The sequence below is a fragment of the Hyalella azteca genome, unplaced genomic scaffold, assembly GCF_000764305.2.
Source record: "Hyalella azteca isolate HAZT.00-mixed unplaced genomic scaffold, Hazt_2.0.2 contig11199, whole genome shotgun sequence".
Lineage (NCBI taxonomy): Eukaryota > Metazoa > Arthropoda > Malacostraca > Amphipoda > Hyalellidae > Hyalella > Hyalella azteca.
This window is the reverse complement of record NW_025941205.1, coordinates 14120-158298: the sequence shown is the minus strand read 5'-3', so window position 1 is coordinate 158298 and position 144179 is coordinate 14120. Positions and strand designations below refer to the sequence as shown.

At 38.4% G+C, this 144179-nt stretch overlaps 11 protein-coding genes and 1 non-coding gene across 20 annotated transcripts in view; 5 read left to right on the top strand and 7 right to left on the bottom strand.

Annotated features, from left to right (window-relative positions):
* Positions 1 to 5172, bottom strand: part of LOC108677843 (BMP-binding endothelial regulator protein) — an 82887-nt gene extending 77715 nt beyond the window's left edge. Inside the window, exon 1 of the mRNA XM_018166137.2 lies at positions 4739 to 5172. The gene's annotated coding sequence lies outside the window, so the exon portion shown is untranslated. The remainder of the gene's footprint in view (positions 1 to 4738) is intronic.
* A 6018-nt stretch (positions 5173 to 11190) lies between these two features.
* On the bottom strand, positions 11191 to 17497 carry LOC108677844. Its single transcript, XM_018166138.2, has 6 exons — positions 15957 to 17497; positions 15174 to 15333; positions 14689 to 14778; positions 14179 to 14397; positions 13491 to 13648; positions 11191 to 12501 (listed from the first exon to the last, which is right to left on the bottom strand). Exons 1-6 carry the CDS (start codon positions 17481 to 17483, stop codon positions 11872 to 11874), a joined length of 2784 nt encoding a protein of 927 aa, XP_018021627.1. The 5' UTR covers positions 17484 to 17497; the 3' UTR covers positions 11191 to 11871.
* A 6555-nt stretch (positions 17498 to 24052) lies between these two features.
* On the bottom strand, positions 24053 to 29559 carry LOC108677841 (sodium/potassium-transporting ATPase subunit beta). Its single transcript, XM_018166134.2, has 6 exons — positions 29369 to 29559; positions 27202 to 27348; positions 26750 to 26869; positions 25803 to 25966; positions 25340 to 25459; positions 24053 to 25189 (listed from the first exon to the last, which is right to left on the bottom strand). Exons 1-6 carry the CDS (start codon positions 29475 to 29477, stop codon positions 24923 to 24925), a joined length of 927 nt encoding a protein of 308 aa, XP_018021623.1. The 5' UTR covers positions 29478 to 29559; the 3' UTR covers positions 24053 to 24922.
* A 1270-nt stretch (positions 29560 to 30829) lies between these two features.
* Positions 30830 to 35603, bottom strand: LOC108677840. The gene is made up of 3 exons (XM_018166133.2): positions 35432 to 35603; positions 34532 to 34662; positions 30830 to 34282 (listed from the first exon to the last, which is right to left on the bottom strand). The coding sequence occupies exons 1-3, from the start codon at positions 35570 to 35572 to the stop codon at positions 31765 to 31767; spliced, it is 2790 nt and encodes a 929-aa protein (XP_018021622.1). The 5' UTR covers positions 35573 to 35603; the 3' UTR covers positions 30830 to 31764.
* Positions 35604 to 55158: 19555 nt separating this feature from the next.
* LOC108677837 lies at positions 55159 to 60527 on the top strand. The gene is made up of 7 exons (XM_018166127.2): positions 55159 to 55372; positions 56208 to 56399; positions 57052 to 57238; positions 57762 to 58209; positions 59182 to 59273; positions 59585 to 59698; positions 59882 to 60527. The coding sequence occupies exons 1-7, from the start codon at positions 55196 to 55198 to the stop codon at positions 60226 to 60228; spliced, it is 1557 nt and encodes a 518-aa protein (XP_018021616.1). The 5' UTR covers positions 55159 to 55195; the 3' UTR covers positions 60229 to 60527.
* On the bottom strand, positions 60426 to 82710 carry LOC108677836 (ATP-dependent RNA helicase DDX3X). Of its 3 annotated transcripts, none has more exons than XM_047882738.1 (14): positions 82594 to 82710; positions 77815 to 77977; positions 75942 to 75974; positions 73522 to 73651; positions 71566 to 71672; positions 70853 to 71082; positions 70548 to 70673; positions 69908 to 70170; positions 69510 to 69666; positions 68771 to 68933; positions 68034 to 68212; positions 67635 to 67752; positions 66996 to 67268; positions 60426 to 66678 (listed from the first exon to the last, which is right to left on the bottom strand). In XM_047882738.1, exons 1-14 carry the CDS (start codon positions 82624 to 82626, stop codon positions 66557 to 66559), a joined length of 2097 nt encoding a protein of 698 aa, XP_047738694.1. In that variant the 5' UTR covers positions 82627 to 82710; the 3' UTR covers positions 60426 to 66556. The 3 variants fall into 3 exon arrangements, with proteins under 3 accessions (XP_047738694.1, XP_018021614.1, XP_018021615.1); XM_018166125.2 differs by lacking the exon at positions 75942 to 75974 and adding an exon at positions 75272 to 75370; XM_018166126.2 differs by lacking the exon at positions 75942 to 75974.
* Positions 82711 to 87067: 4357 nt separating this feature from the next.
* Positions 87068 to 95710, top strand: LOC108677835. The gene is made up of 11 exons (XM_018166123.2): positions 87068 to 87432; positions 89297 to 89386; positions 90006 to 90139; positions 90783 to 90956; positions 91224 to 91346; positions 91864 to 91922; positions 92365 to 92491; positions 92815 to 92910; positions 93183 to 93357; positions 93846 to 93970; positions 95383 to 95710. The coding sequence occupies exons 1-11, from the start codon at positions 87366 to 87368 to the stop codon at positions 95464 to 95466; spliced, it is 1254 nt and encodes a 417-aa protein (XP_018021612.1). The 5' UTR covers positions 87068 to 87365; the 3' UTR covers positions 95467 to 95710.
* Positions 95711 to 97249: 1539 nt separating this feature from the next.
* On the top strand, positions 97250 to 97321 carry Trnac-gca. The gene has a single exon. It is a non-coding gene; the product is annotated as a tRNA-Cys (tRNA).
* Positions 97322 to 100641: 3320 nt separating this feature from the next.
* LOC108677842 (UDP-glucose 6-dehydrogenase) lies at positions 100642 to 114217 on the bottom strand. 5 transcript variants are annotated; one of them, XR_007156957.1, is made up of 12 exons: positions 113966 to 114217; positions 113206 to 113343; positions 112300 to 112464; positions 112063 to 112138; positions 110891 to 111012; positions 110486 to 110633; positions 110060 to 110186; positions 109596 to 109767; positions 108687 to 108845; positions 107544 to 107703; positions 101332 to 102014; positions 100642 to 101300 (listed from the first exon to the last, which is right to left on the bottom strand). XR_007156957.1 is itself a non-coding variant. In XM_018166136.2 (11 exons), exons 1-11 carry the CDS (start codon positions 114155 to 114157, stop codon positions 101989 to 101991), a joined length of 1485 nt encoding a protein of 494 aa, XP_018021625.1. In that variant the 5' UTR covers positions 114158 to 114217; the 3' UTR covers positions 100642 to 101988. The 5 variants fall into 5 exon arrangements, 2 of the variants coding, with proteins under 2 accessions (XP_018021625.1, XP_018021624.1); XR_007156958.1 differs by having other exon boundaries at positions 100642 to 101362; positions 101394 to 102014; XR_001931285.2 differs by lacking the exons at positions 100642 to 101300; positions 101332 to 102014 and adding exons at positions 105293 to 105355; positions 105916 to 105993.
* Positions 114218 to 122212: 7995 nt separating this feature from the next.
* On the top strand, positions 122213 to 124066 carry LOC108677834 (proline-rich extensin-like protein EPR1). The gene is made up of 2 exons (XM_018166122.1): positions 122213 to 122220; positions 122497 to 124066. The coding sequence occupies exons 1-2, from the start codon at positions 122213 to 122215 to the stop codon at positions 124064 to 124066; spliced, it is 1578 nt and encodes a 525-aa protein (XP_018021611.1).
* A 2826-nt stretch (positions 124067 to 126892) lies between these two features.
* LOC108677838 lies at positions 126893 to 134118 on the top strand. 2 transcript variants are annotated; one of them, XM_047882739.1, is made up of 5 exons: positions 126893 to 127091; positions 127829 to 127913; positions 128226 to 128432; positions 128836 to 128955; positions 129943 to 134118. In XM_047882739.1, the coding sequence occupies exons 1-5, from the start codon at positions 127062 to 127064 to the stop codon at positions 132444 to 132446; spliced, it is 2946 nt and encodes a 981-aa protein (XP_047738695.1). In that variant the 5' UTR covers positions 126893 to 127061; the 3' UTR covers positions 132447 to 134118. The 2 variants fall into 2 exon arrangements, with proteins under 2 accessions (XP_047738695.1, XP_018021618.1); XM_018166129.2 differs by having other exon boundaries at positions 128836 to 134118.
* A 2793-nt stretch (positions 134119 to 136911) lies between these two features.
* On the bottom strand, positions 136912 to 142317 carry LOC108677839 (GMP synthase [glutamine-hydrolyzing]). 2 transcript variants are annotated; one of them, XM_018166131.2, is made up of 3 exons: positions 142138 to 142317; positions 141731 to 141866; positions 136912 to 139650 (listed from the first exon to the last, which is right to left on the bottom strand). In XM_018166131.2, the coding sequence occupies exon 3, from the start codon at positions 139527 to 139529 to the stop codon at positions 137451 to 137453; it is 2079 nt and encodes a 692-aa protein (XP_018021620.1). In that variant the 5' UTR covers positions 139530 to 139650; positions 141731 to 141866; positions 142138 to 142317; the 3' UTR covers positions 136912 to 137450. The 2 variants fall into 2 exon arrangements, with proteins under 2 accessions (XP_018021620.1, XP_018021619.1); XM_018166130.2 differs by having other exon boundaries at positions 141736 to 141866.
* Positions 142318 to 144179: the final 1862 nt, after the last annotated feature.

Here is a 144179-nt window from a genome sequence, read left to right as displayed (position 1 = left end):
CGCTACTACGTCAGTCACCACTGACTGTGACAAAACAGTAATGAGTTACGCGTTGGCAGCGCTACTATGTCAGTCACCACTGACTGTAAAGCGTCTGATGCCACTCATGGCGCGCGTGTTCTTCGACATGTGTGATGCTGACCGCGCGTGCGGCAGCATAGTAAGAGCGTACAACCGCACGAGCTCGGCTCTGTTCACGTAACTCCTTCATGCCACTATCTCTATATCCACCTCCATACTCTTCCCTTTTTGTCTGTTGAAGGATAAAATGCTCTTTCTGTCTTCATTCATGCGTATCCTCTACTCTTTGAACAGGGTGCGACATCGGTGCGTCTCTTCCTCTGTATCGATTCACTTTGTTTTCCTCAATCTTTACCCCGTCCCCTTTTTTCCCTCTTGCTCACCGTATCCTCTTCCTTCATCCCTCTTCTTGTTATGTGTCATATTCCTTAATGTTCTATTCCTTTTTATAATTTCTCACTTTTTTTCTACCCCAGTATCACATTTTTGCAATTCACCAAGCGGTCGCACAGTGCGCAGAGCATACGGCCACCATAGACGTTCATTGTTTAGCATCATGACAACAAGTTAGACCAGCAGACATGAAATCCACCAGCCTCAAGACTTGATAATCAAAATCTATTGTTAGAAGGAATTTTAACGAAGTGTGTAAATCAGACAAGCATATTTTGCATTAGTAAATTGACGCTCGTGGGTTTCTTCGAGGTTACGCACATGATGTGAAGAAGGATTTACGCTAAGGTAAGTTTTGTTAGCAATTTAATTCAGAAGGCATAATTGGGGACGTCTAAGGGTATTGAATTTAAAAGAACATTATCTGTTTCTTTTATTTTCAAATCTTAAGCTTAATTCAGAATTTTCTACTCATTCGTTTCAGAATGCTAAGCCTAGAATACGAAACTACAGTGCCCCTATGGAGATAGTGCACTCTCACTCCATATTGATATAACAAAATCCTTGTCTAGTTCAATTCTTACGTTACTGTAAATTCCAAATTGAATCGAAAGACACATTCTAAGATGCTTCAACTAACGTAACGACTCCCTAAAAAATCACTTTAGCTTGAAACAAAATTAACGGGTTGGTGGGAGGAAATGAAAACTAAACTAACAGTGAATTTTTTTCAGAAATTAGAGCTACATAATCTATATCAGACCAGTTCATTAGCTGAAAATATGTGAGAACAAAATTAGGTTGAGGCTCGCAGTGTACGCAAGTTGCAGATAAGGTGGAGGTCCCCAGAGCAGTTATCACCAGCGGAGGTAAGCTGCATCCGTGCTGCTTTGGGACAGCGGTGGAGCAATAACCTTTGCAGTGTCGCATACTTTGTTTGTAACTCGTCCTATAACTTTACTCTTAAACAGTATACCTACTTATNGCTGTCTCTTATACACATCTAGATGTGTATAAGAGACAGCCTATAGCCATCATAAAAACATAGGTGCTCCACTCTTAATTTTTATTTGGGATACTGAGGGCAAGATGGGAAAGTACGTAAAAATTTTATAATAACTAGGATATTAATTTTCATAACATTTGCAGTATCACATACTTCGTTGCAAGGCAACTCGTCCAATAACTTTACTCTAACAAAACTTCGACTGAAGTTGTAGAAGAATAATTTAGCAGTCTTAAATATTTATACCAGTAAATTATAATCATGTTTCATAACCCTAGCAGTATCACTTAGTCCGTTACCATAACACTCATCCAATAACTTCACTTCTACAAAACTTCAATTGAAGTAATAGAATAATAATTTAGTAGTCTTTTATTTTAAGGCTAGTATATTACCGCATGCGTCAAGGAAAAGAACATAAAATTTATTCGTTACCTACTGGTTATATAAATTTTCAACATTTTTCAATATCATTCGTGAATCAACATGATATCAGTGAGCTCATCAAGTAGTGTATACCTATACGCTTATTTATTGAGGAACAGAAAGACAAGTAAAGCTGCCCTCCTATGCCCATTAAAATTGTAGGGCTTTTCTGCGAGAAAATAGGTAATGATATTGTAATTAACAACCCCCAAAATAACATATTACGCAAAGGCAACATTAACTGTGCCCCCGGTTGAATAAAACGCAAGAAGGATGGAACGTCATAGTTAGACCTGCGCAGGATGTCGCAAAATGCACATATTCTGCAGCATAATCATTCAGCGCTCATTGGCCAGCCTTCACGAAATAAATATGCCGCATAATTATTCTGCACTTATACTTATTGAATAGCTTCACAAAATTCAAGCTGGGTATCATCTAAGTTAAGTTTGGCATAACATTAAGAGCTTTCAGTCCATTGTAATATTTTTGTTAATGAGCATTGTATTGATCACTGGTGAGCTGCCTACATTCTTTAGGGCTTACAGTATAATAGTTATAGTGTGAAGTTCCATACATTTCGCAAATTATTACGGAAATTATCATCTAAGCTAGCCTCAATATCTTTCTTATTATACTTCTTCTTGAAAGTTAGTAGAAACAAAAAATGTTCCACCTCTAAGTCGAAGTGCAGATGTTCAAGTTAAAGTTCGGCTGTTGCATGATATTTTCATATTGACAAGAACTTAAGACGACAATCGTGAGTTTCTATTTACATCAAACGTTTTCCAGAGTAACATCAACATCAGTTGGTGATGGGCTTGCGGGCTTAAGGTCTCGACCCTACTTTCAAACGTCAGATGAGTTCGAACTTCTCAGATCAATCAAAATATGCCCAAACGAAAGACAGCAGGAACGATCAGGATGGAGATTTATAGTTTTAGAAAGATGAATGTCAGACTACGCTGACAAATTATAAGGTATATTGAAGTCTAAATATTTGGTGACGACTTTAATCTGCAATCCTGAAATGATTTTAAAACGGATATTTCTTAGAACTCTAGCTTGCAGATTGTTTTTTTAAACTGCTTTTCTCGTCACTTGGATGAGAAAAATGCATATGGAACACACGAGTTCCGTTTCAAAATTGACAGAGATTTGTAAAAACCATTTATTTTTTAACCACAAGCTGGGACGAAAATGTCGAAGTAATGCAGCAGCGGCATGTCACTGTTTTTTAACAGCTCCACTGCACGGCGGGAAGCCGCGGCAGACACCTCCACTGCATGTATCTCGGTCATATTTCCTAACGCTATTAACATAGCTTTGCACCAAGCATATTCGGAACTGAAAATCGTCCATATACAATTATTTAATACGCAATTGCTGATAGGCTACAGTCTGTGAATCGCAAAGCATTTAAAACGACAATATTTTCTGAATCAAGCTAAGTTATTTTCAGTGTTGTGTTGAAAATGAACGATTGCAGGCGACAGGTAGTGTTTAAAACATTAAAATGCATGTAGCAGCCTGAGGCTGCACAATCAGTCCTTCATTGGAGAGAATGAGAAACCAGATGTCTGATCCAGTTAAATTTAAGTTGCTGTTAACTGTAAATTTTTCAATTACTAAAAATTTTACTTTCATATAAACTTTTTTTCAGATACTAAACATTTTTTCACAGGAACATCGAGGATTATCTATTATTTATGAAGAATGATGAGTGCAGTGGCTGATAAACATGGCAGCGCTGCTCCACCCTCGACTACTCTAACAAGACGCTCACAGAATATTGAATAGTTCATACCATCCACCCACGTACAGAGCTCTTTTCTAAGCTCCAACGGCTCCGGCTTGGTGGCATTCGTTAAGAAACTGGCGGTCTCTCATGGCAGCCAACTATGAAATACTAACGTATACATGCCTTTTAATACAATTTACACAACATTAAATCCCAAGTTGTGCATCGCGAGCAAAAAAAAAAACAATAATATTGCTCATATAAATTAAATGCCCACCATGTAATTTAGTTTAAACCGAAGTATCAAGAAGCACAGACGCAATGGCTCGATTAAAGAGTAAAAGAAAATATTTTCAAATAACAGAATTAAGAATTCAAAAATATTTGGTAGGTACCTAACTTCATGTTTGTCGACGTGCTAAATGTTAACGTCTCAGCGTCATCAGGGTTACTAATTCAGCAGTCCTAGCACGTGAGAACCAACACGCTCTCGGTGCTGTGTTGCTGACACTGACAGTACGGATACAGGTCTGAACCTACAGCTTTGAATCAAGGTACAAATTATGTCAAGTATCACTGATCAAAAACCTGAATGTATATCAATAAAGAACACAGCAGCGGCTTTCAAGAGCACTGACTTCTTCGGCCCAAGCATCTAAGTAACATTCAACGGATTTTTTAAAACGTTAAATTAGCTTTTTGCAGTCAAGAGCTTGAAATGGACCTCCATAGGCGATGACACAAATCCTTCGACAACTCAGTGTAAATGATGAACCTGACGCTTTTCATGCCAAAAACAAAAATGAAGTTTCGGTCATGAAAAATTCGAAGGCCTACATCAGATTTGGGTCTCTGGTAGCATGAAAAAATTCGCATCAAGGTACAAATAATTGTAGATACTAACCAAGGACAAGACGATTCGGAGCGGCATCGACAATCGACATCGTCACGGCAAAGGTCGAATGCCACAATGAAAATTCCGAGAGTGGTCCTAGTGAGAAAAACTTCATTCATGATACGATTGACTTAGAATTAAGTTCATATTATAACCAATACAAACGACTTCTACATTGAAGTTATCTGAACGAACTTAAGAGGACTAAAATAATCAGTATTCAAGAACATAATCAATATAAAAAAAGAATGCTCACCTCAGGTAAAATCAGCAGAGCAAAATTCTTCAGCCACGGTTCGACGTACCTACTGTGCTCCTCCGCTACTGGTACCTTTGCCAAATAATTCACTGATAAATCAAAGTCTCTTTAGTCCATTTCAGTTCAAATCTATTGCAGTGATCATGAATGGACGAGCACATCATTTTATCTGAGAAATCATACCTCAAGAGTTTAGTAGTTTTCTCTCACAGATGGTACATTTGGAATTGCCCCAGCCGAACGAACAGAGAATGTTTGAATTAGTTCTCGAACTAATTACCTAGAAACACCTGAGAAACCGGAAGCTAGAAGAGCTTTGCAAAGTGAATGCGCCAAATAACTACCGATATTGTGAGGGACCCTGACCTCGACAGAGATGTTCCAGTGACAGAAAGACGAACGCGCATAGCCATCCACACACAGTCGCCAGCCAGCGCACACTGAGCTAGGCAGTAGGCACGGCAACAGCCTAGTCCTTCTCCTTACCTCGCTGACCGCTATGCTGCGACACTTCAGGAACTCGAGTCTCGTGAAGGATCGCGCGGATCTGCCAGTCGTTAAGCTAAAAAATCTTTCTTGGATACCGCATGTGGGTTTCTGAACGATCACGTAAGGTTGCGTGAATTCCGATTTAATTTTTGCGAAACACACGAGACCAATCAAGGATTTCAGTGCATTTTTTCACTGTGTAAAAAGCAGCATGAATTAGTTAACATAACATAACATTATATAGTGATGTTGGCGCTCGCTGAAGAGTAGGCCTGGTGTGGCCTGTCGCCGATTCTTGTATTTTTCGTGGCTTGTTCACAGAAGATCTAAAAGCATGTCATTTGACCGGATCTTTTCAAGACTGACGATAGTTTGAAATAGCTACTTGACTTCCACCGGGTTCAATATGGTGCTATGCATTTCAAGTCTGAACATATATTTCTCCTTAGCTTGTCTGTTCTTGAACGCGTTTGCACTAGGAGCGTAAACGATGTAATCTGGGAGGCTGTTCCAAATGTCGGTGATTCGAAGCGAGAAGAAATGTTGTCGCGTGGAAGAGCTGCCACGCAGTTTTTTTAGTTTTTAGTTGTTATTTACCAGTTTTGGGTAAGCTTTCAACAGTTTGTTGTTTAATTTCAGTATCTGCACTAGTACGTTCAAATGTGCGTAAATATGGAATTATAATGAACAATTCAGAATTTCGATTAACTGAGGTCACACAAATTTGTTTGTTTGATTACGGGTTTAAAAGGTTCTATTAGATCAATGTTGGGCAGCGAGACGTTTTTTCTCAAAACTCTTTTTGAGGATAGCTAATGATCTCAATTTTAAACTTAGCTTTATTTTCAGAATTTCAAAATCAGGCAACTACTCTCGGAACCTGTCTCTCCTGAAATTGCTTTAATTACTTTCGTTCATTAATTCTACTTGAATTTGTTAAACTTAATATTCGCTCACATAGTTTATACGTCCTCATTGTAAAAAATATTGTAAAAATATTTTAGAATGCATGGCACCTTACATAATCTTAAGATGATCAAATTAACAAACGATTTTTATTCCAGCACGTGCGAAGGGGTCGCCTGCCGAAGACCACCACTGCCCTGGATGTAATGGACCGGAGAGATCCAAGGTGTTCGATTCAGTGTTTATTGGTGCACAAAATTGGGGGTGCACGGCTGCGCTCCCCGTGCAAAGGATGTCGCCTTTCCTTATATAATTATAATTTGCCAACTTATGTTAATATGATTGAGGCACGACGTTTCAAGCCCTTATTCAACTAAATACTCAAATTTGAGCCTAAAAGTATCGCTTTTAAAATTTAAAGAAGGGTAAACAGTCGTCCTTTGTATTTAAACGATGTATATATCATTTAAAATACTCTGCAACCTATGATTATTCGATTATCTAGACCTTATCAAATATTCAACACTCTCCAAACTATCAGGTATACGATACTCAAGCTTGCGATATGTGTTATTCTGTATAGAAAATCACTGAGATTTGCGAATCTATTCGTGAGATCTCTTTTGCAGCTATTATTGTACCTACTGGACTAAAATAATGTTAATCATTGGAGGACCAGCTTCAACCGTCATTCAATTAACTGAGTGCATAAGTAAAGTTAATTTAATTTACTTTGGGGATATTTTAAGGAAATTTATATTTTTATTGAATTTTCATTCTTATCAAGAATAAAATTAAACTTCAAAACCAAGACACGCGCTTGACCTCCATGATCGCGCCGATACGAATAATATTTTGGATCCGGGTAAAATCTTTAAACGATATGGATTTTGGACACGAATGCATGGCACTTATACATTTAATGTCATGCTTCAAACTCACACAAACGTCATATTAGCAGGTTGGCCCACTGTTGTCTGAAAGAGATAATTTCTGCAACTTAAAAAAATTGCGTTAACCTGAATCTTGTCATCACATTCCCAGTCAATAATTTTGAGCCAACATACCTTATTTAGATGATGGAAAGCCTGACCCGTTTAGTATTTGTCATTTAGATCCTGACCCGACGAGGTAATTTGTCTCAGTGTCGGATGCTGCAGTAAGATGCTTTAGTTTTGTACTGAGAAGATAAATTCAATTTATTTATTCTAACCAAAAAATAATGCTAACGCACAAGGAAGTCAATTCTGACCGACTTATATGTACAAAAGTCCACGGTTATCATCCGTATTCATTCACTGTACCTTCGACCTCGGGTTGGTTCGTACTAGACTGGTAAAGAATAAGCAAAAATCTCGAGTCTGCGAACGCACATCACAACATTGTTATCCACAATAATTGAATAAGGGTAATTTAAATATCCAGGACGCACCTCATCTTTATTAAGAGAACCAAAAACACGATAATTCGATGTCTAAGACAGATTCGCATAATATAGACACAATAAATCCCATTCGATCGACAACGCGATGCTTCACTACTGAAGATATTCGTTCATTACTCCTTTAATGACCACAAATCAGTGGTCATTGACCGTATACCGCCTGATACACTCATTTTATTTCAGATCTGTATTATCTACGCAATATTAGAACAGAAAACCCTGCATCAGCGTGTAACAGAACAACTCTTACAACAGGACTGAAATATCATAGGCAGATACAAAGAAACATCGATGCCTATAAGTCCAGGACAGTGAGACTGCAATCACTGCATCGATATGGAATCTAAGCGATGCAAAATATGTTTACTTCTTTCAAGTAAGAATCCCCAGGTTATAGCTAAGTATACACTAATTCAGCCTTTAATCTACAAGTAACCGATATAGGTATATTATGAGTTGTTAACACCTAACCCAGCGCAACGGTGTAACCAAACTTTCTTTCTCGCAAGAAAATGTATTGACAGGTAAAACATAAGTTCATTTACTACGAACATCGGTCTTTGACCTTATAGCAACAAAATAATAATCCCCAAAATTTCGTTATCCGTTTCGTTTCATTAATTTCGTTTAGGGATTGCTAACATGAAGTAAATGAACATTGTATCAATGCTTATTACTTACTACATTCTAACAGCGACGGGAAAACAGCGCAACAACGGCAGTCGCAAGTCACGACCAGTTAAGACATCAGGTACACAAGAACATCCTTCGTCTTCATGTGTGAACACATTAGCAATGTTAGATCCAATGATTGAACAAAGAACGTGAACATATTCAGCAATGTTAGATCCGATGATTGAACAAAGAACGTGAACATATTCAGCAATGGTAGATCCGATGATTGAACAAAGAACGTGAAAATATTCAGCAATGGTAGATCAATAATTGAAGAGAGTACGTGAAAATATTCAGCAATGTTAGTTCAAGTGATTGAACAGAGAAAGAGAACACATTCAGCAATGTTAGATGCTATGTTAGACCTGCGTCAGCGTCCAATGGAAAATGTTAAAAAGTTTCAACATAATGAAGGTATGTTGCATTAAATTTTGCATTTATTTGTCGAAAGAAGAAGGTAAATACATCTAAATTTGGTTTAAGATACAATGAAACAAATATTATTCCGAGATGAGGACATGATACTGAGGCAGTGAACAATCTCTATGCTAAAGAACTTGAGACACAATAAGAAACAACTTAGTCAAAATATATCGGCACAACTCTTGAGAATAACACGAGAAAAATAGGAACTTCGTTTGTTTAATGCTGGCATTTCAAAAAATGAGTAAGAAAAAGATAATACTGTAGTAACCTGCACTGTTTAAATTAAGCATCATAAGCGAGGAAAATAACTGAATGGTGGATGGCTAACCCGCAGCGAAAAATAATACGGTCCAAAATAAGCTCTTTTATAAAACTCAGACGCAAGGAAGAAACTTAATTCCGCAGCAGACAGAAACTGCTGTGCGGCTAAATCTTGAGAAACTCAGACGGTATGCACAGTGAATGGAAATTCATGTGAAAATCGTGAATGAAAACCACATATCACTTGAGCTCACCAATTGACAGAAGGTTAAAAAAATCAATTAAACGCACGTGTTAAAGTTGAGAGAAAAATTTCTTACACAATGTCAACGGTTTCTACAAATGGTAGTTCGTAAGACCACATTATTCATCACTATTTTATAAGCATTCTGTGCATTTTACCGTGAAGACGATGTAGCAAAGTTTTGGCGATATAATTGAGGAATGGCGTTGAAAAAAGATCTCGAAACGCAGTGCGATGGCAGAAGGAATACAGCACCAACAAATTGTCTTCAGGCTTACAACTTAGATCACACAGAGTTTCAAACCATTTTTTAAGTAGATACGGAACAGCAGTTTGTGATTATTGTTGCTTCATTCAACCACTATGTATTCATCATACTAAAATGACCATATTCATAAGCTTATGTCAAACAAGATGTTTTAGGTTTAAAATTACGAGTAAATGACTGTTTATAAACCGATTGTGAAGCCACAATTAACTTCTATCTAAATAGCGATCACACCGCAGAGACGAAAGTTGCACTGCATTAATTTACAAGACTAGTAATGAGATGACGATCAACGAAATCGTCGAATCGTATATGTGCCGTTTGGTATCGACACTAGTATCGGCAAGAGTGAAGACCCGGAAGACATTCTTTATGAAAACTCATTACAAAATAAACAAAGTGCCAACTTTACAACCAATTCTCACAACGACAGAGTAAATTCTCACAGACTCAACATCTTTACATTAAAATATTCATTAATACCACAAAGACCGAAATATATATGACCGAAATCACGTAATAAACTCCAACTGAAGTATACTTTTTGCTCAAAATATTTGACATGTCCAAACGCAAAATGAGAGAGCTTGACCGGCAAATAAACTACTCTCAACCATCTCCCTAACACTGGTCCAGTAAGCTAGATTCTCTACTAAGCATATACCACTACAACAGGAGAGGTTCGACAAGCTGCAAGCAGAACACGAAAGAATTTATATTATTGGCGACCTGAAGCTGCCTGAAATAAGCCTTAGTTAAAACAATGAACGCAATATCAAGTCGAGAAGTTTCAGTTGAACTATACAACGACGATTTCCCTTATACTTTTCTATGGCCGCATTCTTAAGAGGCCCTAAGTTCTGAGGTACTACTCAAAATCTTCCAGGAGATACCATGCCTCGAATTTACCAAGACTTCACTAATCTCCTGGAAGAATGACAATTTTTCATGGCATCTAAGTTCAAGACAAAACGCGTCAGTAAGTTCAGGAATGTTAAGGTCAAAAAATGAATATGAGTCATGTTGAAATTAAATGTCAGTTTACAAAAAAACATCATAATGATTTAGTATGCGTGGCTGAGTACCTGCAAACACGTAGAGATAAACTAAGGCATTAAAATTTGGTATTCATATAAACAAATTACAGGTTTGACAAGTAAAAATAAACTACATGGTGAGCTAACATAATATCCATTTTGCAATATTTCATTAAGTAAATAATGATGTTAAGTCGTTGAGCCACGCACTGAGCGTAAAATAAATCACGATCGTTTGATTTGAGAAGAGCTGTCAATAATATACGAATGAGTTAAAAAAATATCAAAATTCATTTTCAAACAAAAGTTTGCATTAAGCACAGAAGAAATAATCTCAGTAAAAATATATTAAGGCAGAAAATAAGGATGTTACATCTAATTTTGGAAAGCCTCCCGTTTTAGTGAAACCAACACTAAGTAACTTGTAACGTTTGCAATACCAAAATAGGAGCAAATGAGAAAAAATATAACTCGGTACTCACTGCAGTGAGTGACAGAGAGCGCATTTTCTCGTCGACGAAAACATGAAGTCACGGACGGACAGACAGACGGACATGGCGAGCACAATAGTGCATTTTTTCATAAATGAGAAAATGCGCTAAAACCATATAACCTGTAACTACTGGAACAACCATAGCCGAATTTCGAAGAAATTTATGAGAGAAACGTGACCACAAGTTTAATTTTTTCCTCTAATTGGTGGCTGAACTGTTTTAATGACCAATACAGCAGTCAAAGATGTGAGCTAAGCCAGAGTCCAATCTGAACTACGTGAGAGCAGTGAGCAATAAAAAACTTGAAAACCAGAAACGTTTCTAATCCCTAACTAAGATCAATTGAAATTCATTCGGATTTCTAATACATCAAATGACCCATACGTTATTCATGACAGTATGAAGCGTTACAATCAAGGCAAAAATGATCCTACATAAAACTTGATTGTCTCTAAACTGAAAAATCATGAATAGCTCAGGTTAATGTGACATTTTCGTGACACTAGTCGAACCACACTAAATATGATCATGCAACAGAGCTACTGCTTGTACCAGTGAAAGGAGTTTTAGATAGTTTAGAGTACCAGTGAAAGGAGTTTTTATCATCAATTGGTTATAATATTAGCTTTTAAATGATACGTGATTTAGAACAATTCACCGACTTCTATAGCAAAAGCTTCCAACAGTAGTAGAACACTGACAAACTGAGAAAATAATGAAAATGAAGTATACCCACACTGTACTACATTACTGAATTAACAATATGGCATCATACTGAAAAAATGTTATAAGCATCTAATTGTGATTTAGAATATTTTTTTCCCGATAAATTCACCTAAGGCACACAAACAAATATTTAGGATACTACTGTAGAGACAAATACAAGCTACACAGCGAGGGGCTTCCTCAGAGTCTCAACAGTATAAATTTTGCGGTAGAGATGACGCAAACTGTGTGCTGAGTTGGGAATGAGGAAGTTGAGGTCATCTTTTGGCATCGGAAGTGGAGTTTTAAGATTTTTATCAAAGAAGTAGGCGTAGTGGATGTCAGGATCGCCAGGCTTGGCCTTCAAGTCGGCCGTATACATGAAGTGCAGCGCATCACAATAAAGTTCCATGCCGAAAACGCTCTGGGGGTCACTGAATATTTCCAAGAGAAATTGTTCCGGGTCACTGATGAAGGCGCCAGGTTGCTTCATCACAACACACAGCTCGTGCATGCTGATGTTCAATCCCAACTTTTTCGAGTTCCATGCATCATGCAAGAATGGCAGCCTAAAACCCCGATACCCCCTGACCGCTGGCCCATCTTCGTACAAAAGGAACGCATACTCCTGCAGCACATGCTGCTGACCGGCAGACGCCATACTGGGACGAGGGCTTCTTTGGTCGTCATACCAGAAAGCTTGGCCGTGTTTGAACATGCAGCAGTGGAAGAAGTAGCGGCTTGCTAGTGAGCCACTGTAGATAAGGGTAGCGAATCCAGCACTGACGAGTTCCTTCTCTATGTACGTCAACTGTAATACAGTAAAAATTATGCATGTGTCACTGAACGGCGAGAATATTCTGATGAGCAGGAATGATAATAAATGTTGCAAAGGAAATCAATTTTAGTGCAGAGAATAATTTATGTGACTGAAAATATTCTTGCTACTTAGAGTGGGTCAACAATGACGTATATTTTAATTGAGCAATGTGAAAAAAGAGACCGAAGTTATTCAGGATATACTTTTATAATTCGTTTTGTCTTTTGGTTTTAAGATTTTTCAACAATAAATACAAATTTATACCAATTTGGTAGAGAGGCTACAAATTGACTGGAAGTCAGTTCGACTGCCGGGAGTTGTCAAGCAAGTCTGACTGCATGGATTATTTATTAGAATGGGGAAGTTGCTAGGTCTTCAAGAAAACGAATGACAGGCTCATTTACTTTGAATATAACCGATTTGAATCTCATCTTTTGAATACTAAAAAACTGTTTCTTCATCCAACATTTAAACACGAGAAAATACAGTAAATTTTGAAAAAAAGGCCCAATAACATTTAATGAAATATGTCTGCTATTCAATCTCTCAGAAGCATAACTTTAATCACCTTTATTTCGTTAAAAAAGAAAAAATAGTCTACTACTGGTACATTATTCACCGAAGCTAAGAACACTGTTTATAGAGCCTATAACCTTCATAGAATTTGAGGCAATGCTGACCATTTCTTATTCTGCCAAACCTTCTTGGCATAGCTCTTAAGACAATACTGAATATTGTTATAACATAAAAATGTAGCATTTATCGCGCTTAATAGCGCAGCGAGCTTTCAATGATCCCAGCGCTAAATGCGCAATTTAACATGGAGCTTTACCTGCTCCAATCCCCGGACGCGGTGATTATAACATTTACAGCATTTAAGAGCGCAGCGAGCATTAAATAGTAGCATTTACAGCATTTAATAGTGCAGCGAGCTGTCAATGATACCAGCGCTAAATGCGCAATTGAGCATGGAGCCTTACCTGCTCCAATCCCCGGACGCGGTGAGTGCAGGACGCAAGAGAGGCAAAGTAGTGCAGGGAGCTGTCAATGACGGTGCTGAAGACTATCACTACACGCAGGTAGTTGTTGCCCTTGCGGATCAGGTCAAGTAGGAAGGCGCGAGCATCGCTTCCATAGGCTGGAATTAAAAAGTTATATACATTATAAGAAATATAGCTTTAGCTTTCATTCTGAACTTGGGTCGAATGGAACAGGCCAACTAAAGAGTACCTAGATGAACAAAAGATGAGAAACAGGATGGAGAAATGGAAGAAATGGCGGTCAGTTTAGGCATGAAGAAATAAAATCAGCAGAGTGAAGTATAAAGCTGTTGTTAGATGAAACTGGCACACAAATGCTAATCAGTCATAACATTAATAACAGAATGTAAAAAAAATTAATGTGATGACCAGGGCCTTAGAAATATTCACCAGCATTTATCCTTGGGCATGGAGCTGAATCAGCTAACAGGCTGGTCAAAGAAGGGAGCATTTCAAGCCTGATCACTCACCGACGCCATCTTTTGGCATGGTGTTGAGCAGGCTAACAGGCTGGTCAAAGAAGGGAGCATTTCAAGCCTGATCACTCACCGACGCCGTCTTTGGGCATAGTGTTGAGCAGGCTAACAGGCTGGTCAAAGAAGGGAGCATTCCAAGCGTGATCACTCACCGACGCCGTCTTTGGGCATGGTGTTGAGCAGGCTAACAGGCTGGTCAAAGAAGGGAGCATTCCAAGCGTGATCATTGAGCTTCTTAAGATCAGACAATCGCAGGGGCTTGGTGCTGGCAGCAGGGAAGTGGTCAACACTCTCCACCATGAACATTGGTTCCTTATTTTTTGAGTTTTTAGACCGAGAGGCTTTTAATGGAGTTTCTTTAGCCCCTTGTTCTGTAAATAAAAATAACAAGGCATTTCAGTGAATTGTGGTGTTAATTTAGCATAGTGGCAAGTGAGAAATTTTCTAGAAATCAGTTCATTTTTAATTCCCTTATTATGTTCAAAATTTTATTCAATATCTATGTGTGATAATGCTGGTATCCATTATACTTTGTTGGTCTTCTCATGGGACTCAATAAGGCTGAGTCTAAAAAAAGCCCTGCTTTGCATTATTTACAATTCAGTCATTGATTAGGCAACCTCAGGCTATATTTAATTATTAGATTATGAGCTTGAACTTGCCAGCTGGTTGGATGACACTAGTGATGAATGCACGACACCACACATGACCCTTCCCTGGGACGTCCAATTTGGCAGCTACAAAACTCCCAACTGCATACAAGTAAGGAAAAATGTAGACATAATACTGTTCATATACTTGGGCAAGAATTGAAATTGTGCATTTCCACGAATGTAAATTAGTTGTGAAACGGTTCAACTTAGTTATTTTATAATACAACTAGCATGCCACTGTCATGTTATATTTAATTACATTTAAACTTTGCTTTTCAATCAACAAAACATGCTTTCAAGTGGGTATTTTCAAATACCTATTCTTATTTTATAGTCAAATCAATTTGAGTACAACTAAGCTTGTAAACTTTACATATTTAACATTGTTCCTTAGCTCCAGAAGCAGAGGATAACAATTAGTTAATCCACTGCAATATTAGCAGTGACATTGTTAAAAATTAGGAGCAATTTATTGCAAGGACACCTAGCCTCACCAGCAAGTTTGTCCAATTTAGGTGGCTTGGAGCGAGGGTTGCAGATGCCCAAGCTCTCCATTTGTTCACACATCATGTCCCGCTGGTCAGTACGTACCCGCAGCTGAAGGCACTCAGACACGCTGATAACTCGCACCCATGCCTCAGGAGGATACTGTAACTGAAACACCAACATAATTAGCAACAAGTTCACAAAGATGAGTTGAATTAAAGTTTAAATTTACAGCATAAATTAAAAAAATCTAACTATGACCAATATGAAGGTTATTAAAGCCATTATTAAACAAAGAAATACATTGATCAGTTTTTATGTGAAATGTCAGTTTTTATGTGAAATAATCTAATGGATGTTAGCATTATCACTGCATTATTGAATAGGAATACAGAGGAAGATGGGTGAAAGAGGCCAGGATATGGGTTCACCACAAATAGGATACGGTACTTAAGTTAGCAGTTTTTCAATGAGTTTTTAGTTCACAAATTAAAAGGCTGACTTTTGTGTTAGGCATAGCATGCAACAGGAACTTCTCTTCTGTTTTAAAGCTTCAGATTTAAGTGAATTTAAAAAAAAATGCTTTTTTATTTTATTTGATAACAAGCAATTTTCTAGAATCTACATTAAATTAAAAAAAAACCTTAAAACTTAAAATAACACACTAAATACATATCTCACAGTGATAAAATGATTGAGAAATGTATTTTCTGCATGAAAAATACTCTCAAAAATTTATTGTGTAGTCAAATTTTATATTAGATCACATACTAATTGGAGATTTAACTTACACAAGTCATGTTGTTAGCCAGGAATGCAAGTGTGTCAGGATTATGGGATGGAATGGGTCGCATTTTGAGAAAATCTACATTCCTTAAGTAATTAGGAACAAGAGGCTGCCCATCTGATGCTGGCACAAATACAAGCCCATCCTCAGGCTGTGGCCATTTTCTTCTCTGATCATATGAATCAGAGTCATCCCCTGTGTGGTACACTGGAAAGCAGTGGTTGTCGTAGAAGTGGCAGATTTGTGGTTCATCAGGTCTCAGCTCCGTAGCTGCTTGGTTGATATCGGGCAAAGTAACACAGTGACCATTTTGACTGGGAACTGAATTGGACCCATTGCTCCAAGTGCTGCCATAATCTACTGTGTTTTCTGATACTAAACTATCTATGGTTGAACATGTGAGAGCATCAAAACCTTGTACATATTCATCAGGATTTTCAATTCTTGTGCTGCCACCTAAAACTGCATCTGTCTTATTCACTTGTCCATCAGCTGCCAAAACAAAGATCTGAGGCATTTTAGCTGAATTCTCTGATGAATCCTGCGAATCTTGCTGCACTTCTTCATTTACAAATTTTAAATCATTGGGCTCTGTTAAAACTGGTTCAGAAGATGCTTCAGAAACAACAATTTTTAAAGCAATATTTTCTGTTATGTTTGTGTCTGAAACAGCAACATCGCATGCTTCAACAGCTGTATCAACTGAGTTTGAGTGCACATCTTCAGAATTTGAGACAATGATTGGTCCAATTTCAACTATAGAAGACACAACTGAAGTAGATGCATCCTGAGAGGATGCAATAAATTTGCTCACATCAGACATTGTATGATTGCTTGATGAAGAGTCACTACCATTCATGACAAGATGGCTATTTGATGATGAAACTATCACTTCTAGGCTGGTCAGATTTGTCTCCGGAATTAAAATATCTGGTAAATCCTCAGTGTCACTCAAATCTCCTTGAAGTGGAGTAGATGCTTTCTCTGAAGGTTTTTTTTGTGTATCACTTGAAGCTGCTACAGCCAATTGTTTATCTTCTTTAATAGCAGTAATTTTTTCTTTGGAATCTTCTTGATAATCTTGAGCTTCAGTTGGAGTCAGAGATCCAAGGTGATCATTGTTTAGTTGATTCTGAAGGCTGGAGGTTTTAGCTTGGTCAGTTTCACTGGAGCAGGCAGACACTGAACCATTTAGAGATAATGGTTCATTAACTATGTTCTTTGAGCAGGATTGCAGTTCATTGCTTGGATCTGAATTTGCACCATTTTTGGAAGAACCAGAATCATTTATTTCTTTTTTGGAGTTGCATTCTAGGCCTTGCAAAACATCTTGTTCCAGTGCCTGTATAATTCCATTTTTGACACTATCAGCAGTAGAGGGTTTATTATTTACATAATTCTGTTTCATACTGTTTTTGGCATCATTAGTGGTTTCTTTTGAATTTTTAGAACAAGTTTTTCTTCTTAGCAAATAGATGGCAAATAATGCAGAAAAAGATGCACCCACAACTAAGACTATTTTTTTTAACATTTTGCTTGATTACCTGAAAAGAATAAATTACAATTGTTAAAAATAAATAAAAGACATCTTCTCTCTTTAAAGTTATATATATCCAATATTATGCTAAAATGAAGAAATGATGAAATTAAATACTGGGTTGAAAATAAATTTTTGATTTGCATCTTGGCAATACCATATGCATTGATACTGATGCATGAGTCATCACAGCAGAACCGTGCTTTCATTCCAAAAATTTATTTCACAAGGAGAATATCCCATATATAAATGTCAAGAGCTGTCCTCTACGGCCAACCCAAAATTATTTTTTCATCATTCTTATAAAAGGATAGAATACTTTGAAATTTTTCTAAAATGTGAGCTTAGAATATTATAAGTTTGAATCTTTCACAGATATTGGCTTTTAGATAGCAAGCAAAAGTATTTAGAAGTAAAAGAAGTTCATTCAAACTCTAAAATGCACATAATCAAATTCAATTCTCTGCATTTGCTTATTTACATTATCATGTGCTTAAAAGACTTATGACTCATGTCAAGAAAAATATTCTAGTTGCTACTACTAGGATTAACTTCAAGTTAGAGATGTGGCTTATATATAATTTGTGTGTACAGCTTGGCAAATGAACTTGCAGTTTGAAGAATAATCAACTTAGGGCTCAAAAATGACTTTCCATGGCCTGGAAAAGCAATTTACAGCATAGGGACATGAAGCATAGCTATACAGTCAAACAGGGTAAAAAGGGATGGTTTTGAGCATTTATTGTTAATAACCTCTAGCCATGAAACATTTCATAAACAAATTTGGGCTCATTTTAAAGGTCTTTGCAAGGGCTATCGTATGGCATCTCCAAAAAAATTCTATGTGCTATTTGTAAGGTGCTAGACAAAATATAAAAGGCTCCTGAATCAATTTGGAAATGGGGTAAAAAGGGGTACACTCTGCATTCAAAGCATGCAGAGTGTACTCGTCTATTACTAACTGTACTCTGAAGTCCTCCTCTTTCTTAGTAGATGATGTAAATGTAGAATAAATGCAATTTTCTGTGATTTTTACTTGGTTTTCCTTCATTGATATAATATTACCTTATCCATACATTACCATGTCATTAATGTGATATTACTGTATCCATGAACATGCCATTGAGCATTAAAATCGACCTTGTCCACTGCAAGCTTCATATCAGCAGCCATGCAGCATTTCTTCTGTATCTGTAAGCTTACAGGATGGTTTGTAATTTTGCACAATTTTAATTGAGTCTAATGTTTTAGTGACAACCATCATATGTTTTGATGAAATAAATCATAGTTTAGGTCAATTACTTTTCAATGCCCGGTGCACAATTCTATATATAGCATTCTATGTACAATTTTGTGACGACCGATGATGCACTAATTTTTATATAAGTGAATTTTTTCACTGAGGGAGTTAAATGTAATCAAAATTCTTTGTTGTTAATAAATTTTTTTGTTAACTGGAGCCTTTGCTAACTGAGGTTCTACTGTAAATGCATTTTAAGGGTGTCCTTAATTACCCCGGGGGGTAATTTACCCCATTTCTGCGCGTTGCACAGAAATGGCTGCCATTTTCTTTTTTTTAATGAGATACCGTCAACCGGGGTAACTCGGGACTGGCAGGGTAATTCGGGACAGTCCTCCGACACGGCGTAAAACTGTTATAGTAGCAAAACTAATTGGAATATTGCAAAACTAAAAATAGTGGCGTAAACGTCAACATTTTTCCTATCTATCTAGTATAAAGGGAGTCAAAAAATACGACATTTACTAGCTTTGAAAAATTCCTGAAAAGAATGGTGAAAAGCGCTATTTTGAAAAGTTACTTCTGCTAAGGTCTGGAGCAAAAAAAATATTCGCTGTATTAAAAAATTTTACTTACATAAAAGTTGCACCCAGGTGTCGGCTTGAAAACGTAATTGACAGATTTTGCCTATCTCATTCCAAAAAAAAAAAAAATGGCAGCCATTTCCGCGCAGTGGGGCTATTCGGGCCACCCCCCCGGGGCTATTCGGGACACCCCCAAAAACGCATTTACAGTAAAACCTCAGTTAGCATAGGCTCCAGTTAAGAAAAAAATGGATTAAAAACAAAGAATATTGATTACATTTACCTCGTTTGGCGAGAAAATTTCACTTATCGAAAAATTAGTGCATCATCGGTCATCACAAAATTGTGCATAGCATGTCATGTATAGAATTGTGCACCAGGCATCATAGAATGAAAAGTAATTGACCTAAACTACGATTTATTTCTCCAAAAGATACGTTGGTTGTTGCTGAAACATTCCTTTCTGTTTCAGGTATGTTTTTCACGATCTTTTTTACTATAGTAAATTCACTTAACCCAATTGAATTGATGTGAAATTACGAGCCGTCCTGTAAGCTTACAGATACGAAAAAAATGCTATAAGGCTGCTGATATGAAGCTTGTAGTGGACAAGGTTGTTGTAAATGCTCATTGGCATGTTCATGGATACAGTAATATTGCATCAATAATACGATAATTGCACATCAATAATACGGTAATTAATGTATATGGCAATATCATATCAATAAAGGAAAAACAAGTAAAAATCACAGAAAATGTCATTTATTCTACCTCTACATCATCTACAATGAAAGAGGAGGACTTCAGAGTACTGTTAGTAATGGATGAGTATGCTCTGCATGCTTCAAGTGTTTTAAAATGAAGTTTTATTCCCAGTGTCCCGAATTGCCCCGTTCGACGGGGCAATTCGGGACACTCTTTTTTTGCTTCTGGCACCTTAGGAATAGCATATGGAATTTTTTCGACAATGCCATTCGATAGCCCTCGCAAAGAGCTATAAAATGAGCCTAAACTTGTTTATGAAATGTTTCATCGTAAGAAGTTATTAATAAAAATTGCTCAAAATCGTCCGAATTACCCCGGTTGACGGTAGGCAAATTCTGTTAATTATGTTTTCAAGCAAACACCTGGATGCAACTTTTATCATTTTATGCAAGTAAAATTTTTCAATATGGCGAATATTTTTTTTGCTCCAGACCTTAGCAGAGGTACTTTTCCAAAATCGCACTTTGCACACTTTTTTTCAGTGATTTTTTACAGATAGTAAATGTTTGATTTCTTGACTAGCTTTATACATTATAGATAGTAAAAATGTTGAAGTTTACGCCACTATTTTTAGTTTTGCAATATTTTGATTAGTTTAGCTGCTACATTTTTACGAAATGTGGGACGTGTGTCCCTATTTACCCCGTTTGATGGTATAGAGGGTAGAGTCTGGTAGATTTTTAGGACATAAAACTAGGGTAAACGTGGTATATTCCAACATCATGGATTCATGGGTAATTCCGACACTTCTCAACTTTTTTCCTTTATATTAGGGAATTAAGCTTTTTCTTAGTTCCATGCATTCCTTGATGGTTGCAATAGTGACGTCATACTTTTGCGCGCCATACCCTTTTTTTTGGATGTAGTTAATCTGCAATAATACCACAAAATTTTTCTATGTCAAATAGTTTTTGAGTTGTGGGGGTTTTTGTTAAAAAAACGAAAAGTGGTCTAAGTTATCCCGCTGGTCTAAGTTACCCCATTTTATGGTACAAACTTTACAAAGCTAATGAATAGACTTATCAATAATTGTTTACCCAAAAATCCCAAAGTGCCACAAAGTGGTAAACACCACCTTGGCCTGTTGGCCAACGGCCGTTATTGAATGCAATAAGTGCCCTTTTTAGCCTCCCATTATGGTCCATATACTGTTATTGTTAGTTACCATGCCTTACCATGCCTGGTTGCCTGCGCCCTGCGTTGCTGCGTTATGCGTATGCGGTATGCAATGGTATAATATAGGCCTACATAGTGTAGGGGCAAAGCAGAAAGTTTTTTAGACTCTGTGTCTGTCTCAAGTTCATTTTTGAGTCCTATGAGTAGACCAGTAAAGTATCATGGATACCATCATACCAGCAGCCAGTATGTGTTAGTAGGCTAGCCTAATTGCAACATGAAAAATAACCTTTCAAAAAGACTAAAAAAGCTGAAAAAAAATCATGAAAAATCATTGATTTTTTATTAAAAAAAGATAAAAAAATCACCAACCCTGATTTTTGAGCATTTGTCAGAGTGAGTGTTGATTGTCATTTGTTCACAGTGATGGAACATAGGGATTTGGTAGGTTTGCATTCTAAAGGCTTTTACATAAATACGGCAACATTTTGTGACGTTTCATCGTTGCCAACACGTACTACGGTGTTTTGAGAGTCACCTAAAGCAAACAGAACTTGAGTAATGCATACGGTTATTTTTTTATAGTTTGTCATTTCTTGATGCGTCCTTAATGTGACAGAATATACCGCGTTTACCCTAGCGTGCATTGTCTCTCTTTGGATCTCAATATTTTCCCGCTAGGCCAAGACCTAGTGTTTTGGCAGTAGTTTGACACGCAAATGTATGACGTCACCATTTCAACCATCAACGAACGCATGGAAGTTGAAGATGGAACTAAAACAAAGCCTAATATAAACAAAAAACTAAAGAGGTGACGAAATTACCCACGATGTCGGAATATATCGCGTTTACCCTATCTGTTACTGTTAGTCTGTTATCAGTGTTACGGGACTCATCAATTTTTAGAAGATTCACATTCCTGAAGTCAGTGAAGTGTTTCTGTATATTGAAGCCAGTTAAATGGTCAATATTTAGCTTCAATAATCAGGGTTGGTGATTTTTTTTATCTTTTTTTTAATAAAAAAATCAATGATTTTTCATGATTTTTTTTTTCAGGTTTTTTAGTCTTTTTTAAAGGTTATTTCATAAATTCATGTTGCAATTAGCCTACTATTGCTACTAGCTAACACATAGCCTACTGTCTGCTGGTATCCATGAACCATGATACTTTACTGGACAGCCATGGTATAATATAGTATAGTGTAGGACTGTAGGTACTAGGTAGTAGCAAAGCAGAAAGTTTTTTAGACTCTGTCCTCTGTGTCTGTCTCAAGTTCATTTTTGAGTCCTATGAGTAGACCAGTAAAGTATCATGGATACCAGCAGGCAGCAGACAGTAGGCTATGTGTTAGCTAGGTAGCCTAGTAGAATTAGTAGGCTATTTGCAACATGAAATACCTAACCTTTAAAAAAGACTAAAAAAGCTGGAAAAATAAAAAAATCACCAACCCTGCTCATTGAGTATTTGTCAGAGTGAGCGTTGATTGTCATTTGTCACATGTCCATAACAACCTAAACGCTAAAATTAAAACTAAATTACCGGCTCTGTGACAGTATGACTCATTATTCATTAATAAAGCTTCAAGGAGGAGCATAGATCCTGAATCAACTAAACTGTCCGAAATTTAATTAAAAGATCGCTATCGTCAGTCGTGCAGCGAGCCAGCGACAAGCGTAAAATTTCAGTTTAATTACTGGCAAACCGCAAAATCGACCTTATCCTGTCACAAATCATACTACTACGAGCATACATCAAAACACGCGGTAAGGCCGAAGGCGGGCAACGGCCGGAGGTTACATTACGTAAGGTGATAGCCACAGCTGCGGCATCAAAAAGTAACAATAACAATATTTGGATTTCCAAAGACAGGAGAAACCAATAAATTCGTACGTTTCTAGCGCATTTTCTCATTTATGGAAAAAATGCACTATTCAGTCTATTGTGCTCGCCATGTCCGTCTGTCTGTCCGTGACCTCAAGTTTTCGTCGACGAGAAAATGCGCTCTCTGTCACTCACTGCAGTGAGTACTGAGTTATATTTTTTTATAAATCTAAGGTGTGAAATTTGTATTTTTTAAACATCTCATATAAGTATTATTGAATTATTTCCGATTCTCAAATCACTATGACCATACATTCACACACAGGAAACATTAGCCGTGGGCTTCCTCAACTTGCAAACTGCATGTTGGATCCTCCGAATAATTCTTTTCTAATCTGGTTTTCGATCATATAAATCAAATAAATGAAATGGGAAAAGTTTTCTTCTACTCGGATTGCTTGAGCTATTTTACAAGTTGGTGCATGATAAAAACTCGAAGAAAACGGTGGCACCTGTCCAACATCTTTGTGGGCAGTTCATATTTATCGTTAAAGCCAATTAATCATATCGAACTAGCGACTTGGACAACTTATGAGCCGATCTCAAGATATCTTCAATTAAATCGTGGTGCACCATAGCTCATCCTAATGGTGCACCGTTTATTGCATCGCTCTAAACAGTTAATTTCATCGCTTCAGGTCTAAGCATCGCTCCATGGGTCTTCTTTAAACTGTTGCAATACGTGCCAATTAACTAAAGTTTAGTTAGTTGGCTTGTATTGCAACAAATCGTAAGACTTATGAATAAATACAAAGAAGGATAATAACACTACTCCATCGAAACGTTGTCTGAGAGCGCACTTGACTGGCTATCAAATACTAACAGTGTACCAGAACATCACATGATGATGATGATATACATCGTCAATGACAATAAAATGACAAAAAACTGCTACTTTAAAATCATGTCTAAAAATTTTTCTACAATTTTTAATTCAGTAAGAACGTATATAACATTAAATAGAAGGTTATAACTCCTACGAGACACATAACCTTTATTTGATTAATTAACTATATGGCTGATTGTGTGTTATTGATTCCTCATAATAGCTCTAATTTCGATACTGACAAGCGTCTTAAATGGTCTCTGATAACACAGGAGACGTCAAGAATTGCGCTTACTCAAATAAACTAAGCACAAAACAAGTCAATTTCTTATTAATATAGGTCATTATTGTACGTGTCGAGAAGATACTGCTTTCAACCAACCTGCAGTAAGGAAAACTATTTACAAAGCTTATATTTCCACTTCAATCCTTCGTGTATCCGACACCAAATGTCAGGGTAAGATCATTAACGATCAGAATAATGAATTATGTTGATATAAAACATCTACCTATTTTATGCCTACGAAATATTCTTTGTTGAAAATTTTCAATTTAATGGCTTGATTTACATTAGCAATCTAGCTTTTATGACGAGTGCTTTGGAGCACAGGGGCAAAAATGTTGGTCTCTCGTTAGCGTAAGTTACTCATGAATAAACTTGATGAATCGGTTCTTACTTAACATTTTAGTAAAATTAATACAGGCAGAATGATGTAGCAAGTAATGCAATGAAGGCATTTTAGTCTTTGAAGATATCAAAGTAGACTAGACCGACCCAGTTGCTGCGGTCATGCTAGTCTTCGAGGATCTCAAAGTAGGCTATCTAGATTCTAGACCGACCCTGTTGCTACGGTCTTGATAGTCTTCGAGGATCTCAAAGTAGACTAGACCGACCCTGAGGCTGCGGTCATGCTAGTCTTTGAGGATCTCAAAGTAGACTAGACCGACCCTGTTGCTGCGGTCATGCTAGTCTTTGAGGATCTCAAAGTAGACTAGACCGACCCTGTTGCTGCGGTCATGCTAGTCTTTGAGGATCTCAAAGTGGACTAAACCGACCCTGTTGCTGCGGTCGTGCTCAATGTTTTTGGCCCAGACTTTGCACTCGATGTTGATGAGGATGTTGGGAGCCAAGCCCATGAACTCCAATGCCACGACAGGGGAACGATAGTCAAGGGAGTTGCGGTAGGGGAAGAAATATGTGGGGAATCCGCGCCACGGGTGGTATTTGATTTCCCCCAGATATTCCTCATCCGCGGGGTTCTCTCCAGTACACGAGACCCAAATCAGCTGCAACAAGTTACACGTTATTGCCTTTATATTAAATGCTTGCCTTGATATTAAATGCTATCCATTGTAGTCAAATCTTGTGAATAGCGTCAAATTTCAAATTTGTCAAAATAAAATATGTGAATTTTCAAAAAAAGGCTAGGTGCACACCTTGGGCATTCGTCCTCCATTTTTGGCTTTTTCACCGGTGATGTAAGCCTTGAGGTCAGAAGGCATGTCGTCAGGAAGCTCCTCCAGAGACTTGTAAACATCAGGCTTCCAGCCTAACATCTGTAGTACAATATTGATCGTTTATAAAATGCAGTCACAAATGTGAATAAATGCACATTAATAATGAAGTTTAGGGTGTCAGTGAAATAAAATGTCACGCATAAATTGATGACAGACTAGTACGAATAAGTAGCTACCAATCGGCAATCGCATATCTACAAATAAATAATCACTTTAGCACAAAGTGGGGAATTTGACAACAGGAGTGATTGGATTGATACTTCAACCGAGACATGGAAGTCTCGTAGAAAATTCCTTGATTTTTTTTTATGAAATTCTTCAGCATACTACTAACGGGCGTGAAAGAAAACTGTAAACTACCTACTTCAGAAAGTTTTATTACTTTGTTGAGTTTAAGAAGGACACAAGGAGAGCCACTCATGTAACCCCATTTGTTGGCCTTGTTGCAGGTCCCTCCCAGTAGGCTGGTTCTGAAGCTGCAGAATTTGCCCTCCTTGGCAGGCTTGCCGTCGCTGCAGTCGACGCTGTTCGTCGCGTTCTCGTACGCTGGACGGGAGGGAGGTTCGGGTCAGGTTGGATCGCCAGTATCGGCGATACAAATTTCAATGATAAGTTACATGTGATTTATATCTATGTTATAACAAAGTTTAACTCGAGCTAGTACGCCACGTAATGCACTCCTTCATGTAAATAACGTGGAATCAACGTTTATTGGGCGTAATTTAGCGTTCCAATGCTCAATCTATGTTGATTCAACATAAAATTTTTGCTGATTCAAAAGCAATGCGTGTCATTTTGACAGGCGTCATTTCGACAATCATCGAATTACTTTGCCAGGTACACAGACACATAAAACTTAGGCCAGGTCATTATAAGTTGCACGGCAACTTATACTCATTGTTTAAAATACACGCTACTGTAGCGCAGTGATTAGCGCCACCGCTAGCGTAGTGGTAGCGGCACCGAGATGAGAGGAGATGGCCGTGGGTTTGAATTTTAGAAAGCTCGTTTTATTTTTCCATGTCGCTGTTGGGCGGCCCTCAGTGCTTTCAGCATGGCCATGGGTCGGTGTCCCTAAACGAACTCAGTACAATGCACTCTACTAATACATATGCTGCTAACAATGTACATGACAATACGCACTCAGCCGACAATAACACGGCATTACGCAGGCAGCAGCTACAATACGTACGCAGCAGCTGCAATACGCAGGCAGCAGCTGCAACACGTACGCAGCAGCTGCAATACGTACGCAGCAGCTGCAATACGCAGGCAGCAGCTGCAGTACGTACGCAGCAGCTGCAATACGTACGCAGCAGCTATACGTACGCGCCATGAAGTCGTTGAGGGAGGTGACCCAGTGCTCAACGTCCGCCTCGTCGCCGTTCTTGTACCAGATGAGCGTGGACTCGATGTTGTCGGCGCGCTGCAGAGGGCGGAAGCCCAGGGCTGTAAAAATTAAATAAATACACATCGGTGCTATGTGAAAGGCACTTTATGGATGAAAAAGTAGATTTTGAAAACATTTATTGAGGTTTTTAGTAATACGAAGATAAATGATACTTGCCAAAATCATGTTTTATGGGATTGCAGTAGTCGTTGTCGCTGACGCACTATTCTAAATTCTGTATAATGCATTATAAACTTAGAATATACCATAAATATACCATAAATGCTAATATTGATAGAATGTGCTTCCAGTAAAAATAACGCGCACAAAAAATAACAATACTCCAATAAAAATAATAATAATATCTTATGCCATGACCTATGTAGCATACCAGGATGTGAAAGAAGGCTGCTGCCGTCGCCCGGGGTGTAGGTTGGGCTGTTGTTGAGGTCGAGAGTCTGGTAGAAGATGGTCAGCATCACGGCGAAGAAACTCGCCAGGAACGCGTAGAAGAACAGGTAGAAAACGCCGATCTTCACTGTAATGTACGGTACAATGATCACGTTGAGCTAAAGCTGGAATACGAAACGCATAACCTTCACTTGAATGAGCGCTTCTTATTACGTGGAGAGCTAAAACGACAACTATGAAACGACCACCTTCATTGAAGTGAACCGTATAGGTTAAATGGACAGTTAAAACGTGAAAGTACATGCACAGAGTCAGCGTTTACTGAAATGAATTGTCCATTTTCTGCTAGAAATTCTGTACGTTCGTATAAAAAATCAATCTACAAAGTAATGAAATGCTCATTTGTTAAATAATGATAATTAATTGGTTTATTTGGCCAAGGTAATCTTCAATGAGATTATTTTTACGGCTTTCAAACTGAAGGCAACATGCTTGTTTGGGTACGAAACAAAGGCCGAAGTTCTACTCGTAGACAATTATAGTTGTTTGTTCCTGGCAAACTTATATTGAATCTCATATTGAATCACAGGATCTTACTCACTGAACTAAGCGGAAGTTTTATAAACTGATGTAATCATACGTAAGTTGGATAAATATTTAGTTAAGCGTTGGTTATTTTTTTTAAACGCTGGACAATCCAAATATTTACTAGAGTTATTGGGCCGTAACACATAATTAAATAATAAAACACAGGAACAGTACCTGTTCGAAATCATGATTCGAAGTATCAAAGTATCGAACAATTCTCGTTTGAAATCGTAACTTTAGGACAGAACTCGCGTCCTAAATACGGAGGCCTTCCATAGGAATTTAGAATCTTTAAGCTCACAAATAAATCATTTTCTCGAACAAAAAAATTAACCCTGTTTGGTAAACAATAGATCCGAACGATGCTATAATTCGAGCCCCTTCTATTACAAATTATACAATACTGAGGTTGTACTCTTCGTTGTACATGCCTTCCGCTAGAACAAATTTCAAGCTGTGTATATAACAGGGATCTGAATAGAGCGTGACATGGGGGACTAATACAGAAGCTGGCATCAAAAATATGCTATGTGACTTGGCTGGCACTAGCGCGCATGAGCGGCTAATATTAGACCTTCTCAGAGGCTTGCTGTGGGACACGTCTACCCACGTGGGACCTGTACAAGCTACGTGTTGTCCATGATATCACCTTTACTGTTTACAAGAACCTATATTGCATTCCCGCATACCTTCATAGTTTCTGCCAGAGAACCTATATTGCATTCGCGCACACCTTCATACTTTCTGCCACAGACCCTATATTGCATTCTCGCATACCTTCATACTCTCTGCCAGAGACCCTATATTGCATTCGTGCATACCTTCATACTTTCTGCCACAGACCCTATATTGCATTCGCGCACACCTTCATACTTTCTGCCACAGACCCCATATTGCATTCGCGCATACCTTCATACTTTCTGCCAGAGAACCTATATTGCATTCGCGCACACCTTCATACTTTCTGCCACAGACCCCATATCGCATTCGCGCATACCTTCATACTTTCAGCTACATAACTTATATTGTATTCTCGAATGCCTTCATACCCGTCACCTGAGTACCGTTGTTGTATTCGTGAATTTTACTTTCTACCTAAGTCTACCTTATACGCGAGTGTATGTTCAGATGTACATCCAACCTGAGCATCTCTACCGTCTTCGCCAGCATCTACTTTGTACCTGAGTAACTTTACGGTACATGTGATTATATTCAACTGGATAACTAGCCTTATACGACGAATTCTAGGCCAGTCAAATTCTAGGCAATCCATCGAATTCTAGGCAATAAAAAAATTATGAATAGCAGTCAATTTCATTAAACAAGCAAATTGTAATCGTACTATAGAGAAGAAAAAAAGTGAATACCTAGTAGTTAATTTTGTTGAACACGCTCATTTTTAAACATAGATTANAAAGTGAATACCTAGTAGTTAATTTTGTTGAACACGCTAATTTTAAACATAGATTACTAATCACAAATGATTGAAATTAATGAAAATTTTTACTATTACATTATGCAGTCAAGTTGCTAAATGACTTAATATATATTAAACTTACGCCATGATATGCCCGTTCGTCCCATAACAGTGCCATCATGTTTGTTGTACAGGAACGTTAAGAAAGACTCATTCTCATGCTCGTAAAATTCAGAGTCCCGTAACACCATGGCTGCTAGTTTGTGCCGTGCACGTCCGTCCTCACTCACCGCCAGCCAGCGACTGACGCCGGCGACGGTGCCCAACCGCACGGGCCTCGGGCAGTGCCAACGCGGGACGCGCGTTCAAGTGAGGGACGATCTTGCCAGACGATCGGTAGAAAAAATTTCTTCATGCATGTTCCCGGCATATTGTTCCCCTCATGCATGTTCCCGGTTAAAAAGAGAAGAGGGAGGAGTCTTGATTTATTTTCTTTGCACACAGTCGATGATTTGATTCGTTTTCAGGCGATTGTTCGAAAATGAAGAGGTTATAGGTATAGAAAATTGCTGAATAATGGAGTGAATTGTCTACAACGTAGAGTTTTCTTCCATATTACAGGTATGGGTAAACAACATAGGATATTTTTTAAACAAATTGATCGACTTTAGTGTTTAATACTATTTTTATAAAAATTTGTATAGTAAGTAATTCCAAGTACAAACCTTTTAACATTTTGTGAATAACATCCGAAAGAAAAAGGCCCATCACTAAAAGGTTTGCAGCGTCAGAGAAGTTTAATATCAAGCAAGAAAGTCAATAACACAGAAGTATAATCCCCTCTTAGCAACGTGCCAATCTTGGCGACAATGATCACTATGTATTCTAACTAGTCGGAAAAATTGTATCAGCTGATAATGCCTTTGTATCCAATATCCCAGTGAAGCAATGGCACGAATTGCCAGCTTCAAAGCAGTAACAGGCCGGTATGGAAAAGACAATCATGTATTTAGGAGTGAACGTTACTTGCGAACACTCTCGTGTCATTACGAAGTCGAGAATTTTTCTCCCAATGAATATTTTACCCATGAGCATGAAAGACGCAAATCTGTTACTCCTCAGTACAAACTAATGTGTTATTGTCAGCTTATTGGCTTGAAAATACCGCATCTGCATACGTGAACTGCTTACCAAAATACACAAACTGCGTACTAAAACGCACACGCTAAGAACGTACAAAAGTACGCACGTAATCTGCTAACAATGTACATGAACAAATTCAATGCATTTAATAACGCACATGTATGTAACTACCCAAACACAATAAACAGTTGAAAAAATTCCAACGGGGAATGAATCAAGTATCCTTCCATACTTAATATAATAACGATACATGGAATAGAATGGAAAAAATCAGCTACAACAAATTATCAACTATCGAGTGTAATAGAGACATTACGTTCATATGATGTTGAATAACTTCATATGATGTTGAATTAAGCGGCTGGGCATGATAAATCAGATATGGTATTCTCCATGCTTCTAAGATGCAAGTGATCATGCCCTTTTTTTGCACATGGCTCAATAAAAAAACTTCGTATGATTAAATGATAGTACAATTTTTTAATCAGCATTGAAAATAAAAGTAATAATACTGGAGCAATTCTAGAAAAACGTGGACTGCGCTATTTGCAGTATATCTTGTTCCACCTTGTCTTAATAAATTGCGGAGTTGAATAACTTATGAATTTCCTATTCAGCATGCGCTGAAGAACTTTAAACATCAACCAGAATTTGTGCTCTAAATTGTCGGTGACAAGTCCTTCTTTTGAACGAACACAACATGACACAGAAACTTTTCTTACAACAATTTAAAATACGTATTTATCAATTATTGATCGAAGGATGAACACAATTGTAGTTCTCTTTGGACTTTCGACGAGCTCTTGATTCTGTCTCATAAGCTCAATGTTAAAAATAATAAAAAAATCAGATGCCCAGGAACGAGAGAGAAAGAGAGAGAATGGCAAATAAGAAGACGCAAATTTAAATTATCGGAATAACAGAAACGAATGCGCAATTTAAAAAAATTCATCTCCTAACACCATACATGTAGCAGCCCGAGCATTAACAGGAACAACTTGCAACCTTTCGTAAGCACAAAAACAAGCTACATCAGGAATATACATTATGCAGTAAGGAACAATTAACTGTGACGTGTTTTAGTTTTCAGTTTTGTTAGCACACGAGTTTTTAGCGCGTCAATGACAACGCTACGGGACATGTGAAGATCTTACTTCCATTGGGCAAAAAGGCCACAATTTTGAACACTTCGAGGCTACTAAGCTTACACTACAGCTACAACTGATGAACCAGAGCTTATACAAACAATAAATACTAGGTAAAAAAATAAATTACTACAAAGATTATTACAAAATGAGATATAGAATTTGATCACTAATGGCATGTCTCAGTCTATGTACAATTAGGTACCATAAAAAAAGTGTAGTCATGGTTGACACCTTAGAACGGAATGGTTCAGAGACAGGATAATTCGCTATTATCCTGGCAATTGTCATCACAGACCAAGTCAGGAACGGAAATGCCATCATCGAAAGCAGGTCTCAAATCAGAGTCTTTAGGAATTGGCAGCGCAATATCGACAGATGCAACGCCATCGGGAACAACCATACAAGGATCAGGTGTTGATGCAGGATGACCTTCACCTGGATCCAAACTTTGTGTCGCGAGAACTGGAATGAAAGAGTTGTCAGCAGCCGCGGTGTAACTTTGGTCAAGCACGGTGTTGGCACCAACAGAATCAATGGAGACGAGACCGAGCTTTGGATTATCTCCGCAGGAGAGAGAAGGTTCAGGAGTGCTAGCGGTTAAACTGACGTCAACCATGGAATTTTCTCCTCCGTTAGGTTCGGGAGCAGTGCCTGTTACAGCTACATTGACGCAATTCTGGGAACTTAAGAGATTGAAGGAAGTGTCGGCATTGCTTACAAGGGATGGGCCAGGAACTGGTGCACATGCTGCTGCGTCAGTTAATGTAACAGAACCCAAGGAATCCGTAAGAGTATGAATAACTGCTGGATCGTAATCCAGCTGATAATTGGATTCGCTGCTTCTATTATTATCATCTACGAGACTAATTTGCTCGACGTTGTGTAGGTTAGTTATTTTAGGCTCTTTTTCGACAAGTTCATCACTTGAAGCCTTTGGTTGAGAATTTATAATTGATTGACTAGCACTGGGTTCACCGTTTTGTGCTGACTCCTGAGTACCATTCGTGACGCTTGTCCCCTGAGTGCCAGTAAGTTGAGCACCACCAGTGCCAACCATCAGTGACGCGCGAGCTTCAAACCAGTTCTTCCACTTCTGGTGCTCCTCCTGATAGGACTTTAGTGGCACCACGAAGACTGAAATATCATCGATGGTGGCGTGCTTGTTGTCGCTTGTCCGCCAGTTTCGCTCGGTCAGCTTGCCTCTGGCGCCCATGACGAGGTCCTGTGCAGCGCTCATGTAGCGGTACTTGTGGCGACTTGGGTCACTGCTTGGGAAGTGGTGCAGCGATCGTTCCATGGACTGCAGTAGAGTAGACACGGCCCTCTCATTGGTCATTATGTCCCACAACCCATCAGTGGCTAGTATGAGAACGTCCTGGTCGCTCAAGTCTTCAAGTTCCAAGTCTAGTATCCGAACTTCAGGTTCACATGACAGGAAAGGCTTGATGTGTACATTGGTCAACTGACCTTTGAGGTCGTGGTCGCCAAAACCCCGAGTGACACCTATGGTGGCCATGACTCTGCTTCTTTTACCAGAGCCGCTGACCAGAGGAACTTTTAAGTCTTCCTCGGTAATTTTCTTGTACACCCAACCCCTTGCCATGTATGGTTGCCTGCAAAGAACTGACGCGCCCAACTCTCGTCTCAATGGACGTCGCACAAACTCTATTGGACTGTAAATGCCGCGAAGCAAGTCAGGATGCTGAGCGCCATGTTTACGTATGCGATAGTTCTCGCTTTCAGGAGTGAAGTCGTAGCTCATGCTGTGGGGCTTGCCATGCAGACAAGCGGTGGCCCGAGAATCACCGGCATTAGCCACGTATAATTTACCCATAATGAAAAGCGCAACGCACGCGGTGCAGCCGCCACCCACACCAACGCGTTGACGATCCTCTTCTATTTTTTTATCCATAAAATAAAATGACTGCTCAAGAGCGCCTGTCACTACGCTGGCGGTATCAACAGGTTGCTGCCAGGCAGGAATATCTTTTTTCAGCAAGTCAGGAATGATGAACTCTACAACTTTGCAGAGGTTCGTGTGTAGAATGTGATGCAGATGCTGGGATGCATAAACAGCTGCGCCCCAGCCAGCATGCCCATCAAACACAGCAAAGTAATAGTAAGGCACAGAAACGCCTATTTTTCCGCTACCTTCGTCAACAAATAATTGGTCTTCTGGTAGAGAACGGAAGAAATGCGGGCTGCCTGAGGGAGAGCTGTGAGATGTTGTCGGCTCTCCTTTGTCAGTACCATTACACTCACTTCTGCTGTGGGAATGAACATCACCCGATTCATCATTTGAGCAATCTATGGAAAAATGATTGGCATTGGAGTTATTAAAAATATTGTCTTCAGAGTCACCAAGGTCGGGTGATAATTCAGTCTCAATGTGATGATCTTCTAATACAAAGTCTGAAGGAGGAGTTTGTAGTGGATCAGAAAATTTTTCACCATGTTCACTATGTGCCGGCGTATTTTCATCCATTTCTCCATTAACCAGATCTTTATCTACACTGACGGCTTGTGACTCGTTATTTAAAGAAGTTAAGAGTGAATTTATTGAAGATTCTGGGGGGCAATCACTGCTACCAAGAACAGAAGCTGCACGAGATGTGGGTTCTATTAATGACTGATCTTGTCCAGGCTTTGCTGAAAACGAGCGAGAAGGAGGAGGGGAAGGCTTGCACGCCAGAGAACGGGACAAATATCCAACGTGTACACATCCTTGGTCTTCATTGTGCCTAGATTTCCCTGCATTAACGGCCCTATAAAATAAAAGTCAGAATTAGGTTTCAGACCTGCACAGATTCACAGATAAGATTTATATTGAAGCTTCCTACAGAAAAAAAGTACTGCTGCAATTTGCAGGAATTTTTTTATTGAAAATGGAAATACTAACATGAGAAACTAGTTTTTTAATATCTCTGAATTAATTTATTGCAATAAACCATGTTCACATCAGTACACATGCACAATAGAAGTCACAATTTCAACATCAGTTTTAATAAGCTCACTCTGCATAACCAGCATCCCAAGGTAGGAATGAACGAGGACAAATTATGGGCCTCATGGCGTGATCAGCCGTGACAGAAACTTCATCAGCGGAGCTTAGCTGAAGGAATGCAGGCCGGCAGTAAGACAAGCGCTGAGCAAGGAGAAACATGATTGACATTATAATCAACCTTTTATTCTGCTTACATATAATACTATCATGAATAAAAATATTAGAAAGAGATTCATTACTACTAATGACCAAATAACAAATGCTTCTATCCGTGATAAATTGTTGTTTCCTTTGATTTTTCTGTTTTTTATCACTCAAAACCATCAGCGTGGCAAAACATGGCCAACAAAACCCATTTGTAGGTAATACTTGAAGTAGAATTTCTGCAAAGGCTCATTGCCAATATTCTAATAGGTATTGTAAGGGGAAGCTTGGTCTCAGTAACTTTAGTTTGATATTAAAGAGGTTCAAACACAGGCCACACCACTAAAATATCATATAAAAAAGTTGCTGGACTTCATATAGGTACCTTTTTTTGTACCTTATATTAATAATATAAGGTTCAAAAAATAGTTCTTAAAAGCCTTCAAGTACAGGCCACAATAGAAAACATAATTTGATAATTGAACAATGATAAAACCATTTCACCTCTGATGACAAGATGCCATTTAAAACAAAATAACAGTTATTTGTCAATTGATCCCAAGAGAGGAACACAAGCCTCACAAGCAGCATCAGCTAAACTTTCCATGCTGAGTTAACCTGTCTAAATAATCATTGTTATGAAGTATGGAACCAAGTTGAAGCTAAGAGTTTATCTATCACATACAATGCCATTTTAACTGATTGGGTAGAATAAAAATAATGAAAAATCTAATACAATGTTTGTAAACAATAAATCAATACTTACTTTGTCACGGGATGACCTAGAAAATGGTCCGTCTTGAGCCACAGCACCATTTTGTTGACCAATATCATTTTCTGCAAAAGTAGGCGAGTCTTCTTCCACACCAACAGCACTGTAGAGAGCTGACTTCAATCTGTTGAACATCTTTCTCACATTCAGAGAGACTTGGGGGGGAGCTTTCTGCAAAATAATATAAAATATCAAAAACATAAGGCAATGAAAATAAGCATTGAATCATCAACAAGGTATTATTTTGTTTCTTAAACACTCAAGTATTTTGCCCATGATGAAATATTTAGAATTTTGGTCTGAAGAAACAAATTTTTTATTCTTTATTTTTTAGTATGACAGTTTTTGTTAAGTTAGTAACTGCCATCATTATTGGTGCCTTAATGGCTCTGTAGTCCAATTGTATTACTATGTGTTGGCAGTGGCATCAACATGCACTTGAGTCAAGTTTTATTATGCAGTAATGGCAGTAAGTAATAAATGTACCAAAATGTGCCAAAACATGTCAACTATACTCCATTTACCAAAACGTACCAAAAAATATAAAATGAACCCCAATTTGGAATAACCAGCAGACAAATCCTAGAATTGCAGGCAGAAACAATCATTTCAAAAGTGATTTAAAAAAATTGCGGGTTAAAACAGGTCATTTTTATTTTAAGCTGCAGATATGATGATTGGTGAAAATGCCATAGGAATGGGTGAAATGGGCATGATTCAGAGGCATTTTTGACCAATTTAAGGGTGGCTTCTACACGTTCTGCACAATTTTCCACTTAGGAAATGTACCAAATTGCCTAGGAATAACTTGGTTCATTGGTCAATAAATTTGCTCACTAGTAAACTATAAATAGAAAAAATATCATTTCTACTACTTCTCTACCACTACCCGTACTATGTTAAGTATTTGTAGTGATAAAATCAGTCCTTGCTTTGATAGCTTAGTACAGATCCAAGGTTTCTGAACACATTGTCATATGGGCCCCATATGCAGCAACTTTTCAAGTTCTCTGGAAGGAATAAACCAAATTTCAGGTTAATAAACTAATTTTGTAAATAGATATATAGGCATTTTTCTCAAATCCATTAATGTATGCTGAAGTTCAATTCTGTACAAGTTTGGAAAATTCAATAAATCTGTTAAGAAAATGAAATTTCCAATTGAGGTTACTGCTAGATTTTACATTTTGGCACTTGCCACTAGAATGACTTGATTTTGCAACCATGAAATTTTAAAATAGTCAACTGTAAAGTGGACAGAAAAATAACTTACTGAAATGGATTTCATGAAATATATAATAAAAATAATAAAATTATTATATACAGTACATATATTAAATAATAAAACAAAAAATTATTACCAATTATTTTACAAAAATTTCACAACCAACTTTAGATTGTGATTAATTCTTCATCATTATATAATCTAGCTGTTGCTGCCTGTACAGTCACTACAGTGTACAACTGTACTGTTCTGTACAATTGGTCTTGGAACTGTACAATTGGATAGGAGGTACTACCCAATTCATCTGGTGGAAATCTTGCAGTTCTGGAAATGGCCAGAAAGCTCTAGTGGCGGCGCTAATGGTATAAGTTTTCCACACTTGTGACTGTACTGTCTGTACATAGGTATATATCGCTATTCATAGGGGCAAATTTTTTTTAATTGGAAGCTTATTCATCAATGCGGCAAATATATTGGCTTTAATTTGAGGATGCCCTAGGAGCTACTAGGCTATGCTCAGTAGCTCAGGTCACTGAGATCAGGTGGCTGGGTGAGCGGGAGCCCTGGAGCCTGCTCGCCTCTGCCTGGGCCCCAAACCCAGGATGGTGCCGTTTTCCGCGGATTAATCCGGCGTACATGAGGTTCCAAGCCCCTTTACTGGCGCACAGTGCGGCGTCCAAGGAGCTAAAATAATGTTACTGCGGCACACACGCCCGGCGTACTTCCGTATCTGGCTTGTCTCGGCGTATGTCCGCATCTGGTTTTGAGCATTTTAGTGCATACCAATACAGTAATACGTTCTAAGGCGATTTAGTGCCTTCTAATGCGATCTAGTGCGTTTTAATGCGATATAGTGCGTTTTAATGCGATATAGTGCATTTTAATGCGATCTAGTGCGTTCTAATGTGATCTAGTGCGTTCTAATGCAATTTAGTGCGTTCTAATGCGATCTAGTGCATTCTAATGCAATCTTGTGCCTTCTACTGCGATCTTGTGCCTTCTAATGCGATCTAGTGCTAATGCCATCTTATGCCTTCTAATATGATCTAGTGCGTTCTAATGCGATCTAGTGCCTTCTAATGCGATCTTGTGCATTCTAATGCGATCTTGTGCCTTCTAATGTGATCTAGTGCGTTCTAATGTGATCTTGTGCCTTCTAATGCAATGATCTAGTGCCTTCTAATGCAATGATCTAGTGCCTTCTAATGCGATCTAGTGCGCTCTAATGCAATTTTGTGCCCTCTAATGCGATCTAGTGCCTTCTAATGCAATCTTATGCCTTCTAATGTGATCTTGTGCCTTTTAATGCGATCTAGTGCCTTTTAATGCGATCTAGTGCCTTCTAATGCGATCTTATGGGGTGAAGGCATCTTATGCCTTCTAATGCGATCTACTACCTTCTAATGTGATCTTATGCCTTCTAATGCGATCTAGTTAGACTCCTGCGTTTGGTATTTTTTTCTATCCGAGACGAGATGAGATGAGACAACAGGCTCTGTCCCGGTTCGCAATAAAAACTGGGACAATTTTCAGCCCTAGGTAGAAATTCCGGGACAATATCGAGATGAGACAAGACATCCCGGTTGAAATAGGTACCTTAAAATTTCCCAGAATTTATAGTCATTTTAACGAGACATAACGAGACGAATCAATTATTGATGTGGTGTAAACTTTGGCTCACCATCATACAGCAATACAGAGCTGGGCATCGCTACTTCGAAATGTTGCGGCCGCTACCACTACATGCTCTAAATGTAGCGGACGCTACCGCTACCGCTACAATTGCTAAAATTTAGCGCCGCTTTCACTACTGAAAATGTAGCGGCCGCTACACACGTAGCGCGCTACTGCCCACCTCTGGACTAACAACTAACATGTTGACACTAGAAACGGGCTGAGGTCGACAACATTACACCAAACTCTTTCGTACAGTTTTATTCTGTAATTTATATAATGTATGTATCATGCTGGTTTTTAAATAATATTTAATACTATTAAGTAAAATCTAAAGGCTTCATCTATAAATGTAGCGGTAGCGCTGTAGCGGCAAAACCTTGTATCGCTACTTAAATATGTAGAGGGCGCTACCGCTACCGCTACAATTGCTTAAATGTAGCGCCGCGACTGAAAATGTAGGGTCGCTAGTAGCGGCCGCTACATACTACTGACCACCTCTGCACGCTAATGCCCACCATCTCTCTACAACATCTACATAGCGCGCTACTGCCCACCTCTGCATTTATATAATAACTTGAGACGTATCCTTTAACTATTCTGATTGGAGCTTGGCACTTGAAATGATTTTTGCTACGAAGACATGTTGTGGTTTAATATGGTAGGTACTTAATCTTGACAGGCAAATAAAAATTGAAAAATGCTTTTTTTTTTCAAAAATTGTGTTCTATGATGGTTTGGAGGAGGCCATACTAGCTGCAGCTGGTGACATCGGCTGACTGGACAGACTTTGATTTGCCTCCAGCTCAATCACAGGATCAGATTCATTGATCTTGCCTTAAGCAATCTCCGTCGACAAAAAGTTTGGAAAGAAATATCAACAACATTTTAAAATACAACTAATTTTAAGTTAGAAAAAATTTAATAGTTTGATCTTCAAAAAAGAACTCGAAATAACCATGTGTATCCTTTCTAAATAACATTAAACAAGCCCAAGTGTTTATTAACAATTCAGGAAACTGTGCAATTGTGAAGATTTCCTGGAGGTGTAGCACAAAATTTTACTAATGGCAGAGATAATCTAATACTAGCTTTAGTATTATTAGAAATATCTTACCAGGACTCCACTCCACTGTCTACTAATTGGCCGACTAATCTACAGTTCTAGACACTGCGACTGCGTCCCTCCTCCCTGTGCGCTCTACGGCGCCTGAACGCGTTCCGAACGCGTAATAAACTTGACTCGTATTCGTACGGTTCCCATAAGTGCCATCGAAGCCTTAGTTAAGACTTAAGAGTAACATTTTTGACTCTATACTCAGCCATGCATACATTGACAGTTTTGCGGGTTTGTCGGACCACTAATTAACTGCCATGTCAGTTAGTCAGACAAATTTTGCTAAATCTGCAATAAACTCAATTTAACTGGTAAATGTCTATGGCCCTATTAGCAATAAAGGGCTAACTTGTCATTCTTCAATCCAGGTTTTCGAAATGATTCGTATCGTAATCAAAAAACTTGTTTTGTCTTAAATAATTAAGACAAATCTCGTCTCGTCTAGTTATGTCTCATTTCAAACTTGTCTGTCTCATCCCGGTTCATAATTTACCGGGACACAAGTTTTAAAGTCCGGGACAGAAGTCTTGTCTCAGTTCATACGTTTATTCCGGGAAAAATTGTACCCTCTGTCCCGTTAGTTTTTTCCCGGAATTTTCTCGTCTCGTTTTATCTATCGCCTTCTAATGTGATCTTGTGCCTTCTAATGCGGTCTGCCGCCATTTAATGCGATCTACCGCCATCTAATGCAATCTTGTGCCTTCTAATGCGATCTAGTGCCTTCTAATGCGATCTTGTGCCTTCTAATGCAATCTTGTGCCTTCTAATGCGATCTAAAACCTCCTAATGCAATCTTGTGCCTTCTAATGCGAACTTGTGCCTTCTAATGCGATCTAGTGCCTTCTAACGCGATCTAGTGCGTTATAATGTGTTATAATGCATTCTAATAGTTTTTGTTGCGTTCTAATGCATTCTCATGGTTCCTGTTGCATTATAATGCAGTTTAGTGTGTTTTACATGCTCTAATGTGCTCTAATGCGTACTAGTGTGTTTTAATGAGTTCAAATCTATTCAAAATCATTCAAATGCGTTTTAATGAGTTATAATGCGTTTTGTTGCTTCAAAATGTTGAGTTTATTGTGTGAGGTTTGGTTGTTATATTGTGTTACAATGTGTAATGTTATGTTATGCAACACATTATAACACAAAATAACAAGACAAAATATTACATGACAAAATAACAGATTATAACAATACATATTGTAGCCAATTCTAACACCATATATGATAATATTACACAGCACATAATAACATGAAAATTGTAGCATAAAATAACACAGCACATTGTAACACAATATAACAAAACCCAATACATTGTCACACAACATAACACAACAGAAAAATTATGACAGCATAACATAACACAACACATTCTAACACATCATAGCATAACATAACACATAAAACATAACAATACAACATGTCACTACACAAAGCAATATAACACACATAACATAACACATCATAAGATGGCACAGTCTAACAGCATAACACATCCTAACATAACAAAGTATATCAACATAACATAATACATCATAAGATAGCATAGTATAACAACATACCACATTATAATATTGCACAGTATAACAACATAACACATCATAACAAAGCATAGCATATCAACATAACACTTCATAACATAGCACAGTAGTATAACAACATAACACAACACATTATAACATAGCACAGTATAACAACATAACATAACACATCATAACATAGCACAGTATAACATAACATAACACATCATAACACAGCACAGTATAACAACATAACATAACACATCATAACATAGCACAGTATAACATACTTCATTATAACATAGCACAGTATAACATAACATAACACATCATAACATAGCACAGTACAACACACCACATTGCAACATAGCACAGTAAACAACATAGCACATTATAACATTGCACAGTATAACAAAACACATAACATAGCACAGTATAACAACCTAACACATCATAACATAGCACAGTATAACAACATAGCACATTATAACATAGCACAGTATATCAACATAATATAACATAGCAAAGTATAACAACATAACATAACACAACATAACGTAGCACAGTATAACAACATAACATAGCCCATTATAACATAGCACAGCATAACAACATAACACATCATAAGATGACACAGTATAACAACATAACATAACTCATCATAACATAGCACAGTATAACAACTTAACACATGATAACATGTCACAATATAACAATATAACCCAACACATTATAATGCAACATAATATGTTGGGTTATATTATTATCTGTTGTCCTGTGTTCTGTTGTGTTATAATTTGTCTTTTTATGTTATGGTGGATTCTATTATATTAGGTTGTGTTATGTGATCTGATATAGTATCTGGTGTTATGTTATGTTGTGTTATGATGCGTTGGATCATGTTTGATTGTGTTATAATCTTTGATACTATATTATGATGTGCTATAATGTGCTGGGTTGAGCAATGATGTCTTATAATGTTTTATTAGGATATTTTGTGGTATAATTTGTTTCATTGTTCTATGTTATGTGTTATATCATATTATATAGTGTAATATCATGATTAGTTATGTTATAATGTATTGTGTCATGTCATTACAATGTGCTATGTTATGTTATGTTGTGTTACAGTGGGTGGAGTTATGTGATATTGTTACATTATGTTGTGCTGTAATATGTTGTGCTATGATATTGTTTGTTATATTGTGTTATGTTATAATGTGATGTCATGTTAGGGTGTGTTATAATGTATTGTGTAGTGATATGTTGTGATGAGTGCAGTGCTGTTGTGCAGTGATATTTTGTATTACTATGTGTTGTTTTGTTAATACCATATTGTTAAGTGTTACCATATTTAGTGTTGTGAAAAATCGTTATGTTGCGTGTTATGTCACATTGATTGTCAAGCATCAGCATCAGTATTCATCAGACATTGGTCACATCGATTGTATAGCACGTGCGTCTCTGTCAATCATTAGGCATCGGGCACATCAATCATAAAGCAAGTGCATCTCTGTCGATCATCAGACATCGACCACATCGATTGCAGAGAACGTGCATCCACGGTTGGTCATTAAGTATCGGCTAATTTGATCGCAAAGGCATGCGGCGTTTATGTCAATAATCTGGCATGACCACATCGATCGTAAAGCAAGTGTGTCTCTGTCGATCATCAGACATCGGTCACATCAATTGCAGAGAGCGCGTATCCGCTGTTGGTCATTAAGTATCGGCTAATTTGATCGCAAAGGCATGCGGCATTTATGTCAATAATCTGGCATGACCACATCGATCGTAAAGCAAGTGTGTCTCTGTCGATCGTCAAGCATCGGCCACATCGATCGCAGAGAGCGCGCATCCGCGGTTGGTCATTAACCCATTAAAAGCCTATTGGCAACTCTAGTTGCCACCTTGAAAAAGTTGTTGTATTATTCATAATATAAAGTAAATTTCCGTTTTATAGTTCTACACCGCATCATACACGTTCCATACAATTACTGAACAAGAATTGTTCACCTCGGTTGCTCCCCCTTCAGTCAGTTGACCTTTCAACTACAGGCGGTCACTGTGTTTTTGATCAGGCCTGAACCAGCCCACAGAAAAGACTACGTTAAAATTATATGTAAGTCAATATTTTAAAATTTTATGTGTTGAAATGATGGATTAGGAGTCTAGTAATCAGACAAAATTAATAAATGGCATTAAACATCAACATTAAAGACAATATAAGCTAAATCATACATAGTGGCAACTGAAGTTGCCACTTGGCATTCATGACATGTAAACTGTATTCTTGCATGAATGTGGAGATAAAAGGCTACCTCATGTTCTACATGTATTATAACAAAATAAGTTAACATCCAGTTGATAGAAAGATATTTTAATGAAGTTTGATAGTGATATTTATAAAATATATTTACATATATTTATATGCAAGTGAACTTTACAAGAAGTTTACGATATATTGGTAGATTAGGACGAAAATGACAATGAAGTTTTATTTGCAATTTATCATCCAAGGAAAATACTCATATGGAATCATACATGGATTCAGATGATTTTGATGATAAGGTTGCCCGTAAACCTGATAATATATTGATGAGTCATGTTGTCAAGATGATAATGAACAAAAGGAAAACCACCTTCGAAGAAGCAAAATTCAATTGTTCATAAATAGAGCAAAGATGAAGTGACTTCATCAATACCGCACTTTGGGAAGATCGACATGCTATCCAGTTCTCTCTGACTGAGAAAAGTACCTCATAAGATGCAATGAATTACTCTAGTACTAACTAATGGATAAACCATTTATGTGAACAGAGCAAATTATATGCTCAGCAACAAAATCTGCAGTGTAATGCGATCAATTTAGCTAGCATGGGAGTATTTCTGCCTGTATTGCTTCTCTCTTGATAAATTAAACTGCCTCATAGAAGGCTCTACTGGTCTGATTTGCTTCACCATAATTAGCAACTTATCGATCGAAAATTCACTCCAAAAAATTGTGGTGGTTCCTTTTCTGGGCTACCACCATAGTTAGTGCCCGAGCTGTAAATGCTGGGAGACACTTCAATACATGCGCTAACAATATTCAGTGCTTGAAATTCATCAGAGATGTTGTTATTGGAACAATAGAGACTCAGCCCAGCCAGAAAGTAAAGCGGATTTAAATTTGAATCACGTGGACCCGCTTAGAATATTGTCCTGATAACTACAGCAGACTACTGGTTACATAGTGAAAGGAGAAACAAAGTATGCAAAATGTCACACACTAAAAGAAGGACTGTGCAAATGCAAATTATGCACTATTGCTGATCACCCAATTGGCATGTAAGTTATCCATAGGATGTTTATTCTTCCTCAGCAGCAGTGGTTATTGATGATGTTTACCATTATAAATGTTATTGGCCCACTTTCTCATGAGTTTATCAATGATTTAAATACTGAATGGATAAATCATTTATCATTCCAAAATATTTGTTTCATTACTTAAATTCACCTATAGCAAATTTAGTTTTATTAGCTCTGAGCCTCTATTCTATATTATTACCGTACCATACATTACATAGAAGTTCATATATGTTATCTTACTTCTAAATGGCAACTTTAGTTGCCAGGCCATATTTTGGCATTTGTCTGCAATTTTTGTAAAACAAATGTTTTAATAGATTAACAATGACCAAATGAAGCATTCAAACTGAAAAAAATATTTAACTATCCCCCAAATAATTCTCGGCTTTAATGGGTTAAGCATCGGCTAATTCGATCGCAAAGGCCTGCAATTGTGTCAATAATCTGGCATCGGTCACATCAATTGTAAAGCAAGTGTGTCTTTTTCGATTGTCAGGTATCAGTCACATCGATCGCAGAGAGCATGCATCCGCTGTTCGTCATTAAGTATCGGCTAAATCGATCGCGAAGGCGTGCGGCATTTATATCAATAATCTGGAATCGACCACATCGATTGTAAAGCAAGTGTGTCTCTGTCAATCTTCAGGCATTGGCCACATCGATAGCAGAGAGCATTCATCCGCTGTTGGTCATTGGGTATAGGCTAAATCGATCGCGAAGGCGTGCAATGGTGTTAATAATTTGGCATCGGTCACATCAATCATAAAGCAAGTGTGTCTCTGTCAATTGTCAGGCATCGGCCACATCGATCGCAGAGAGCGCACATCCGCTGTTGGTCATTGGGCATCAGCTAAATTGATCGCGAAGGCGTGCGATTGTGTCAATAATCTGGCATCGGTTACATCAATTGTAAAGCAAGTGTGTCTCTGTCAATTGCCAGGCATCCGCCCATAGTGGCAAACAAGTGATTTTTTAGAATCTGTTCATTTTTAATTTTCTCATTTACCCAAGATTTAGGCCAATATCTTATGTTTGATGATGCTGGTATCCATGATAATTTTCTGGTCTACTTATAGGACTTGAAATAGAACTTGAAGAAGAGTCTAAAAAAACTCTCTGCTTTGCCACTATGCATCGGCCACATCGATCGCAGAGAGCGTGCATCTGCTGTTGGTCATTGGGCATCGGCTAAATCGATCGCGAAGGCGTGCGTTTGTGTCAATAATCTGGCATCGCCCACATCGATCGTAAAGTGCGGTAGTGCGCGCATCAGTGTTGATCATTGGGCATTGGCTAAATCAATCGTAAATCGTGTGTTTCTGACAATCATAGTGGCAAAGCAGAGAGTTTTTTAGACTCTCCCTCAAGTTCATTTTTAAGTCCTATAAGTAGACAAGAAAAGTATCATGGATACCAGCATTATCATACATAAAAAATTGGTTTAAATCTTGAGTAAATGAGGAAATTAAAATGAACTGATTCTAAAAAATCTCTGGTTTGTCACTATGCTGACGATTGTCAGTACTTCTGCCCATGTCGATCATGCGGCATTGGTGAGGGTTACACTTTCATTTTTAGCAAGCATATTGGCAACTTTCTTACCTGGCGTACTAGCGTACATCACTACATCCCAAAATAAACTTCCGGCGTACATGCCGCACGTTCTTGACCATGGAAAACAGTGAGAGCACTGTATCTAAGGAAAGCTTTCCACCAACCTTAGGTGTAGTCTTATGTAGATCTTCTTTAGAAGTGAACTTCCATTCTTAGAATTCCACCCTGCAAGTCCTTGGAGGCTTGGTCATTAAAGTTTATATCAACTACACAAGGCGAACCAACAAAAATACAATACAAGCCATCTCTGGGTTAATTCTGACTGTTGCTTATCAGATACAAAATGTCACCTGCTGCTATTATAGATAAAGAAGGTAAACAGACAATGTTGCAAAAGAATTTGGAGAAAATTTCTTCTATAATAAAGTTGAAGATTTTTTACTTTTACCGAATTTCTGTATCAAGAAAGATCATGTATTATTGATGGTGATAGATAGGCTAATTTAACACATACTATTTTATAACACATACCTACTACACTAGTACACAAGTATTTTGTCAGTTCCTCAACTTCTCAAAACCTCAACAAACTGTTTTTATATTGTGCAAACTGCATGGACCAATGGCTTAAAAAACTCATTATGCATGGGAAAATTTCCCAAAAATGTACATCATCATTCATGAGCATGGAGGCGGAGGCGCGGAGGCTGACGGCGGAGCCATGGACCGGATAGCTGGCAGAGCACTGTAGTCTAGGTCCTAGGATGTGATGTGAGGAAAGCTTTCTACCTTGGGTGAAAAGCTTCTTTATAGGCCCCGCCATACTGCCATAGTAATAGTGGCAACTGGCAAACCAGAGAATTTTTCAGACGCTCCCCTAAGTGCATTTTTGAGTCCTATAAGTACCTAGCGGCTAGCTAGGCCAGCAAAGTATTGTGGACCAGCATTCATTATCACTGCACTCAGTGCACTGACCCTTCTCAGCAAATATAAATAACTATTTGCACGTTAACTAGTAACTACAAGTCTACAACTTTACCAGCAATCGGGTTCGGGGACAAAAGACATTATATGTTTTTACAATTTTACTCGATGAACGTGGCCCTCACAGCCACAGGCCTCACTTGACCTGAAATTAAAAGTGAGAATACACACTAGGTAGTAGGTACATCGTGCCACATGTGCACTGTCCGTGTGACCGTGTCCATATCACTGTCATCGTCATGGAACTTGACTGAATTACTGTGGATACTTACGAAGACGTTTTATATAAAATTTGTTATTTTTTTAAACAATCAAATCAGCATTTGACTAAATATAGTGTTGCAAATAGTGTTTTTTGAATGAAGCCATTGCATTAGTTATGAATGGAAATCCGTCCTCACTGCTCACTCCTCTTCAAGTTCCGGAAGGAATCAACTTGTCAACTCTCCGCGTCGGGACGACTGAAATAGCCCAGCATTGCGATTGCCCAATACCAGCATGGCCATGGAGCAGTGTGTTGACTGCTGAGCTCAAGCCTCACCGCCATATACCATTCACTAGTTATCGTTGAATGTGACTCACATCCCAACTGGGTCATTTGCTCTGACTCTTGCTCAGCTCTGCTTCTCCTGCAGAGTGCAGACACAAGAGGGCTTCCAAGTTCCACAGCAGGCGCTCATTAGTGGCCTACCGAATCCGGGAGAAGCTGAGGAGACTTAATGCAAGTAGACAAGTTATACTACAATGGGTGAAGGCCCATGCTGGAATTCGTGGAAATGAACTGGCTGACAGAGCGGCCAAGTTGGGACATGAGCTGAATCATAGCTCGCTCCATCCAGTAGAGTACACCGATAGAAGATACTGGCTGAACAGACAATTCCTTGCGCGTTGGCAGGGCCAGGCAGGCCAACTGGCACCAGTATGTTGCAGATACAGGGAAGGGTTACTGCCCAAGGGTAGCCATCTGTATACTCTCCGCAATGATTTACTCCCTGTCCCCTGGCTGCACACAAGATCTAGACGTGTCTCAGTTGTACTGGCTCACTTTCGGCTGGGACATGTGGGTGTGAATGCATACATGCATCGCTTCTCCATGTCAGACTCCCTCTTGTGCACCACCTGCAACCAGGATGAAACAATCGAGCATCTTTTACTCGAGTGCAGTCGATACAGTGCAGCGCGACGGAGACTGAAGCACGCCCTTTCTGGCTTGGAAATCCAGACTCTGACCACACGATGACACGAATATTACTGGGAGGAGGTCCGGAGGAGACTATCAAAAACAAACACAGCACCTCATACTTAAAGCAGTTGCAGAATTTCTCACAACATAGTGGCAAAGCAGAGAGTTTTTTAGACTCTATCTCAAGTTCATTTTTGAGTCCTATAAGTAGACCAGAAAAGTATCATAGATACCAGCATTATCATACTTAAGAAATTGGTTAAAATCTTGAGTAAATGAGGAAATTAAAAATGAACTGATTCTAAAAAATCTCTGGTTTGTCACTATGTCTCACAAGCACTGGTCGTTTGGAAACGCTGTGAAAAGCCCATTTGTTGGGGGCAACCTTGAAAGCAGGGAAACAGCGAGCATCATCCAGGCCATTTGGAAGTAGTTGCTGTTCCACCTGCAAGCCAATGAAACTTGTCTGCTGCTGAGGAAGAGACCCAAGAAAGCCATCAACACTGCCATGTCCAGATGTGACAGTTGGCCCGCAGGAGGTCATCTACACATCTCAAACAAAGCTAACAACAGCAACAACCAATACCAGCATAATTTTCATACTTCTCCCTGTGCGCATGCATGCTGCAGAGCAAATTAGCCAACATTATTACTTGCTGAAACAGCCACAGGGACTAAATCCCTTCATGGAGGTAAACCAGCAAGCCAATGAGCTGCAGGCCGCCAAAACAATGGTCGTAACCCACACGCTAAACCCCAAAATATTTCTATTCCATGCAGGTGATGCAGCGTAGCCCCTTCACCACTTTCGATAAAGAACGCCTTGCGCCACTGGCCACAGTGCTATCAGTACACTGCTACCTCTCCAGCCTGTCCGTTCTTCTGGTTCTGGAGGCTATTCCCCTGCCTGTCCGTTCTTCTGGAGCCTGGAGGGGAGGCTAAACCTCCACGCTTACCCCGTGCTCCCCCTCCTTTTGATACCAGTTTGCGGAAGAATTCTAACCAAACCTAACCTAACAGGCTAACCCTTTCGTGGAAAGGTGGAGAGAGAGGGTAAGTGTGGAGGAAGAAGATGCTGGTGAGCATCAGGGCTGGGCTTACACCTGCGAAGTGGGTAAGGTGATGCAACAGTCCGGTGCGGGGCCGTTCCCATTTACCGCAGTCTGGTGCAGTCTGCGGACACTGTGGCTTACGGCATTTGTAAGAAGAAGTGATGGTATGGGCTTAAATCATTGGTGTAGGAGCTATTGGGCATAATCCATTTGGAGTATCAGCTTGTGGCCTGTGGGCAGTGGGCTGAGGCTTTGCTTGTTTCAAGCTGGTGTGGCAAGATGAGGCAAGTAAGAACAGCTGCATATGTATCAGGCTGACTATTTCTATCGCATGTAGAGGGTTGGCATTGGCTCTTGAGCTGATTTAAGAGCCAAATTTTTGGGCTACGGCAGCGCTCCCTCCGCGTTGGTCAAGAGAAATTTTATTTGCTACATGGGACGACTGAAATAGCCCAGCCTTGCCTAATACCAGCATTATTTTCATACTTCTCCCCGTGCGCAAGCATGATGCAGAGCAAATTAGCCAACATGATTACCTGCTGAAAGCCACAGGGACCAAACCCCTTCATGGATGTAAACCAGCGAGCCAATGAGCTGCAAGCCGCCAAAACAATGGTCGTAACCCACATGCTAAACCCCAAAATATATCTATTCCATGCAGCCTAGCCCCTTCACCACTTTCGATAAAGAACGCCCTGCGCCACAGTGCTATCAGTACACTGCTACCTCTCCAGCCTGTCTGTTCTTCTGGAGGCTAAACCTCCACTCTTACCCCCTGCTCCCCCTCCTTTTGGTACCAGCTTGCGGAAGAATTCTAACCAAACCTAACCCAACCTAACCTAACCCTTTCGCGGAAAGGTGGAGAGAAGAGGGTAAATGTGGAGGAAGAAGATGCTGGTGAGCATAAGGGTTGGGCTTACGCCTGCAAAGTGGGTAAGGTGATGCGACAGTCCGGTGCGGGGCCGTTCCCATTTACGGCAGTCTGGTGTGGTCTACGGACCCTGTGGCTTACGGCATTTGTAACAAGTGATGGTATGGGCTTAAATCATTGGTGCAGGAGCTATTGGGCGTAATCCATTTGGAGTATCAGCTTGTGGGCTGAAGCATTGCTTGTTTCAAGCTGGTGTGGCAAGATGAGGCAAGTAAGAACAGCTGCATAGGATTTAGGCTGACTATTTCTATTGCATGTGGAGGGTTGGCATTGGCTCTTGGGCTGATTTAAGAGTCAAATACTGCTACATTACTAAATGTTGTGTCTTTGCCAATCATCCGCCCTTGGTAGATTTCAAATTGTAAATTCAATTCAGAAATCATAATCACAGTAAAGCTAGTCAAGAAATCAAACGTTTACTATCTCTAAAAAATTGTTGAAAAAATGTGTGAAAAGTGCGATTTTGGAAAAGTACCTCTGCTATAAGCTAAGGTCTGGACTCTGGAGCAAAAAAAAAAAAAAATATTCGCTGTATTAAAAAATTTTACTTGCATAAAAGTTGCACCCAGGTGTCAGCTTGAAAATGTTATTGACGGAATTTGCCTATCTCATTCCAAAAAATGGCTGCCATTTCCGCACAGCAGGGCCAGGGCTACTTGGGACACCCCCCGGGGTAATTAGGGACACCCTTAAAAATGCATTTACAGTAGAACCTCAGCAAAGGTTCCAGTTAACAAAAAAATTGATTAACAGCAAAGAATTTTGATTACATTTACCTCAATCAGCGAAAGAAAATTCACTTATCAAAAAATTAGTGCATCATCGGTCGTCACAAAATTGCACATAGAATGCTATATATAGAATTGTGCACCGGGCATCATAGAATGAAAAGTAATTGACCTAAACTATGATTTATTTCTCAAAAACATATGATGGTTGTCACTAAAACATTATTTTCTGTTTCAGATATGTTTTTCATAATCTTTTTTGTTATAGGTAGTGAAATCACTTTACTCAATTAAAATTGTGCGAAATTACAAACCATCCTGTAAGCTTACAGATACAGAAGAAATGCTACATGGCTGCTGATATGAAGCTTGCAGTGGACACGGTCGTTGTCAATGCTCAATGGCATGTCCATGGAGATAGTAATATCACATTAATAATACAGGAATTAATGAATATGGTAATATTATATCAATGAAGGAAAAACAAGTAAAAATCACAGAAAAAGTCATTTATTTTACATCTACGTCATCTACAATGAAAGAGGAGGACTTCAAATTACTGTTAGTAATGGATGAGTACACTCTGCATGCTTCAAACATTTTAAAATTAACTTTTTTTTTGCAAGTGTCCCGGATTACTCCGTTCCCAGGGGTAAATCAGGACGGTTTTATTTTGCGTCTGGCACCTTACGAATAGCATATAGAATTTTTTTAAAGATGCCATTGGATAGCCCTCGCAAAGAGCTATAAAGTGAGCCTAGACTTGTTTCTGAAATGTTTCATGGTAAGAAGTTATTAACAAAAAAATGCTCAAAACCGTCCCTTTTTACCCCGTTTGACGGTATGGATGTACCTAACTTTACTGGCTGACTTTATTATGATGGCAAAAATTTAACATTGCAAAATGTAAACTATAATTATTAATTCAATCTTAATGGTCAACTTTTAGGGTGCTTGAACATTTGTGTAAAATAAAGATGATAATTAGTGTAAATTGCTAAATGTATCCTTGACTCAATACCAATACCAAGTTGACTACAGACACCACTGCAGACTGTGCAAGCAGCATTGCCACTTGCCAATATAGATATGGATCTTTAGCCCAAAGTGTCACCAGCCATTTTCAAAATCCATCACTGGGTAATTTTTAATAAGAAAATACTGCTAACAACTTTGATAGGATATCCCTTACTCTCCACGCACTGTGTTGAGAGATCAAGGATCGAAAAAAATTGGGCAATCCTAGCTTTATTGAACAAATGCCCAGTTACCTGGAAACATAACAACTAATGTAAAATACCTACTTATAAATGCAACACTGAACAATATGAATATAACATAATTCAGTAACAGAGGAAATATATAACGGTTAACAAGTAAGATTAGTAAAGGTAAGGAATGACTGGAATGTTGCACTTAGCACTTGCATCATAAAACAGCAGGGGTCAGGAGTCTCAGGCCCATTTGTACTGGCTATTGCAATTGCATAGAGAGTTAGAGAGTGAAAACACTATTTGGAGCTGGACCACATTAAAACTTGCTACATGACGTGACGCGTGACTGCACTAGTTCTTTAATATGACACACTGCATCATGAATCATGATCTTCTTCTTCTTCTTTTCAAGGTGTCCACGTTGGGTGGACTGACAGCCACAGGACAGCCACAAGGATGACCGTTGGGCCTGAGAGCTTATGTTATGTTGGACTTCTTGGTAAGGAAAGCTGGCCTCTTTGTCCTTGTTTGTACAAGGTCAATAGAGGTGATGGATGAGCTTGACAGCATGTAGGAGAGAATTTACACATGACATGGTTAAGTTACATGCACACAGAACACAGATGACTGTATGCAGTCGCTCAGAAAAGTTTCACATGACATGATCATTGCTCCTCAGAACTGAGCACTAGATTCAACAGTTAAGTTAGATAGATTTATATACATAGAATGACATAGATTATGCACGTACACAAACGTATACAATATACATAGATACACTTGTACATATATAAGCTTCATTTTGATATTTTGGCACCTATCTAAAGTTCACTGAGCCTCCCTGATTTAAAAATGAAAACAGTCAAAAATTGAAAGATTTTCCTTTGCACATCATCATTAAAGTTCCCTCCCCCCAAAAGTTCACACAGGGAGAATTGTACATTTATACATCTTAAATTAGTTTCCAGGTCTAGTCTGGGCTGCGCATGTTGCTGACAATGCAGCAGATAGTGCTCAATTGTGTCCACTGTGTTGCAGGTAGTACATTGGTCAGAATCGCTCATGTTGAATCTGTGCAAGTGACTTCTGACGCCAGCATGTCCAATCCTGAGTCGGGCAGCAGCACACTCTAGTCTAACTGGTGCCTTGTGTGACAACACCTGTCTCATGACATATTTCGTTTCCTGCCATGCTCTCAGGACAGCGCAATATTTTTAGATACCACTTCATGAACAGGTAATCAAATCTGACCTCCAGTGGAGGTATATGGGCTTCAATCTCCAAAGATGATATAGGAGAGGTGTTCATGATCATCATTCATGATCATCATTCATGATCATCATTGCAACTGATTCCAGACAAGCTTCACTGCATCCTGATCCAGTGTTGGAATTTTCCTACTCAATTCTGAAATCTGGCAGCTCCAACGTGACAAATTTTTAATACAATTTGGAATCTCACGGCCCGATTGTACACTTTTGTTAACAATTAGATAGGAGGTAATTCATCTGGTGGAAATCTCGTGGTTCCGGAAATGGCAAGAAAGCTCCAGTCGTGGCCCTAAAGGTAGATGTTTTCCATGCTTGTCCTGATCCATCCAAAATATTGGAAACCTTATTGTGTACACTTGCGGTCTTCCAGATTTCTAAAATGCAATAATTTCAATCCAAATGTGTTGGCAAGATCTTCTTAAGGCGTAAATTTTGCTGCTGATGCATTGCCAATAATTTTTTTATATTCACCTACTTTCTAAACCCTGGTACAGACACAGAGTATTGACCAATTGTTATATTGAGATCTTTAGAGTCGTGTCAAACAGAAGAGTTTAACATGTTGCAAACACTGTGATTGTGAACTGAGGTTGGGTAGAACTTGCTTTTGCATAGCAATTAAAGATTTGAAAGTAATGAAAGCAAGATCAGTGAGATGTCAGCATAGATGTCACTGAGATGTAATCTGATGTATAAGTGTTGAAAATGTGAAGTAATGATGTTTTTTGTTTTATAGATAAACTTATTAGAAATGAAATAAAATTTACTTCAATTTTCTGGAGAATAAACTGTATATACCCATCATAAATAACACAATTAGGTCTAGGGAGGAAAATATCTATGGGGAAAAAACCCTCAGCTGGCCTCAGGTATAAAGTTATATTTGTAATTTTAAACAAATCAAAGGTGAAAATGTGTTCTTTGTTGGTTAATTTGTTAAAAAAAGAAATTAAGCAAGAGCTGCAAAAATGGGTGAAATTAACAAAGCATGAGCCTCTTTGTTTTTGCAAATTGCAGGTGTCTTTCTACGAATTTTCTAGCATTAAGATAGGATTGGAATTTTACTACTTTATATATAAATGAATGAAATCTTGCAGCTCCAAAGTAACAACTTTTTCATACATTTGGAATCTTGACTAACAATTGGGCAGGAGTCACCTGTGAATCAGATGAAAATGCCTGTTAATCTGGCTAGTTTTACCTGTTCCTATGCAGCTCTTTTACAAATGTCTACTGGGAAAAATGGAGGAAAACTGCCTATTTTCACCTAGAATATTGAAAAATCACCCTGAAATGATGGTTTTTACCTGCAATTTTAGGAAACTTGTGGCCAATAATTCAGGTTGGGAATCTTGTGGCCAATTACACATATTAATTATGAATTAGATAGGAGATAATTCATCTAGCAGGAATCATGTGGCTCTGAAAATGGAAAGCTCTGGTTTGGGACTTGAATGGTATATTTAAATTCTACTCCTGACTACCTGAGAATGCCAGGTACAAGGCGCCCTAAAAAATTGGGAATTGAGGAGGATGCTTTTTAGTTAAAGCCAAATTGCTAGAATGGCCACCTTTAAAAAATTCTATAACCATTTAGGATAAGAATTTTCAATGCAATATCCAAAAATGTTCATGTTGTAATTCATCTGAATTGATATTATTTAGTTTATTTGTTCAATGTGAATTTCTTAATACGTACTAGGCCTATTTTGGCTAAGCTCGCTTTTTCTGGCTTTAGTCACCCTGATTTGATTAAAATTTATTGTTTAGAATATTGGCAATTTGCCTCGTTGTATTTTTAGCTATTGTAGGCAAAATGTGTAAATTAAAAATGACTCAAAGTCAATTAATCTGACACGGCTAATGACATCTACTACTTGTATGATAATTTCCTGCCATCTAACATTCCATTTGATTGTATTAAAATTTCAAATTTTTTGCAGATATTATCATCATGATCCCATCCATGGATATAAAACGAAGGTTAGGTTCAGTCTTGCCAAAGAAATTTCAAAATGAGATGGTGAAGTTTCACTTCAACCAACCAGTTTATATAACTGGTGAGACTTTAATGAGCACTACAATGTTAAATTCAAATCCAAGTGGACCAATGAACATTGTAGATCCTAAAGTAAGTTTTGAATAACTAAGTTTATTTAGTGCACTATTTTCATTGGCTTTCACAGACAGTTTTAAATTATTGATTATTTTTTAGCTAAGAAACAGTTAATCAATGCCTGGCAAAATATGGTAAGTTGAGTGACACAGCAATGTTTGCTGTGTACAAATGAATATTGTTATTTTTTAGTTTATGCTGTCATTGTGCAGCAGGTGTCTATTTTCTGTTGAGTTTTCCATTGTTCTATATCCATTGTTCTATATGCTCTAACTATTGATTTGTAGCAACTGGCAATTTTTTGCCCATTGGTCATTGAACAGCAATAGGTACTTTCTTAGTGTGTTAATGCTGGAAATAGCACTGTCATTGCCAATGGTGCCAGTGTTCCTTGCATGTATAACCAGTGTATAAAAGTCAAAAGGAATTGAAAGTTTAAGTGGTTAAATTGAAGTTGCTTTATGCCTAAGGTATTATTCATAGTCTACTTATTTAAATCTTGACATACTTATTTAAAGAATATTTGTAATATGAATAATTTTTTACCCTAATTGGCAGCCTTTAATTTATTAAGATAATTTCCGATAACAATAGAATAGATGCTGTATACATCCCCCATAATTCATGCCAGTCTTCAAACAGTTAGATACCAGAAAATCTACATTTGAGAACATTGAATTTTAGTCAACCAGCACCTGAAGCCAGTCATCCACTCAGAGTTGCACCAGTTCAACTTAAGAGGAATGAACAAAATTCATCTACTTTTGTAACTGTTTTTGCTTGGTTTGTACTTATTTATTATTTTGACCAGGTTATTTATTTATTTAATATCTGGATTGGTATTGTGCAGGCCAATTATGTTGCTGCAGCTGATTTGGAGGAAGGAAAGCACCGGTACCTGGTATCTGGCCGGTATGATGGTAGCATGGCTGTGCATGACTTGCACACCACAACCCTCCAGACCATCAGCCCCATCTCTAGGACAGTCTTCCCATGTGTTGTCCAAATGCAAAACATGAAACCAAACCTTCACAAGAAACCTGTGAGCTATTCAAATTTTTATGTGTATGTAGTATGCAAATTTTAATTATGTAGTATAAAATAAATCTGAGACATGCTAAAACAAAAGATGGGAATTTAGAGCTATTCTTTGCCGCCATATATTTGTGCTCATTTATAATTGAAATAATTTTTTTTAAATAATCTGTTAAAAAGAAAGTTTGATCAAGATTACTGTCAAATTAGGTTAATAAATGGTGAAACCCTAACTTTACCTTAATATGTTACATATCGTGTCTGTATGGAAACCGGCATATATGAAGATTATTTTCATTAAAAAAGGCTAAGAAGAACCGCATAATCACATCAATTTGTCTGTCACCATTAATTTTGATGACAAATTTGATTCTAAAAATGAATGGTGCACTTCTTTGTTTGGTCAATTAGGAATTGGACTTGAGATTTTACTGCTTTAATGTTTGTGAAATGGCAATTTTTCAGTATGTTTACATATTAGTGAGATGTGTCATCAATATACCTGGACCCTGGTAATGGTTCCTTGTTCTTAATTTGTTATGAAATTTTTGTTTGACCTGATAGAAATGACAAATAATTTTTTTATACTTTGCAAAGTAGTATGACCCCAGGGTGTATAGTGTTTTTATTTTTCTCTGTGATTATGTACTTTTTATCAGGTGACACGAGTTCAGTGGTATCCAGGAGACTACGGTCATTACAGCACATCCAGCCGCCATGAAAACACTGTCAAACTTTGGGACCCCAACAGAGAATGCATGACAGAAGAGTTTAAATTTGAAAATTTTACTGTTGCCGACCACGCATATTCCTATCACCAACCCATCATTGCTGTGTCTATTGGGGGTAAGTGAGCTTTTCTCATGCTACTTATTGTAATTTCGATTTCAATCACACTAGCATTTTGCATTTATAAATGAAAATTTTGCTTCTAAACATAACTTAATTGTAAAGCTCATAGCAAATGTATAAAGATTTTACTTAATTTCGGCTGTAGAAGATTTAGTTTTTAATTTTTAAGCCTTAAAAAATTATGTATGGTAAGAATATGATGGAGAGACGTTGTTATCACCCATTAATATATAGAAGTGAGATTCTATCTGGAATCTATCTGGACCTTTTTTGTCAAATTATCTTCATCGCATCTTTGCAAGTTTTAAATAACTATAAATTTTCTCAATTTTTGCTTCTGAAGAATTCTTTGGTCTTGGTCTCCGTTTGTCAAGAAGAAGTCGATAGCTCATCCAATATGCGTTTTATTTTTTTATGTTCATAGTTGGAATTAAATATAGCACGCTTGATTGCACACTCATTGCAATTGTATCTTCATGTATGTCTCTAGCTAATCTAACCACTTTTTGCCACTCAGGGGATGTTTGCATTATCGACTTACGCACTGGACACATCGGACAAAAAATGCAACGACCAAAATTAACAGCCAATAAATTTCGCCATTCTGCACAACAGCCTGCAAATGAAGATGCGCAGTCATCTGGAAAAATTGACTTATTGCCCGATATCTCACGATTTTCGTCGGGAAGAACCGCTTCGGCGTGGATGGCGAATCTCGACCAGCAAATAGAAGTCATGCGGTCAGCATTACAGCTTCGAGGAGCCAGCAGAAACGAGAACAATGAAGCTTTCCTTGGCTTTGACCGTGCATCGACGAGATCTGCGTATCGAACGTATCGACTCGGGCGTGAACAGCAAAAATGTAAATTTTTGGGGGCAGACGTCGAGCTAAAATCGACGTGTGTGCGTTTTCATCCTGCTATCCCATCTGTCGTAACCGCAGGCTACTCTGATGGAGCTGTTGTGTAAGTTCTTGTGCCAACAATCATAGTGGCAATTGGCAAAGCAGAGAGTTTTTTAGACTCTGTCTCAAGTTCATTTTTGAGTCCTATAAGTAGACCAGTAAAGTATCATGGATAGGTACCATCATTATTATACTTAAGAAATTAGGTAAAATCTTGAGTAAATGAGGAAATTAAAAATGAACTGATTCTAACAAATCTCTGGTTTGTCACTATGCCAACAATACGACTGAATGTCTTACCCTGTACTCAATGATTTACGGAGTGTGAAGCTAGCTTTTCTTATTCACGATTTTCCACGACTAAGAAATTTAAAGTTGCTGAAAGACTAGTTACTTACTACTGTAATTGATAGAACATTTTTTCTTCCTTTGCAACTGTACTTATGTGAGTTGATGTAAATCGTCTTCAAAATCACTGGTTCAATAATAATCCCAAGATTGAACGTGTGCGGTTGAAATTAAGTGCGAATCTATAATCGGCTGAGAAACATTGGTCAACGTAAATGTTCGTTCGAGTTAATTCTGCATCAATGAATAACATCCTATCTAATGAATATATTGTCATCAATTCATATATGATTATGTCTCTGATATTTTTAGACAGAGGTTTATTGATTGAGTTGCTAACATTTTTCTCGTAGGATTATGGTGGAAAATGCATCTCAATCACCACAATCTTAAACTTGATTTACCCGCATTATTTACTAAACAACTTTTTGCTAAATTGTTTCCCCGAATAATTCGTGTTGCCTTGTTGCCTAGGCTTTGTGTGCAACATTCCTCATTCCACATTGTTCTTATTTTGGAACTATATTATCTTAAATAGTCACTTTCCCTGAATGACAGACCGTCTAATTGACCTAGATCATTTGACATTCAAAGCTTGGCTGTAGCAAAGTTAGCCATTAGGATCTTGCTAAATATTCATTCGAGAACACCATAATGTTAAAATAATGGTATTTGAATCTTGCAGATTGTGGGATGTGCGCTCGAGCCGTAGCTATATCTGCAACATCATGGATGGTTTGCCGGAGCAGTCAAAGCGACCGACAGATTCGTTAGTTGGTAAGAGCTCCTGGTCGCTGTGTGAGATCATTCACGAATAATTATTAAAACTGCTTTAATGATTGCATCGAAGGCCGTAGAACCTGCTTCCCTGTACCAAGAGAAATACGATGGCGCACCCGAATTAAATACAAAGCATTGAATTTTTGATCCTGGATCCGAAGGTATTTGTAAAATCACGGGCTATGAGCATGTAAGAATTATTTTTTCGCTATATTAACTCGAAATGAGTTTTTTTTTACACAAATTGATGGCTTTACATTGATTTTATGTGCGTCACAGTGTATTATGTAAGCTTTCACGTTGAGCAGGAATAAGATACTCCCATGACGGTCATCACTTGGTGACGTACACCGCGCGACAAGTGTCGGTCTGGGACGGCCTCAGCGGAGAATCCAAGATTGCTCGTATAAGTTTCGATCAATGTAAGTGCACAACCAATGTCATCGCTCCAACTTCCTCTGCATTTAAAATAATGAGTTATGAGGAAGGCGATATTACGACGCACTACTTTTCGCATGTAACCGGCGCGCGTCAACCTTCTACTGATGTTTAATAAGTCTCAGTGAATTGCTCATCTACTAACTTATCTACTCGTTCTATTCCAGGTCCGAAGTTGACGAGTTGCGGATGCAATGGGATAAACGAATTACAGATTTCAACCGCCGCAAGCCGTGCCTTCATGAATATTGGCCCCGGAATTTTTGTCTTTGACCTAATTTCTGGTGCTCAGCTGTCACGGTTCCGGGGAGGGCACATGAGATCCATCTCCGGTCTAGTCCTCGACAACAGTCAACACCGAATTTTTTCCTATGGCATTGACGCGAACTTCATTTCTTGGAACTTCCAATCGAAGGAATTTTCGAAAACTGTCAAGACGAAAGGAATCCCCGCTGATCAGCCCAGTGAAAGACGTTGGCATGAAGAGGATGCTTGGAGCTCCGATGAAGATTAAGTGTGTTGTACAGTTCAGAATTTTCTCGAGTATCTAGTTGTTGTCTTCGTTCTTTTTACTTTTTCATTAAGAATCTTTTTTGAAAAGGCCTCTGAATATCCTTTTTTGAAGTCATTGGAACAAAGGTTATATCATATCTTGGACAAGGTTGTGAACAGCGTTAAATCACTACGTCAGAGGGGTAATGAAATAAGAAATTATTTTTGCAAAGTTTGTTTACTTACTTGAAGGAAGAAAGGGGTACATTTTTGACTTGGTACTGATGCCCAGATTATTTTTGTTAAAGTTCATAGAATGAATGATGTATCATTTGCCATCCCCCACAATACTCGTCCGTCGCATGGAAATCAAGTGAGAACTATGGAAGAGGACAAAACCAATTTGTCGATACAAAAATGAAAAGCTTAGACAGGTAATAAAAAATACGAACAAAACACGCCGAGTGAGATAGTCACGTCGACCATAAATACTTTTTAGAGCGTACACAGGTGCAGCAGCTTGTCACGAACAGAAACGTACGGATCAATCACAGCCTTGTTTGTAGATTAATTTTTAAAAATGATACAGCGTCGAGATCAACAATTACAAGAGTACAATTATCGAGTCGTCGCTACACTATTTCTTTGGCAGTGGAGTCAACCTAGTCACAGGACCACTTAAATAACAATTACCACCCGGCAAGCCAAGTAGATCTCTGACTTGTCGGAAATGATGAGCGAAAATTACCCATCCGCCAAGGTTATTTAGAAAATCTCAACATTTGTAGAAATAATTGCTCTGATAATTTCTACAAGCGCGGCATAAGGACACGAAACGATGAAAAAAATGAGCATGCTGGAACTTGCGAACATGTACTTAGCGAGCACATATTGCCACAGGCTCAGTATCAGGAATCACGGACGGATCTCGACTCCAACATAAGCTATGAAAAAGATGCAAGACCAATTCTTGGTAATGGAAAACGTGTCTAGGAAAGCGAAATTGGAGTTGCTCTAAATATTTCCAGTTAGAATATCACAGTCGGTTGAACTCAGTTCTGAGTCGGTGTTGCTGAAAAGCCCCCCGAAAAAGTTATTCACTAAGTTATAAAGATACGGCCAGGTCAAACGCCCGCGATATTCCGCAACAACAGCTCTCAGTTGACACGTCAACACTTAATACTCGTAAATTATACAAGGGTGAAGTAGTCCACATTATGCATATCAACGCCAAATACTATAGCATAGGTCCATAAGAACATTAGTCATAGTTTCCAATCAGATTCGCATAAAGTTATTTTAGACCGATAAAAGAACGCACCAGAAGCACTCAAGTAATCGAGTACAATAATTTATTCTGGAGCTGACGTTCTCTCTGAAGCTCTCTGACATCACAGCACCGCGATTTTCTTGAGTATTACTGCTCACCACACAAGTTTGCAAACGTTCAAATATTTCTAATGTGGAACGTTGAACGTGTAAGACATAGAATCAAGATGCGACTGTAATTAATAAAGTAATCCGGGTATCACGATAACGAGAAAACGTCGCAAATTGAGAAGTAGGTGCACTACTTGACAATTTCCTGATATTAAAAGCGCTTGTACGAAATAATAAGGTGCTCTTCGCAGAGCCTGGTCGCTCAGGGCATTAAAAAAGTGATAAGAGGATGAATGAAAATGGTATTCTTTCAGGGGGCTTAGCATCAGAAGTTTTGTTCAACTCTTGACAGCGATTTTCTCTTCAGAACTCAGAGGTACGCAAGCGTGAAAATAACGGCCAAATCTCGCAAAATCATGGTCAAACAAGACCCAGTCGAAAACTTGCCGAATGTTAGGTACAAATCCGCACTCCAGCGTGCTGCATCTCTATAAAAATAATAGGCGAAGAGATTCGTACACGAAATACCAACCGGTCTCGATTTGTATACAAGAATTAGTAATTAGAAAGAAGGGTCACTGCATAGCTAAGTAATAAATGAGGCGAGCATTGTACACTTGAGAGGCCACCTGGCAGAGGCAGACACGGGCAGCTAACTTCATCATAAACTGCCAACTCCCTAAATATCACAGACAAAACGAGTGGGTCACTCAATAAGAACCCACTCAACAAGACCATCGATTGCCTCTCTTTTATAGGGCAAATTTACTCAACGGAACCACATCCGTGTAATGATATGAAGCACGCACATAAATATAGTCTTTCCATCAAACTTCATAGGCACGCTTCATCATGAAATTAGGCACACAACGCAGCAGGAAAGCGTTGTTTACAAGGCGTGCCTGAAGGACTTGTCAAGTTCTCTACAGCCAGTTCTCGATGCCAGCCAAGGTCTGTGTTGAATTCTGAGGGTCACGTCACAACCACTGCCAGGAAGACGAGATGCTCACAGGAAAACAATTTCAGTTTGCAAGAGAATCCGGTCAGAGCTTTCGATACAACGAGACAAGAGAGCGCTGCTATTCAATCGCTTCCACCACTGCACTGCGGTCACACATTCTCCAATGCATGTGCAAACGTTCGTACTATTAGACAAACTACTAAATTTGGTCCCTAACTCAGGATTGAGTAAACTCTACTCTCACTTGCTCAATGCATACGTTACAAAATAATCCAGTGCATCTATAAAAACTTAATTTTTTGAAAAAGAATAACATATGGGCATCAGAAGGTCTTTTGCGATAGACAAATATGCCCCTCTCGAGTTGTATGCAAAGTCTAATTTTAAACATGACCATACTTTCAATGGGGCCACACATGGGAAATCCCGAGTGCAGTACTTAATTCAACATGTATCAATAATAAGCATACAAGGACGAGCCAACTCATTCAAGATGAAAGGTGGCATACAATTTAGAACCATCCATCAATAAAGACGCATGATCACAGAAGCGCCTTCAACGACACGGAACAGCAGCCATAATCAAATCTAACAACCGTATTAGATTTTCAGCATTAGAGCAAATACAGCACCGATGTCTCGTATCCAACACACTATCACAAGGGACGGCAAATATTCGGCAATAAGAACTTATTAGTGTCTGGTACGAGTTACATAAATGAAATCTAGGTTGACCGAGTTGTTACCGTACGGAACTATAGTTACATAGACTGCGTTGTTTTCAAACTCACTTGAGTGGAAAATTAGGGTCATTTCCTGCACCTTTCCCAGTAGAACAGCGCTTATTGACAACTCCCTTAAGAAGAGGGAGCAAGCTGGTCTTGCAATGCAATTACATGATAAATCTACATTCCACAAAGTTTCAAGTGTAGCGCAGAGAACAATAACAAAAAGGACATCATTGAACTTGGTACCTGTTCATATATGGCACCCCCTTCATAAGAACAAAATGTTACCACTAGTAAGGGCCAAAATCAGCAACAAAAACAGTGGCAACAACCGAAGAGACATGAAAACTACTACTGTAAAAAATCCATTTATTACTCGTAAAACTAGACACTAAACTACAAGAAAGGACAACAGTAGACGAAAAAAGAAATACGCGTCTTTGATTTGGTGTCCGTGACAATTAGTCACAAAGGAAACTATAAAAAAGTCTCATCCAATTTTAATATTCAAAATAAGTGAATCAGTAGGTCACAGAAGCCCATTGAAATTCATCAATGAAAACTGCGATCAGTACTTTAAATGATTCGACTATGACTTCAATACACAGTAGATAATAGAGGATACCATGTGACCAGTCAAAAAAAGTACGATTAGAAGTATTCGGAAAACATCACAGCTGGCTCAGGCGTGACCATGATTACGGCCTGTATTTTGGTAGAACGAGATTAATTTAAACAGTTACCTTAAAGAAGATCCACACATTAACATGCGGGTATATTTCATCCTAAGTTTTTCAGACGACCTAGTGAGGTCATTTCGCGTCAATTGCAAAAAAACCGTGCGCGAGCCAGCGTGTAACTTTGGGAAGAACAGTTTCATGTACATTCAAGTCAACGAGGTTAAAGATCAATACATGTTAAGCATAATTAAGTCCTACACAAGCTAGAGGGATCGCTCAATCCAAACAGATGTAACATCATCGCCTACTCAACACGTTCATGGACGCAGCTCAGCGTTGCGCATAAAAAAATGTTACAAACGGAAATTAGAGAAAAGTGTAGAGTTAGAAAATGTTAGGATTCGATTTAGATTTAAAACAAAAAACAGGCGAGTCCAGTCGCCAAATATTCTAATACGATAATAGTAAATGAAATTTTAGAGTGTCAATTAAACAGTCGTAGTGACACCAATCGATTAACTCAACAGCGAGAAGTCTTATAGTAGCTATCGAGCTACTCGACTGAACAATAATAACAACAACCGGCAGTAATAACACTTTAAAAGATAAGTAGCGAAAAAGTATCGTGAGATTCTTTCGACTTATGTTTAAACCATCGTTAATTTCATGAAAATGAATCAGGCAATGAAAGCGTGACAGCTTAGTTTCTCACACGAGATCGAGAACAACATTTCTTCAAAGCAAGCTCTGCACTGCTTAAGTCTCTTGATCAGAAATCACGACTAGATAATTTCTGTCATTACCAGCAATTCTTCAAGCACTAACACGTACGATTTGACTCCATATAAAATAAATACGTTTTTGTATCCAAACCTTGACTTGACGGTAGATTGAAGGCTCCACGTTTAACTAACGATACCAATAAATAAACGATACAATTAACGGAGTCGTCTTTGGGCCAAACGAAGGTGCATTAGATTATTGCACCGAGCATGACTAGAGTTACCTTAACTGAAGCAAGCAAGAAGTCTTCCTGCAATGCCAACCAAAACTGCCATAGCTAATACTCGACATTATCAAATTTAGTAGAGCCAATAAAACTACTAACGGATTTAATATTGACTGAACGAGATCATATAAAAAAACGGAGCGAATATAGAGGATAAATCTAAATTTTTAACAATTACACGTCACTGTAATGCAAGTGTAAATACTCTCACAACACACTAAATTTCGATGGCGGAAGTCAAAATTCAAAACCGCACAGCAAGAAAATCTGGAGAACATTAGACTAAAATTACTATACTCTAGTCAATGCCATATTAACGCTCTTGGAGCCAAAGAAAAAGATAGTGCACTGCCGGTCGCGGTCATTTCAATTGTTCAATAAACTTAATACACCATTCAGTTTGACTTCATCAAGTTCACATGGTCTCATAGAAAATGAAAGTAAAACCTAGCTATGAAAAAATTCCAATAAATTGCTTCAAACAATCTATTAGACAAAATGAGTTTCCAGGGTTATAAGAAGTGGTACAAAATCACAGGAATAATCTTTAACAAGATTGCTGGTCTGCGCCACGCCGAAAAAAACGGCACTTAGTCCACAAGATCGCGGTTACGATAGGCATTTTATACGATGCTCGTCGACTGTAAAATACCGTGCACGCGATTCAGCCTCGTACGTGAATTGAGCGGCTTATACTGCAAAGAAAGGAATGTGCGAGATCATCTTCAGGCTGCTTTCTCCGTCACCCGTCCCAGCGCTACCCTGAAGCCCATAAATTATTCACATTTAATATTGAGAAGATATTTGCAAGACTTTTCATTGTTTAGAATTCGTTGGCCCAGCTTGAGGTTGCACTTAGAAATCAGCAATCAATTTACCGTTCTAGAAAATCGTGATAGAACAAATTACTACGACCAAAGGTGCCAATTCTCATCCTCTACTGCGACTAATATATAAATGAGTTAATCTAAGCTGAACCAAGTTCAAAAGCCTATGTCTGTTCCTAAATCAGAACAGCTTTAAAATTTTGCAAATACCTTCTAAATAAGAAATGGTTGGGGCGTGCGATGTGGTATTACTATTTTAGACGAGCACGACGTCTGTGACGGGGTCAGGATTACGCAGCAGTAATCACGCCCTTAACGCACCTGATCAACTGAACGATCCCCTCTATTCTAAATCGAAGTTCTTACATTATAAAACCAAGCTTATCGTTTCAGAATAATTGAGGCAACTGCTGAATGACAAACAGAGACCTCAACGGGAATATTTTAGTGAAACTGAAACGGAGCGAAAATCCATCAGCAAGGAGACACGGATTCCGTCAATCTTGCGTTCTTGAATTCAGCTGCTGCTGCTGAAGTTTACTGTAGACCAAAAATATTTAACAGCTTTATTCTTCGAGCCAACAAATTATTGAAAGAGGAAGTTGAATTGTGGCATAGAGCACGCCAACACACTGCAAGCAGCCAGTGATACAAAGCAGTTGACGTCACAGGAGGGGCTTGCAGCTGAAAATCTGCAATGCTGAAGATGATGACCTCGATAACCAAGGTACGGTGGTAGCAGCAGCAGCAGCTCGTATGGACGCCTTACATGCCACCTCCCCACCAGTCAGTGCCGGAGGAGTTGGGATTGTTGTAGTTATTGGTTCCGAAGCTACCTCCGTAGCCACCGCCACCGCTACCACCACTTCCGTACTGAGTGAAGTGCCCTAGAAGAAGATATTTCAGACTTCAGTTCAAAATATTAGACTAAAACGGATGAAGAACGAGAAATACTCTTACACAAATTTAAAAAGTGGCGAAAATTTTGTTTTATAAAACTCATCTAATTTATTGTAATGTTGAACCAAAAGTTTTATATCTTTTATCTATAAATTAAAAAAAAATGACCTATAATGAAGAATGAACACATACAAAGAATTATTTAACATTAAAATATTAAAGTCCATCCTTTCATTCTTGAAATACATATTCAATGTCAAAAATAGTGTTCGCCAGCTCAAGTCTTAATGAATGATAACCGGACCTCCATAACCTCCAAACTGGGGCGGAACACCGCGTATGCCTCCCATGGGAGGCTTATCGGTACGCTGCTGACGGTAGTCACGTGAACCAAAGCCAGTGCCCATCCTCTTGTTGCCGCCACCGCCGCGTCGGTTGTTGGTGTTGCCAGCCCACTTGTTCTCGGCTGCCTTACTTTCTAGCCAGGGCGGCAGCACCTGCTTTGCCTCCTGGAGCAACTCGACCAGATCACGAACCATATTGCGGTTCTTGTCGTTGAAGAAGCTTGTTGCCAGGCCTAAGAACATGGATCATTTAACCAGGGGTCAGCTAAGTGCTCGATATCTATCCTTTGAAGTAGACAGGATATTCGGCAAATATTAGTGATCGGAAGAGGGTCAATTAGGGAAAGTAGTTATAGTCTTCTACATCTCTTGTTAAAAAAGGGTAAAAATGCTCGAGGCCAACGGTTAAAAGTACAAGTCGACCCCGAAAATTCCAAGCGCACATTAAACACGAATACGAGTGTACAGTATGTTAGAAACATTATACAACAAAAACTCCTCATAGTCCTCAATTATGACAAAAGCAGTCAACAGATTAAATGACCAGTATTAGACTAAATCTTCTCCTAGATCCTAGAACACGTATGTTATTAACTCACCCAAGTTACCCATACGGCCAGTACGACCGATTCGGTGTACGTACTCCTCAATATCAGAAGGCAGATCAAAGTTGATGACGTGCTTTACGTGAGGAATGTCGAGACCACGAGCCGCGACCTTTGTAACAAACGTCAGACTTACAGTAATATCGTGTATAAATTTACGAATTGCAAAATAGGCGCATAAACACTGTTTACGAGATGACTTACACGTTTAACGGGTCAGGTTTAGTTCAAAATTTTCTAACAGAAACGTAAATTACTTCCTCATGAAAAGTCGCACTAACCAGTGCTCCACTAACAACTTCCAAATTCAACTTTTTCCCAAATATATAAATAGCATTTATTTATAGAATATCAACTAGAGCGGCGCGTATTGAAGGCGCAGCGAGTTCTTACAGCAGTTGCCACGAGGATGGGGCATTGTCCACTTTTGAATACCCTGAGGGCGTCCTCTCTCTCCCGCTGCGACCGGTCACCGTGGATGGAGATGACGGGATAGTTGCGACGGTACAGGAAGTCCTCAAGACTGTCCGCACCTTTCTTCGTTTCAACGAACACCAGCGTCAGAGATTCAGCTAGGGAACAAAGATAGTAATTCGGTAATTCCTTTTTGAAGTTGGCAAATCATACCCTGTCGAGTGGAGAATACTTTACAGCTATACCGATGGTTAAATTTCATACGATGAAGATTATCCATCCGATCTGAGGCCACCAGCAAGAGGTGAAAACAATTAAATTTAATTTTGAGGGAAAAAGTTGTTCTCACTGGCATTCATCGCGTATCTCATTCAAACTTGAAACTATTGATTCAATCTTGAAACGAGGTTCGATATCTGGAAATTATCTAAGCATCAGCGTGATCAAGGCAGCAAAAATAGGACCAATTCTGTAACAGCCGAAGCCAAAATAAAGTTAAGGTAATGAAATTCAAAAGAGCAAAAATTATTGGTCGTTATACGGAAATATGCAATTTAAAGTATTCTTAAATTAAGCCCAGGACTGTGGAATAATCATTTCGAAGTCTACACCTCCAGATTAATAGTATAAAGTTGAAAGGAAGTAACGTCAGCTTCGCTAAGTAAAGCGAGGTAATGTGATAAAGTATCTCAAGACACAGAGCAATCGAAGCTCACCTTTGTTGGTGTTGCTATCAGCTCCCAGACCAGCACTGTTGAGGATGTCTAAGAGGAAAGAACGTTTGTCTTCCTCTGCCACCCAGACCACATGCTGTGTGATGTTCTCAGAGGTAGACCCAACGCGACCCACAGACAAGAAGATGTAGTTTTGCAAGAAGTCCTAAAAAAACCGTTGTTGATTAGTTGTGTTGTGAGAAGCATCAACCTCTTGAGCTAGTCTATTAAATATTATTCAAAGCTGGTATGTTTGATAGGCCAAACAACGGGAATATATACAAGGACTGATCCAACGCGTATGCAAGATAATTATCGCTTCTGGATATTCTGAGAAAATAATGTTATTTGCTGGAAAGTTGGATTTAAGAATGAGAGTAGGATTTAAGAATTGAAATGACATTCTTACTTTGGCACGAAAGCAAATCGATAAAAAAGGGGGGTTCACGTTTCCGCCAAATACACAAACGGACATTAGTTACAGTTCGGAGTTAATTTGAGTTTTAACGGGACTCGCTTAATTAACATAGCATAGAACATAATGAATCCAACTTCCCTTCTCCGGGATGACGGGATTTCCAAATTGCAGAGATAATAATCCGCGGCAACAACATGCTTAACTTCTCCATAATTTATACTCGTAATATTAAAGAACAATTTGATCAACGCTCCTGACGGCTGACAGGACACCAAGAAAGGACATCAGCCAGGGAACAATGAAAGCCTATACTGAACTAATCACCTGAGCCAGCCTTTGAATTTCCTTCGGGAAAGTAGCTGAGAACATGAGCGTTTGTCGTTGGCCAGTGGGCGGCATGTTCTCATTCTGCACGATATGACGAATCTGAGGCTCAAAGCCCATGTCCAACATGCGATCAGCCTCGTCAAGGATAAGGAACCTGCACAGGTAACATGTGCAAATTAAAACTTCGTTTCCAGTATAAGGATTCTTTGACATTGTTATCTCATCATTTTAGCAGAAAATAACGATCAACTTCTGGAGACAGAGCTCCGTTCGAAAAGTTTCTTTCTCATTTTTAGGTATAATTTTATTAGATTGGTGTAGTTTCAGAAGATTAAATGATGGATAACAGGAATGTCTTAAGGCTACAGTTCAGGAATAAATGGATGATGACTTACTTGCAGTGATCCAAGCCAATCTTGCCACGGTCAATCATGTCGCTGAGACGGCCAGGTGTAGCCACCAACAAATGGCAACCACGGTTAAGATCACGCATCTGATTGCCAACATCAGCACCACCGTACACAACAACGGGACGCACGTGCGAGCGGTACGAGAATTTACGAGCCTCTTCATAGATTTGAGTGGCGAGCTCACGAGTAGGAGCGAGAACCAGGGCGAGCGGGTACTGCTTGGAACGTCCACCTCCTCTGGGTACGTTCTGCATCACATAAAAGAGGAAATCAAGTACTTATATCCTCAGTCTGCTTTAAAAGCAAGTTAACAAGGAATTTAAAAGCAAAGAGAACGCCAAGTAAATTCACCATATCGATATTGATAACGTTTGTGTAATATATAAATATACATGCAGCTTACAGTGCTGATAAAACTTTATAGCAGATAAAGATATGATAAAAACCGGTACTTCTATCAAGAACTTCAAGGAACAATGGACTGCATTTGCCGGGTAGGGGCCTTGTAAAACATGGAACAATGTTTACTTCAATAGTCAGTACCTTAGGTTTCCACAATCATAGTAACGGTCTAACTACAGAAAATTATTTCATGAGCAGTACAGTGGAAACCTTTCAGTCGCACCTGCGCCGGCCCCTGTTCATAGATCTGGTTCAGGATGGGTAACAGGAAAGCAGCTGTCTTTCCGGAGCCTGTCTGAGCCGAGGCCATCAAGTCACGCTTCGCAAGGATGAAGGGAATGGCGTATTTCTGTAAATTAAACAAAATACTCATTGTCATGAATACATCAACAAACAGATGGAATTGCAACTCTCAATTTACATTGACAAAAGTTACGATTGATTCATTTCCGATTAAACTTGTGTGATATCTCAATTTTTTATGAGAAGCATGGGAATAATTCAGAGCTGTGAAAGCACATCACTAACCTGAACAGGCGTGGGTCGATCGTACTTCGTGAGAGTGATGTTGTTTTTGATGATTTCGGTGAGTTTGACATCACTGAAGGAGGTGATGGGCTCGGGGACGTCGTTGCCAGTCGCCTCGACAGGAATATCATCATATTTGTCGAAATTGATGCCAGAGTTGCCCGATTGGAACAACTCTCGCTCAATCACATCGCTGCGAGGCAGCGGCGTCAGCCAATCCTCGGATGAATCTAACACAAAGTATGAAAGTATTGAAAGCTGCAAAATTCATATGCCAACATTTTTTTAGAATAACAAGTCATGGTCAAACATGTAATTTCCAATTAACTAAATCAAGACTAAGCCATCCCAAGAATTCATTCAGGTGTTGGAGGCGAGGGCATTAATAAATAATTATATGCGTTTAAAGATTACTTTTTAAAGACAACACTTCTAGAGAGGCCATTGTCTCCGATGTTACATATGTCAAATGAATTTCTTATTTTATTTTTAAATATTAAAAAAAATTATTTATTCAATTTTCCAAGATTTGACATTTTTTTAATTTTTCAAATTATTTATTCCTTCAATTGATTCATGCATTATCTCCCGACTTTACGCAAGTGTGCAAAATTTCAGATCGATTGGACAGGTAGCCTAAGAAACAAACAACAAGAAGTGAACTTGAAGAGAAGTGTTGAAAAAAAAATTGACCACCAAACTATGTGACTTACTGACGCCTGATGGTGTGGTGCCATTGCCGGCACTGCGATCATTCCAGCGGTTGCCAGCGTCATTACGCTCCTCCTGCCAGCGGTTGTTGCGAGGCGGTCCATCAAACCTGCACCACATAGCAGCAACAAAATCAAGGCAAGGAATAGCTTATTTCATCAAAGAATATCAATAAAAAACTACCTCTTTCAGACATCTGTTGTACACCTGCCAATGGCACTTTTATTTCCACAATATAAACTTCACGGAATGTGATGCAGAAACTAATTCATTTTACATTTAAATAAAATAAATAGGGGATTTAAAGCCTATACGATTTACAAAATTGAACTGAAAGGCATCTTGTTGGATTATTTATTAGGTCGGATTTACCTCACATCATACAAGTTTATAGAAATATATTACCAACTGATTTTTTACGAATTTCTTGATTGTATAATCTCGTGCTTCATTTATCATGGTATTTGGAAGATATATCATTGGGTGACAGTAGAGTGAATACAGCTACCGATGCATTGACTAATAAAAGAAAATTATACTAGTGGTAGTACATTTACTATCGCTTCAGAAAACCTTTATCTGTTTCGCGCCATAGGTCCAATTCTCATTTATACAGCGCCGTTTGCACAGAGTTTCTCGTCGCTCGGTTCAGCGGTCAGGACCTGTTTCGAAAGGGTTATAATTCGGCCCAAGGTATTGATGTTGGTGCATGTGTCTTCAAGTTGGTATGAGGTTAGCGCTGGTGTCATCATCATTAGTCCTAAAGTTCAGAGAGTTGGTTATACTGAGTTCTATATCGCTTAAGGCGGTCTGATCTGAAGTTGATTCAAGAGATCTCCCTCAGGATCCCGGCAAGGGTTTTGTTCGGGCTCAATTTGAGTATATCTAGGAAGAGGTTTCTTCGGTCGACGCTGTAGTTAGGACACTCTGCTATCATGTGCTTCACCATAAGGCTATTACAGTCGTTGCAGTAAGGCACTGGACGGCGTTCCATAAGGTATTTATGGGCGTGACGAGTGTGGGCAATCCTTAGCTTCACAGGGCCACTTCTATGTGTTGTGATCGCTGGTACGAAAAGTTCCAGGCTCGTACATTGTTCTTTAGTTCTCTCGACCTGTTTCCTTATACATTTTTATATTGTTCTTGCCAGACGTTACGAAATACTACTTTGATTATGGGGCTGTAATCGCGACTTGGGGATTTCTTCATTGAAGGTCGCTCTATCGGACGCTGCAGCGCTGAATGCCGCCTTGTCTGCCTTCCTATTTCCGATTACCCTAATGTGGCCAAGCATCCAGCAGACGCGCGATGCAATTCCCGTCGTCATCCCTGTCAGCTTCGCCAGGATCTCCATGATGATGGTGCTTGCTATTGTACATTCTCAGTGGTACGCTTTTTAGAGTCGACGAGTAGGGAGAAGTTATCCCCTGGTAGGTCATCTATGAGAGTTAGAGAGCTAAGTACTCCTAGGAGTTCTGCGGTGAAGGTTGAAGAGTTAGGCTTGAGTCTCCTTGAGATTGCTGTGGCACTGGACACAGCTACACATCACACTACGTCATCTGATTTAGAGCCATCTGTATAAATGTGCGTCGATCCCGCATGTTCCAAGGATATGTGGTTAAAAAAAAAAACAGATTTTTCAGAACAGCCGTGTTGTTGCTAATTTTAATGGGTAGTGTTGTCTGGACAGAAAAAAATCTATGCCCTGTGGGTGCACCATTGAAATTAACAGGAATCACACGTTTCTGCGGTATCTGTGCAGCTGCCAGTAGTGTTCAATAGTCCTCTGATTATGGGATTTTATACAAGAGTAGGTTTGCTTGGTCATCTTTCATAACGCTGTGCCAAATTGAGACTATAGAATATAATTATACCAGAGATTATTCAAGAATAATTGTACCAGAATCTATACAAAAACCTGAGCAGTAAATTTTCAACACACAAGTCGACTGACTAACCTGGGACCTCCTCGTCCGCCACCACCGCCACCACGGTTGCCCCAGCGGTCACCTCCACCATAGCCACCACCGCCACCACCAGCGCCGCCACCATACCCACCACGGGGCACGAAGTCGCGCCTTATCCCTCCTGGAGGACACGTTCAAGCATTGATTTTTAACCTCATTTCAAAAAGCTCTTTCATGTCTATATACTTAACATACATATTACAGTTCGCACAAAATGAGTAATGTTAAGCGTGACAACACAAGGGGCCCTATCGCACGATAGCCCAGTTAAGTAGATAGCAGCCTAATCAGCTCAATATTTATAGCAAGGATTGTGGAAACACAAAGTGAAGGAGTAGCAGAGCACTAGACACCAATTATATAGATCCCGTAATTTGTACTAAATTTTGTGAAATTTCAAAGCACCAAATTATAACCCATCATCAACACAAAATTTAACAGTCAATTGTATTTTGGTTTAACAATGTAAATTCAAAACCCATTGCTGTAAAAATATAAATTTGGTCAATAAATGTCTAGGCTAAGAAACAGATCGTGCAAGCAGAAATGGAGAAAAGTGTTCACGCTCTTAACGACTTGTCTAAATTCGTATTTGTCTGCACACATCTTATAGTACGAACATATTATTTTTCACTCTGTACTCAGAAAATTTAGCAGCCAAGAAGAGTCCACATTCTGCAGTCTAAACTGGCAAAAAAAAATTCATTCTCGTCACCTAATTTCCTTTGCAACTTCAAGCAAAACGAGACAATAAGAATCCTAAAAAATCCTCTTTAAGATGAGAGATTCCAGAAATGATCAATGTCAAGTATAATAAGATTCTTACAGGAAAAAAGAACCGATTTAATGATCACAGAAATTTTTAATGTACATCATATCCATATCCTGAAGTATAAACATCCAACACACAAGCAACTCCAGACAGCACACAACTGCAGGAAAGCTTAACAACAGGCAGTCCACGTGGAAAACCTTAGTTCAATGGCAGATTCAAACTGAAACCAGGAAATTTCAAATACCATATTTCAGTTTCATCATGCCACTCTAGATACTCATCATATTTTAGTGGGAATACACTCGAGAGATCACACCAACTTCGATAGATAAAAAAGGCAAATATAATCTATATAATGTAGGCATTTAATCAATGTAGTGTTACACCACACCAAAAAAAACTGAAACGCTATCAGTTCAAGTACTGAGTAAATGAGCAAGTAACTTTTCCGGCTCATTAAAATTATTTTTCCATTACTATACCAAATTTTCATGGAAGACCTAACTTTCAAAGTAATGCTCAACTCCTACATAAACATGGATAAAAAATTATGGATTAAATGAAATCTGGAGGCAGTAGTGAAAAATTTCATTATAATGTATTCATTTGATCAAGAACCAAGACATGACAAAGCCTGCCATCTTTAGTCAGATCCTCTACTAAAAACTACACCCACAACTCCAGCATGAAAAATGGCATTACACACACAAGTTACAATGGCATAATGAAAAAACTTTATCCTTTTTTCACCAATGCTTATTAATGGATCACAATTTATCCCACAAAGAGTAGTAGCTACAATAGAACATCACAAAAGCGTCTGAACACAAGTACAAAGTAATGAGATGAAAGAAAATGATCATTTAGTAACAAGTTGCCCAAGCCTCGTGATGGACGCAAGTCACACAGTAGTTGAGGGCAAGCAATAAAGCCTTATAGCCGAGAGGTCCTTAAGTAGACACTCACCATAGGAGCCTCGACCCCTATTGTAATCGTAAGAATTGTTAAAATCACGAAATTCGCGGCCATCGTCAGGACGACCGCCGGCCATGGGGAAGTGGCCACCTGCACACAAATGGCATCAGCAATGCTCACAGCCTGGCTAGCATTACAGGACCATGAATCATCACTCTTAATCTACAGCAAAGGGAGATCATAGGCACCTTCTCATGTATCACAAACCCTCAAGTAATTTCATTATATGACAAAAAATAGTGCATTAAGCATGATGGGTGACATTTCAAACACAACCTTTGAGGAGTGCAACACAAAATGAAATGGCCTATAATCTCCTCAAGAAATTAACCACCACCGCCACCACCCCTGCAGGCACACAGGAAGTTATGCTAAGCTCACATGTCAAAAATCAACTAAGTTGCTTGCACTCAAAGTTGCTTGCACTGAAATCATGGTCAAAACTAGCAACAGCGCCGTTAATTCCGCAAGGCTACAATTTTAATACTCAATGATTTTTGCATCCTAATCCTTATACATCAATGGTAGAGCAGCAATCTAGTGTCTAGATTTGAAGCAATTGTCAAGATAATGACATGTGAGCCAACAGCACCAGGACCACAAAACATCAAATGCAGGCAGAAACATTCACGAGTAATGGAGAGAAAAGGAGTGAACTCACCTCCCCATCCTCCATGGTACGAGGCAATGGGGACAGATGCAAGAAAAAAAAGAAAACAACTATTACATCCATTAAAATTTATTGAACCTATATGAAAGATAAATATCTTCTAATATCATCAAGATGGAATATAATTTCTTACATAACATTTTGGAGCATCAATACTCCTAAAAAACGAGAACATCAAGAACATGTATCAGAATTTTAAAATCAATGTTGCACCAGAGAACATTTTTAATAAATTGAAGTAAAAAATAAATTAAATTTGACATGCAAAAAGTGATAGACAACAAGACACTGCCAGATCATTTCAAGAGGGTCTGGGTCTGATGAAAAAGGAAAAAAATAGCTTTTCAGTTTCTGAGCTCATTTTGTAGCTGTGAACAAGGTGCCTCTAATACATCAACAGCAAGCAAGTGCCTCAGCTAGTATATAAAGTTCTGTGGTGAAAAGAAATTTCAAATTCTGCATTGAAATAAATAGGTATTCTCTTGTAGGAAATAATACGCATGTAGATCATTATTTTAGCCGAACTGGACAGCTATTAGTCATGGGGCTTAATACCTCAATAATTGAGTCATAGGTAATGAGAGAGCCGTGGGTACAAAGCCTAGCAGTTTTTTAATGCCTTACTGCAACACTACTTCACAATACTTGACCAACAAATTTTCAAGCTACAAAGTTCATTTTTCCTTCAAGTTCAAGGAAAGGAGCTTCAAGGAGCTACAACATCAAGTCTTCAGTCAACTTGTTATACAAATTCAATCGTATCTTGGAGACATTATACAAGTGTATTTTTGATTGATATGGGATAAAAGGTTAAGATTTTTGAGGCAAGGAGGAACAAAGTGTTAACAAAATTCCTAAAGGGGAGCTTTAGAATTTATGGCAATATCTGTGTGATGAACTTTTTAATCAATTTTTTTTAATTTATACTAAAAATTCGCAAGTCAAGGATTTTGTCACAGTCATCATTTACATTTTCCTCATTTTGGAAAACATTTCCTATGAATGTAATGCATTTCTTTTAATGCTTTAGGTGTGTATGGAGTTTCATACTTTTTCTTTTAGACCCAGACCCTCCCCTCCCAAGATGCCTTGTTTAATGTCTGTGCCCATCTCTACCATGTAACTCCTCAAGAAAAAGATGTAAGTATAACTAGTTGCAGTAACAGCTTCACCTCCAAACCATCATCATTAAAAGAATCCCTATCCTGAGTCAATGATTTACAATTCATTATACATAGTTTCACTCGTAATTGCTTATAAGACTAGTTAATTATGTAATAGGAGACAGGGTGCAAATTTCCACTTCCTTAACCAGGTTAAATAAAATTGATAAAATTAGACCAGCCCTTCATTACCTTTCAAGATTTTATGATAAGCAGAGTGGGTGAAAATGGTTTGATATCTCATTAATTAATCGATGTAAGAATGTGACACCCATTTCCTCCACACCGTCAAAGTAATCTTAATTATAACAAATGAATTAAACAACTGGCCCCACATAGAGAGAACTTAAATATTTCAATTTCATAAAAAATCATTCCCTAAATTCAGGTAACAAATTTTGAACCCACTACTTTTCAACACCATCAACCAGGTGTATAGCAAGATGTTTGAGTTAAATATCATGCATTTCTCACAATGATAATGATATACTCATGAACCTATATTCTAGTTCTCCCAAGCATGTAACTAAAGGTTAAGTTCAACAATGATAAGCCCACCAAATGAATACGAGCGGGCAAAATTTAATATACATGTCCCAAATGCTAGAAAATCTGAGTTGATTATCCGACACTAACTAATGCATCACTTGAAGAAATGGAAAAATATACATTAGAAGGCTAGTATTAAGGTAGAGACTCACCAGGTGGGAAGTTTGGAGGGGGCATTGAAGTGAAGGGAGGAGGTCCAGGAAGGCCAGGCATTGGGCCAGGTCCCCCCATGTTACGCAGATGAGGTGGGACATAGCGACCACCACGTCCACCACCTCTACCAACATCACCAGGCCCCAGTGAAAGCCCAGCAATCTGGAGATTATTAACAGCATTATTTCAAAGTAATATAATATTAATATCTATTTCTAAAAAGACAATAAACTAGTAATCTAGTTGCAGCAAAAAAATTGTGTCAACCTTTGAAACTGATGTGCTAGAACTTGCACTTAGGAACTTTGAAATAGAACCCAAATAATCCCCATTGGTAAATTATAAAAGGGGAATCAAATTAGTTTCATTTCAAAAGTAGTTATGAATAGCAACTAAAAAGTCTCTTGTTTGGCACTATTCTTAAATTACTCTAATGCCCTTGTCTAACATATGAACATCTATTTCTAGAATGGAGCAATTCACTGGAAATTGAGCTACACCGACACATTGTGAGCATCAAGAAAAGTTAAGTTAAAGTCCCTGTAAGGCCTATTACTAGGAAAACTGATATAAAATATTGTTATACAGGTTGTTGAGCAAGTAGGTATGCACATAATTGCATGCAAATCACATGAAACAATGAAATGGTGGATCAGCTTATTTTGACTTGCTTATATGCACTGTAGGCTAACCATTTTTTTAACTGATAACCAAATTCAAGCAACTGTCTGCAGTCAAAGTTATGTGCCTAACTTAGTTTATCTACTTTATTGCTACAGCAGTTGATTACACATAGCACCTTCAATGACATCCCATTGCCGGTCATATGCGGGTGCCTTTAGCACCGATGGGATCAGTCAACAATCATCCTTGTCATGCACTGGCTAATATAGCTCCAATGCTTGCTATAGTTAACAGTCAACACATTTGATGTACCACACCCAATTCACAGATATGCTGAATATAATTTAAATACTTGCTTTGCAGTCCAACCTGCTCAACACTAGGACAATAGAACAAAACTGGTCCCAAATTTGGACCAGGACCAAACCTGGGCCCATACTTTCAAAAAGAGTTAAGAGATCGTAAGTTCATCAGCCAATCATTGACGGCCTTTCAAGCCACTCTTTTAAAAACAGTTAAGAGATCGTAAGTTCATCAGCCAATCATTGACGGCCTTTCAAGCAAAATCCACCAATCATAGACAAGAAATTAGAGCGTAAGTACTTACGTTCCCTTAGCGAGTTTTGAAAGTATGGCCTCTGGTCCTTGTATTGTCCAGGTATACACAACCAAGCCAGGTCCTTGTATTGACCAGGTATACACAACCAAGCCAGGTCCTTGTATTGAACTAATAATCTACCAATGACCAACCCAGAACACAACTGATACTTGGAAATAAACAAAGAAATTTCTAATTAATCCAACATAATCTTGTTTATTAATATTTGCTGTTGTTAACACTATACCAATCTGGGATATTGGGCAAAATTAAGAAAAAAAAAATTGTAGATAAAATTATTTAATAAAATGTTATCCCACAACTACAGGCTGTTTCATCTCATTCATGGGTGGCTTCTGACTGAATTTCTAGTTTGGCTTGCGCTGCAATGCGCAGCTGTGTTCAGTCAAGCATTACCAAAAATAAGTAAAATAAAATTTACGGCAGGAGCTCTGCTTGACAAACTTTGTATTTTAGCCATCATTCTTTAAAAAATTGAATCGTTTTCTGTCCAATTGAAATGCTGTTTCTCAGTTTGCAAAATTATTGCTGAAGATAAAAATATGCCAGTGTCCCAAGTGGAAACTTGGGCAGAAGCAACCCATGGATGAGACAAAAATGCCCAGGCTCATAGTAAATTTTACCTGGGAAGCCACAAGGCAGCAAGGCCCTGGACTAGTTTATAGATAAAAATAACAAAAAATTTCATTCTTGACTGCAGTTTTAAAAAATAAAATGTGAAAACCTATGTCAACAGCAGCTTTTGGAAATTTGTCTAATTTTTAGTTTTTACAGATTTACCAGTGTTTCAATACAAGGTTAACCCTTTAACAGGCAAGTTACCTTATAGGTTCACTTGAAATTGCCTCACATAACAGCCCACTCTGGCTTCTGATTTATGTTTGAGGCTTCCTTATCAGGCCTCAGTCAATCACCAATTATTTGACCATCATTCCATCCATAGAATCACCACCTACCATGCCCAAAAATGAAAACAAGAGCATTTAAATGAAAGTTTTGGCCAACAACAAAATTTACACTTTCTCCGCATTTTTCAAAAGGCAGGCTGCAGAAGTATCAATAAATATTTAATTATTTAATGTAGGTTGACTGAATTGAATTGAATTTGGTATTACTTTAGATTAAGTGCATCCAAAAAAAGGGTGTTTTTTTTTCTTTAATTATATGTTTTTTGTGGCGTACATTAAGAATCTGAAATCTGTTTTTGGCGGACGGCATCGGAAAACCGATATATTTATGAATCAACCACAAGAGTACAATGGTCCCCAAAGCTAAGTTAAAAAGCTAAAAATCCACGTGGTACGTTTTTATTTCATTTGAAATTTATCTCCATTTGAAAAAATCGGAAAATTTTTTTGACTGGAAATGATCTATATCGATCTGGGAATGACTGTAAACCTATGTAAAACCCAAAAATTGTGCTAGGTTAGGTTATCTATAGAAAATATATAAAAAAATCAGAAAAAAATCGGTTTTCCGATGCCGACCGCCAAAAATGGATTTCAGATTCGTAATCTACACCCCAAAAAACATACAATTAGAAAAAAAAACACCCTTTTTTTGGATGCACTTAATCTAAAGTTTTACCTCGAATTTTAATTATAAAGAAAATATTTCGTGTATTGACTGTATTTTTATAATTTGTAATTTAATAAGTGTGATTTAAGCCTCCAATATGCAAAATTCTAAAAAGATTTTGGAGTAAATATTTTATATAATTTTTTTTTAATACTTCTTACTTTCTTTTCCTGGTCTCTGAAATTTCTATGCTTACCTGCAAAAGGGTTAAAATGGAAATTATGAAATTAGGCTACTGTGTAATTACCAAAGTAATTATATATTCCAAGAATATATTTAGGTAGGTATTTCAATTCAATTAGGTACCCACAATTTATAGGATTGCTCATCTTTACTGTTCATCATAGTGGGATTCACAACCATTGTAAGTCGTGATGTGTGGTGGTCTAATAATGGTGGCGGCAGTATGGAATTCTGTATAGGCATTATATTATCATGTTAACATAATAAAATGTATCGAAAACTTACCACCTTACACCTTCCACCAAAGTGACAATTGATACTCATTACACGGAGCTCGTCAGATCAAAAACTGCGGACACCCGGACAGCCGCGCTTCCTTTATCTTGCTTGCGTGTGGTTCAAAAACCGATAAAAAGCCGGCGACTCTTCCCAAATGCAAACACTAGTCGTGTATGCGTATCGAGAAATTTTTTGTAATGAATATGTTCCAAAATAAAATGAAAATTACATCATCTTTCGCAGAAAGTTCTCACGATTTCATCGATACCCACAAAGTTCTCGAATCCACACGAAATGATGGGATAAACTGCTAAACTTTCACGGCGTATGGCAACATTGTGTTGACTGTTGACATTAGACAAGACGGTGTCAGACACCTTTTTTTTGGTCTTGTGAAGTTTAACTAGTACTTTTTATAATTTTAATTGTTGAGTGCAAGCTGCCCTGCAGACACGCAACATTTCCAAGGTAAGTGATTACTTTATAGAAACTTTTTATACCTTTACCTATACGTGTTTAAGCCTAGGCTATAAGAAGTTTTTTTTTTTGCCTCAATGTTGTATCGAAAAACTGGTCTAGGTATATCGGGAATAATATATGAACTGTAAATTTTAGAATTCCATCCTGGGTGGCGGTCATGCGTCATGGTAATATGAAACGAAGTTAGTTTATTAAATTATTAATTAAGTTTAGGGGTCGGTTGTCTTTGATTTTATAATTTCAATGATATTATTTTCATATCATTATTTTTGGCTCATTAGGACAATGCTGTTTAGACATTCAAAGGCTTCAATGAAGGATAAATAGGTATATAAATAAGAATTCTTGGTCCATAGGCTAGTCACTGTTTACTTTCTAGTCCAACTTTGATGTACATAAATAACATGAACCATATTTTAATTTTTCAATTCCTATTTTATTGATAATGTCACATAGGCTAGGTACCTAGGCTACTTCACACTCACAGTTCACACCTTCCAAGAAGAAAAACTTCATTGAGTAAAACTGTATAAACTTGCTATCCTATAATCAACATAAATAATAAATAATCTCGAAAAAAACACGAGAATAACCGAGTATAGGTATATATGAGTAAGGGAAGAGTTATTGTTTAGTAGGTAGCCTACTGTACCCATGATCTTCAGTTTTACCGGAAGTCGGTTGCCGGCCTTGTCAACTCAATCATCAATGACACCGGATAAACCGAGAACCGACTAACCGAAAATTCAACATTACATTTAAAATGACAATTAAAACAGAAAATTACATGTTCTTTAGTTAAATGAATATTAAAAATCACCAAAGGATATCATGTTTAACGCACTTGAGGCCAATGCTAAGGGAATATAGTTTCTTTGTACGGCGGCATTATCCGCCATTGTTGAATGTAAGTCACGGTTGGCTTCCGATAGCGATATTCTAAACTTAACAAATTAATACCAAATAAAACGAACATTAATTTGCAATATGATTCAATTCTTAATTTGGAACTTACCTGCTGCTCCAATCCTACAGCATTGTGATTCATAATGATCAGAAATTTATAACAAAAATTAAATTCAGAGGAGAGTCCTAACTTTACGTTCTAGTTGTTCAGTGGGCCCTAACGAAGAGAGCTAAAGCAGGTCTGACGTAGCGTATCTTGGATTTAGGAATTTAACTTGTGTATTTTGAAAGACAGTCGCATATTAATTTAGAAGTACCGCATAATTAAGGTAAACTAGGCATTTACATTTTTTCCATCTATCGTTTAATGCTTGTAAATCATCTAATAGGGTACCTACGAAGAAATTTGAATTGATTACGTAACAATGGGTTCCCCTTATTTGTTTATTACCCTGTAAAATTATTTCATGTATATACATGGAGTGGATATGTATCACGCATATAAAGGTAAAATTCTACTAATGACTTACTGAGAAAACTTAATGAAGGTGTTCATACCTACAAATCGGAGATGCTACATTTTTTTCTTATCACGATAGAAATTTTAAAAAGATTGGGTGATATGTGAAGGTGAAAAAAATTGTGAAAGAGCAATTGAAAATAGTTAACCGAATTATTCTGCTATTCTAATAACCATTGAAATGTTCTGCTGATAAGTTATTAACAAACGTACAAACTCAGCGTAAATAATCCGAGCGCACCCTGGCGGATTTTTCTCCGCATCACAGTCAATTCCAAGAGAGGAAAAGCTTCTGAGGCTTCAGAAGCGGTTCAGACCATGGTTGAATTAATTCAACCATGGTTCAGACCTCCCGAAAATTTATTGAAATTTGTTTTTGCAGGCCCAATCTTCATTAAATACAAAAACGTTGAAGTTTATTGAAAACGGAATATACATCCGTCAACAATTTTGTATTTTTTCCCTTCTCGCTATAGTTGGGTTTTATCTGGCGTTTTTTTTTTTTTTATCTCGGCTGTTTACAGACGGATCACTCTGAAACTTGGTACACTTATGTAAAACCGAAAAATAGACAACTTTTATTTGAAGCAAAGTTACAGAAGTATGTCTTTGAAGTTACAGCGATGAGACATATACCATTCGATTTGCATTCAAAATATCTATCGATTCGTCGTTGCGTTTTTCGAATTTCGAATTTTAGTGGATGTGGGAGCATTTTCCCTAAAATTGTCGATAATTTTTCGCTTTTTTCCAATTCCCTCCCCCCCTTATTTCAAAATATTTTAAAAACTATAACGAAATTCGAAAAACACAACGACGAATCGATAGATATTCTAATTGCGAATCAAATGGTATATTTTTCATCGCTGTAGCTTCAAAACTCTAGGAGGAGATAGGTTTACCGTGACAATAAGTTAACTTTTTAGGACAGCGCGGCAAAGTCAAGCGCGCGTTGGAATAGCTACTCAATGTAGCAAGGATGCAAGACTAAGCGTTACTGGAGCTTGATTCCAGTCAAGAATGGGAGTGACTGCTAGCACAGCACCCCGTACGACGGCAGTAGGGAACCTCGGCTCTAGCAGACACACTATTTATAGTGCGCGGCAGCTAATTTAGTCCTATATTATTTGTTAAAGAACCCTTCCACCCCCCTACCCTACGGCATCTGCAGTGAATGCATAAATCAACGTACAGAGATGATTTTGGTACCGTTGAATGCGTCAAAGAATCAGCTTTAAGATGAGTATAAGAACTGGAGAATGTCATAATTGACCGCTTTACGTCAGACGATCCCCTTTATGGTGCACGGCTAGGTAATTTCCGCCTTAACTTTACTGAAGGGGCCCGGACACCTCCCCTCCTTACGGGATCTGTAGTGAACGCATAAACCAACGTATAGAGATGGTTTTGGTACCGTTGGATAGCTCAGAATGTCAGCTTTAAGATGAGACTAAAAGCCGAAAAAGCCAAAGTCTAAAAATTTTGACCAGACGCTCCCCTTAATGGCAGAGAACTGCATTTAGAATATTAGGCAGATTTTCATTTTAATAGATTTTACGTTTACCAAATTGGTTTACCCTACACTTTATAAACTTTCGAATAGACGGCAGGCCCCAAAGAATTCTTTGTCGCGGCGGGCAATGATCTATGTGAAAAATTAGGTGTATATTGTACTGTCAATAATTATTAATTATAAGTTGCTACTGATAATTTACTCGCTATTGAGGTATACAAACACATACAAATGATGGCTGATGATTCATGCTAACCTTGTTTCTATTATGTCGATTGTGAATATTACTCAGTCGTCAAATTATGAACATTAAATAAATTTAATAACTTCAACCTATGAATGCCCCCATTCTAGATCACAGTATGTAAAAACGGCGAATTTAAATTAAAACACTCGAATAGGTTACATAGCATGCCAAGAGTATAGTCTAAATACTTGATGACTTCTACAGACGACGAGGCTCAGGAATGCAACACCGCTCCTCATCAGAGCGACGCGGGAATTATATATACAGACTTGTGGTGGGCTAGCAACACTGCGCCTCTGTGCGTAAAACCAAAAAATAATAATAATGAAGGTACCCGTTAAAGTTTTAATATAAAAAGCGGAATGCATTTCAAAATTGATTTCAAGCTAGTGCCATGGGCCTATTTCTTCAATGCTGACACTTCTATTCTAGTGGCACTCAAGTCTTGCTGTGCAAGTTCAACCCTGATTAAATGGTACTTGTAATGACGCTTTAATGTTACAATGCTATGCGTTGGGCACGGCTAAGCTACGATCGCTATAAATATTTTTATACATAGCACGCTGCTATGCTCACGGCAACAGGCGCATGAAAGCCAGGTAATTCGAGCGCAAATGTGAACCTGATCCTGCAGGTAGAGGAATTACCGTGCACCTGTTGGTGCCGTGGCGTTACTGGAACTAGAGATGCGTTTTGTAACGGTAATATATAATATAATAATATGTTATTATTGATTGAATATAATAATTGCACTACATAAGCATAAAAAATCAATTGCAATGCAGCAATATCGCCAGAAAGACAGAACCCCGATCTGTTGGACTTTAGTAAATCGAGGGTGATGAACTCACTTCTATAGCGGCAATGATTAGGGTGGCGAATAATTGATCCGCTAATGGTGGAGAATTTGACACGGGGAGTTCAAGCGAAACTTGAAAGAATCATTAAATGAAGATCAGTTTCTGCTTGGCAACTGGCCTTTGGCTAGAATTTAATGTTTTATAAAGATAATTGAATGTTTTATCCAATAGATAGATAAAGTGACTAGTTGAGTTTTTTTTGTGTATCGATTGAAAATCGAATACGAAGCTCGCTAGAAAATGTGAATTTTGCTCGGGTCGGTGCACTTACATTAATGAATTTTTTTATTGAAGCACAGCTTCTACTTTACTGGTAAGAGCTATGCGCGTGTTGTCACTGTAAATGACCTGTGGATATGAGAAATGAATGCGCTTAGATTTGCTGGTTTTTAGACAAGCTGAGGAGTGGAAAAAATGACTGCACTTGAAATTCGTAGACTTGAAATTCATAGGAAGTTCAACGACTTAACGAATCAATACATTCAACTGATGCAAATATTTTATTTTTTATCAACTAAATAGCTAGGCTCGTCTCGACCCACCATCCCCTCTTCCCCCCGCCCCCAACCCGCGTCTACTGATGGTTATGCAGTCAACCAATTCGTCTCCCTCATGCAGTCATGTAGTAATTAATAACGGTTACTTTACAGTATTCTGCTGCCGCACACTCATAATCTTCCCATGAGGCTTCACGTAAATTAACCTCGCGATACCGCTGCAGCTTTAGTAAACTGTTTATGCGTATAGGGATTGTCATGCAAGTAGTGCGAAATGTTGTTTAATGTAAAATAATTACTATTTATGATAAGGATTGTTATATATAAATAAATGCTTCTGTTATTTCCGCCTCCAACAAGAGTTTCGTTAACCAGAGTTCATCAAACAAGTGAAGCTTCAAGAAATGCCAGTAAGATATTAACAGTCCAAGTCAAATAAAAGTTGATAACCAAAGCAAATGTGACACCGTGAAGCAAATATATACGGATACCATCAGAGCAGGCGCTGGGAGATATCTTGACCTATCGGTTACATACATAAACCAAATCTTCTACAAGATAGTGTTGCTGCAATGACGGTTGATTAATTAACGCTGGCGCAGCAGTAATTTGCGAGATGTATTATGAAATTATATGTTTTAGGTGAGTAACGCCAAGCTTTTTTTTCACATCATACATACAGTCGCGATCGAATGTGCTACCACTCTCGCGACGTCCAAATCAAAGTAATCAATTGTTGCAGCTCAATCTTATTCCAAATTCACTTATGAGCTAACCTTCATGTACACGTCCCAGAAAATGCTTTATTTACTCCTGAATCTCATGTAGTTTTTACGTCGTTTCTACTTGTGTTAATCTCGACAATCTCGTGTGGTCTGAAATGAGAGCGCCACCACTCGATGGTATCTCGCCTACAAGTGGCCGGGTCTACGAAGACACTCAGACCAGCACGTCGCTGGCTCAGTGAGCGCTTGATGTGTCAGAGGAACGACATCTACACAAAACAGGATTTGAGAAACCGTATTGAGAAACAGTACAAGAAATAATGTTTATCTGAGACTATAATTTAGTTTCTGTGACAACGATTACAAGGAAATTAAACAAGTGTTATTTTGATTTTTACTATGCATCAAAACGCCTGAATAAGATTTGTCGCTCACTGACATAAAACGATTCTTGTGATAATACGCAGTAAGAAATTGGGATTCGTAGTCAGCCGTGGACCAAACGTTGACTTGGAAAAGATGCAACTTCTGACTCTCACCATCGGCGTATTGTGCTTTGTCGGCTCAACCGCGATCACGTTGGAAGGTAAAGCTAGTGCCCTGTGGGATTTACGGTCTACGAACGCAGCTGGAGCTGCATGGCTTCATAGAAGTTCATTGAATAATAGTCGAAACATTCATCCATGTGTTTGGGAATAGTTTATTCCAGTTGTAGTTTTGAATTTAAAAATGTTCGGCTCATGTTATACATTATAAATGCATTCTTATGTTGATGGACTTTTGAATTAGTCGTTTTGTTACAATGAAATAAAAATATTATTAGCTTTTTGCTTGGTAAATCAAGTGTAGAATCACTGTGCAAAATGATTCCTTACAATTATATATTATATAAAGCAATATTTCCCAGGCTTTCCGTTACCCCAACTTTGATCCGAAGGAAATTATCACGCCTCTGCTTTGTCTTGTTTAACCAACAATAATGTTAATGATCCACAGTTCAACCTTATTGTACCAATGTTCGGTACCGTAATACTCGTGTCTTAAGAAGAGTCGAATAAATAAGGCCAACTTGATCAAAGTTCAAGAAATGACATGGCCATTCTTTTGTGCCCACATCACGTGAATCAAGCACGGAAAGTACAATAAAGTGAACAGATACCGAAAGAGTTTTCTTCCAAATCTGTGAATGAGTAAGAAAATTAAACGTTTTCCTTATACCGTTGCGGCTGTAATGAGAATACGCCTGTTTTACACCACATATAGTGAACAATTCTCAAAACTTACTCTCTATTTATCCATCTATATTTTCTTTCTATTTACCTGATATTACTGTTGAGGTGAAACTATTTACTTGAAAACTGTTGAAGTGAGACCAGTTTTTGTGTTGTAGCTGAGAGGAATATGTCTCGGTTGAGATGCGGCGAAAACAGTAGGTTGTATACAGGGTGTTTCACAGGAAATTCCTTATTTGAATATTCAACTAAAAAAACTAGTAAAGTTATCTATACCATATGAATTTTATTGAAAAAGATACTACCTGAATTTTTGTATCACTTAGTTTTAAAGATGACATCGTACAAATGACGGCCTCCTTTGCCATTGCATTGTAGCAACTGACTGGGCGGGACGCAAAATATCGTAACTTTGCCTTTCATATGGAATATTCCCCCGCCCTTTTCCTGAAACATCTGGCTACTTGGCGCGAAATACAAAACAGGAAGTTTCCGTGAATCACCCTGTGCAAGCCCTCTGCCCACTGAATGAGCGCCCCAGTGCTCTCCAGTCCAGAACAATCTCGATGTGTGCTCAGTTACTTAGCCTTGCAGGGTTGAGTCTGCTATCATCCTTAAAAATTGGTCCACTCCGATACAGCATTAATCACCAGACCATGCAGATGAAACAAAATTAGATTACTTTAACTGACAAACAACAGTGAATGATAGTCTTCCTGAATTTGAATTCAGATGTCAATCATTGTTTTTGCAATACACCCAGCCAGAGCCGATCACGCTTGGGTTTAAAATTATGCTTAAAAAATGACTTATGCTTATTTCGTCCAAAGAATATTGAAACCTGACCAATGTAAGCTCATGCTCGTAAATAAGCATCATCCTACCATCGAGCGAGTGCTTCCATAAAGAGGCACCTTCATTAATGCGCCATGTCATTTAATTCTATACCTATCATTACTGTTACCAGTGTCAACATGTTAGTTGTTAGTCCAGAGGTGGGCAGTAGCGCGCTACATAAGTAGCGGCCGCTACATTTTCAGTAGCGGTAGCGGCGCTGTAGCGGTAGCGCCCGCTACATTTCAATTGTAGTGGTAGCGCCCGCTACATTTCAAAGTAGCGCTGCCCAGCTCTGATCATTACTGTAGTCTATCTTTACGTTTATTCATTTAATGTTGAGACGTGCACGCCTTGATTCCTACGCTGTTGACGCCTGAGCAGAAGTGATGGCCGGCAGCCCGGTGACGGCGGAGCGCGTCGTGCGTGACCTGCTGGAGTACTACAAGCAGGAGGACCCTTTGGGGATACCGGGTGAGTGGTGGGGTCTACTGGGGGGTCTGGTCTGCTAGTTGAGGTGTCTGGTCTCCAGGTTAAGATGAAGACGCTGGAGAGCAAAATTGTAATGTAGAGATAAGGTACTTAAATCTGATGGAAATAAATCAATTTTCAAAACTGAAGTGAAATATTCGAATCTAGAAACAAAAAAAGTTAATGGATTCTCATAATTGAACAAGAAACGTAAGAGAACGTTAACATTACAATGCTGCTGCAGGATTTAATTCCACTTTCATGTTTAAGCCAAACATGAGATTATTTGAGTTATTCGTCAAAATAACTATTAAATGGGAAAAAAATAAAACGACGTTTAAGAGACAAATGAAGCGTATACTTCTTGTTCAACTCAATTTACCTCCTAGAGTACAAGCTCAATAAATTTACGTATTCCGTGATACATATTTTATCCATCCTTGCTGTAAGGAAAACTGATTTAGAATAAAACTTTGCATGTTATACTGAACCTGAAATAAAGGATCAATAGATTTGTAGAATTCAGTCACTGATTTGCGTTCCATGCGTTATGTTAAGAGTAATTCGACAATAATAAGCATTAATTACTTAATTGAAATAATCGTGAAATATTGTCACGCAGGACTGGAAGTGAAGGATCCGTTTTTCCTGGACAAGACGATATCCGTGAGCGTGTTGAGTCTGCACGGCATTGAGGTGGCTGGACTGTCCAAGTTCAAACTGCAATATGTTAATGTTAACGCCAGCAGCCTTACCGTGAGTAGCTTTAAGTATATTATTTTCCTTGGTATGTATCTCAAAATTTATAGGTGAATCGATCGAAAATTTAGGTAACATTGCTACGGTTCAGTTAGCATGCATGCAGGAATACTTCAACAAACATTATGTAAACACTGCTTAATCGATTTACACAGGGCAAATCATTCTTATTTCCTGCGAATATCAAACATTTTTTTCTAAATAAACATAAAAACTAAGTGATCATTACTTAAGGGAGAAATTTAGGCTTGATTTATTGAATTTGTTGAGCTCGTTGAATTTTAAGAGCATTCACAGCACGAATACTTCCTGAATAAATTGATTATTTAGCCATAAATTCGATTATGCTAATATTATGTATTATGATTAGTATATCTGAAATATATTGGTCATAAGATATCATTTTGTTTGAGGTAATTAAATTTATAGTTTGCAAAATTTCGTAAGTATAAATAGTGAAACGTACTCATGCATGTTTGATATGCACATTTGAACCATATTCATCCATGTCAACGTGTCATACATCTCATGATTTAGCATTCCATTATTCGCCTCTCTATAACGATTATTAATATCATATTATAATACATAATTGTTATAATACATTATAATTATTCAATTCTAACACTAACTTGCCCAGGCTACAGTCCTGCTGCGCATCCCGTGGCTGCAGGTGATCTCAGTGTACGAGTACTCGACGTACTGGAGTGGCACGCGCGGTGACATGAACCTAACATTCACAGAATTTGATATCAAAATCAGCGCTGAGCTCGGCTCAGACAACAACGCTAAGCTTATCGTCACTAAACTTGCGGTGAGCAGCATTGCACAATGCACGCATCATCATCATAATGCACTATGATATTTGATCGAGAAAATATGGAGATAATCAGTCGAAGGATGTGCATCAGCATGGCCTTAAATGAACCTCATATCCCTATTATTTTAGGGGATCTTGATGTTACGGGTCAAAATGTTAATTAGGACTGTTTTTTTATATTATAATGACAATGAGAAATTTTACCATGATAAATAGGAACATTAAGTTCTAATAATCATTCTTATGTCTGAATTCCCTCAGGTTGATATCACGAAAGAAAGCTTCATTCCAATCCTGACGAACACAACACTTGACTTGGACCTGATCGTCTCAGCGGCGGACTCCTTCTTTGACACCCTCGTGTCCAGCGCCGTAGGCTCAAGGGTGCGTTAGATGCCTCTAAAATAATAATGAAATATACATTTAAGATAGCTATATGGATGTAGTAAAATATAAACGTCTGAAATAATAATGACATACACATTTTAGTTACCTATATGGAGGCAGTAAAATATAAACGTCTGAAATAATAAGGAAATACACATTTTAGTTACCTATATGGAGGCAGTAATGAGCATTGCGCTTCAATACAAAATTCCTGGAGCATTGCGTTTCAATACAAAATTCCTGGAGCATTGCGTTTCAATACAAAATTCCTGGAGCATTGTGTTTCAATGCAAAATTCCTGGAGCATTACGTTTCATTACAAAATTCCTGGAGCATTGCGTTTCAATGCAAAATTCCTGGAGCATTGCGTTTCATTACAAAATTCCTGGAGCATTGCGTTTCAATACAAATTTCCTGGAGCATTGCGTTTCAATACAAATTTCCTGGAGCATTGCATTTTAATACGAAATAATTGGTGATGATTATAAATAGTTTGAACGTTTACATCGTGCAGGTGTCCACTGCTACGGACAAGATCAACGAGCGACTGGGCGCCAGACTCGGTGATAAACGGTCCGCACTTGAGCCATTAATGCTGACGATCAAATTTAGAATTAGTGGCAAATTGAAATGATTAAAAATGCATGCAACTTATACTACATTCTCGTGAACAAAAAAAAGGTTTTAATTTGTGTCGAGTAACGACTACCAGAGTGAAAACAAAAACTTGCAGTTAAATTATTGTAAAGATAGAAAGAATGAGGTTCTCTAGTCCATTTGAACAATGAAATAATGCATCGACGATTAAAATCATATTAAAAAATTGCTTGCAAATCGACGGAGCAGTCCATATACTTTTTATAAAGTAATTGCTAAAATCCTCATAATATGCGGTTCAATTGATTGCAATAATGTTCGTTGACAAGCTCAAGCAGCAATCACACTTCCCACGTTTTAAACTATACTCGAATAAGTTTCTAACTTTATTCGAATAAGATGAGAGACTTTATTGCAGGTTCCCGGCAGGAATACCCCCCATCGACTTGCTCGTCGCAGGAATCAAGCAGGATCTGCGCCAGAAGATGGATCCTCTGAAGATCGGTCACAAGATCGTGCAACTGCCAGCAGGCCTCAGCCTCAACGTGCGCAATAAGTGTGACAAGTGTCATAGATTTGAACACATGCTCGTTTAGTACGGAACTTGTGGGCGACATAGTTATTTTTCTAATTTTTAGATTTTTTATTTAATTGTTTTTAGTTAATGTAAACTCCGTTTGTAAACTCCAAGTTGCTGGATTTCGAATCCACGTGTTCTCAATACAGCTTTGTGTCCAACTTACTTGGGTTTTAGAATGAAATGCTTAACAGTTACAATATAATAAAAAAAATTCTCTTAAAATTCCCAAATGTGATGCATAGTCAAGGAAGAAATAATCGCGTCAGTAATTGAGGTAATTGTGCTCAGGCGAGCAACATAAGCGTGGCCGGGTTGTCCACCGTACACAGAGCAGGCGAAGTATCGTTACAGCTCATCGATGATCGTCTGCTGCTGGTGCTGCAGGTATATAAACCTCTTTGATCACTGTTGTGTAGGAATGAAACTGCATGAATATTACCTACCAGCTGATTATTTGCAATCTTCATTCTCGTGTTGGTGTGAACGAAATTCTAACATCCTACACAAACTTGCAGGAAACGCTTGTAATGTTTTGCAGGTACGGTATAGTCTTCACATGTACTATGATTCCACTGTTAATGATCCCTCATTAGCACGTAGAGTCTTTGACTTCACATTAAAAAGAACGATTTAATTATATTTTATTTCGTTATGAGCTGGGCTGCCAAGCTGTGAGTGTTCACGCCGACGTGGAGGTGTCGTCCATGGTCCTGCCCTCCATGAGCAGCAGTCTGAAGTTCACGCTCGACAGCCTCTCCATATGGGTCGAGGCGCAGCAGTCCGCGGACGTTCGACATCCTCCGCAACTGCGGAGAATACAAATAACCCTTGGTCAGAGAACGGATTACTCATATCATTGATATGCTTCAATCACAAGTTCACCAATAATTTAAAATCAAAGACATTCATTAGTTTGCATAAATCACAAGTTCAAGAATTTAATAGAATTTAAAAGAATTTAAAATCAAAAGAATTACAATAATTTAAAATCAAAGAAAGTATTCAGTAGTGAATTCACTTGGCGTTTTATTTGCTTTAATATTCATGGCGAGCAGATAGAAGATGATGCAAATATTGGGATTAGTTCTTTGTTTTTAAAATATCCTTCGGTGGTAGAAAATAGAATAAAATAGCAATTAAAACAAGGCAAGGGACTAAGTTGAGTATAGTCAGAAGTACGATAAGTGAAAAATTGATATATGTGAAAAACCCGATGAGGAAAAAAGTATGTTTTAAATTAGACTAAGTCGATGTAGTTCAAAATCAACACAAGCATTAAACTCTGAAGAATATAGAACTCAAGTCTACGTTTGCGACAGGCAACTTCCGACTGGTCGGCAGCGGGGAGAGTTCCTTCAGCTACCTGCTGGAGGCGGCGGTGAACACCCTGCCCAACGCCCTGCGCGGCACAATCTCGTCCGCCATACAACCTACGCTGCACAAGGTCGCGTGTAAACCATGGTTGAATTAAGATTCACTGCATTCATGATACACTGCATCCATGTGTATTAATTCAACCATGCGTGTAAACCCTCTGCAGATACAGAGTTACATTTTGAATATAGGATTAATGATTAAACTAATTGAAGATCCAAGAGCCGAATTTCATATATTTGGTCAATGATTAAACTGAATGAAGTTCCAGAGTTGAATTTCATATATTTGATCAATGATTAAATTAAATAAAGTTCCAGAGTCGTATTTAAAATATTGGATCAATTATTAAACCAAATGAAGGTTCAGAGTTGTATTTCAAACATTGGATCATTGATTAAAAGCATTAAACCAAATGAAGATCCAGAGTCGTATTTCAAATATTGGATCATTGATTCAACCAAATGAAGTTCCAGACTCGTATTTCATATATTTGATAAATTATTAAACCAAATGAAGTTCCAGACTCGTATTTCAAATATTGGATCAATGACTAAACCAAATGAAGTTCCAGACTCGTATATCATATATTTTATCAATGATCAAACCAAATGAAGATCCAGACTCGTATTTCAAATATTTTATCAATAATCAAACCAAATGAAGATCCAGACTCGTATTTCAAATATTTTATCAATGATCAAACCAAATGAAGATCCAGAGTCCCGTTTTGAATGTTTGCTGAGCGATAAGACTACCCCAGCTCCATCGATACCATCACAGGACGATGGTGTTTTAAGTCCAATTGAATATCGACCTAGTTTGTAAATCTGCGTTCAGTTCAGCCAGATGATGGATTTTTTCTTATATTGGCAAGAACATAAGGCAAAAAACAGCCCCTAACTATGACAAAAACTTCAAATTAATCATTGATCTATTGATCATATAAAAATAATAAGTCTCTGAAAAGAAAGACCGCGCCTTCAATAACAAATAAGTGCAGTAAGTTAGTTAGGTTACATGATAGGTTTCTCTTCTACGTTATATTCACAATTTATGTTCATAATTAATAAGGATAGAAGTATAACCTGATCTATTACACATTATTTCAGCCTGCATTTCTCATACGCACCGATAAATCCAATGTTTTAGTTTTGTTAACGACGTAAAATTTATTGCGTCATTGTAATCTTTATTCATCATCTTCAGATCATTCAGCAGCAGTTATGCGCTGATATAACCGATGCTTTAGTCTTCTAACTACGCATGATTTAATCATTATAAACATTACCGTCTACAGATCATCCAGCAGTAGTTATGCGCTGATATAACCGATACTTTAGTCTTCTAACTACGCATGATTTAATCATTATAAACATTACCGTCTTCAGATCATCCAGCAGTAGTTATGCGCTGATATAACCGATGCTTTAGTCTTCTAACTATGAATGATTAAATCATTATAAACTTTACCGTCTTCAGATCATCCAGCAGCGGCTCTACTCCCTGGACATCGAGGAGCTGATCGAGAAGAGGCTTGCGGCGAGGGCGGCGCGACGAGACTGACACTTGCATCATAGATTTATTGATATCTGAACAAATAAAATAGAAGTTTGTAATAATTTACCTGATTTTTAAATTAAAAGTTTGCCCTGTTTAAGTTATGATATTGTATGTGGTGGGAAATTTATTTACAATTTTTTGGCGTCATTTAAGGATTTTTGTTCATTCATTAATGTTGATGATCGGGTCATCAAATCTGACCTCCATGAATGTTGCGTAAGGACATGAATATATCTGAACCTTGCTCGACTGAATATTATTTACCTTTGTAATTTCAAGCACATATCCTCTACGATCATTGTTTAGTCTCTATTGCGCCATCTACTGCGAATAATATTTTAATGCAGAATGAGTGTTAATTAACTGAAAATTTAGAAATCAACTAAATAAAGTTAGACTGCGAAATAAGCTCCTTCAAACTCCCAAAGAAGTTCAAGCTAAAGAATTCAAGCGATAAATTAATACCATTTCTAGGAATTTAAAAGAAAAACAATGACAGAGAATTGTTTTCCATTAGTTTTCATTAGTAATTCATAGCAAATCAAAATATATATACGTTCCGGCTTGCGTTGTCAGCGATTTTCATGCTTTTGTTACACATACGAGGCTTGAATACAACTCACGAGTCACGAGTGCGAAGGTTGAATATAACTCAGGAGTCACGAGTGCGGGGGTTGAATATAACTCACGAGTCACGAGTGCGGAGGTTGAATATAACTCAGGAGTCACGAGTGCGGAGGTTGAATACAACTCAGGAGTCACAAGTGCGGAGGTTGAATACAACTCAGGAGTCACGAGTGCGGAGGTTGAATATAACTCAGGAGTCACAAGTGCGGAGGTTGAATACAACTCAGGAGTCACAAGTGCGGAGGTTGAATACAACTCACGAGTCACAAGTGCGGGGGCTGAATATAAATCACGAGTCACGAGTGCGGGGGTTGAATACAACTCACTGTCTCGTACAGAGTTGAGCTGTGCAGTGCTCAGTTACGGGCGCGCACTGCACAGCCGTGACAATTGTCGTGTGCGCAAAAATGTAAATTTTGAAAGCTTCCAAAGCCAATTACATATCCCTGTTTGCTTAAATTAGCTGAGCAAATGTTATCGAGAGAGTCCGGCCGTATGTCTTCTCCGATTAACTAGTGTCCGTGCTTCGCATTCTCCAATTATCTTGTCGTGGCCGCGCTTCGCATTCTCTAATTATCTTGTCGTGGCCGCGCTTCGCATTCTCCAATTATCTTGTCGTGGCCGTGCTTCGCATTCTCCAATTATTATGTCATATCTAAATTTATCGCTTCAGCCGCAGGGCATTCGGCTGCCCCTCATTGATCATGCAGCTCCTCTAACTGTATAATTGAGGTATGTGAATGTTTATGTATTTTTTACGAGTTCTGGCTCAAGCTATTGCCTATCGCCCATTTTATAAAGCATTTGATTTCAATGTGTGTCCGTACGTAAATAATTTGAATTGACAAATGATATCAGAAACGAATTGATTAAAGAATCTAATAAAGGGGATTATACGGCGGAATTGCTACAAGCTCATTTTTAACACGGTTTTTACTTGCCCAGCAGTTTCAACATAAAATAAAACGTTATTTCATCGGTGAACTATACGTGTTTCTTACCGAAACACTCTGCCACATGAGATCCTTGTTCACTTTGGAAGTTTGTTTACATTTTATACTGATTACATATCATTTGGAAGCTTCTATGCATATAAATTCGTATTTGTATGCTTCTATCACACGAATCAAGTAACAATTGATGTTTGTTTCTCTTCAACGGGGGTGTAGCTCAGTGGTAGAGCATTCGACTGCAGATCGAGAGGTCCCCGGTTCAAACCCGGGCGCCCCCTTGTTTTAGTTTTGAGGCTTGTGGGAAGTTTACTGCAGTGAAATCACGACCAAATAATAGCAGGTCTAAAACAACTCATTGAGTGAATTTCGAATATCCAAACTACAAATTATTAGAAAGTATACAAAATTATTCAGCAAACGAAAGTAGATAACTACAAAATATTTGTTTATATAAATTTTGACTAATTCACTAATAATATTTATTAACTTGAATCAGAAATTTATATTCTATAAGTTTTAAATAATGTTTTCGTTTCATTACAATTCTATTTCTGAAAAAATATATCTCCAACTCTTCACAGTAAATCACATTTTAGGAGCAGAAAGGTAAACATCTGGACTCATTTAAAATCAATTCTAATTGCTTCAAATCTACCATATAGTATATATTGCTATGACCTCCTTAACTATTTCAAAATGGATGAAAGCCGCTCACTAAGTGATAAGTTACTTATACGGACGAGCAACAACAATTACTAGAAATTCAAACACTATACGATGAAAATTTGATAGAATTAACTACGCATAGCTTATTTTTTTAAAGTAATTTTATTAAATTTTACGGTAGACCAAAGTAAATTTTTAGTTAAAATTGTCAGCCACGTGACGTTGTAAGTACAGGTTTGTGAGACGTGTAGGACGTGGACAGCTTATCGCCGCAGCCGCCAGCCTTTGTATGTACACAGCTGTGGCATGTGTGGCGGGCGAGCCATAGGTCTGTGTAATGGTCAGCCATGGCAATTGTGTATTGTTCTACTAATTGTGTCAATTGTGTATCATTATACAGAATAATACACTGTTGTACGGTTTGATGTCGTCTTCTTGTATATCGGATGTTAAGACAGGCTGCTCGGGAGTACCACTACCTTTCAATCTTCATTTGTATGCATTCAGAAAAATAGATGTATGATATGATTCAAATAGTGACACACTTCCTGTCTGCCATCAAAGAACGGTGGACGTACGTAGTCCTGATACGCTTTTTAGCCCAGCCATAATGAATCAGATTGAACCATAAGAAAAAGGGTGAGAAGTGAGTCATCATTCGGACAAGGTCTCTATCGTTACTCTGAGTGCACGAACTAGCAAGAGCTTATATAGCTCTTCATGAGCAGAATTTAGCAAAAAGTTTCTAAGTGGTGGCAGAAGCTCGCCGGGATGTTTAATTAATGCGGTATATAGTAAGTTAATTAATAATCCCTCCTGCCTTCACAACGTCGTGCTGCTCCTGCCTTCACAACGTCGTGCTGCTCCTGCCTTCACAACGTCGTGCTGCTCCTGCCTTCACAACGTCGTGCTGCTCCTGCCTTCTAATCGTTAAAAGGAAGGCCGATAACCCCGTATACTGCCTTATAGTATGCAATGCAGGACAATATATTTATATTATATTTCATATTATATTTTCAGGTGCCCAGCACCTCAAGAACCTGTAGGACAATGCTTATATTGCCAGGTGCCCAGCATTACGTACACTAAGTTAATTTAGTCTGCTGTGCAGTATGAGGCAGGCTGTAATGCAGACTAATAATGGCATAGACTCAGAAATCAAACATAAAATGAATTCGTTCTATAAATATTCTTCAAATCAGCAGGTGTAGAAAATGCGTCCATTTAAGCGTACAAAATGGAAGTAAGTAATATAAAGCCATCGTTGTTTTCTTGTGATTAATATTCTATATCAAATTATGAGCATTGAAATTCAGAACAGCAAAGCGTCGATTTAAATTATTCAGCGCATTAGACAGTTTGATCACTGCATACATCTTATACATTATAATCCCTGCTATAATTGACGGGCTATGAAGGACGGTTAAATCAAAATACCAGCAGTACGTTACTGAAAACGCGCACATAAAAATATTTATTGCAAGCAGAATTATCGAAGCTTTAAAACTTTCATATGAATAAATAATTCGGAGTGCGGAACTTCACAACATTTAAAGCATTATTAGAAACTTTATTTTAATTACAATTAATACGGAAATAAATATCAAATTATAAAAAGAGCGGTTCGGGACAATGCATTGATACCTGAAAATATGAAAACGTACAAAATTACACCTAGTTCATTGTAGCTTTATAATGTAGAAAAGCTATGCTGAATACATACAAATATTGTTACACTTATTTTAATAGGATTAGTTTTAAATTGCAAATCACTTCAAGAGAAACAATGTTTGAGATCACAAGAACATTATTGTTGAGTTGTCGAGGAACAGACATGCTCAGACATGCAAATTTAGGAGGTGCCTCTCACCACACATGTTATGGAATTATGAAATGAAAAACCTTTTATGGCAATTTTCCTTCGTATTCCAAGGGATATAGTCTGCAGCCTCTGCTGGAAGGGACTATGTCCCTCACTATCCTCCATTCAGTAATGTTCATAATTAACTTAGATCAGTTACGCGGCCTTCTGACTTCAATGTGAATCAAATCTAGGAATGTTGGGGGAATACTAAAGATTCATTGGAGGAATACTAAAGATATTATTGCATAGAAATTCATAAAACGGAGAAATACTGCATTGTATTTCTACGATTTACGAAAGGTGATTTCGGCTGTTCGGTCGTATCTTAAATCCAATAAATTATAACCATACATTCTTGCTACCTCAGTAAAAAACACGAAATAAAAACTCGCAAAGTTTTTCTCTTATTGAGATCATAAATTAATCACAAGCGACTAAGATTAAGTCTTAAGGCAGGTCCAGGCGCTACATTTTGGTCTGCGCGGTCTTAGCCCTCTACCGCCTGACATGAGTAACCGGAGCAATATTGTCACGAGCCAACTTGCCAAAATGAATACGTTCCAGTGAGCGCAAAATGACTTGCACTGATGGTTGCCGCCACGCAACTATCACCATCATTAAAATGTTCTCTGTTGCGTACAAACGTCCTCAGGTTGCTACACTCAATAATTTACGTATAATTTAAGATGAAAGTTTTGTTACGGGAGATTGACATACGGCGGTAGAGGGTTAAGACGGAGAAAAAAGATGCAATTTATATAGATTCCACATGGTGCAGATATATCTGTACATTTCGCTCAGTTTTGTGCGATATCGCCATAGAGAAGAGACTACTTTGGCCAATATTAGCATTGTGTCTTGTAGATTTCGTCTTCTCCAACCCTAGATCGAATCGATGTATTAGCTTTTGCCAATTATTTACGGTAAACACTTCTATTACAATTGATTATTTTTCACAACTGTTTCTTTATTTGCGGTTGCATAAATTCATTTGAATTTATCCACTAAACTCTTGTGGCCTCCCCTTTTTATCCATGTTACCATACTCTTTGGATTTGAAACGCCATATACATATTAAACCGTCATATAATGCAATAAATTCGGTGAGAAAATCCCGAGAACTTTGCCGAAGGTCAGATATTGTCGCCAGACGAATAAAAAATGAGGAACAAAATGTATCAGAAAACGGTACAAGTTTTGCAGTCACGACGCAACGTTTTATTGGCAGCGCGTTGAACTGTGCAGACAAAAGGTAGTGCAAAACTTAGCGTCCGGGCCGTCCTTTACATCACAAGGGATCTTTATTGAAGTAAAAAGAATTGCTATGAAAGACTTCCCACACAGACATAATTTCTCCCTAATGGTCGAAAAGTTCTCAAATAATATCTAAAATGTTATAGAAGAAAGTATTAATTGACAGTATTCACTATATATTTCAAGTTTGGCTAACCCATTACAAGACAAAACGCGCAGCTAAGTTAAAAACAGAACGAAGCATATATTTTTCGGAGGCACTTTAATTAGGGAACATATTACAACGAGGTACATTTTGCACATAGACTATCCACTGCACTGGAATGGTTGGCATACCTTCATCGTTAACCTCCTCCAATCCCCATCCATATCTCCCATTCCATTAAACTTGCACATTCATACCTCCCATTCCATAAAACTTACCATTCATACCTCCCTTTCTATTAAACTTACCCATTCAATAGCATTCATACCTCCCCTTCCATTAAACTTACCCATTCATACCTCCCCTTCCATTAAACTTACCCATTCATACCTCCCCTTCCATTAAACTTACCCATTCATACCTCCCATTCCATTAAACTTACCCATTCATACCGCTTTCATTGGACGCTGGTTAATAGTTAAAGCCTCGTATCAGCGTAGAGACAACAATCCACTCGATGCCATTATGTTTAAGAGGCTACATAAAATTGCTGCGTCCTAAAAGCAAGATTAATACTGACCAGGACTTGAAAATACTGCACAAAGCACAGCCTAGACAATTACCACTGATTGTGATCGTAATTGTGACAGCAATTTTAACCGCACTTGTGCAATAACCGTTATTAGAAAATAACGGCTAACATAGCCGAAACACTAACTCAGCATTTGTTCACACAGCGAGTCATTAATTTTTCTTTTTTAAAATGAATAAAATGTACAGTAAACATTTATATATGTGTGGTGTTCTGGGTGCGTTCCACGCATTTCATGGCAATGACAAACTCAGCTCAAATGGCTCAGATAAAACCTGAGAAGTTTACGACGATGTTAAGAATAAAGACATCGTGTATAGTTTTGTATACAGGAATACTATGAATATTTTGATGTATAAATAGAGGCGGCGTCCCCGAATGGAGGAAGGAACTGCGGTGGTCAGCGTCGTGGCGCCCGGAGCTCTCAGGAGAAGTGCGGGAATTCCGGTCCTGCGGGAGAAAATTGCTGCCGTGTCAAATTACCGACTTTTTGATAGCTTATTTTCTACATAGTGATTTTTAATGACGAGAATGGAGATAAGATTCATCGTTGGTGCGTGTATGCGAAATTATTTTAGATAGAATGGAATAAATAAAATAGAAATTAAATATAATAGTACCAAACTGATGAATCTCCAGCGGATGTGTTTCTGGATGAAACGCACAGCACCCAACATCCTAAGCCATCGTATTTATTATGGGCTATAGAGGCATTGTCTATCAACGAAATGCAATGAGTTTTACGAAACAACTGGAACAGACGTTCTCACAACACGAGAGTTATTACTACCCGCACTTTGCATTTCATTTGCACAATGCATGTGTGCCGCTCTCAGCGAAATATATATAATTATTGACTTGCAGATATGATTGATGAAACACGCAATCCGATTCTTGCCCTTCGTACGCAACTCAAATTATGTTATCGTATTCACAATGCAAGTTCTCATGGGGTTATAACACATTTATCAATCGTCTTAGAAAAATCGGAGAAAAAACAATGGGGAATTGAAATTCCGTTCCAACTGTTCATTTGATGTTGATAATATCAGACCATATATGCACACAACTAGTATCATAACGACAATAATTGCGAATGGTATATGGTACGCTTCATGTCGCTTATAAAACGGTTATGAATGAGCATGCGCAAGATTAACAACGGCTGCACTCTTATCTTCATCAGCCAGACAACGGTTAGACATCATTATCATGTTATGAGGGACAACTTGAACAAAACATTAAAAATAACAGGGAAAAAATATTCAAATTGCACCAAACCCTTTTATTAAGTAAACATAAAAGAAAACAACATAAAGTCATGCCAATAACTATATTTAAATCACAAAGATCAACCATTAACTGAAACCCAAAAATCTGGATGGAAGCTCCATTCCACAACCCTAACACAACAATAGCTACACAACAAAATAACAATAGCAACATGCAACAAATCCAACCACTCAATAAATAATAAAAACAAGAGATGTTAATTCATTCTCTCCACGGAAAAACAAACTTCAAAAGCAAAGGACAATCAAGATGCGGACAACAAACTTAAATTAGACGTCATGATAAACTGATACTACGGAATAAGTTTTTGATCTTCAAGTTGATTTGAGCGGTACGGCCACCGGCGGCACGTTTTGAATTTGATTCTTTGCAGCCAACAACTGACCCCCATTTGCTTAACTTAATATCAAAAATGAGCGAAGAAACAGCATCCTTAATAACACGAATAGGACCGGTCAACAAAAAAACGTCTAGATTGCATTAAAATACTTCTTTATGCCAAAGTTTGTTATTTCGTTATACGTTCTAACCGCACGAACCTCTAGCTGCAGACTACCGTACTTTACAAACAACTTATTGCTAATAGTAAGATTATCACAAAGACCTTATCGACACACGAGCCAAAATGAAAATAGCAGAACTATACATCACTAATAAAACTGCGATGTAGGCACTCCAAAAAGCAATATTATCTCTATAATATTTGCACGAGAGTAACGCTATTGCTAACTTTAACAGCAACATAGTCCCTAGTACATCGGAAAGCAAGAAATGCAGTCTACACGTTAACTATAAAAAGTATATGAAATGGAAGAGCTCGAAATACTTATGCACTAAAGGTTGGAAAAACATCTAAAACAGTTGGCTCAATCAAATTAAAGATGAAGAAGCAAAAGCGGAGAAACATTCAATAGAAGATAAAATGTGGACCCTGATAATCAAGCAGCACAGTAGACTTTAGATAATTAAGTAAATTATCACGAGGCCACTCGTGATCATCGAAGAGTTAAAGGAAGCTCACGGTCATCAATAACAAACAACTCAGGGGATGTCATCTATTACAAAAATTTCTGGCACGTTCAAATATTTGTAAGCGTTCCATCCTTACTCAAACATCGTCTTTAACTTTGACTTGCACATCTAAACATCTTTGTTTCTTTGCAGGGCGTGACGCGTGCAGGTGTTGGCAGATAAAAGAGTTCATTGCAGTAATAGGTTTAGTGGGAGGGGCATTTCTTTAAATTAACTCAATTAACTTGTAGCAGGTCTGCTGTCTTACCAATTTTGAACATCAATAATAAAATCGTTCGTTTAGGACTGGATTCGAGTTCTCAAATGAACTCGGCTTGATTTCCGGAAGTCGAGACGACCAATTCCAGAGAGCATTCAGCGAGAAAATATACAAGTAACTGGCAAAGTTATTTAAACCTATTGCTGTCATGTCCGTGAAATTATCTCTCATATCACAATTACTGCATCGGTCCTTTGAATTGATCGCAGCAGATTCTCTTGCTTTGGAGAAGATCGATCAGTGAGACATCCACTCTTTACTCATCAATGACAGCAGCTAATTTCTCATTAGAATGCACTGGAGTGTCTGTCTACAAACAATACCATCTTACAAATGCGTTCCAAGCCAACGCGAGTGTCAACCCTAGCTTGACTGTCGAATGACCATAGTGTCTTATAAAAGCTGTCTCGGTATATTCCACTTCAAGATGTAATAGAAAAATTGCTTATTTGAATAGGAAAGTTGATAAGTTTTTAGCTGCACTCTAATTAATCCGGAAATAGTTATTTAAATTAACATAAACAGTACCAACGGTCAATAGTGCAGGCAGTATTAACGAGTGCCCAGAGCTGCAGGTGACAATGGAGATTTGTGAAGCTTATTTCACCATCAAGCTATGAATAAGACCATAAAAAATATTATGCAAACGAAAAAAATACGAAAAAATTGCTAATAAACCCAAATATAAATTACATTTAATGCCCAAAAATAGACTAGGAATAGAGCTACTGGAATGCTTATGACTAAACGTTCACTTGATTTCATGCCGTCTTTCTCGTGCTTTATTTCCAGATTTAAAGACGATCGAATGATTGTGATGAATTTTAGTTCTACGATATTTTTAGGGAAGCATCATTATTGTTGTTGGATAAATCTTTGGTGAGCTAGTTAGTGTATCTAGTAAAATTAGGCTACAACACTGGCATCAATACTGATATTTGGACGGGAAGTGAGCAGACTCGATCTTGATTTTGATACTCAAAAATTTTTAGTTTTTCTTGAATTTTGAGGATGGGATCAATTAAAGCTGAGTAAACTTTCTGAATTCAGATCGAAGAGTAAATATTCAGTCAAACAGATTTTTAACTTAATTCAAAGGCATCCAAATTTTAAAGTAAATTGAAGGATCTTGATCGAGGTCAGTTGTCCTGACGAGAAGCTCTGAATGCCTTCGACTTTTCAGAGAAAAGCAATTCAGGAGCGTGACCTGAGGGCGGAGGGGAGGGATGTAGTAGTGGGCGAGTGCTTAAAGGGGATAAAAAATTAGGATAAGCACACAAATGTTAAAATAAAGGATATAAATAACTACTGTTAACGGAAAAGAAAACCCAAGCAATAAATATTCAAGAGTGGGTGGGGGATAATGGAAATGAACCTGATGTTATAATGCACATAGAACAAAGGCCACAATTTGTTACGTGAATATTTACATAGATACCAACCTGCCTCACAATCCAGCTTGAACGTAGCAGTATTTAAATATTCAAGCAGACCAATAATTTTGACCGCTTACTGTGCTCAGTTTGTTGTAGACCGGGGTTTTTATTTCGGTGATTTCAACAACTTATCTTACTTACTTTGACCAACTTATGGCCTATTTTAATTTATGTTACCTTTTTTGAGTAAGAAGGTAAAACCCATGATAGCCCAAAGTTAATGTTTTGTAAAATGATCATGCGTTGAAAATAACGATATTAATTTGCTCATATTGAATAAAACTTTCAAGAAATAACTCTCATTGACACAACATAATAATTAATGGCATACCGTGCTGAAAAAAGTTGACACCGAAGCAGGTTTTCAAGGGTGACGTTACCAGGGCTCATTCCAAGTCAACAGTCATTCCTGTAGATTTTTTTTAAAAACTTCCGTAATGAGAGACTAAAGTCAAGCAATGCATGAGCTAATGACACGTTAGTGACACGTACTAACAGCTGACACTCAGGATCTTTGCGTGTTACAGGAACGAAGCAAGAGGTGGAACTCTACGTACAAGCCAATGAATAGAACAAAACACTTACTAGTATGTAAATAGAAAAAAAAATATTCATGCAAAAATCAAAACATAGAAAAATTTCCTACAATGTTATATTGAATTAAAATTATTAATTATTAGAGTGAATTTAACGTTATTAACACACATGCATAATTCAGATCTTTATTTCAGTGTTGATCTTCATCTATGGTATTTTGTCTCGGTATTTTATAGCTTGTGGAAAAGTTCTTCCATGAAATCCAAATTGGAAGTAGCGTTTATGGAAAAAATATAAACGTGATTCTAGTATTAAATGATGGCAAACAAAATGCATACAAGCGAAGATAATTGAAAATAGAAAACTTGATTTTTTTCAAATATACACTTTGAAAAGTTTTTGTAACATACTTTGCTTGATAAAGAACAATAATTTTTGATATTAATGACAAGAGAGCAACTCATCTTGTACAGTTGAAATGGATTGAAATAAAGATCTGTGAATTTATAATGAAAACAGCATGGGGGAGATACTTGGCAAGTCCCGGACGGATATACCTCATGTATACATACGAATAAATGCCACAGCAAAAATACACATTCACGAGGAATTAAAATAATATGTTAAAAATTTTAGTACACTTCCCAAAGTATTAGGAATAAACAGGCTGTATATAGCAGCTCCATATGATTAGAAACGGCAGTTGTACTTAGCCCTGAGGTGCATTAGCTTATGTGATGGTAATATGATTGAGCCAACGTGTAAGAAACACTAATCCCACATTATTAACATTTAAAGAAGCTTTAATACAAGAGATTTAAAAAAAGTTAGTATAGAATATGAGCCCGTTTTTGTCACTCACTTCATACAAAACTATAAAAAGATTTAATAAGTATAATCCAACAGGAAAATAGTTTAGTTACAGTACCAATCAGTTACTGCAGTGTGAATTGGTCATAGCTGTGCAAATAGTGACTTAAAAATATAAAGAAAAAGCCTAATGATAGGAAATCACTAAAGTTTACGTAGTAATAACAAGACCAACCACTGTGCATAACCAAACCTCATGCGAGTCACGCTAACGATGTATTCTACAGAACTTTAATATAATATTAACATACATTACTGGGCCCATACTTTCAAAGAAAGTCAAGAGATCGTAAGTTCATCAGCCAATCATTGACGGCCTTTTAAGCAAAATCCATCAATCATAGTCAAGAAAATAGAGCGTAAGTACTTACGTTCACTTAGCGAATTTGGAAAGTACGGCCCCTGAACTGTAATATACAACGTTAGCATAGAGCCCTAATATACAACTGGAACAAACCTAAAAGCTACGCTTGTATAATAAAACGAAAACATCTACAAACAGAACATGAACAAACCAAACATTAGACCTAGTATGCGTATAATATTGCATACCATTGCAGTGGTCGTAGAACTGCGGCCGCTGGTACCGGTGTCCGATGCACTCCGTGTAGAAGCCCAAGTCCATGAGGCGCTCGTGGTCCAGGATCTTACGGCCGTCAAACACCCACGCCGGTCTCAGCATTGACTTGATCATCTTCTCGTAGTCAAGCGTCTAGAATATCAACATAGATATTTATAGATATTCTATGTATACAATCTTCTGAACAGAATGAAGTGTAGAAATCTCTTTTTCAACCAATCTCTTGAACAGAATGAAGTGTTGAAATTTAAGGAAAAAAGTTGATTCTTTGAAAGCGAAATTAGATCGATACTGAAAATGTTAATAGTTTTACTATTTATAAAAATCTTACAATCAGCGTATTTCACTAGGATAATTATAATTCGTTATTGTTTGAAAAAATGTTCTAGATAAAATAACACTCAGCCACTCACTACGAAATGCAACACGTTGCAATATCCTAGTTCTGAAGTAAGGAATAATATCTGACATGCTAGCATAGGGATTTGGACAATGTAAAAATTATCTGAACAGCTAAGCAGACTTTTGATGAATGCATATAGACTATCACTGATATTTGTTTGCCACCTTAATTGATGTCTAGGTAAAATAGATTATTTCATAGAAAAAAAAAGCCAAGATCGCACCGACCTGAGAATTGGTTTTAAAACAAAACTTTTTGCCAACAAACCAAGAAGTTCTCAAATTCCCAGAGCATTGAAGACAGCAAGAAAGAATCGATATAAGTAAATCTGAGTGACGAAGAAGAAATATGTAGCCAGCGGCACTACAGAAAACCAATCGTTCGAGAGGTCGCGGTCACGGCAATGAGGCTTATTACACCAGAGAAGGAAAGTGCACCGAATCCTGCCTACACAGTCACTTATATCCATGACTGAGACAAGCAGTGGAATAAAGTCATTGAAATGACAATAAGAACAATGAAAATATTTCGTACAACCCAGTAGACTTAAAAACAAACAGAGACACGAGTCAGAAGACTATCCTCCTCCCATGAGGAGAAATAATTATAATATATTATATTATACCTACTTATTTCCCCTATATTATTTGCTAATAATATTATACGACATCCTATTTAATTAAGCCATAGAAATAAAGAGATGATCACTCGCCTTGAACTCGTCCCACTCAGTGAGGACGACGATGGCGTGCGTGTTGGCGGCGGCGCTGTGAGGATCTGCGTGCGTCGTCACCAAGTTCTCGATGCGCTCACGAGGCAGCGCGCACACTCCGGGGTGACATAAGTCACTAAGGATTTGTTCTGTCTCGACCTGCACACCCCAATTATATGTCATATATATGTCACAAATGGCACTAATATGTCACAGTACAATAATATAACAATGTGCTCGCGAGGCAGCGCGCACACTCCGGGGTGACATAAGTCACTTAGGATTTGTTCTGTCTCGACCTGCACAGCCCAATTATATGTCATATATATGTCACTAATATGTCACAGTACAATAATATGTCATAATAATGTGCTCGCGAGGCAGCGCACATAGCCAGGGAAGTCATTCATGATTTGTTCTGTTTTCACCTGCACAGCGCAATAACATGTCCTCCTAGCATGGAAATGTGACTCTCTTTCACTGAAATTTAAGCGGTAAATTCCTACGAAAAGATTAGGGACGTAATTAAAAAATAAACAAAATGCTTGAGTTGCACACAGTTCACGTTCTCCCGGTCACACACCAAAGGCAACGAATTGTATGAGAATACAAACGAATATTTCAACGTCACTTAATTATTCCATCCATGAAATATTCCTACACGCGTAGTAAGCGAGCAAATATTAAAATTAGTTTCATTGCTACGTTGAAGTTGACTTTTGGAACGCGAACACGATGTCTAGTTTTAAATGAATCATAAGCATACAGCCGATTGAATCAAACTTCAATCAAGCATCCAGAATCACCAAACATGTAGTCGTGTCTGCCATCAATAACTGTATCACAATTTTCAGAAAATAATTCACTTTAATCCATTGAATATGGATAGTAAATGACGACGAAGATCACCTTCGGATCGTAGATATTGAGCCTGGCGCCCTCCTCGAGCAGATGAGCGCACACGGAGATGGCAGGACTCTCTCTCGTGTCGCCCGTGTTCTTCTTGAACGCAAAGCCGAACACGGCGATGGCTTTGTTGGAGATCGTGTTGAAGAGGCGCGATACGATCTTCTTGGCAAACCTGCACATTAACCGATCTTAACTCTAAACAATGTCGCCACATTGCAAAGTTATACACCAAAATTTGATCAGGATTAAGTAAAAGGTATGTAGTATTCCTTCAATTTCTAATGTATCATACCGCTAAAGTTGTTAAGTATTTTATTAATTAGAGGGAAAATCGCAATTCCTTTCCGTTTGGAACAATTTGAATGCAAATTTCTGGCAGAATGAACCATAATTGATTTAGAAAGTATTTAAAAAAAATTAATTATATAAATATATATTTTCGTGTTGATATCACAAATCAAAACCTTGATTTCTGGAAGTCGTTCATAACGATGACCTGCATCCAGTACTGGGCCACTTCAGGCAGGTTCAGGCACTCCGACACGTACACCAGGTTCAGGATGTCTTTCTGGAAGCAGCTCCCACCAAAACCTGTAAACACAATTAGCATTACAATAACTCTTGTCTAGATATGCCGGGCCTGAATATTATTTGAATATTACGGGGCTTTTTCAAGGCAATGAGCAAAATTATTTTTCGTCCTTGGAAAAAACCTGTCCACGCCAGGGGAAGGAACTATCAAAACTCAAGTACACGCAGCGGCCTAAGTACGCGTAGCGTTCGATTTCTCGACTGTGATTGGTGTGTAAAGTTTTAATATCTGTCAGTCATAACGGCGTAATGAACTCGTAATAATTTCTGATAATACGGTCCAGGTTGACGTCACTGACCAACGGACGCCTGCAAGAACTTGCTGCCGATCCTGGAGTCGCGGCCGACGGCCTCGGCGACCTCGGAGATATCAGCGCCCGTAGCCTCACAGATGGCGCTCACTGCGTTGATGCTGCTAACGCGCTGTGCTAGGAACGCGTTGCTCACCTGCATTCAGACATTAACTTGTCAAAATTTAATATGGACCAGCACTCAAATAAACATTAATTTCTATCAACTTAACCTTAAAAACAAAAAACACTTTCCCTCGACAAGACCATCGACATGGTCAGTTTGTCGAGTCGAGTAACCACGGCGTTGCACCGCTGATTTAAAAAAAATTATGCCACATCACGCGAGTTATATTCAATTATCATTAGACATTGATATTTTCATCGTATTTATTAAAGTAAAAGAATGCGCACCAGTTTGGAGAGCTCGCTGCTCCAGGTGTTCATGGTGACGATGCGCTCAGGCGCCACCCAGTGGCTGTACACGGCCGTGAGCAGCGCGATCGCCTCCAGGCCTGCGGGCGTCTGGCTGCCTCCTACACATACAAGCTGGCTTGTTATATCAGCTTTATTACCCCATAATATGAGGCAAATTCTACATAACAACACAACACAAGCTGACTTGTTATATCAGCTTTATTACCCCATAATATGAGGCAAATTCTACATAACAACACAACACAAGCAGGCTTGTTATACCAGTTTTATTACCCCATAATATGAGGCAAATTCGACATAACAACACAACACAAGCAGGCATGTTATACCAGCTTTATTATCCCATAATATGAGGCAAATTCGACATAACAACACAACACAAGCAGGCTTGTTATACCAGCTTTATTACCCCATAATAACTAGGAGGCAAATTCAACATTAAAACACATCTTTCTATGCAGAAATAGTTTAATCAAGTTAGAAGCATTATCATTTGTTCCAATTCTCATTTTAACTGTAGAATTCCACAATGACTAATACACATGCAGCCTCACTACTTCTCTATTTTTTAATTAATTTCTTTAATTAGGCAAATAAATACATAAATATGCTCGGAAAACAAACTGCCTAAAGCCTTATCAACGTCCATGGAATTTTATCTTTGGCTTTGAAGAATCAAAGTCTATCTATCTTCCTTGCAAGTTCTTTCTTGTTCATTCATATTTTTCCTGTAGTTCATTCATGTCAAGGAAACCACAATAATATTCAACTGGATTTTGCACATCAGGAATTCTTTCTATCTTAAATAAACCATCGTAGAAGAAGATGTATAATATTCACATGAATCCTTAATTAAAACAGACGAAATAAACTTATCTTGCTAACAGCAAGCGAATTTGATAGCATTACAGGGGAATATCAATAATTCCATTGACCATTCTCAAATATATATTTATTTGATTTGCCATAAAAATCATTTTAGAAAAGTCGCCATTTCAATGACTGTTTGGGCTGTGGAAGCAATTAATTAACTGTTTAATTCAAGGAACATTTCAATTGACTGTTTGGGTTGTGGAAGCAATTAATTAACTGTTTAATTGAAGGAATAATTTAAATAACTGTTAGGTTCGCGGACTGGATGAACTCACCGATAAGCACGCGGTCAGGGTTGAGCAGGTCAGCCACCGCGGTGCCCTCAGCCAGGAACTCGGGGTTCGAGAGCACCTGGACACACCGCCATTTTTATTTCAATAACTTTCAAAATATACCATAATTCAAAACCTCCGTATCTGTTACTTGAAATATATAAATTTAGTTCATAAACTTGAGAGAGAAAAAGTTATAGTTTCATTGTTGTAGCAATAATATTTTCGTTAATAATGCACCTGGAAGTTAGAGGCGGCAGGCGAGTTGGCACCGAATATCTCACTGATGCTGGCGGCGGCTCTCACCGGCACGGTACTCTTCTCGACCACGACTTTGTAGCCCGACGCGCAGCCCGCGATGATGCGAGCACACGACTCTACGTGCGTGAGGTCAGCAGCACGACCCTGCACGGACCACGAGTTACGTGAGCGCCACTACCGTGCATTGTTTAGGCATGGTGCAGCCGTAGTGCATCACGACTACAGTGAGGGACCTCACTGTGCCAGGCAGACACGGCAGCTGTACCGTGCCGCTGTGCCAGGCAGACACGGCAGCTGTACCGTGCGCTGCTGCTCACTCTACCAGACAGACACGGCAGCTGTACCGTGCCGCTCACTCTACCAGACAGACACGGCAGCTGTACCGTGCTACTCACTGTACCAGGCAGACACGGCAGCTGTACCGTACTGCTCACTCTACCAGGCAGACACGGAAGCTGTACCGTGCCGCTCACTCTACCAGGCAGACACGGCAGCTGTACCGTGCCGCTCACTCTACCAGGCAGACACGGCAGCTGTACCGTGCCGCTCACTCTACCAGGCAGACACGGCAGCTGTACCGTGCTGCTCACTCTACCAGGCAGACACGGCAGCTGTACCGTGCTGCTCACTCTACCAGGCAGACAAGGCAGCTGTACCGTGCATCTTCACCATGCATTACATTACATGGTAGACTCGTAAGCTTTACCGTGAAAGCTTCTCTTACCACGTAGAGTTGACTACACAATTTAATGGAGATTACTCATCTACCAATCAGACTCACGGCTCAACCGCTGCTGACCTTATAGAGAAACACAGTAGGTAGTTATCCTACAACCAAATAGCTCACAGTATTCACCGTGAGATTTTAAATAAAAAGCCACGTACTTTCCCAGCTCCGTAGGTTTTAGTTGGCGTGTTCACAGAGATGAAGATAAGGTCAGCGTTGACGACACCTTCCTCGACATTGGTGGAGTAGAACAAGTTCTTCCCTCTGCACTTCATCACGATTTCTTGCAGACCTGGCTATTGTTCGTAAAAAGATAAAAATTGTAAGTAATTTAATAGAAATCATTTATAAATTGCTTTTCTATTGGAAACATTCACTTCCATGTTAGATATAGAGTACTAGTGTGTATTAATGTCGTCACTGTTAACTGAACAAAAATATCGAAATTATGACATACCGGATACCTAACTTGCCAAATACAGTGCAGCAAAGAAGCAGATAAAATACGACGGCATCCATAGAACATATTAGTATCGTCTAAGACGCACAAAAGGAGCTACAACACACAGAATTTAGAGAATTACAGAGTTATTGATTAGAAGTCGCTCTCGAGTTACGTACATTATGAGCATCGTATCGTGCATACGTACAACATCACAGTTTATCTGTTCAACGTGCCGATGCGTATTTTGCATTTTTTATTAACATGCATATTATTATAGAGAGGTTATTCAGTTAATTTTGATGCACCAACAATAGAGCAGCGTCTGATTAATGGGTATACTGTACTAACTGTAGGTATACGGTATACTGCCTATTGTACCTATTTTTTTCTTTCATTCAGTCATACAGTTTTTTATACTATATACTTTATTTTCTCGTTCATTCAGTCGTAGATGAAAACACTTACATGCTTACCTCATATATTGGCAACTTGTCGGAATTCCACTGAGCAATGCGTATGGGGTTTTTGTCGACGACAGTGACGGTGATCTCGGGACATTTGTGGGCGATGATGGCACAAGTGGGTCCCCCCACATACCCAGCACCGATGCAGCAAATGCTACGGATGCTCTCAGGAGCCTTGTTCTCAGTGCTACAGGCGGACATTTTCACTGATCTCTACGAAATTAAACACGAAATGGTCTGAAATAAATAATTTGTTTGCGATTATAGTATCAAGACAGCAACAAGTTTATACCAATTTTTAAGAAATTTGCAGAGAGTTCACAACCAACGAAAAAACTTATTTTATTCATAGCAGCAAAAAGAAGCTAATGATGAAGATAATTTATTGCCGTAACATAAATAAGAATATTTTAGCGAATTTAAATTGCACGCTCAGGAAATGTATGCCTGTAATGTTCGAATAATAGTCAGTATGAACAAAATATTGATTCAATGTATCTTGTTTAAATTCTGTAGCAACTGGACAGCAGTGCGAAGGGATCTTATATCTGGGTTATCGTTCACGCCCGAATTGCTCACTGCACCAAGCTGTACATTCCAATTTAACAAGTAGTACTAGTAAATAATTAATACTTAGCGTTCCATTGGCATTCAAACTAATAATAAGGTCTCGGAAATTCAATTTAAACTGCCTGAGAGTCTCGGAATAGACGCGTGGCACTCGACTCGTTCACACACTTAATAGCATAGGTATAATATTCACGACGATTAGATATGCTAACAAAATGAGTAGTTCAGTTAACAAAAAATCGTGAAATTTGGTCCTGCCTACGAAATGAACATCACGCTTCAGCCTAAAAAATTTGCTTTGTTGCAGTAAAGTCAAATTACGTAGTTACCAAGGTCCTTCAACGTTTAATTCGGCTATATCAACGGCAGAAAAAAATATCTAACTATAAACATCAACAGCTGACACGTCAGTAATTAAAAACCAACAAAATAAGACTTCATACACCGCAGCGAGTTTCGTTACAAAATGTCATTAACTCTTACCAATTCGCTTTTTATATCAAAGATAAAAAGTGAGGGAGGAAAACCCTGCATCAACCCACTAAAGGAAAAAACTTTCTGCAAACAGGGAGGAAGTCGGAGACAAATTCAGCTACTACAACGAAACAAGGAAAATTTTATATTAGCCGGTTAAGTGCACCAATGTTCATACCATTTATAATAACATGATGAATGTCATAGGAAACGAACAAACATAGAAATTGATATTATTTCAATTGTTTGTGAACGCGAAATATAGGAGATGAGATTTTCAGGGCGTAATATAGCTTTGAAATCAGTTTACGATTTTTACCCGGAGTGCTACATTTCATCACTCCGGGTAAAAATCTGCAATAGTATTAATATTTTCAGGAAGTAAATCGAAATCGCTTTTCGGGTCAGAGAAATAAAAGCTGCCTCCGGCGCTATAGCACAGCACGCGCTATCGTCCTGCAGCGCTACCGACCTGGGGCACTACCGAACTGTGGCGCTACCGAACTGTGGCACTACAGAACTGTGGTGCTACCGAACTGTGGTGCTACAGAACTGTGGCGCTACCGAACTGTGGCGCTACAGAACTGTGGTGCTACAGAACTGTGGCGCTACAGAACTGTGGTGCTATCGCTTTTTGGGTCAGAAGTTATCTCAGCATTTCAGAAACAAGTTTAGGCTCATTTTATAGCTCTTTGTGAGGGCTATCCAATGGCATCTTCAAAAAAATTCCATATGCTATTCGTAAGGTGCCAAATGCAAAATAAAACCGTCCCAATTTACCCCTGGGAATGGGGTAATCTGGGACACTTGCAATACAAATTAATTTTAAAACGTTTGAAGCATGCAGAGTGTACTCATCCATTACTAACAGTACTTTGGAGTCCTCCTCTTTCATTGTAGATGATGTAGATGTAAAATAAATGACATTTTCTGTGATTTTTACTTGTTTTTCCTTTATTGATATTATATTACCATATTCATTAATTATCATATTATTAATGTGATACGTATTACTGTATCCATGGACATGCCATTGAGCATTGACAATGACCTTGTCCACTGCAAGCTTCATATCAGCAGCCATGTAGCATTTCTTCTGTATCTGTAAGCTTACAGGATGGTTTGTAATTTCGCACAATTTTAATTGAGTCAAGTGATTTCACTATAACAAAAAAGATTGCAAAAAACATACCTGAAACAGAAAATAATGTTTTAGTGACAACTATAATATGTTTTGGAGAAATAAATCATAGTTTAGGTCAATTGCTTTTCATTCTATGATGCCCGGTGCACAATTCTATGTATAGCATTCTATGTACAATTTTGTGATGACCGATGATGCACTAATTTTTTGAAAAGTGAATTTTTTTTTCACTGAGCAAGGTAAATGTAATCAAAATTCTTTGTTGTTAATCAATTTTTTTGTTAACTGAAACCTTTGCTGAGGTTCTACTGTAAATGCATTTTTAAGGGTGTCCCTAATTACCCTGGGGGGGATGTCCCGAGTAGCCCCGCATTGCGGAAATGGCTGCCAGTTTTTTTTTTTTTTTGGAATGAGATAGGCAAATTCTGTCAATTACGTATTCAAGCCGACACCTAGGTGCAACTTTTATGTAAGGAAAATTTTTTAATATGGCAAATATTTTTTTTTGCTCCAGACCTTAGCCCCCATTTGCAAACTATGACACTTTCCTCAAGTTTGTCATTTGCATATGTAACTAGAAGAGTTCTACTACAATGCACCAAAACCTGCAGTTATTTGGAGTTATTTTACCAAAAAATATAATTGATTTTACCACCCGGTCTAAGTTATCCCAAGGGCTGGGGTAACAAAGACCATCACTTTTTTTGAAATTACATAAAGACTATGAAAGGCAGGAGCCAGCAATTTATGGTGAGTGAAGCTAGAGTATAGACCTGTATTTTGCATGTTTCAATTCAAGTTTAATTTAGCTAGTAAAAAAATGGCATCATTTATAAAAAAAGTGGTCTAAGTTACCCCATTTTACGGTATCTCGCACCGAAAGTCAAGATGAACATCACCATAGAGGTGGAAGGTCTCAATTATTCATCACCTTCAAGAGGCGGAAGGTCTCAGATGTCCAGCCCGCTGAAGCTGGCTCAAAAGAAGCAGCGTTAGCATCTCAAAGAGATGAAGTGACAAGGAGGGACAGGTGAAAAGCAACAGAAACGAAGACACTCGAACAAGAGGTTGCTTACACGGGGCGTCGGCCGCCCGCACGAGAGAGACAGAGAAGGGAAATGTAAGGAATCCTGCCTACATAATAACTTAACCCCACAACTGAGACCTACAGTCAGACACCGTGAGCTCAACAGTGGGGCGCTCAGGAACAATCCCTCTAGGAATGCGAAATCCCATAGGACTTCTGACGAGCACAGACACGCGTCAGAAGTCCCCCCTGAGGGGGACTCTCCCTCAAGTTCATTTTTGAGACCTATAAGTAGACCAGTAAAGTATCATGGATACCAGCATTATCATACTTAAGAAATTGGTTTAAATCTTGAGTTATTGAGGAAATTGAAAATGAACTGATTCCAAAAAAGCTCTGGTTTGCCACTATGCTACAACATTTCTATGAAATGTGGGACGCGTGTCCTGATTTACCCCGCCCGTCCCTTTTTCCCAGTTTGAAAGTATATCATTGCTTTTAATTTAAAAAAACTTTTAATTTCCACTGATAATAATAACCTTCTATTCCTATTTATCTCTTAAAGTCAGAGGAACTGCTAAATTTAGCATCCAGTTTCATTTAAACATGCAACTTTGTACTAACTACTAACATCAGTAACAATAACATGGTAATGATATCATTAAAAAATTCAACCTTTCAATCTTGAGCTAAGTTAAGTAAATTATGATTCAAACGGGAGCAGGACTATTTGTTACTGACCGTTAAGTTATGCCCGTACATAGTGGCAACTGGCAAAGCAGAGAGTTTTTTAGACTCTCCCTCAAGTTCATTTTTGGGTCCTAGGCTATAAGTAGACCAGTAAAGTATAATAAAAGTAGGGTAAACGCGGTATATTCCGACACTTTAAGGACGCATCGAGAAATGAAAAACTATAAAAAAAAAACCGTATGCGTTACGTAAGTTCTGTTGCCTTCACATGACTCTCAAAACACTTCACTACGCGTCAGCAACGATGAAACGTCAAAAAATTTTGCAGTATTTCGACACGCAAATGTATGACGTCACCATTTCAACCATCAATGAACGCATGGAACTAAAACAAAGCTTAATATAAAGGAAAAACTAGAGAAGTGACGGAATTACCTACGATGTCGGAATATACCGCGTTTACCCTATTATCATCCATAACAAATTATCCACTTATCCAGGCTTATCATCCATAACAAATTGGTTAAAATCTAGAGAAATGAGGAAATTATAAGTGAACTAATTCTAAAAAAATCTCAAGTTTGTCTTTACGGCATTAGCATTCCAATTTCCAGGCTCCAGCTGTAGCTGTTCCTGACACTGGCCATTCCATTAGGCATAACCCATTGGGCCATTAATTTTCAATATAAAATATAATCAGGCTATAATTCGGTATAAATCACTACTAAGTACACAAAAGTTTGTAGTATTTTTAATAATAATGTATTCTACCAGTTTTTATGCTCTGTATCCTTCCTGTGCGGCTGTGCCGACTGCCGAGGCTGTGCAGGCTAACTTAGCAATATTAGCATCAGCTATTTGAGCCTGCGTGCTGACTGCATAGTCGAAATGAGTATGAGGCTGCGCTGTACACGACTACGGTGTCGACGTTGCATGTAAACAAACAGTTTTTTCATAAAATCCGCTACTCCGGATGATAGAAAAACTATCTTACTTTTAATTAAAATAATTACTAAGCATAAAACGCAGGTGTTAAAACGCAGCCTGCGAGAACAAAGTAAAGAGACTTGATTGGAAATTGATTGAATTATTAACCGCCAATATAAACCTAAAGCAGTTATAGTGTTCCATGCTGTTCATACTAATTCTGAATTGCTGATGATGTACATCATAAACATTGATATTGTGATGTACCGAGTGCATGTGGCCTTAGAAGCTACTTGGAGCATGACTCTATCGAGTTCCAATTTCTACTGAAAATAATGCCTACGCTTCTTCCACATCTCATTGCCAATATTGCATAATTGTATTCTGGTTTCTCTATGGACATTTTGATTTCTCAATGGATATTATTCACCCATTTTGTAAATATTGAACCACTAGTAGGCCCAGCGGCAACATTATAGAGTTCCAGGATTGGATCAGCAAGTTATGGGCGGACTTCAGCTTTCTGCGACAGTTTTGGTCAAATTCGCGAAGAGGCCGCACGTTAGAGCAGCTTAAAACTGGAGCAGGGAGTTGCGTGTTCGAGACCCGCTACAAGCTGTGAATGTTCTGTAATGTCAGAATCGGCGACATGTCTAACGGCATAACCAACACTGATATCGCTACACTTTATTACACAAAATACATATTGATTGTTAATGAATAATTATGACAGTGGGCAATTTGGTGCTTCACAGATATAACAGCGTAATCTTATCTTCGTCACCAAAAAGCTACTCTATTTTCTCTCAATTGAAAAATATTTCAGGTGATCAGGCAATAAGTATATTCGTCGTAGATGTTCAAAACGCAAATGTTTGTTGGAGGCGATTTAACCAAAATTAAGACTGGCAATTTTCATAGGTAACGTGGGATATTTTGATGGAGTGTAAAAATTGCGGTCACGTATGACCGACCGATCGAAGATAACGAGAAAATGAGCTACACTGAACGCAGAGTTTTAAACCTCAGCAAAAAGCTTATTTGGTGAAAAAAAACTGAAACCGCTCATAGTTTTTAACCAATGGAGTCACAGAGATCGTATTGAAGAGGCATACGAACAAGGGCAGGTAAATGTCATGTTAAACCTAAGCTTTTTATTTAAACTTGGTTACAACGCAATAGCCAAACAACAAATGTCATTCAAAGAGTTCAAGGCTGGCTGAACAGAGAACAGGGCACACCTGGCACATACAGAAAAATTACTGGGCAATTTTATCCAGAAAGCGACAGACTTGTTGCTCGTAACATTGACACACCCATATGTGCCCGGCCAAACTGGAACAAGTTTTCCCACATAAAGGCAAAGAATGCTGCGGTATTTGGACATAGTCTCTCTCATTCTTCTAAGTGCACAAGGTGTCACCTGCATGGATCAGAGGCCGCTGCAAAATCCTAAATAATGAAGTTACTGATTAATAAAGAATTTTGCCTGTATATAGAATCGCGCGTTCAATGAGTTACATGTGTTGTAGGAGCATCTCTATGAAGACTTACCAATTGCATTTACGGTCGCTTATCAACAATAGGTTTAATTACAATACAATTACAACGGGTATAAATTACGAATATTTAAGAAAATTAAAATTATTTTAAAAATTAAATAGTAAGTTACCATTGCAGTGATTAAACGCAGTAACGCACTTGAGTATTCGTAATGAATAAGCAATAATTATTTTTTTCATTTAATTCTGTCCTGAACAAATCAAAATAGAGTGTTTTGCTCTAGCTGAGAATAGAGTGTTTTGCTATCTTTATTCCTAGCGCCGCACTAAAATCTAAGTTATGAACCCCAAAGTCGGGGCTGGGCTCACAAATGTTATTGCGTTATTCATTTTCAAAAATTATAACAACAGTACGTACACCTCTCTTATTTCAATTTTTACCATATTAGGCATGGGGGATGGCCACCTAAATATCTCAGCGCCACGTAATACAACAGATTGTCATCCACCACATTCATGACTCATCGTCGCGTTCCGTCACACTGAAGCGCAGAGCTCTAATGCCTGGTAGTTTTATCACAATCGTGCAACAAAAAAGAAATTATTTTTCAGCGGATTTTTCTAATTTATTTTGATGCGAAATAATATTATTAGAATATTGTACAACTGACCTCCGTTATCAAACTGATGAAAGTTAATAGTTAAATTTCAGGCGCAGATTCCGTAGACTTTTAAACTTATTTTTTTGGCCTTCTTTCGAGGATAGCAACACGTCATTCTATGTGTCTGACCTTCTGCATTAAAGCGTAGAGTTTGAAGATTTCCTAATTTCAGAAAGTTAACGAATTTCATATCTTCAAACGAAGATTTTCAGAAAAAAATATTCTGCGGGACCCAATTTTATTCTATTTAAAATATTCTATTCTATTAAAAATATTCTATTTAAAAATATTCTGCGGGACCCAATATCAAAATGTTTTAGTTCTCAAATGTTAAATTAAATTCATTATTTTCATTGATGAATGGCCGTTATTCCAAACATTATTTTATGAGGCTAAAGTCAAATAATTTATTAGTGAGAACTACTCATGAAACAATTGCTTTTGAGTCACAACGCCTATGGTCATGATGTTTCAGGCGTATACAACATACATAAAGATTAGTGTAGTTTGGCAGAAGCTGTTCTTTAATGCAGGTTTTGTTGAAGACCAGAGAGTATTTCTTATTGAAGAAATATTATTTTATTATCTTATTTCTCTTAACATACATAAAGGCGCATATAACATAGAAACAGGCGCATGTTTTAGGTGCATACAACATACAAACAGGCGCATGTTTTAAGTGCATACAACATACATACAGGCGCATGTTATAGGCGCATACAACGTACATGCAGGCGCATGTTATAGGCGCATACAACATACACACAGGCGCATGTTTTAGGTGCATACAACATACATACAGGCGCATGTTTTAGATGCATACGACATACATACAGGCGCATATTTTAGGCGCATACAACATACATACAGGCGCATATTTTAGGCGCATACGACATACATACAGGCGCATGTTTTAGGTGCATACAACATACACACAGGCGCATGTTTTAGGTGCATACAACATACATACAGGCGCATGTTTTAGGTGCATACAACATACATACAGGCGCATGTTTTAGGCGCATGCAACATACATACAGGCGCATGTTTTAGGTGCATACAACATACATACAGGCAACATTGTTTTCTAAGGTTAAATAATTATTTAGTTAAATAAATGTTGTTGTGAACGCAATATTTTCTCTAGGTGCGAAGCTCATTTAGTGAGATTACGAAATTAATAAACTTCCATTTCATTGATTATGTTTTATAATGCCTTTTCGAATTGTTTGATTGTTCATATTTTTGAATATTGTAGACATGTTAATGTAGGCCGCGTAAGTTATATAACATATTTGTGTGGACTTCATTACATAAACCTTGTTTTTCTGGTAATGCAGAGAATAAGAACTCCTACATGCACGCCATTTAAAATAACGAAGGAATAGATAAAAGTTGTGCTCTAAAGCATCAAAAAGTCTTCAGAAAACACTTTTTTAGGACACTTGCGCTCTCGGAGCTCTAGAGTAGCTGTCCTAAGTGCGTAATTATCTATAATTTTCGAATGGTGTAGCGAAATTCAAGTGAAAGTTTTAACTTTCTAGTATTTGGGGTACGGGGGTGGGTCTGAAGTGCACCCATTACCCGTCTCTGCCCCCTCCCATTCTCCGTCCCCCTCCCATTCTCCGTCCCTCTCCCATTCTCCGTCCCCCTCCCATTCTCCGTCCCCCTCCCATTCTCCGTCCCTCCTCCCATTATCCATCCCTCCCTCCCATTCTCCGTCCCTCCACCCATTATCCATCCCTCCCTCCCATTCTCCGTCTACCCTCCCATCCTCCGTCTACCCTCCCATTCTCCGTCTACCCTCCCATCCTCCGTCTACCCTCCCATTCTCCGTCTACCCTCCCATCCTCCGTCTACCCTCCCATTCTCCGTCTACCCTCCCATCCTCCGTCTACCCTCCCATTCTCCGTCTACCCTCCCATCCTCCGTCTACCCTCCCATTCTCCGTCTACCCTCCCATCCTCCGTCTACCCTCCCATTCTCCGTCTACCCTCCCATCCTCCGTCTACCCTCCCATTCTCCGTCTACCCTCCCATCCTCCGTCTACCCTCCCATTCTCCGTCTACCCTCCCATCCTCCGTCTACCCTCCCATTCTCCGTCTACCCTCCCATCCTCCGTCTACCCTCCCATTCTCCGTCTACCCTCCCATCCTCCGTCTACCCTCCCATTCTCCGTCTACCCTCCCATCCTCCGTCTACCCTCCCATTCTCCGTCTACCCTCCCATCCTCCGTCTACCCTCCCATTCTCCGTCTACCCTCCCATCCTCCGTCTACCCTCCCATTCTCCGTCTACCCTCCCATCCTCCGTCTACCCTCCCATTCTCCGTCTACCCTCCCATCCTCCGTCTACCCTCCCATTCTCCGTCTACCCTCCCATCCTCCGTCTACCCTCCCATTCTCCGTCTACCCTCCCATCCTCCGTCTACCCTCCCATTCTCCGTCTACCCTCCCATTCTCCATCCCCCCTCCCATTCTCCGTCTACCCTCCCATCCTCCGTCTACCCTCCCATTCTCCGTCTACCCTCCCATTCTCCATCCCCCCTCCCATTCTCCGTCTACCCTCCCATCCTCCGTCTACCCTCCCATGCTCCGTCTACCCTCTCATCCACCGTCTACCCTCCCATTCTCCGTCTAACCTCCCATTCTCCATCCCCCTCCCATTCTCCGTCTACCCTCCCATTCTCCATCCCCCCTCCCATTCTCCCTCTACCCTCCCATCCTCCGTCTACCCTCCTATTCTCCGTCTACTCTCCCATTCTCCATCCCCCTCCCATTCTCCGTCTACCCTCCCATTCTCCATCCCCCTCCCATTCTCCGTCTACCCTCCCATTCTTCGTCTACCCTCCCATCCTCCATCCCCCCTCCCATTCTGGGGAGGGTTAATGACGTGTAGTTACCTAACGTCTGGCGACACCCACGAGCGACACCCACCAGCGACACCCACGAGCGACACCCACCAGCGACTCCCACCAGCGTCCACCAGCGACACCCACCAGCGACACCAACCAGCGACACCCACCAGCGACACCCACCAGCGACACCCACCAGCGACACCCACCAGCGACACCCACGAGCGACTTAAGACATTCAAGATGAAAGAATGTCTTTGATCATTCGAACATTCTGACGTCAAAGATTTTTAATATGTTTTGTTTCTAAAGGAAATATTTTATGACCTTGGTTTACCATATGACGCTATTAAGGTGCTGAATATCGTAGCCTTCGTAGGTAGTAATCGGAAATGGTCTTTCATTTATTGAGCTCCAACGAATTCAATATTTATTATGTGTAAAAATTGTTTTGTGACGGTATTTCGAAGGGCGCTGCGCACCACATTTAGGGATGGAATTCACACATATACAAATTTTGGGGGTTTAATTAAATAAGTATTAAAATCACTGCACTAGGAGTGAAGTGTATTTACTAAGTAAGTTTTGACAATGATCGATGAAGATTCAATACGCATAACAATATCTATATATGCAAGTGCGCGCTGTTATTAGTAATTTTTTGTTTATTTTGACACTCAAAGCTAGCATTAGTCATTACTCGAAAGGGTAATCGCCTGTCGTTCAATCCTGCACAATTATAAATAATGTTTCATTTTAATATATGATCCGGTGGATCAGAGCAAAGAAATTAAACGATATTCGCTCGAATTTTGCATATAGATTATCTTATCTTGTGAAGTTATGGATTTTCAGCTATTGCATAATGTATCTGCTTGAATGGGCTTGCTGCTGAATTAGCGAAGAGCGCAACAAACTAAAGCCCCATCCAAACGCTCAAACTTATCGTCAGTCTTGCATGTCATGCCAAAGTACCAAAGACAAGACGGAAGACTGACGAGCGTCCACATGTTCAAAGTTTCTTTCAGTCTTGTGCGTTCGCGACAATGGAGGAGCTAGTGCTGCTCGCTGCAGTGATCGCAGTTTGTGCCACCATAATTAGGTTAAAGCGAATGCAAACGTAATCGGTGGTCCCGAAAATGGTTTCAAAAAATGCCACAATGAGGATTGATAGACAGCATCCCTACCAGCACGACAGCATTGACGGCTTCATTTGGCACATTCTTTTCGATAAAGAGTTTATTTTCTTCGTTACAAAGTCTTTGTTGGCTGTAGGATCAACTTTTTTGCACTTGGCAATCAATCGCGCATAGGTCAGTGCTCTCTAGTTCTTGTCACTGTAGCTTTTTCATTGAATTTACCACAAACAATGGAAACTACGATATAATTCGATAAACTCACCAAAAGAATTCGTGAGACCAGTGTCGGACATTAAGTGTCGGATATCTTGAGATATGAAAAACGACAGCTAGCGAGGAACAATGTCACAACTCTCAACATCAATATAGACTGAGAAAAAGTAAAAGTTTGACCAATTAGTCGGTTGCCCGTCCACACGCTCAAACTTATCGTCAGTCTTGCATGAACCCAAAGGTCTCGCCCGTCCGTCTTTTCCAGGTTTGTCAAACCTCAAACTCCGCCCACCCGTCATGCAAGACGTCAAACTTTGAGCGTCCACACGCTCCATGCATCTTGTCGTCAAACCTGGCATGACATGCAAGCCTGACGATAAGTTTGAGCGTGTGGACGGGGCTTAAGTCGCACGCAAACTCTAACCTCTCCCGCGCAAGTGTCGGACTGGGGGTTAATGCAATTTAGTATAATTGAATGCTTTAAATATCCTTTTGAAATTACAGCAACGATTTTTATTTGGTTTGATACTATTTAAAGATTTCACACAATCAATATGATTGATAAATCTTACATTTTTTCATGAATGTGAGCTCATCGTTCAAACATGGTTTAACTGAATTAAAATAAATTGTATATATTCAGCCATGTTTAGCACTATTTTCAATTTTAATAAAATTGAAGAGGTTCATTACCCGTTTTGAATTACATCAAGAAAGTGAAGGCGGCACGTGATACATTTAATTAACAATGAACTACTTTCAGTCAGCGCAGCGCAGCACATCTCAATGTCAACATGGTATTCATCCTCGCACAGGCTATACTGCTGCTAGTGCTAGCAACTTTGTACATTTGGCAGCTTTCGACAATTTGTGTAATGGATGCCTAATTGTTGCCTGTTGGGGTTGCAAATGCATGAAATGAAAAGTTTATATTTTTTGTTTTATTCATGGTAACCTGGTAGATGTTTGATTACTCTGTTTGAACTTTGAAGACCGTGAGATGTTATTGTTAGAAAGCAAATGTCATTGTGTGCTGTCACTGTCGTGTCACACTGCAGACTGTCACTTGTGACGTGTGTGACAATAGTATTTGACTATAAATTTTATAGGGCTCTGGCTGAATTATAGCTCGTGTAACACTGTAGGTACGTAGATTTGTGCCTGTTTTATTGATAAGTCTGCAGTTAGCCTACCACTACTAGAATAAGCTTTCTCCTGCGCTTTTGTAAAATATCTCATCATGCCAAACACCCAAACTCGGGAGACATGAGAATAATGAGATAGAAATGTTTAGGTAATTATGATTACCTAGGTGCCTAGTAGGTAGTTTTTCATTTTCTGAGCTTCTTGAACTACTTAGCTAATTTTTTTTTAAAGTTCTGTGACAGTGAAGTTTAAGCTTTGTCTAAGAATTTAAGAAACCTGACTGCCAGGTCATAGAAAATAAAAAATTGAAAGACGATTAGTAGGTAGGCTATATTGAAGGTTTAAGCTTCAAAGTTCAAGGTAATAATAATATTATAAAACTTTGTAGAAAACTCCCATAAAGCCAAACTTCCAAAACATTTTTTACCTACTACATCTGGTCATGAATAAAAATATTTTGATTTGTTTTTTATTAAATAATTTTATCTTCTGGTTAAATTAAGTCATATGGTAGGTACTACAATTAGAGAAAGAATTTTTTTGCATGTATCTGATCAATTGATGTAAAATGAATTTTCTCTACTTTACAGGGCTAAATTGCACTTTCTATTCTATGTTGAGGTTTAGGTAGCCTAGTCTTTATCAACTTTTTTTAAAAGAGGTAAAAGTTTAGAAAAATAGCTAATTTATTTGATCTACCAGAAGCTTTTTTTAAATTTTAATATTTTAATATCAAAATTTTATATTAGTACTGTATCATGAAAGTGCTAAAAGGATGTCCAAAAATAGTAAGTATTAGGTTTTAGATACAAGAAAATTATTTAGGAAATACAAATTGTTAACATTCAAACACTTGGAAACTTGTAGTTGAGTTTTATTTTAGCATTACTCCTTTGTTGTTTCAACAATTACTACAATTTACATCTGTTTGCCCTGATTATTTCACCATTAAAGATTTGTTTATTTTCATAATTTAATTTAAAGAAACCTAGAGAAATTACTTTCACATTAACTCATGAAATTAATCAAATAAATTATGGTGTTTAGATAAATTTGGATTATAGAAGTTCTTAATCATCTAATTAATAATATATGCATAGCTACATAATAATATAAATATATGGAATGCTATCTTCAATGATTTGTTTACCCTCTGCAAAAGTATTATTCATTTGCTCTCAGTAAATAATATTGAGTTAGGATTTAAACATGTGTGTAGATTTACAACTTTTTCCTCATGGCAGGACAAGATGCCATGTTGACAAGTCAATGATTTAAAATTGAAAAATTTGCTGCTTTTTTACTTGGTATTTTGATGTTTATAGAGCTGGATTAGAAAGAATGATACTTTTAGGATGTGTATGGTAAAAATGTTTGATAAGAAATAGCATGCTGAAATTGTTTGAGATCTTGCCTACATCTATTTAGTTGAATGACAATTTGTTGAATGGTTCATACAATGAATATTTATTTGATTTTATATTTTGATGCATCTTCAAATTCTTCATTCAATTTATTGTTGCAGAATACACTGCCTTTGAAGTTTGGTAACCTGAAGAGTGATGGTTTGGCATCCCCTATACAAGTACTAGATGGCCAAAACATCTTCGGTAAATACTCCTTGTCTACTGTAGTAAACCTTCTTGGCAGAAGTTTTAACTTAATTTGCTATTGACATTGCCTAAAAGAAGTGAAATGATTGATGGAAGCTATATTATTCTAATTAATCTTTCTTATTGGACAAAAAGCTGGAAAATAATGAATTCTTAATGTAAACTTCAATTTTCTATCTATTAATTGAAGTTTTAATTCAAGCCTAATTGGATTTTAACTCTGCAAAATAATGAGTTTTTGATGTAAACTTAAATTTTTATTGATTAATCTAAGTTTTGAATCAAGGCTAATTGGATTTTAACTTACAGATATATCTGATTTGTGCTATTTCTGGCCCATGAATTCGTCGAGAGAAGAATTTGGCACTTCTGAAGAAGTTTCTGCACTGCCAAGACTTGGGTATTGCACAAAAAAGCTGCAAGCTTCAGGACCACCAAAATTGAGTACAACTTTACTGCAAATATCATCAAACCATAGCACAGTCCAAGAAGAAACCACCAAATTGTCAACTACAGGTACAGAATTGAGTTTGAAATATTGTGGAAATAGCAGTAGAACAAATAGTAACAAACAAGTAGCCATGTTGTTCTCAAACCGTTGGATTTGCTCAAGGAACATCTACTAATTCTGACTTGTCCAACAGCTATATTGCCTCCCATGCTTCTTGTCAACATGTTTGCAAACATCCATGCCAAAAAATTCTGTCATAGAATAGAAGTGTTGGCACTGAAGAAATAGGCCTCGGCCTGTTGCTGATTCCTCTACTTTTTGTGACTTGCTTGATTCCCCTAGGCAAGACACCAGTTATGGTGCAGATCGATTCTAAAATAATACTTGGTTGTGATAAACTTAATCTTGATACAACACTCCATAATGACGCTCCATTCTATGACCTTGAAATTTTCAAATGTTGTGCAGGTGGACTGAAAATGAGTGCAGGGAGAGTTGTGTCACAAAGAAGCCATGGCAACGCAGACTACGGCAAGCGAGTGCAGCTCGAAGAAATGATCAAGATTGAATTAACTCAGGATTTGAACGGTTATTACATTCATTCTCGCGAGGAAAAAGCTACCTCAGATAGCATATTGATAAACGCTAAAGAACGAACGACAGTCTCTAATTTTGTGAGCTTCACTTTGTCAGACAATGAATACGATGATATTCACTGCAAGATTGCCAATTCTAATGACATTTCTGAAGATATAGGTGAACCTCTTGAACCCAGTCTGCGTTCTGCTTTGCATGTCACTGGTCGCTCTGGCTCCAAAGTAAAGGAACGCTGGCATTCAAAGGGTCAAGTATCTTTACCCTCTACATTGAACAAAGTTCGCGAATCTTCAACCAAGCGAAGTACCAAACCGCATAAAAGTACTACTTTTCTCACTAATCATTTTTGCAAAATTTGTCTGTTAGTTTTTCCAACTGTTGCCAGACGTAATGCGCACATGAAATTACACAGGGCAAATTATCAGTGCAAGTTTTGTGGCAGAAATATCTGTTCGGAAGGACAACTCTTCAGGCATTTCGAGAAGGTTCACCACTTGATGTTGGTGGTTCCTGAACTTGAATTTCGGCGAATATCTGGTCGATTTCAAATCACTGCGACGCCAAAGTCAATAAATTTCGATGGAAGTAGCGCAGTTGACTTTGATAGATCGCAGTTGTCGAACTTATTAGAAGTTTCACAAGTGAAGAAAAATGAACCTCTGTCTAGTTCAAGTAATTCGGAGTGTCGAATTACTCTTGAGATTTCTGAGGATCAGGATGAAATAGTAGAAATAAATGTGAACGCAGCAGAAAGCGCCTCTGATGTAAAAAGTGAAGGCGCTACGGCAGTGAGCAAAAATGAAACTCTGGGTACCAATGAAGATGTGGAATCGCGTTCCGAGTTTTGCCGAGGTCTTGAAATTGATGTCAATAACCAAAGTTCAGCTGGTACACATCCTAGGTCGTGCTTATTTGCAAAGCTCCAAGATGAAAAATGTAGAATGCCTTGCATTTCTGACAACGATCCTTTGCCTGCAGGGCCGGCAAAAGCTTCTCTGCTGAACAAGCGACGACTCCTGTCTGCTCATCGACCCACTCACAAACGTCGTCTTCGCGGTGGCAAGCGTAACATTCGACTTGCCAAAGATAAAACTACCAGACGTGTCATTGGGGAAATTCTTACAACGAAAAAAATTACGCGGCTCGACATATTAAACGATGAAAATACAGAGTTTGAAGTATCCATGAATTGTCGCAGCTCTAAAGCCACTTCCACTGAAACGCCCACTGGAAAGCTCTCGCCTTACCAATTCAACTGCGATTTGAAGCCGAAAATCTCGAAGCCTGGCGTTGATTGTAGTAATTGGAGTGACGAACTTTTTGCCCGTGAACATATTAATAAGGAATCGAAAAGTGTGGAGTTTGATCAGAATTTGATTTTGAAAGAGCGAACGCCGGGTTGTGTTACATCTAGTGATAAGATTGGCATACAACCTCCGAGCAAAGAAGATGGTGTGCAGCAGACTACTTATAACCTAAGAAGTAGGCAAATATACTTGAATAAGCAAACAGAAAATAAGATCAAGAGAATTTCCGCATCGAGTGAAGCATTAACTAAAGCCAATAATAATGTTTTATTTCCTGATAACTTTGCCGATAGAAAAGTTGAGACAAATGCTACAGGCGAAGAATCGATGGAATCGCCTTATCCTCCGAAGCAACTCTGTTCTGTTAAAATCATGGAGAGTCTTGGCAAAGTTACGCATTCCATTCCTGAAGCTAAGCGGGGGCTCAAGTTTCATATAAACGCTTCAGATGATAACAAATGTGCTGAGTCAAGTCATGCGATAAAGTATTTACCGGCAATGAAGAAGTCCCGCACCAAGTCCCGACCAGCCATTGTAAAAAGGATTTCTCTTAGTATTCAAGATTCTGTTTCGCGGCTGCGAGCCATGAAACAGGGGCAAGTGGTTCTGGAAAGCGACACCCCACTAGTAACTTCAAGCTATAAACAATTCCGTAAAAAAGACAAAAGATACCCTTGCCCTTGCCCTCACACAGGCTGCCCAAGAGTTATGGCATCGAAAAATGCTCTAAGATATCACCTGGAAACACACATGAAGTTGTCATTTCCGTGTCAAATGTGCGGGAAAATTTTTGGGCACAAATTAAGCCTGAATAACCATATGCTAGTCCACCAGAAGCCTACATTTGAATGTCCACGCTGTGACCGGAAATTTAGGAAAAACTTTCCACTCCAGAGGCATATCCAAGAAACGCATCAGAGGAGACCAGTCCACGAGTGCCAGATTTGCGCTCAGAAGTTTGTGACTTATCGCGAAATGTATTGCCACCGCAAGAAGCATGATAACCGCGGAGGTAGATGCTTTTTTTGCAATGTATGCCGAACGGGTTTTACCAGAAAAACTCACTTGGCAACTCATGTCACGCAACACTCGGCCCGACCGGACACGCGCTTCATGTACCGCTGTAATTATTGTTCTGATTTGATAGTTTTCAGAACTTACATGTCAGTTAAACTCCATTGCTTACAACTCCATCCCAACGATCAACTCCCGACGGCCTTCGAATGTAGATTGTGGGTTGTCAAGGGCACAGATTTGGTGAGAGATAACTTGAAAATGCGTCTGCCACAACCTCAAGACAATTTTGAAGACGATTTTTCGTTTTCAGACCGACCTGGCGCTGTTAGTCGCTATCACCAAGGATCTGTTGAAGCATTTGGCAATGAAGGCGACATTTACAGTAGTCACATCGAGACGAAATACATGGCAGAAGCACCTCACAGGGAGAATTCTCGGCAAGCCCCTCGTGTCATCTATTTAGCGGAAGGTTCTGCCGTAAACGTTGCCCTGGATTCTAGTGTGACTGCGAATGTTCCGGGTGTTGAAGGGATTCAAGTTGGTTCCCCTGTGGATCGGTCGAGCAAATCCGTCAAACCCAGGACTATTTTCCCGAACAGAAAGATGGACGACGAGCTCTGCTATATTAATTCGAGCTCATACGGTAAGTCGGAAATGGAAAGGACTTTTGATGTTTTTGACTCGCCTACCCATGTGTGTGGCGAAACTCTTTCCCGTGCGTACTTCGACGTACCTAATTCTTCAGCAGACCCTGTAAACACCGCAGACGTTTCTTCTAAAACTGATATCTCTCCAATTCAACCTGCCGACAGTAAATTTTGTTGCTTTGATGTTGGTCCGTCTGATATTCCCATGTCTGATGTCTACGTTGACCTCGAAAATTCATTTGTAGGCCAAAATGTCGAAGTTCCTTTCGCTCTTGATGAGCCTGAATATTTTCTGGACGGCAAAATATCCGACACTCTCAACAGCTACAATGGAACAGATCGTAACAGCGTGAAAGTTGATCCCTTCCTTGATTTTTGGGATACCGAGTCTTCTGAAACTACAAGCTTTGATGGGAGTGGTCTTGCACTGGAGAATTCCAGCTTTTGCGATGACGATAAAAGTTTTGAAAGCGGTTACGCCAGTGGTTGTGCTAGCTACATTACACCGTAAACTCCGTGGAAGTCTGTCTAATGGTGCTTATAATTGAATCTTTTTGAAAGGAATAAGCTATTTGATCTTCAAAACCGTTTTGCTGTACATTTTCTTCCCTTTGCGCCAATACATGAATAGCATTGAGGAAAATGTGTTCTTATTCTAACAGAACAGCGAGGCAAACAGATGCAAACAGAACGCTACCGTATTCATCAATAATGAGTCTGTTGATATTGCTTCATGAGAGCGTCGCAGTCGCTCACGGTGACACCAGAGCTGCGACCCGTAACACAGCAGGAATAATGCAGCTACTAATTATAAAGTTGATTTCATGGAAAGATCATTCAGTACAGTGAAACTAAAATAATTCCTAAAGGTTGATGAATAACGTATTAATTAGAAATTTGATACAGTCAATAAATATTTTTTATGTCCATATAGTGATAGCGTTATTTATTCTACTTTTTCCGCCCTGCACGGTTGAATTTTATGCCTATTTTCTTGACATGATATTATTGAAGTTAATGTTGTGCGATAAAGCTTAACGAGCTCTAAACTAATTCATTCATGTTACGGATAATCTCAACTTGTGTATGATTTTTGCCTTGAAATATGTTAATTTTATCTCTATTAGCAAATATGTTAGTCTTATCTCTATCGGTTGAAAATAGAACGAATATAGCCAGTTTTATGAACGTTTAAACGCTCTGCCTCACAGCTTTAGCTGTGATGACTTTTTAGGTAACCTGCATAAAATTAATTTATTTTTTAAGATAGTATTTGTAGAATAGTTTTTTCCTACTTAATGGGCATTTGTGTGTTAGTGTTACGAGCGTTTATTTTTTGATGGTTTACCAATAGTGTAATTTTGCCTCTACTGTATTTTTGTGGCAACAATTGACGGAACGCCGTAGGCGCTATCGTCTGTTGCTCCTCGTTCATGTTTCGTTATATTTACTGTAATATGGTAAATGTTGCTTTTCGTTGTATTTAGTGTAAACTGAAAGACGTTCTCTTCCGCTATTCGAGTCTGCGTATCGGCTTTTGCGTCCAAACCAGGTTGATGACATGAGTAGTTGTTAGGAGTTCGTTTTTTCCTACTTTATACTTCAAATCACTAACTTGTACATCACTATTGATACCAGTAGAGTCAGTGCAAGTGAGCGACTATGTATTCATGCACACAGTTTGAGTTCACAAACCCATAATCTTTACTGCTTTTACTTTAGAGGCAACGCTCGCTTTTCAGCGGTAGAATATACAAAAAAGAATCTAGTAGTTATTAACATGTCAGCATTTTTTACTTGTGAATGCATTTATTTGTTCAGACGAGTTCACTACACCGATCAGATAGATCGAACGTACGTTTGCGTGTCGCCTTCCCTAAAGATTTCTGATGGGTTACGGTCATCTGTGAGCGAACGTTTATTCATGTACGTGTTACTAGGTAGCTAGATAAGTATTCGGTTCATTTTGTTTGTTCTATTATATTTATTTGCGTAAAAATGCTTTTTTAGAGTAATTGGCAAGAAAAGCGTCTTCTATTTGCTGTTGCTTTTACTTTAGAGAACTGCGTTTACAAATGTTCACATTCTTATAATAAAAACTATCGTAAAATGGACATTTATTCAGTTTCAACAGACAGGACCGCAAGGCAACTGCCCCACTATAATCAGGCTGTTTAAAGATGATCGAGTTAAACTAAATAACTCAGGGATTGCGGTGCAAACTGCGCTCTTATTTCTGACATTTTACTACAGCCACTTGAAGGCATCTGCTAGCAAATGAAAACTCTAATTTACTGGCGCTGTAGGTGGTGCTCATTTTAATTGATTTTCCAGCTTTCTAAATGTCTTCAGGTGCCAATAGCAATAATTTCAAATTTGATTTTAAAGTCTGTGGGTTTTGATCACCTCTGCATATAAATTCCTAATATTCAATGCAATTTTTTTCTAGTTCAATTTAGACTCATCCGAGCAACCGATACTACTCGATTGACTGCACAATTGCCCTATGCGAGGAATACGCGAGCAAATACTGTCTACATATGGACTGTCTACTGAATACTGTCTTCCATATGTAGACAGTATTTGCTCGCGTACTCCTCGCATAGAGCAATTATGGAGTCAATATATAGAAGTCTTCGCTGCAGTAATGCAACGACTTCATGCTTCAGATACTCAGATGCGGCGATAATAGAAGTGGGGGAAGTATCAGCAGCTGCTGCTGCCGTTCTCATCGAAGTACTAGACACACAAGGGGCAAATTTTATCGACGAAATTCTGGGCTTGATGAAATTCGATTGGTCTTTTAATAAAAAATTTTATTTCGTCCATGAAATAAGTTATACAATTAGTAATTTTGAAGGAGAGACTGGTGCCAGCAATACATAGAATGCTGTATTACGGACACAATTATCCTCTGGATTTCCAATCTACTTGCTCGCGTTATTACATCATAATAATGATTATACGAGTTGGTGCTCAAGTAACAAATCAAGCTGCACGAGGCCATATTACACGCTCAGCTACGAGTGTATAGTGATAGAAATAACCTGATACATAAGCCGAACCTGTCAACTTGAAACAGAACTAAGCTGCAGTTCAAGATGAAAAAACTGAGCTGCAGGAAGTGCGAGGTGTAAAAACAAGTGTGGTCTCGAGATGAGTTGCGCAACAAGAGATAAACTTTCGTCCTAATTTAATACATCTTACCATCGTGCGGACTCAACTGCAATACATTCATGCCGTCAAATGATCCAAGCATCGACTTCGTTCATGTACATTAAGCGTGAGCAAATCATAACGGCGCGACCTTATAATGAACTGAACAGGTTTCGAGCGCGTAACAAGTGATGCCGCAAGACTAATAACTACGTATTAAACGCAATTGTTGAGGAACATAGAAACTACTACAAGCATGAAGACCGCGTTCCCTGATCAACGTACAACTGATGTTGTCCTTCATAACAAGCTAAATACGCAACAACTTCACAATAAACAATAATTGGGCTATTACATTCACTGAATCGAGGCCATTTTTACATTCTAGTTCGTTTGAAGCAGCAATGGCAAGCGTAGCTGTCCTGACATGTAGCTCCGGACAATTTCGTGTCCTCCTGAGCTTAACAGTTTGTCAGCAATCAAGTTTCCCGATTAAAATTAAATTATACGTTGACTGGCAAATGCATCAGTAAACAAATTCATCGGGCGTTGCAAGGTAACAATGCTGTAATGTACGCATTTCCTTCACTAGTTTGCTACTACGCTTGGGGCACAGGAGCTATTCATGCTATCGTTGTTAGAGTAATTAGAGTTGTAAATGTGCTTTAACAGAGAGCTTCTCTGATAGGTATCACAAGGTCAAAAATGGATTGAGGACCAAGAGCGGCGCAAGTTATTTTTTCTTTAATTCAAGTGATTTACAGGATATTGAAGTAACTTTTACACACAAAAAATTCACCATTACGTAGCATGATCCATCACTCTTACCCCACGCAGTCCAAGCGCGTCCCAGATATAAACAACCTGAAGACTTATAAAAGACATCGTCAAACTCAGCTTGCTCAATGACCACAGCCAAGCGGGTGACTGAAACCATGCATTTTGAAGCGAAGCTTGGGAAAGCTACGAGAGCAAATAGTCGATGTCTATAAAACTAAAAAATTGTCGGTTTTATTTCATCGAGTGTCAAGTCAAGACCTGGGGGTGAGCAATGCAATTTTGTTCTAGCCATGCGAACGACAATGCCCAACAAAAATAACATTTTATCGACGACGTTTTTAGCGAGTATATTTTTAAAATCAGTGGTGGAGTTAGTGTTACCAAAAAAAAACATTGAAAAATTATTCGTAAAGACGCCCATACATAAAAATAATAAGCCTACAATATTACAAGAAAAATAGTCAAAATGAGCATCACACTCAGACAGAACCTGAGTTATCCATCCCAGTAGCATGAATATAGTGAATTTGTAGTCATAGGAACACAAGAATCGTCAATGCAATAATAGGATGTCATTTTGTACATCAGTTTGTGAAGAGCTTACATTGAATACATCACATCTGAGTGTTAATTAAGAAGACCAAGTACGTCAGAAATAGTCAACGTCACAAAGAAAAATGAAAAAAATTCAACCTCTAACGACTTGAACAATAAATTAAGTGAGCATTAAAAGTTTAGGAAATACGTATTTAATCGCCATAGCAGAGTATTGAAAAGAATCTACAGATGCAACAAATTATGCATTGGATATCTCTTCAATGAAGAACATCTCAGAAGCGCAATCTAAAAGCTGGCTGCTGGCTTTGAAATTTAGTCGCTAGTTCATTTTATTCAATGTGGTCAAATAAGTTGCAATTATTTAACTAACTGAAAGCAAAAGGCGTTCAAGTTTTCTAACTACATAGACGGGAATATTGAAGTCTGAGCTTAATTATCAGCTCGAGACTGAAATGAGAACAAGGTAAAGACATAGTAGGTCAAAACTGCTGAGGGTACTGTTCGCAAAGGTCAAAATATGATATAGGCTACATTTAATAATGAAAGTTTAGCAAACTAAAGCAGGGAGGGATCACACGAAAATAAAACATTCGCGATCAATAAAAAAAATCCAATGGAACGCTAACAGAACTCCAGATTCCTTTGGTGAATGCTACAGCCGAACGTTCAGGTCATAAATCAATGTAGTGCAGGATACCTAACTATATTATACCAGGAACAAATTAACAGTTTCAAGTTATAAATACTAAACAAGAAATTAGACTCGACAGCCGACAGAGTTCCACCTAGCCATTCTAATAGGGCCTTAAGATTAAGTCAGCGACACTATGTAAATAACACCAGTTATATTTGGACAGCTAGTGCAGCACTAAACAAATTATAGGAGTTCCAAAGTTCGGCCATTCGGAGACACTAAAAAGTCAACATTTATTCTTAAACAACAGAGGAGCATAAAACTTGCAGCTAAGTTCTGACCAACAGTTTTGCATGTCAATCGACTTGACAGTCGCTACCGAAATGGTCACTCCCACTCTGTGGTTCCCGGCGGCTTGCTCGTGAGATCATACAAGACTCTGCTGATGCCAGGCACAGAGAGGATCTCAGCCACCATTTTATTAATTACTGTTATGGGAAGATGCTTTGTTGGAATTGCTGGCCGGCCAGTCATGAAATCTTGAGTTATGAACGGACGTAAAACCACACTGCGTTGACATGAACCTGAACGGCATGCATGCGGATCTCTGTCAAAGTGAACGGGCAAAAGAACAACCGGCATTTGTGACACTTTATCCATACATCCCATCTCTGACAACACCTGAGTGGCAAGGTAATCTGCTTGTCGTATAGTATCAACAACATTTGGGGTGAGAAAAGTGGGGGTAATTTCCTGTACTAATTCCTTCACACAGCCGCCAAATATATAACAAACTCGGTTCACGTTATGGCAAACCTTGGGTATGAGTCGGGCCAGTGTTAGCAAACTGTCCCAAATAGGCTCTGCGTTCATTGACAGGCCAACAACATAACTGTAGCTTCGGCTGTCTCCTTGTACACCCACACTTCGTATTGGCAGTAAAGTTGCTTGCAAGTTCTGCATACTTATCTTACGCAAATCTTGCCTTTCACTTTCAGTTGTGCTGGCTTCAATACGAGGTAATAGAGCATGTTTCTTCTCAACACTGGCAGCAAAATCAGTGAGAACTTTAAGAATAACCTGAGTCTCAACGTGATCTCTATCCACAAATGGACTGTCAGCACACAATATTCTGATAGCTAAACCGGGTCCAGGAAATGGATGGCGATCAACAAACTCACTCGAGAGCCCTAAGTCCTTGCCAATCTGCCTGACCTCATCTTTATGGAAGTCTTTCAGTGGTTCGACAACTCTTCCCTGACTTCGCAAGCTTCGCACTAAGTCTGTGTCATTGTGATGCGTTTTAATAGTGCATGCGTTGGTGGTCACCAAAGAGCTGGCACTTTCAATAAGGTCAGGCCTCAGTGTTCCCTGACCAAGCAGCACTTCATTGGGGTCCAGGTTGAGGAGCTGGATCAGATCATTGGCCACTCTGATGTAGGTGTCTCCAATGATCTTGCGCTTCTCTTCAGGGTTGGCGGTACAACACAAGTAGTTTGTGAGGTGCGCACGTTCGCCATTGATAGAATTAATAGTTGTGGTAGCGTCCCTGAATTCATTCCATGCATTAATAACTTCCAATTTTAAGCCTAGCTTTTTCAGACTTTGTTCCACTTGCAGGCTTTCATTTTTACGCATGAAACCATTGTTGATATGAACAGCAATGACTTGCTCAGGACTGAGTGCCTTGTGTAGCAGTGCAGCACACACAGTCGAGTCTACACCACCACTCACCAACATCAAAACCTTCCTGTTGGCCACCGTCTCTTTAATGTATCTAATGCACTCGGCCTCGCGGCTCTCGATGTTAAACGTACCAGTACAGCCCGAAATTTCATACAAGAAACTACGCATCATCTCCATACCATGCTCAGTGAGGTCAACTTCTGGGTGAAACTGTACACCAAAGAGTCGGTTCTTTTCATTAGCAATAGCGGCAACGATGTTACCAGAGGTAGCCACTGCTTTGAAGCCTGGTGCAATTTTATCAACGCTGTCACCGTGCGTGAGTAGCACGCACTCTTTATTGTTCAGCCCTTTGAAAAGTTGGCAATAATTATCAACCTCGATTGTATACTGGCCATCTTCTCTCTCACTTTTCTGCACTACAGTTCCACCAAATTCTCGGTTCATAAGTTGCATGCCATAGCAGATTCCCAAGACAGGAACATTAATTTTGAAAATATCCGGATCATAAGCAGGGGCATCTTCCGAGTTGATGGAACTTGGCCCGCCAGAAATGATGATGGCTTTGAAGCCAAGCTCCTTGATGGAGTATGCAGGAGTATCCAAAGGTAACATTTCCGTTTCAACATTTAGCTCCCTGACTCTTCTGTCGATGACCTTGGCATATTGGGCGCCGGCGTCAAGTATGGCCACTCTCTCACGTCCTCCATGAGCAGTGGGCGTCTTTGGACCACCTGCTATGTCCTGGTCGACGCCATGTTCATCGCTGTCCCCGTTCATCGTGTCTTGGACCGTCCCGTGATCGAGATTTGAGTGATCTGAAATGACGTCACCGTTGTCGTAGCCACGACCTCGGGACTCAGATCTATTTTTACCTTTGCTGCTCTGGTTCCCAATGGTTCTGCACGACAACAGAGTAAGTTTACAATCATGATAATATGAGCTAGAATGACTTAGTTAATCTCAGTAAGTAATTACTTCTAAAAATAATTTAAAAATTGAAGAAGTTCACTAAATTTTGGCATGCAAGAAAACAGAAATAAAGAATAAAGGGCCGACAAAATAAAAATAAACCTTCACTTTTGGAAATAAAATATTTACTGCATAAAATTGTCTACAACTTGGACTTTTACCTCCAACATAGGCCTCCTTAACTGCTAAGTCAGTGAGCTGAGGGAAACATATTACGTATATCAAATACATTGAGTTCCACAAATTCAAAAATCCCATCATCATGAACTACACAAATCATCAAAATCACATAAAATGTTATGAATAACATGTAATTTTACTAGGCAAATTGAGTACTAGAAAATGAGAAAAGGTAACACACACTTTTTGCGTGGAAACATTTAGACAACCACGCAAGCTCCCACTTGGTTGCTTTAGCTTGACCACCTCAATATAATTGTACCGACAGTTGTGGTAGATAACCTGTCTCTGTAAGGGGAGTGTCTGGCGATTTTTGTATCATGGTTATTTACGGACGAATCACTCTGAAAATTGGTACACATACCGTATGTAAAACAGAAATATAAGACTTTTTCTTTGTGTACATTTTTCGAAAAAATTGACAGAAAACGTGAAATTCTTAGAAAACGGCCAAAGAAGCGGCGTACAGTAGAAATTTATTTCCTCCTAGGATATTTAAGCTACAACATCGAGACGCATATCATTCGATGCGTAAGGACCATATCTAAAACTGCAGTAGCCAATTTTATAATTTTTCATTTTTGTGGGTGTGGAGGCATTTTTCGTAAATTTTACGGAAATTTTTTCAATTTTACCCCCTGTCACCCCCCTCTTTTGCAGAATAAAATCCAAACTATAGCGAAATTATAAAAACGCGCTACTCTAGTTGCAGATATTTTTTTGCAAATCGAACGGTATATCTCTCATTGCTGTAGCTTCAAAACTCTAGGAGGAGATAGGTTTTCAGTTACAATAAGTGTGAATGTTCAGAGAGCGCGACAAAGTTCCGATCACCTCGAAATAGGCATTCAAGGTGGCATGGATACAAGACTAGACGTTACTGGAGCTAAAATTCAGTCAAGGATGGTAGGAACGACTGTATGAGCACCATCCAGCCTGACAGCAGCCGGGTAACTAAAGAGCAGCGTCTCAGCGTGTGCTCAGCAGCGAATTTCCGTCCATCTTAAATGTAAAAGAACTCCACCACCCCTAACCCTTTCGCGATCTATCGTGAACGCATAAATCAACGTATAGAGATGGTTTTGTCACCATTGGATAGGTCACAATGTCAGCTTTAACATGAGACTAAAAACCGGAAAAGCCAATATCCAAAATTTTTGGCCAGACGCTCCCCTTAAGCATGACTTGTTCTTATCAAGTTTAGTCCACTGTATATTTTATCTTTCAATTTGTTTCCTGAACAATGCAGTAACTCTAAAGCTTAGCTTTGTACCACGGAATTCATTGAAAGAAAAAGATGAATATAGAAATGCTAAAAATATATGTTCAACAGTTTATACAAAATCTGTCTACAGCATATTATACATATACATAATTTAGAAGTAATGAGGTAATAAAGATATTGAAAACCAAATAACAAAAAATTAATTCTTTTTTTCTGTAACAGATTGGATTTATTCACGACTCAAAATTTTGTTAGATATCCATGAACCTCAGGCAATAATGACAAATACTGGTAAATACTTTTGGATCACTGAAGAGGTTGTATTGATATGTAATGCCAAATTAGTCATTTTTCATTTATTGAACAGAAAGCCATATATATACTGTGGATTAATTCCAACATAAATTGCAGGTGATATATAGTTTAGGTGTCAGATTTTCATCATGATTTTCAAGTAATTGATACATTATCTCATGAAGGTGTATTTAGAGAAAAATTATTTGCAGCACATCCAAGTAATAGCTTTAAAATTGAATGAAGTGCAGGAAGATTGGAGTATTAGCTTCCAAGAAATGCATGCATTGCAGAGAACATCATTACATACCATACCTAATAGAGCTACTGTGTTGCAGATGTAATGCAGGTGCAGAGAGGTGAGGAGATGAGGTGGTTAAGGGGAGTTTGCTGGTGCTGTTTTCGGCTTTAGTGCCCCCACAACACCTGCACCGCACCAGGCCACACTGCAAACAAAATATACAATCAGATCTTGCCAATGACATTCAAGAAGGCTCTTAACATGAAAATCAGTCACTATAATTGGGATACCTAACTAGCTTTTCAAACAGCTAGGTATATATATCTTTCCACAAATAAGATAAACTTTCTTTGAACATGGAAATTAATCGCGTCTGTAAAACATTGATACCATCAAAAATTTCTAATCCAAGACCATATTATTTCTGCTCTCAAGGAATTCTACTGATATTTGAAAATATTGCATGTTTATCTTACCAGGAAAGAAATAATTGGTTGTATCAAAGGCGCCGTTGCATCTGGTGGGTGGCCGCAGTCATGGAGTACAATCTGAGCAAGCTCTCTTGACTTAAGTGTGCCAGGTTTATCTCCAAAAATTATTAGTAATGCAATCGAGACTAGAATTGGCTAAGATATTAATTCAACATGCATAACATCTGAAAATAAATACACTTATTTTAATATTGAAAAATGAATTCATGTGTGTTGATTTTAGAAGATGATAATAGATGAGCTGAAATTATTTTCATTATATTCTGCTATCTTAACAGGATTGCAATTAGCTTTCTATAATCTACTTTTTTGTACATTCAAGAAAATTTTACAAGTGGAACCGGAACTGCCAAACAGGGTAATAAGGGATGAGCGGGGTGAGTCGGGACAGTCCTCTGCCATGGCATAAAAATGTTATAGCAGAGAAACTAATTGAAATATTTCAAAATTAAAAATAGTGGCATAAACTTAAACATTTTTCCTATCTATATCTGGGTCTTTTTAACCTCTCCTAGGTCTTGGACAAATTTATGGCCAGACTCCCAGCAGGTCATATGGCCAATTATCTTATGGCCAAGGTAGTTCCCATCAAACGGGATAATAAGGGATGGGCGGAGTAATTTGGGACTGTCATCCCACATTTCGTAGAAATGTTTTAGCAGCTAAACTAATTAAAATATTGAAAACTAAAAATAGTGGAGTTAAGTTCAACATTTTTACTATCTATGTAGCATAAAGCAAGTTCTGAAATCATACATTTACTACCTTGAAAAAATCCCTGAAAAAAGTGTGAAAAGTGTTTTGGAGAAATGTACCTCTGCTAAGGTCTGTAGCAAAAAAAAAAAATAAAATATTCACCGTATTAAAAATTTTTACTTAAAAGTTGCACACAGGTGCTGGCTTAAAAACGTGATTGACAGAATTTGCGTAATCTCATTCCCCCAAAAAATGGTGGCCATTTCCGCATGATGGGGTAATAAGGGATACCCCTAAAAATGCATTTGCAGCAGAACCGCAGCTAGCAAAGGCTCCAGTTAACAAAAAAAAAAAATTAACAACAAAAAAATTTTGATTACATTTATCTCGCTCATTGCAAAAAAATTTCACTCAACAAAAAATTAATGCATCATTGGTCATCACAATATTGTGCATAGAATGTCAGATAGATTGTGCACCTGGCAACATAGAATGAAAAGTAATTAACCTAAACTACAATTCATTTCTCCAAAAAATATGATGGTTGTCATGAAAATATTCCTTTCTGTTTTTACAATCTATGTTTAAGTATGTTTTTACAATCTTCTTTCGTTATACCGTCAACTGGGATGACTTTGCCATTGGGGTGACTTCGGCCAACGATTATGATTTTGTTTTGTGGCCATTTGTTTCTGTTGTAGTTGTGTTATGTTATTGGAACAAAATGGTACCCAATATAGTTTTTCCTTATCAATCGATTGAAAACTGTTTTGTTTCATTAATTTTATATCCTGCTTGACCAATATAATCTGAATGCCACAGTAATGTAAAGAAAAATAGAGCTGAGTGCAAACTTCAATATTTTGAGATACAAAACGAATTTTAGAACCAGATTTGTTTCACTTATTTTGATATCTTGTATAATGATTATAACAATGCCTATATGTTTTTTACCAAATGTAACATATATGCTTAACACGTTGACTATGTATTGGTACATATGTCATATGCTGCATATGCATACCACGAAATGTATTTCTCCAGGAGGTAGTGGTACATAATTCAGGTTGCCTAAAATCGGCCAAATCCAGGAACAAAAAAGGCCAAAAACGGCCAATAATTCAATGTATACCAGTTTATCTGTAGGTTCCGCTATAAAAATTCCATTTATTTTCATTACCCCCTCAGAGTACCCCCTCCAATTTTTTTATTTTTTGGTTAAATAACTCCAGGTTTTGATGCATTGTAGTAGAACTCTTCTAGTTACATATGCAAATGACAAATTTTAGGAAAGTGTCATAGTTTGCAAATGGGGGGCGCCGCCCCCAAAT

What these genes read in the sequence shown, in the direction of transcription:
- LOC108677844 (XM_018166138.2), bottom strand. Translation starts at nt 17,483, where the DNA reads ATGTTAAAAAAAATAGTCTTAGTTGTGGGTGCATCTTTTTCTGCATTA. An exon ending in TAGTGTCATCCAACCAGCTG is followed by an intron (nt 14,398 to 14,688) that starts GCAAGTTCAAGC and finishes TTTTATTTACAG; the next exon opens with AACAAGGGGCTAAAGAAACT. An exon ending in GCGTCCGGGGATTGGAGCAG is followed by an intron (nt 12,502 to 13,490) that starts GTAAGGCTCCAT and finishes ACTGTATTACAG; the next exon opens with TTGACGTACATAGAGAAGGA.
- LOC108677841 (XM_018166134.2), bottom strand. Translation starts at nt 29,477, where the DNA reads ATGGTGTTACGGGACTCTGAATTTTACGAGCATGAGAATGAGTCTTTC. An exon ending in CAGCCTTCTTTCACATCCTG is followed by an intron (nt 26,870 to 27,201) that starts GTATGCTACATA and finishes TAATTTTTACAG; the next exon opens with CCCTGGGCTTCCGCCCTCTG. An exon ending in ATGGAGGACGAATGCCCAAG is followed by an intron (nt 25,190 to 25,339) that starts GTGTGCACCTAG and finishes AACTTGTTGCAG; the next exon opens with CTGATTTGGGTCTCGTGTAC.
- LOC108677840 (XM_018166133.2), bottom strand. Translation starts at nt 35,572, where the DNA reads ATGTTCAACAGATTGAAGTCAGCTCTCTACAGTGCTGTTGGTGTGGAA. An exon ending in CTAGGTCATCCCGTGACAAA is followed by an intron (nt 34,663 to 35,431) that starts GTAAGTATTGAT and finishes CTCCTTGCTCAG; the next exon opens with CGCTTGTCTTACTGCCGGCC. An exon ending in TGGGATGCTGGTTATGCAGA is followed by an intron (nt 34,283 to 34,531) that starts GTGAGCTTATTA and finishes TTTATTTTATAG; the next exon opens with GGCCGTTAATGCAGGGAAAT.
- LOC108677837 (XM_018166127.2), top strand. Translation starts at nt 55,196, where the DNA reads ATGATCCCATCCATGGATATAAAACGAAGGTTAGGTTCAGTCTTGCCA. An exon ending in CATTGCTGTGTCTATTGGGG is followed by an intron (nt 57,239 to 57,761) that starts GTAAGTGAGCTT and finishes TTTGCCACTCAG; the next exon opens with GGGATGTTTGCATTATCGAC. An exon ending in ACCGACAGATTCGTTAGTTG is followed by an intron (nt 59,274 to 59,584) that starts GTAAGAGCTCCT and finishes CACGTTGAGCAG; the next exon opens with GAATAAGATACTCCCATGAC.
- LOC108677836 (XM_018166125.2), bottom strand. Translation starts at nt 82,626, where the DNA reads ATGAATCACAATGCTGTAGGATTGGAGCAGCAG. An exon ending in GGCGGACGAGGAGGTCCCAG is followed by an intron (nt 71,673 to 73,521) that starts GTTAGTCAGTCG and finishes TATGTGGTGCAG; the next exon opens with GTTTGATGGACCGCCTCGCA. An exon ending in ATGAACAGGGGCCGGCGCAG is followed by an intron (nt 70,171 to 70,547) that starts GTGCGACTGAAA and finishes TATGTGATGCAG; the next exon opens with AACGTACCCAGAGGAGGTGG.
- LOC108677835 (XM_018166123.2), top strand. Translation starts at nt 87,366, where the DNA reads ATGCAACTTCTGACTCTCACCATCGGCGTATTGTGCTTTGTCGGCTCA. An exon ending in TTATCGTCACTAAACTTGCG is followed by an intron (nt 90,957 to 91,223) that starts GTGAGCAGCATT and finishes GAATTCCCTCAG; the next exon opens with GTTGATATCACGAAAGAAAG. An exon ending in GTCTGCTGCTGGTGCTGCAG is followed by an intron (nt 92,911 to 93,182) that starts GTATATAAACCT and finishes TTTCGTTATGAG; the next exon opens with CTGGGCTGCCAAGCTGTGAG.
- LOC108677842 (XM_018166135.2), bottom strand. Translation starts at nt 114,157, where the DNA reads ATGTCCGCCTGTAGCACTGAGAACAAGGCTCCTGAGAGCATCCGTAGC. An exon ending in AAACCTACGGAGCTGGGAAA is followed by an intron (nt 112,465 to 113,205) that starts GTACGTGGCTTT and finishes TGGTCCGTGCAG; the next exon opens with GGTCGTGCTGCTGACCTCAC. An exon ending in CTGAGTGGGACGAGTTCAAG is followed by an intron (nt 107,704 to 108,686) that starts GCGAGTGATCAT and finishes TTGATATTCTAG; the next exon opens with ACGCTTGACTACGAGAAGAT.
- LOC108677838 (XM_018166129.2), top strand. Translation starts at nt 127,062, where the DNA reads ATGAAAGTGCTAAAAGGATGTCCAAAAATA. An exon ending in AGATGGCCAAAACATCTTCG is followed by an intron (nt 127,914 to 128,225) that starts GTAAATACTCCT and finishes TTTAACTTACAG; the next exon opens with ATATATCTGATTTGTGCTAT. An exon ending in CACCAAATTGTCAACTACAG is followed by an intron (nt 128,433 to 128,835) that starts GTACAGAATTGA and finishes AATGTTGTGCAG; the next exon opens with GTGGACTGAAAATGAGTGCA.
- LOC108677839 (XM_018166131.2), bottom strand. Translation starts at nt 139,529, where the DNA reads ATGAACGGGGACAGCGATGAACATGGCGTCGACCAGGACATAGCAGGT.